Source organism: Ostrinia furnacalis, unplaced genomic scaffold (assembly GCF_004193835.3).
Source record: "Ostrinia furnacalis isolate ACB-3 unplaced genomic scaffold, ASM419383v2 OfSCF1351, whole genome shotgun sequence".
NCBI classification, from domain to species: domain Eukaryota; kingdom Metazoa; phylum Arthropoda; class Insecta; order Lepidoptera; family Crambidae; genus Ostrinia; species Ostrinia furnacalis.
Window position 1 is genome coordinate 155,858 of NW_021131590.1, and position 144,179 is coordinate 300,036.

Here is a 144,179-nt window from a genome sequence, read left to right on the forward strand (position 1 = left end):
ATGACAGAACGCGCGACCAATGACAGAACGCGCGACTAATGACAGGAAGCGTTTGTTTGGCTGAAGCTTAAATTGAAAGTAACCGGACAATACAGAATGTGTATCGGTAGTTGTTGCAATTCACGAAGGCGAGCGAGCTTTACATGTGTGGTGGCTCGCTACTGTTCGTTTTTCAAAAGTTTTGACAGACATTACACTATCGTTATGTGCATAAACACGTACACACACAAGTAAGCTCACTCGCCTTCGTGAGTTGCAAGAACTATAAGCCTAGGCGCAGACCATTGATTTTTAGTTGGCCGATAGTTGGGCCCGATTTTAATTTGTATAAAGAATCGGGCAAATCAAATCCGTGTAATGTGCGCACTTCCATATTACATGCCCATACTGATCAACTGCCCGACTAAACTATCGGCCGGCGAAAAATCGATGGTCTGCGCATAGGCTAACTGAACTAATAAACCGCAAAATCTCTGACAATCACAGAAGCTTTTATTAGATAATTTAAAAAAAAACTGAACAATGATTTACTCAATTTCGCAGTTATTTTAAATATTTATACTGACTGATGAGCATTAAATTTTAAATTAATGAATTATAATTAATACATTGTTTTCACTTACAATATAAAGAGTACGTGATTTAAAGCAACGATAAACATTCGAGCGAAAAAAGTGCTCATTTTATACATATAAACTTGATTGATTGATTGAAATTATAATTTTTGATACAAATTAAAGATAAGAGTTCAAAAACCTCGAACTTCAATACATTTAAGCAAGCAAATGATGCTCTTAAATTATTACAACAACATAAAATACTCAAATGTGACACAAGAAAGTACAACAGTACGATTATATTAAAATTACAATTATCATTGTAATAAAATGACATCAATTGATTATAAGTACATTCATCTATTTTATGTATTGAATCATTAGATATAACTATGTGTACTTTTGAGTGTACGTGCGATGTTTTAAGATTTCAACGGATTTACATCATTATCATTACATCTAAGTATACTGTAATAAGTTTCCTCGATAAAAAATCTTGTAACTAAAAACCGAAGTTATTGCATTCTTATTCGTTATTATTATTGTAAACATACAGGCCGATTTCTAATCTCGTTCTACTAGATCTACTTTCAATTATAGGGCATTTACACAATATACGATATATTCGAAACAATATTCAATTTTTGAAGATACCAAATTTTGAACTTTACATCCTAGATTTTTGCAGAGTTGCCAGTTTCAAATATCCGAATGCCCTACGCATTGCTACCCTAACATCTAGCAATATATCTAACGATAAAATGAAATAATTCTCAGTCTGTCATTTTGATATTACGTTGGTAACTCCTTGATCCGATCTCCTACCAAATAATAATTTAATTAAATGCGAAAACCATAAATACACTCCGAGACTAGGCGATAAGGTCTTTGGCTATGGTTCTAAAGAAATGTCATAATATCTGCTCTATGATCTGTAAACACAACGTAAATAAAATTAATATAAGCAAAAATAATAATAATAATAAATCCATTATGCTAAACTATAGCGATAAAATATTACAAATTATAATATACAGAGTGTTAGGTAAATGGGTATATGAGCCGACACTAGCCCATGTTAACATGGTCATATAAAATAATGGTATGGTGAAGTCAGAAATTTGATATCATCATTTTAATTTTTTTAATTTTCATACAAAATAAATTTTATACAATTGATTTGTATGAAAATTAAAATAATTAATTTTTTTTAATAATAAAATTTCATTTTATTTTTTTTAATTTTCATACAAAATAAGTTTTATACAATTGATTTGTATGAAAATTAAAATAATTAAAATGAAGATATCAATTTTCTGACTTTACCATACCATTTATATGACCATGTTAACATGGGCTAGTGTCGGCTCATATACCCATTTACCTAACACCCTGTATAAATAAAAAATAATTATTGTTTATTTACAATTAAAACTGTACTTATTTTCGCCTACGCAAACGGCGTCGTCATAAAAAATTGTGGGTTTGTATAAAAGTAAAAATATTTATGAAACTCCATTGGTTCTGTACATTTAAAATTAATATGGAAAACACGATCGTAAATAATGACTTTACATAACGTAAAGCGGTGCGGCGGTATCTTACAAAATGGCGGCTGAAATTTTTATTTTATATTTTATATGTACTTTGAACACAGTTCCATGCGATTCCTGCCACCATTTTGTACCGGGTACAAAAAATATACGTAGCGAAAAATTACCATTCACTATAAATTCTATGTATATTTTTCCACTACATGTAAATCGTGTTCGTGCGCTTCGTATGTGACATACATAATAATACATATACCATCTACCTACATTATTTAAAATTATTAGGAATAATTTTTATATTCTTCACACAAGCACCGATATGTCAAGATGGACTATATTCGACTATGCTACATACACCTTCACTAAATTTTAGAATATCATTTCATTAGTTTCTCTAAGGACAGATGGCATCATTTTAATATTAGGTACATTTCATTTTAATTCTTATTTAGATCTGACTTTATCAAAATGGGGACATTTAAAAACTGTTTAATTAAGAATTTAGAGGTAAAAAAAACTTACTTTATACATTTAAGCTAATTCAGGGTTTCACAACTATACATTTAAAAAAAAGTATGATAGTGACCGCTAGTATAAGCAGGGCCGGATCTACCTATGGGCTGATTGGGCTGCAGCCCAGGGCCCCGGGGTTACAAGGGGCCCCCAGATCCCGCTAAATAGTAGGCCATAATTTGAAAAAAAAAATAGTTGTCTGTAAAGTCGGTTTACGGACGATATTTTTACATGACAACGTCATAAGAAGTTTCAGCCCAGGGCCCCACAAATTCACGATCCGGCCCTGAGTATAAGGTAAATCTAGGTACAGTCAACGTCAAATAGTTCATGACCTCCAAAGTACCCAAAATGTACGCAACACGACTTTGTTGGTTGTGTTGTCAACTTTTTGGCCGCTTTGGGTGTCACGAAATATTTGACGCTGACTCTACCTTGATATACAGGGTGTTAGGTAAATGGGTATATGAGCCGACACTAGCCCATGTTAACATGGGCATATAAATGGTATGGTGAAATCAGAAAATTGAGTAGTGTCGGCTCATATACACATTTACCTAACACCCTGTAGATTGGGAAACTCTGGACTAGCTCAAAAGTATAAATTATTTTCCACGTGACAATCACTTCACTTGAGTATTAAGTTGACAGTACAGGGTTATGTGAGTACATCTTAAATCTGATATAACCATATCGACTTCCACAATTTGATAAAAATCAGATTGATAATGTTACAGTAAGAATTGACATGAAATAAATTAGGGTTTAACATCTAAAAACTTATTGTCATATTATAAAATTATTTGCTACGGTTTAAAGGAATGGCAAGTCGTGAGAATCATGACTAACAGAAGGATTTTGGCTTCTGGCAAAATATACCTTAATTATTTAATTAAACATTAAAAGATTTTATAAAAATCTATTTGACAAAACTACAAACCAATTCCTAGCTGTTAATCTGAATCGCTTAAAGTTTTAATATTATCATTAAATGTATTTGATCAAACGATATGTTCTGAAGCCAATGATTCCTATGGAAGTAAAGGAGGGACAATTTGGATGTAAGAAGCTCAATCATTACATTTTTAAATTCATACAAGTTCGGCGGGTACATAAACGAATTTCACAATAAAATAATACTGTAAATGTTACATTAAAATTATTGATTTATGCCACAAAATTTATCCAATACAATAATATAATGTATGTACAATATAAATTAAACACATTTTTACAATATTAAACATTTTCGTGCCGCCAATCGATATGAATTTAAACAATATTTCCCGTTCTTAAAAACGTAGAAGCTCGATTTAAATGTAAATAATAATTTATTAAATGAAACAATAAATTATGTCTAAAATTGACATGTAAATCGTCAAAATAAATCGTTATCCAAAGGCATTTAATAAGCTCACAACACAAATTATTATCTTAAAAATAAGGATAGATTTTTTACCTTTGCGTAAATTCAAAAATATAGTCTCTAAAATGTGCCAAACTACTTACCTCAAAATGTTGCTTTTTTAATGTAACTTTTTAAAATAATTTTGTTATTAATGATGATTCCCCTGNTTTTTGTGCACTTTAATGTAACGGCCAGCGCTCTATAGATTTATTGACAAGATTGTTGATTTTGATTGAACATGACTGCTACCATATAGCGCTTTAAATTATTTAAACAGTTTATTAGAGACGTATATTTTTGAAAATTCGTATAATGTACTGAGACGGAGAAATATGAAATTCAAATATTTGATAGTTAAAACGGTAGATGTAAAGCAAAAATAATATAAAAGTATTTCGTGATTGATTTTGTGTACATTGTAATTGACTTTAGTAGTAGGTCAAATTATACAGGGTGAACCTACGTAAAATGCAGAAAGGACAAGTATAATCCGGTCGTGTTAACTGTGGATCTGGCTGCCGTGACGTCATATCGACGCTCTGATACGGACGGGGCGAACGCGGGGAGGTGTGCAAGTCTGAATATAAGAACTTTATTTGTTAAAAAATATACACTTCTCCGTCAAAGTACATAGTCCAGGTTAAAAAAATGTGGATACATTTCACAACAATTACGTAAGATTAAAAATACTTCAGGGTGGAAGGGGCAAATTGGTAAAACCTTTCAACAATGAATTCAGATCACTAGAGTCAGCATCTAAATTATAAATCATCAAGAGTAATTTATTATTTTTGTTCTGGGACTGACTCTGCTTAGCTCATCAATATCACAAAAAGGTGTAATAAAAATAATAAAATTAATTGAAATAAACATTAATTTTATTATTTTTATTACACTAAATAATAGATTCAAACCTTAATTTGTTTGATATACATTTAGAGCAATCATGTGTTTCAATCTGTGCTTTGTTTTAGTTATGAGAATCAATCCAAAATACGAGGAGTAATATCACCATTTCATAAATAGTCTGAATTCATTGTTAAAAATTAACCAAACTTCCGTCACACCCTGTATATTAGCAGCTGTACAGACGACAACACAACAATCCAATCACTGTGGCATCTCAAGCAGTTGTAGTAGACGCCATTTCGCAACAACATTGTCTAGTTTTATGTGCTGTCGACGGTACAGCCAGCGTCAAATAGTTCATGACACCCAAATTAGCCAAAAAGTTCGCAACACGTCTTTGTAATTGTAAGGCAGGGTACTCACCTGCCATGTAGCACGTAACGTAGCATGTAACGTAACCAACCTTCAAGTGAGTACGGCTCGTCCACGGTCATCGCGTATCTGGCTGCGAGCTCCTGAATCCTACTGCGAGCCGCCTTTGTGCTCGCAGTGATACCACAGAATAATAATAAGTACTACGTACAGAAGTTTAACTTCGCGAAGGTATTTAAAAAAATGTATGCTCAATGTCATTAACAATATAGTGTAATTTAGCCTGTCTCAAGAGTCAAGCACCATTTTGTTGACAAACGTCAGTGATCGGCACTGCGCCGAAGCTATAGGGCTGACTTCGGTAAAATGATGTGACGTGAGGTGCCAAACTGCGGAAAATGGCGGAGGAAATACATGATTTAGCATGAATTATCATGAATAATATTAACTACTTATTTACCTCTCAGTGTCTTGAGGCAACTTAAAAAAGTATATTCTGTTTTTATTATTATTTAGGCAGTTAAAAACTGCACAGTATTTAGTACACCATTTTCTTTATTTTCTTCCATCATACACAAGAATACGCGTGCGTGAGTCAATGTTCGCTCGTATGTGAGGCCTTGTCGAATAGTATCCTGTAGGTGGGCCATCGTGCGTGTTTTGTTTTCGATGTAAACTCGCGGAGATGAACAGGCCTGGTGATACCGCCAGTCGGCGGGTCGCTGCGACCTCCCTGCGAACCACGTGCGAGCAGCTCGCAGCGGGCTCGTGCCTATGTACTCACTTGATACAGTATCTGATACATTACATGCTACACGGCTAGATGAGTACCCTGCTTTATAAGCTAACCTTATAAAGGTTGTGTTGTCATCTTTTCTTAAAGGTTTTAAACCTTTGTCACCGGTCATCCGCTTTGCAATAGACATGTTGACACCACAGTCAATTGACGTACTTTTTAAAACTGTCAAAACGAAACTCTCCCATAGATTTTGTATAGCACTACAAGCAAGTGACGTCACTATTTTGTCAACCCAATTAAACTACTTTTTTCAATTACAATTCGAACAAAAATCGAAATTTACAGGTAATTTTTTAATAAATTAGGTTTTAAAGACCAGAATGAAGAGTCTTTTTAAAACAGTTTTGGTTTCAAATTATTGGGGTATGGTGTCAAACTGTCTATGGAGGGAAGTCGAACCTTAATTTCGAACTCCTCCTATGTTCTTCTGATTAATTTGCGGGTCCAATGACAGTTTAACTTTCCCCCGGGACAAACTTGACCTTCATTAGTTGGGTTTTTGTGGCGGTCAAGCTGTAGATCCTGGCTACACAGGAGTTGCAGTGGTGGGAACGAGAGGTGGGAATAGTCCCGTAAGGTTGTGTTGTCAACTTTTTGGACACTTTAGGTATCACGAACTACTTGACACTGACTGTACAGCAATAGCGCTACATTGTTGTTGCAAAGTAGTACTTACTACAACAGCATAAGACAGTATTTATCTCGATGTGCTATCATCTGTAATACATTGGCAAAACGAACATTAAAGTCGGGTAAAAGATAATTGGCATTAACACTACATACCCTGGTGATGGGGACGATTCCCAATTCTCTTACAGCCTTCATTCAATTTGTTATTGTCCGTTCCTTCTACGTTTGCTACAAATTCGGGCCCTCTTAGATTGTTTTAAATACGCACATTCAGTGGATAAAAGTTACTATTGACAAAAAAAAACAATTGATCAGTTAAATCTGGCCACAATAAATGACAGAAAGATTTAATAATAATATGATGCACGTAAAACCTATTTTGATTGTGTTTATTTTGTATTAGCTTTATAATTCACCCATGTTTCAACTATTAATTCTGATTAGCTACGAGTATTACACAAAGTAATAGTTGTATATTTGTAGGAGGAGCTAGTTCTGCTCCCTAGCTGCTAGATACAAGTTATCTGGTGATTTATAAATCAGGTCTTCAAGAAAAAAGTATAGCAATAACTGTACTCCAGTTATAAAAAAAAACAGTTAAACACAATCATGCGTAATATTCGTTTACTTTATATGATTAGAGAAAGTAAGAGGGCCCAAAACTTGTCAGCCTTACAAAACTACAAGCCAATTTTAAATTGAATACCTACAGAATTCTCTTATTTCATACTCGATGGCCAAAGGGCCGATGTAAAGTAAATTTTACTTAATGTACACGTTATGTCCAGGCATTCGGCACATGCTTCATCTTGCAAAGTAATCGATTTTGAGCTTTCTAGTGTTGTTCTTAGAGTTTGATTCACGTTTTTAGCATTTTTCGATCTTTAGGAATGTGCAGTATGATTATACCACAAACAGTGCTAAATCCAGCTGTACTGCATCATCAAACTGTAAACTAGTGGGCCCAAAACATTACCACAAAAAAACTTTCGCCAACATCACCGAGCGTTGATACATTGCGTTAAGAATATACCTATAGCGCTCCGATGTCGGGGTATAGATGTGGCACGCCGGCGCCAGTCTCTCGGTACTGCAGTGGGTCGGCTCTGAACTCCACCGGTTGGAGAGCCATGCGGCCGTAGATCGCTGCGAAGCGGTCCACGCACGCTGACCGCTGCGACATGTGGCGAGCGTCTGCCGATAGCATCTCAGTGTTCGTGCACTCTGGACATTTGAACTTCTTTCGAGGGGTCACCTGGAATGACGAAAATGTGTTCCATTAGCAAGGGAAATATGTCCTAAATTAATAGGCGCTATAGCTGTTTTCATGATCTCTTGTTCAGTTTTACTATTTTATGTTATTCGATATTCTTATTATTCTGTATTAAATTTAATTTAGTAATTTGTCTGTATTAAAGATCTCAAAATCATCATCATCAGGTCATACAGTCTCCACATACACAACTGGATCTAACATTATCTTATAGGCCTGTACGCGCCAGCATTAAATAAAACCTCATACAATTCAAACTCATGTCACACTATTCTCTATCACTCACTCTGACAGTCCTTTCCCTATCCTCTCCCTTCCACCTTTAGTCTCGCTCTCGCATTGCAACGCGCCGCTTCGCCTACCTATCTGGGCGTTAATACGAAATAAGTATCCAAAATAAACCAATTCAAATAATTCCTCTCGCGCGTTAACTCAACCCAATAAAATTCAAGTGTAAGTGAAAGAAGAACCAAGCTTGGACCGTCCTGCGGAGTCTGCTCTATCGAAGGTATCCCATCCCATTTCTATCATAAATCTCCTACAACTACTACAAATATGTGTACACGCACAGATGAATTCAATTGAGAATTCATACACGCCGACGTTTGATTGAATGCCTAGTATGCGACACATTGTTTAATGCATCATTCAACTAGAAAGCTGAACGTCTAACCGTTTAATAATTGTAACTACGATTGTTGGGTTAGGTGATGGATTATCATGGCTCTACATTTGTGAATATTTTAACTCCACATTTTTATGAAATCCTAGTAGGATTCATGACCAAAAAAAAAATTATGTGGTAAGATAGCCAGTTCCTCCGTGGTTAAGGATTCCGGGTGAAGCTCGCTTCCACCTTCGGCCTGATCATCACTTACCATCAGGTGAGATACAGGCGAAGAGCTTCTTCGTTGTGGATAAAAAAATCTCCAATTTGCTAGAACCAGTGGATTATTGCCAAAAAAGATTTTTTTTTATGTGACAGGAGGCAAACGAGCAGACGGATCACCTGATGGTAAGTGATTACCGTCGCCCATAGACACCCGCAATCCCAGGAGCATTACAGGCGCGTTGTTTAAGGTGAAGATACGCTTTCTTCTTGAAAGCTTGCAGGTTGTATCCGTCCGGAAACACCGCAGACGACAGTCCATTTCACAGTTTGGTTGTACGGGGCAGGAAGTTTCTAGAGAAACGTACTGTTGTGGACTGCTAACCATCTAAGTGAGGATCTAATATTACCTTTATGGGCGGCTTTCTCGTGACGTTAGCGACGAGGAAGTTCATGGCGATGTCTTCACAGTTGAAGTGTTCGTCCACCCAGCGGCGGATCTCGCCGGGCATCTTGTACGTGTAGTACCACGACCAGATTTTGTGGTGGAACGCTGCGCCCGTTAATACCTGGAACGGGTTGGATCGGATTGTAAGCGGAGAGATCTTAAAAAATATTGGCAAGTCGAACTATAAGCGAAGTCACTGGAAATATAATTCAAATTCAAATATTCAGTACATAGACCCTTTCCAGGGCACTTATACACGTCACAAATATAGCTTGCCCTACCACCACTATATGGGCTGGGACAGCATATGGTGCTGAGAAGAATTGGCAGAACAAACTCAGTCACTTTTGTCAGCCTCTTTACGCATAAGTATTAACAATGCCAACCTCAGGAAGATTGGGAGGCGTCCCTGACAGCTTCTATTACTAGCTGCAGATAGCATACACTTCATCATCATCATCATCATCATTTCAGCCATAGGACGTCCACTGCTGAACATAGGCCTCCCTCAATGCTGTCCATGTTGATCGATTGGTAGCGGCCTGCGTCCAGCGCTTCCCACTTAATTTCAAATAACACATTTAATGTGGAACTCCTTCTCGAAAGATTTCATTAATTAAACTTTATGGATAACAGTGGTGACACAAAATCGTGTAACTCAACGGGAATACAGGAACTTATCCCCCAGGACTGTTAAACACTGGTATGGTTTTATTGGTAGTCAAACTTAGATCCTGGCTATACAGGACCGGTGTTGCAGTCAGTGGTGGAAAAAGCCGACTTGTTTGAATTTTGGATCTAAATTTTTGTACCCTGAGTCAGGGACTTGTTAAAAATCCATAGAAGTTGTACAACAACCTATACTTTTTACCTACTATTTTAAAAAATCTGATATCCTTAAAAACATAGGGGGAAGTTCGTTAGTCGTGGCATCGCCAACACCTGTCCATTAAATATTCAAAGAATATGCTATAACGAGCAAAATGAACAAAAACTTACACGAAGAAAATATTTACACTTGCTTGATGTATGTAATATAGTTTGTAAATACAATGGCAGACATAAAATATCACGAAGAAAAATTATAAAATTTCAAATTAAAGCATTTTGGTACAGTCAGCATCAAATACTTCGTGACACAGACAGTGGCCAAAAAGTTGACAACACAACCTTATTCCAATTGTAACAAAGATGTGCTGCGCACTTTTTGGCTACTTTGCGTGTCACAAACTAAGTATTCTATTGGCGCTGACTGTACGACAATAGTGGAATGTATTTTTATTTACATAATAGTAGAATATTTTTTCATACAGTTTTAATAATATTAAATCTACATCCAGCAGAGTCAACTATTAATAAATTATTACAACTATTACTGGAACAGAATAACGAAACAAGGCCGCATTAATTATGTCACAAATGAGCCTAACTAATGATATTAATGATGTATTTAACAGTCTAGGCAGCACTTTTTGCCGTTTTATCAAATAATTTATCATATAAGCGGAAGCCGAAAATATTTTCATTTTCCAAACATTTTAAAATATTAGTATGCTTCTCTCCAGACGACTCTCTCGACTCAAAAGGCTTTAGGATCGATTCTCACATCCGTATTCACAAACATTACTATGAGGTCTTACCGTGCGCGTAGACGCACAGGCTGACACACGAACCAATCACAGAGCTCTATTCAACGCTGTGCTTTCGATTTGCTGCTTCACTTACGGCCGTATTCACAAACATTGCTTAAGTGAAACAGCAAATCGAACGCACGGCGTTAATTAGAGCTCTGTGATTGGCTCGTGTGTCGCCCTGTGCGTCCACGTGACCTCATAGTAATGTTTGTAAACACGGGCGTTAGATCTGTAGGTAAGTTCGTTCGTTTCAGCCAAATGACGTCCACTGCTGGACAAAGGCCTCCTCCAAGGTTTTCCACAATGCACGGTCCTGCGCTGCCCGCATCCAGGCTCTTCCCGCGACCTTTACGAGATCGTCGGTCCACCTAGTAGGAGGCCTGCCCACGCTACGTCTTCCAGCCCGTGGTCGCCACTCGAGAACTTTTCTGCCCCAACGGTCATCGTCTCTACGAGCTATGTGCCTCTGTAGGTAAGTGGGAGGGAGATATCCCAGCGAGGTGCGCAGTTGTTCGGGTTGTGCTATTTTGTTTTTGGAAAATAATAATATTGAATGTATACCTACTTACTTATTTTCAGTTAGTTCAAATTTTAAGCGGTCAATATTTGAGCAACTTGAGCTTACACAAGAGTTTGAAACGAGCTACCAGTGTCAGTTTCAAATACGAACCTTTAGTCTGTATAAGTACCCTAAAAAAAGGACCTTTACTCGTATACGTACGTACTAATAAATATTTTGATTTCGAGTCTTTCCCGTAACTTCTTACCTCATTATATCACTAATTGTCACTGCGAAACGTACGATCATAATTAATTCATGTAACTATCGTGATTTACTTTAAAATCAATACATGAATTGCTATAATTTATCACTACACGCACTCAACTAGATTTTTTTCTAGCGCTAATTGAATAATATAGTGCCTAGCCTACTTGAAGTTATTATTCAGAATCGTTCGATAATTGAGCGTAATTACAACTAAAAAAATGACAATAACAAATTAACTTTTAATTTCAATTATCATATTGAAAAAATGAAAAAATAATTTAATGTACTTTTAAGAATAGCTCTTATAAATAGGAGTATTTTTAGTGGTAAGAAACTTGTTTAATAGCTATGATTAGAAAAATAATACTACTGATATATGTTTAAAACCATCAGTTTGCTAGATAATGAAAAATAAAACGTTAATAGGAGATATTTTGATTGAGAAAATCAATGCCTCGCATGGGAACGGAACACACAACTCAAGCTGACGGTTCGCTCTCCAAATCATATGTCATCTTAATCTTATTTTTTTAATACTTTTGTATAGGCTAGTTGCCTAAAAAAATTTTTTTAGTCCGTANTTCCCCTGATGCACTTTAATGTAACGGCCAGCGCTCTACAGATTTATTGAGAAGATTGATGTTGATGAACATGATTGCTACCACATAGCACTTTAAATTAATTAAACAGTTTATTAGAGACGTATATTTTTGAAAATTCGTATAATGTACTGAGACGGAGAAATATAAAGTACGAAATAAATAAGTAGCAGTTTTGATAGCAGCTAAAATGGTAGATGTAAAGCAAAAACATATAAAAGTACTTAATGATTGATTTTATGTACATTGTAATTGACTTTAGTAGTAGCTCAAATTATACAGGGTGAACCTACGAAAAATGCAGAAAGGACAAGTATAATCCGGTCGTGTTAACTGTGGATCTGGCTGCCGTGACGTCATATCGACGCTCTGATACGGACGGGGCGAACGCGGGGAGGTGTGCAAGTCTGAATAAAAGAACTTTTTTTTGTTAAAAAATATACACTTCTCCGTCAAAGTACATAGTCCAGGTAAAAAAAATGTGGATACATTTCACAACAATTACGTAAGATTAAAAATACTTCAGGGTGGAAGGGGCAAATTGGTAAAACCTTTCAACAATGAATTCAGATATTATAAATCATTCACTCAAAGTAATTTATTATTTTTGTTGACTCTGCTTAGCTTATCAATACTAAAAAGGGTGTGATATGAAAATTAAATAAACATTAATTTACACTAAATGACAGATTCAAACCTTAATTTGTTTTGAAATTCATATTTAGAGCAATCACGTGTTTTAATCTATATTTTGTTTTAAATGTATTTTTGAGAGTCAGAAATTCAGAATACGAATGTTAAAAAATATTTTGAATTCATTGTTAACATTTCACCAAACCTCCGTCACACCCTGTATATTAGCAGCTGTACAGACGACGGCACAACAATCCAATCACTGTGGCATCTTTAGCGGTTTTAATAAACGCCATTTCGCAACAACATTGTCTAGTTTTATGTGCTGTCGACGGTACAGTCAGCGTCAAATAATTCGTGACACCCAAAGTAGCCAAAAAGTTCGCAACACGTCTTTATTACAATTGTAAGGCAGGGTACTCACGTGCCATGTAGCACGTAACGTAGCATGTAACGTAACCAATCTTCAAGTGAGTACGGCTCGTCCACGGTCATCGCGTATCTGGCTGCGAGCTCCTGAATCCTACTGCGAGCCGCCTTTGTGCTCGCAGTGATACCGCCACTCGGGTCGCTGCGATCTCCCTGCGAACCACACGTGAGCAGCTCGCAGCGGGCTCGTGCCTATGTGCTCACTTGATACAGTATCTGATACATTACATGCTACACGGCTAAATGAGTACCCTGCTTTATAAGCTAACCTTATAAAGATTGTGTTGTCATCTTTTCTTAAAGGTGTTAAACCTTTGTCACCGGTCATCCGCTTTGCAATAGACATGTTGACACCACAGTCAATTGACGTACTTTTTAAAACTGTCAAAACGAAACTCTCCCATAGATTTTGTATGGCACTACAAGCAAGTGACGTCACTATTATGTCAACTCAATTAAACTACTTTTATCAATTACAATTCGAACAAAAATCGAAAGGATGATGGGCACAAATGTATGGAAAGTGGTACCCGCTCCAATAGCCATAACCAATATATATTTGAAAAGACCTTTAGATGTAGGAAAATGTCTGCTATGGGGCCAGTTCTAATTCACGTTTTGAAAGCAGTAATTCCACTAAGTATTAGAATGAAAGTATAACACAATCATCCATGTATACGAGTATGTATTATGACTACAATCTATTAAAATAACTAAAAGAAGCATTGAAAAGGAAAGGATTATACCTACGATGAACTACCCAAGCCATTAGCCCTTTATTCGCTTTCATCATCATCATCATGATCATTTTAGCCATAGGATGTCCAGTTGAACATAGGCCTCCCCTAATGATTTTCACAATGGCCGGTTGGTGGCGGCCTGCATCCAGCGCCTTCCCGCTACCTTTATGAGGCCGTCGGTCCATCTTGTGGGTGGACTTATTGGGTCTTGTGGGTTTATTCGCTTTAGCAACCCATAATAAAACCCTTAAGTAACACTTTAACCCCTTTATTAATAAAAGTTACACCCTAGTTGAACTCTGGCTTAAATTGTCATTTGGTATGGAAATGTCATTTTAATCCAAGGTTCTTCCTAGGTGTAACTTTTTATTATTAAGGGGGTAGTAGTCCGCCAATATTTTGCTCTCATTGATCGCTACTACAAAGTTATGTCGTTACTTTTGATGATAGCTGTCATTCTAATCAAGCTATATTGGATAGACTATAACAGTGGTAACACAAAATCTTGTAACTCAACGGGAACAAAGGACTGCTAAACACTGGTAAGAGTTTATTGGTAGTCAAACTTAGATCCTGGCTATACAGGAGATGCAGTGGTGGAAAAAAACTGCATCCCTGTTACTGCATAGACGATTTGTTTAAATTTTTATCTTAATGTTTTTACCCTAAGTCAAGGACTTGTTAAAAATGCATACTTGTTGTTCAACAACCTATACTTACCTACTATTTAAAAAAAATCTGATATCCTTAAAAACATAGGGGGAAGTTCGTTAGTCGTGGTATCGCTAACACCTGTCCATTAAATATTCAAAGAATATGCTATAACGAGCAAAATGAACAAAAAGTTACACGAAGAAAATATTTACACTTGCTTGATGTATGTAATATCGTTTGTAAATACAATGGCAGACATAAAATATCACGAAGAAAAATTATAAAATTTCAAATTAAAGCATTTTGGTACAGTCAGCGTCAAATACTTCGTGACACAGAAAGTGGCCAAAAATTTGACAACACAACCTTATTCCAATTGTAACAAAGACGTGCTACGAACTTTTTGGCTACATTGCGTGTCACGAACTAAGTATACTATTGGCGCTAACTGTACGACAATAGTGGAACTTATTTTTATTTACACAATAGTAGAATATTTTTTCATTCGCTTGTTCGTTTTCAGCCAAATGACGTCCACTGCTGGACAAAGGCCTCCCCCAAGGTTTTCCACAATGAACGGTCCTGCGCTGCCCGCATCCAGGCTCTTCCCGCGACCTTCACCAGATCGTCAGTCCACCTAGTAGGAGGCCTGCCCACGCTACGTCTTCCAGCCCGTGGTCGCCATTCGAGAACTTTCCTGCCCCAACGGCAATTTTTTCATACAGTTTTAATAATATTAAATCTACATCCAGCAGAGTCAACTATTAATAAATTATTACAACTATTACTGGAACAGAATAACGAAACAAGGCCGCATTAATTATGTCACAAATGAGCCTAACTAATGATATTAATGATGTATTTAACAGCCTAGGCAGCTCTTTTTATAGTTTTATCAAATAATTTATCATATAAGCGGAAGTCGAAAATATTTTCATTTTCCAAACATTTTAAAATATTAGTATGCTTCTCTCCAGACGACTCTCTCGACTCAAAAGGCTTTAGGATCGATTCTCACATCCGTATTCACAAACATTACTATGAGGTCTTACAGTGCGCGTAGACGCACAGGCTGACACACGAACCAATCACAGAGCTCTATTCAACGCTGTGCTTTCGATTTGCTGCTTCACTTACGCCCGTATTCAGAAACAATTCTAGCTTAAGTGAAGCATCAAGTCAAACGCACAGCGTTAATTAGAGCTCTGTGATTGGCTCGTGTGTCACCCTGTCCATTCACGCGCACTGTGAGACCTCATAGTAATATTTGTGAATACGGGCGTCAGATCTGTAGGTAAGTGGGAGGGAGAATCGCGGTTGTGATATTTTGTTTTGGAAAATAATAATATTGAATGTATTGGTATACCTACTTACTTATTTTCAGATAGTTCAAATTTTGAGCGGTCAATACTTGAGCAACTTGAGCTTCCACAAGAGTTTGAAACGAGCTACCAGTGTCAGTTTCAAATACGAACCTTTAGTCTGTATAAGTACCCTAAAAAAAGGGCCTTTACTCGTATACGTACTAATAAATATTTTGATTTCGAGTCTTTCCCGTAACTTCTTACCTCATTATATCACTAATTGTCACTGCGAAACGTACGATCATAATTAATTCATGTAACTATCGTGATTTACTTTAAAATCAATACATGAATTGCTATAATTTATCACTACACGCACTCAACTAGATTTTTTTCTAGCGCTAATTGAATAATATAGTGCCTGGCCTACTTGAAGTTATTATTCAGAATCGTTCGATAATTGAGCGTAATTACAACTAAAAAAATGACAATAACAAATTAACTTTTAATTTCAATTATCATATTGAAAAAATGAAAAAATAATTTAATGTCCTTTTAAGAATAGCTCTTATAAATAGGAGTATTTTTAGTGGTAAGAAACTTGTTTAATAGCTATGATTAGAAAAATAATACTACTGATATATGTTTAAAACCATCAGTTTGCTAGATAATGAAAAATAAAACGTTAATAGGAGATATTTTGATTGAGAAAATCAATGCCTCGCATGGGAACTGAACACACAACTTTAGCTGACGGTTCATCTCCAAGTCGTATGTCATCTTGATCCTATTTTTTTAATACTTATGTATGTATTTAAAAAAAGGGCAAATTTTGGGACTCTATCGATGCAACGTCGCAATATCGCGCCTTCATGCTTTCGGACACGGTCATGCGCGTGTATTATATATAACGGGTGGCACGCTCCCCAGGGATGTTGGGCTACTGATTTGAAGATGATAGTTGAGATTACTAATTCATGGCATACCAGGGGGCCAGCCATCCTGAAAAAGAATCCTAGAGACGCCTATGGAAGCGGTACCGGAATCGCGCTACTGTCGCTGCGTCGAGCTTTCGAAAAGCGACTCAATCACCACGTTTGTGTTGTGCGGTATGGAATACGTGGTCGCTGCATTGCATACAGCTTCTAAAAAGCGGCTAAATAGCCGATCGCCGATGCTAAAAGTAGCAATGTGCTGTGGCTCTAAGTGAATTTATTATTGTTGGTCAATAATTGACAGGAGAAAGGACAGGTACAAGTTAATAAAATCGCTATTTGTGATATTTAAGTCCAATTTTACCAAATTTAGTGTATGTCAGAAAAATACTGAGGTTACTGACTGTCACGGAATTGCAAATCGGTATGCAGTCACGCGCATGATTTTTATAGGATCCGATTTACTTCTTAACGGTTTAAGGCTTGGTATTTCTGCTAAAGTAGGTATTTCGCGCTGTCAAAAACTGCGCGCGCAATACTTCGCCGAAGACAGCGCGCCAAAGAGCTCTCGCGNAGCAAGCGTTGACGTCATGGGCCTCTTCTTATGAACTTTGGGGCGCTTTATCTCTTTAAATTTTCATTAGTTTGAAAAAGTGAAAAATACGTGTAGAGTATTTTTTTATAAGTTAACTGACGGACTAATTAAAACTCTTGCTTTTTGACCCAGGCAACATCCCCATTAGAGGGCTAATTCTGCGACTCTATCGATGCAACGTCTCAATATCGCGACTTCATAATTATAGTAGGTGGCACGCTCCCCAGGGATGTTAGGCTACTGATTTGAAGATGATAGTTGAGATTACTAATTCATGGCATACCAGGGGCCAGCCCTCCTGAAAAAGAACCCTAGAGACGCCAATGGAAGCGGTACCGGAATCGCGCTACTGTCGCTGCGTCGAGCTTTCGAAAAGCGACTCAAGCAACCCGTTTCTGCGGTATGGAATACAAGGTCGCTGCATTCAGCTTCTAAAAAGCGGCTAAATAGCCGATCGCCGATGCTAAAAGTAGCAATGTGCTGGCTCTAAGTGAATTTATTATTGTTGGTCAATAATTGACAGGAGAACGGACAGGTACAAGTTAATAAAATCGCTATTTTTTGTGATATTTAAGTCCAATTTTAGAAAATTTAGTGTATGTCAGAAAAATACTGAGGTTACTGACTATCACGGAATTGCAAATACAGTCACGCGAATTATTGTTTATAGAATCCGATTTATTATCGATTTAAATGAAAAAGATACATTTTATACACTGGGTCGTAAAGTTTCGCTAACTTTTAACGTAACAAAATTACATTTCAGGTGGAGTCGGTCCCGGGAAGCGCCTAGATGCGAGCAGCATCGGTTCTTGTGGAAATCCATCTGGAAGACCTATGTCTAGCAATGGACGGCACTTGGTTGAGACGACGACGAAGTGCGTCTGACTCTGACTCACCATAGATATGTGACTAGATATCGCTATCTTTTATTAACCTTTCGTATGCTTTAGCACGGATCCAGGCGGGACACAATTATTTTCGCATTGCGTCCTGGAGTCTCAAATCTCACCATTCCACCAGCTCGCACTAAGCGTTTCGACGACTTATAAAAGAATGCGAACAGCTAGGGACTGGAATTCGCTGCGCTGCCTGCTGCTGTATTTCCTGAACACTATAATCCGGGCCTTTTCAAGGTGAGAGTGAATAGGCACTTACAGGGCAGATATGTACCATCCTAGACTGCATCTCACTTAACACCAGGTGCGATTGCGGTCAAATATCTGCCTGGTCTTGCATAAAAGAAAAGTAATACGGAAAGCTGTTTAGAGCACCCCTAACTACCTTCCAACTCACCATGGATATCTGGTTGGTCCACTCGCTATGGTACCGCCAGGAGCTGGTCACGTTGTCCCACACGTGCAGCCTGGACGGAAACCCCACTATGCGGTCGGGGAACTCGCGCCACACGTCGAAACTGGAAACAAAATAATAAAACTTAAAGACACCTCACATACATTCTACCAGAAAGAAATATACGAACTTGAGGCCTCCCCAACCCGTCTGTCCAGCGTGAGGAGGGTAGGCCAACCAAATGCTCTCTTTTGCCTTTGGTAGAGGCTTCAAAGAGGATCGTCCTTCTGCAGTGGAGACTAAGCCTAGACGCAGACCACCAACTTTTAGTTGGCCGATAGTTGGGTCGGGCTGTGAATCAGTAGGGTATGAAAGTGCGCACATTTCACCGATTACATTCACGTCACTACCTTGTTTAATATACCACGCAATTTTGTATACCCATTCTTATAAGATACACTATACAAGAATGCATGGTAAATTCAGTGAATTGCTCCTGAATCGAATGTACCTACTACTGCTATTTCTATTTATTTACATTAACCGGCAGACAGTGGTGACTGAGTTTGTTGCGGCGCTTCTTCTCAGCACTTGCCAAATGTTGGTCTCGAAGCGCTGGTAGGGTAAAAAGATTATGAGACATGTAGAGGCTCCTTAAGAGCAAAATGACGATTTGTAAGAACTATTTATTAGTCTAACTAAACAAAGAAAGAAATTTTGACTTTGACTTTGATTTGATATCGGTCAATTCTTCATACAAATTAAAATCGGGTCCAACTATCGGCAGACTAAAAGTCGGTGGTCTGCGCCTAGGCTAAATGAACTATCTCTATATCCATCAAAATCGTGGTTCAAGCTTAAAAAGGTCCGTCCGAACAGAATTACTTGCACATTTATAACACTGTATGGATAAGATTTGATAAATAGGTCGGTTAATGTACACTTAAACGTTATGACAAATCCTATAATACGGCGGCAACATAAGATGTTTTATGCATTACTGCGTTTAATATTATTACTATCAATTTCATAATACATAAACAATACCTAAATTATTGGCGCATAGCGCACAAATGCAGTTAATTTAGAATGCGTCACATTCGGGTAAACAATAGGCTAGTTGCCTAAAAAAATTTTTTTAGTCCGTAATGTTTAATATCAAAAAATATTGGACACATATATTTTTATTTGTCAATCTAACAAATAATTACATAGTNAACCGAAGGTGTGACACGATGAGAACTCGAAAAATGCCCCCGTTTTTTATCGTTTCATGTGATTTTTTCGTATTATTTTTGCTTCTATTACGATAAAATTTATTTTGTATGTAGCTAAATAGATATTTTATCATCTGATTTCAAAGGTATTGTTCTAACTTATACCGTTTATGAACTATTATTGTGTGACCATCAAATTTGAGTGTAAATGAGAAGTACCCGCCTAAAGCTTCGGACAAACCTACCCGTGCAGCTCCCGTCGGCGAAAGCGATGGTGGTCACAGCGTGTGCATAGATCGCCGCGACCAATGACAGGACGCGTTGATGTGAACTCACCCGCTACAAATTCTTACACATTAAGATCGCCATCGCCATCACGCACGCAGGCTGCACGCGTTGGTTTGGTCCTTTACTCGTTACAAGCAAATTATCTTTACTTTTGATTTTCTTTTATATAAATTAAATAAAACATAAATAAACTATCAAACAGTATTGTTTGACTTACTTTGCGGAGGCGGTATTTTTGAAGTGGATTGAGCATTTCGCATGCTGAGTTCACGATCTCTTTCCCTGCAATGATTTTTAATTATCATGGTAGAGGCTTTCACAGTCCTATTGCATCTTCCAATCTCAACGGATCTCCGATAAGGCATGTTTTTGAATCAATCAGCCAGTATAATAAGCAAAGAATTGTAAGCATGCTCTACCCCCCTAAGAAGCACTATAAATATTTTCATCAAATTAATACTGTTAGCTGTCATCTACGGTTTGAACAATAGTAATTTGCCAAAATTAAATGCGGTTGGACATTGCAGTAAAGATCATTTACTTATCTATTCTACTTATGTGGTATCATTGTAAAAGGACACTGTGCGTTAGGCCCGGTTTCCACCAAGGCGGAGCGGAGAGGAGCGAGTTTTTTGAATAACCAATTTAGATTTCATTATTTCCACATCACCTTTCCGCTTCGCACATCTCTCTTCTCCGCTCCGCTGCGCCTTGGTGGAAACCGGGCCTTAAATAAAAGAAACCAGCCGATCATCCAAAGCCCAACGTACTGAAGGTCGACGAGGTAGCCCGCGATGCTCTTGGGCGCGCGCAGCAGCGAGCTGGTCCCGCGCAGGCGCAGCTCGCCCACGCCGCGCAGGAACTCCGCCAGCGGCAGCTGCGAGTTCGGCTGGATGCCCAGTTGCCTGCGGAGACTTGCGGCTTTATCGAGTCAGCTATGTACCTAGGTTATTTTGAACATGGGCATGGAACGAACACAGACGAACGGGTTATTCCCAGTCGCCCCCACTTGAGCCCCCATGCCCCACCGGCAACTGGAAATTCGTAAAAAAATATGTCCCAGTTGCCCCCGGCCTCCTTTGAAGGGGCAACTGGGAGTATAATTTTTAAATTTTAACTAGAAAGAACATGGTTTGGACAGGGTCTCACTATGACCTGTGATGAAGATTAATATTCTATCATCTTGAATTCTGCCTAAGTAAATACACTCAGCGGCACGGAATATGGCCCAAGCCTAAACACCCAGATATGAGGCCAAATAGGTGTTGTATACCTAAGTTTCGTGTGACATGTTAACAGAACATTTGTTTTTGTTAATTTAAGAGGCTAGATTAATAAAAAAATGCGTCTGTTTAACTTTTTTGACTCTAGAAACGCATTTCGTTGTTGTAGCGTAAAGAGTACGGGTAAGTTTAAATTCGATATTAAATGTTGTAAGGGTTTGGCGTTTTGTTTTTTGTTTTTAAATTAATCTTAGGGTTATTCTCGTTTCCGTAATTTGAGAATAATGTCCATTACTTCAGCTCAAGTTGCTCAAATAGTGCTGCTTAGAAGTCAAGGGCGTATGCAGCGGGAGATGGCTGAAACTTTCAATTTATGGCGTACAAACTTAAGATACACTTTAAAAAGGCATAAGCATACCGCCTTTTACACAAGAAGACCAAGAAGTGGGGAGTTAAGGTGTAAATCAGCGCGCGATGACCCGATAATCGTGCTTGCAATATCAAGAAATCGGGTTCTCACTACGTTTGAGATACGCCAGTGTTTACAAACAACAAGCCTAGTGAATGTCAGTGAGTACACAATAAGAAGAAGGATGGAAGATCATAGCCTGCATACTCGAAGACCAGCTCGAGGACCAGAACTTCTCCGATACCTTCGCGAAGTGCCACTTACGTTTTCTAGAGAACATGCAAATTGTACGTTAGACTAATGGAGTAAACTCTTTATGAAAACTGTCTGTTTGCGTAGAAACTCTTCTCCGCACCTTCTCTATACACTTCCACGGCCGTCTGGAGCTCTTAAGGTGACTCTGCAATCATCGATCCATAGAACTTTACTCCATTAGCCTTGCGCCCAATTTGCATGTTCTCTAGAAAACGTAAGTCGCACTTCGCGGAGGTATCGGAGAAGATCTGGTCCTCGAGCTGGTCTTCAAGTATGCAGGTTATGATCCTCCATCCTTCTTCTTATTGTGTGCTCACTAACATTCACTGGGCTTGCTGTTTGTAAACGCTGGCGTATCTCAAACGTAGTGAGAACCCGATTTCTTGATATTGCAAGCACGATTATCGGGTCATCGCGCGCTGACTTACACCTTAATTCCCCACTTCTTGGTCTTTTTGTGTAAAAGGCGGTCTGGTCATGCCTTTTTAAAGTGTATCTTAAGTTTGTACGCTATAAATTGAAAGTTTCAGCCATCTCCCGCTGCATACACCCTTGACTTCTAAGCAACACTATTTGAGCAACTTGAGCTGAAGTAATGGACATTATTTTCAAATTATGGAAACGAGAATAACCCTAAGATTAATTTAAAAACAAAAAACAAAACGCCAAACCCTTACAACATTTAATATCGAATTTAAACTTACCCGTACTCTTTACGCTCCAACAACGAAATGCGTTTCTAGAGTCAAAAAAGTTAAACAGACGCATTTTTTTATTAATCTAGCCTCTTAAATTAACAAAAACAAATGTTCTGTTAACATGTCACACGAAACTTAGGTATACAACACCTATTTGGCCTCATATCTGGTTGTTTAGGCTTGGGCCAAATTCCGTGCCGCTGAGTGTATTAGAAAAAGAATTGTATTGCGCACCTCCGATAGGAGCAAAAGTTAGTTATACCTTACAGGACTTAAAAATAAAATAGTTCCGTGTTCAACACCATCATCCCCGCGGCAATTAACCTCCCGGTTGGATCAAAAACCCTCGTGGTAAGCTAATTAAGATAGCGGATGACTTGTTTCGAATTCGTGTTCGATTCGGCCAGTCCCACTGTTGGGGCTGTTGTAGCCTGTATAACCAATGTCCAGTATCCCTTCGATAGCGACGGGCGCCCGCAGTGAGTGTGCGAGCGCGACAGCAACATAATTACGCGCGAGCGATAAGGATGGGTAGCTTGGGGTCATTGAACAAAATTCTACGTGCTCACGGACCAGGCTTTAGTCCTGGAGCAGTACCTCAGGCAGACGTCTGCGTCGCGGGCCACGCTGAGCGCGTCGACGGGCAGCTGGCGGGCGGCGCGCGCGGCGGCCACCAGCTCCTTGAACTCCACGTACTCCAGCTTCAGGTCGCGGTTGCTGTCGAAGTACCTGCGGTATGATGAGGTCCTTCGTGATGATAGTCACGTTGACTGACTTTTGATTATGAGCTTGTGCTTGCTTATGTTGCAGGTAGGATAATCAAAGGCAGCTAAGTTACTTCTCGTATTCTAAGTTCTTAAGGTCGTGATTGCTGTCGAAGACCTGTGGTATGTGAGGTCCTTCGTGATAGTAGGTAACTTCGAGCGCTCAAATATTTTGCCTTTTGATTAGTACGATAAATTAGATCAGTGCAATATTAGTCTAAAGCCCATGGAACTAATAGGCATTTAAATCAATTCAGGATGATTTCCTCCTCTCATTCCCAACGCTGCAACTCCTATGTAGCCAGGAGAATCTACATTTTGACCGCAAAATAAACCCAACCAGTATCTAAAGGCCAAGTTTGTCCCGAGGGAAAGTCGATCAACAACCATATTAATAAAAAACATAAGAATTACGAGGAGTGCGAAGTTAAGAGGTATACCAAAATGACCAAGGATAGGTAGATAGTGAGGAAATCAGCTGCGGGCTTAACACGAGCACTTGCCTGAAGATGTACCGGCAGCGGATCTCGGCGGGGACGCCGCTGTGTTGCGTGGCGGGCTCCAGCGCCGCCATCCACAGCACCAGCTCCACGAACGACAGGCCCCCGCGCCCCGTCACGTCTGCCGCCCTACGTAACCAACACTTGGCCAAATTTGCTTCAGCTTGCAAGATTTAACCCTACCTTGTTTAATATACCACGCAATCTTGTATACCCATTCTTATAAGATACACCATACAAGAATGCATGGTAAATTCAGTGAACTGCTCCTGAATCGAATGTACCTACTACTACTATTTCTATTTATTTATATTAACCGGCAGACAGTGGTGACTGAGTTTGTTGCGGCGCTTCTTCTCAGCACTTGCCAAATGTTGGTCTCGAAGCGCTGGTAGGGTAAAAAGATTATGAGACATGTAGAGGCTCCTTAAGAGCAAAATGACGATTTGTAAGAACTATTTATTAGTCCAAACAAATAAAGAAATTTTGACTTTGACTTTGACTTTGANATTTTACTGTTTAGTACCTCAAAAATGAAAAATGAAAACCTCATTTTCGCCATTTTCTCTGCTACCCGGCCTTAAATGAAAAAAATATAAGGACACTATGACTGCGAACATTTTAAGAACTGAATTGAACTAGATCATAACATTAAACATGTCCGAAGCCTATCTAAAGTATCGCTAAAGTTTGACCAAAACAAAACCAGAAAAGTTCTCGAGTCGCAATCCCGGGTTAGAAGACGTAGTTTGGGCAAGCCTAGGTGAGCTGACGATCTGGTGAAGCTCGCGGGAAGAACCTGCATGCAGCGCAGGATCAACCGTTGTGGAAATACGTTTGGGAGACTATAAGCGATATGGACGGCATTTGGTTTAGACGACTTCATCATCATCATTTCAGCCAAAGGACGTCCACTGCTGAACATAGGCCTCCACTCCAGAACCTTGCTGTCCCATCAACCAATCAACCATCTGCGTACTATGTGCCCTGCCCATTGCCACTTCAACATGCTAATCCGGCGGGCTACGTCAGCGACTTAAGACGACCACGACGTCATAACTCCCAACTCACCATGGATATCTGGTTGGTCCACTCGCTATGGTACCGCCAGGAGCTGGTCACGTTGTCCCACACGTGCAGCCTGGACGGAAACCCCACTATGCGGTCGGGGAACTCGCGCCACACGTCGAAACTGGAAACAAAGTAATAAAACTTAAAGATACCTCACATACCCGTACATTCCACCAGAAATATACGAACATCAGGCGGCCGGGCATAGATCGTTTCATCCACGAAGACGCGCCCCACCATTCTTTCGCTAATGTTCGAGTGTTATCGGTACACACTAAATTATCCATGAGTGCACACGCACACTACAATAATGACTCTCGGATTGCTCGGATCAAACTCCGCACCCCGCGCATCCCTCGACCAAAAATTGGAGGGACGCGTCTTCGTGGATGACACGATCTATACTCGCGACACCTCCACTCGGGCTATGACGGAACGCAGCGGAGGTTTTAGTGGGTATAGGCCGTCCTTTTCAAGACAGAGAAGCGCCCTTTTCAGGACTTCGGGATTCCCACTCACCAGCCTGTCCCCCGGCAGTGGTGACAGTACGCAAAGCATTTCTTCCCCGCCAAAAAAACCCCAAATCCAAATTGATTTATGCCCGTTTTCACCATCACTCCCTAATTTTTAAGTGACCCCTATGAAAACAAATTTCCTGTTATGTGTTACCATAGGGGTCACTTAAAAATTAGGGATTGATGATGAAAACGGGCATCAGTGATGTAGGCTTGAAAAGGTCCGTCCGAACAGAATTACTTGCACATTTATAACACTGTATGGATAGGATTTGATAAATAGGTCGGTTAATGTACACTTAAACGTTATGACAAATCCTATAATACGGCGGCAACATAAAATGTTTTATGCATTACTGCGTTTAATATTATTACTATCAATTTCATAATACATAAACAATACCTAAATTATTGGCGCATAGCGCACAAATGCAGTTAATTTAGAATGCGTCACATTCGGGTAAACAATTAGCTGGTACAATAATATGCTATCCGATATGAAATGCTATCGGTTTGTATTTGTTAGGCAAAACCGTATTATTAAGTTAAAATCGGTGAACGATACAATTTTAGATGCAGCAAAACACGAATCAGATTGGTTTTACGGGACTATTCCCACCACTCTTTCCCACCACCGCAATTCCTATGTAGCCAGGATCTACAGCTTGACTGCCAATAAAAACCCAACCAGTGAAGGTCAAGTTTGTCCCGGGGGAAAGGAAAGTTAAACTGTCATTGGACCCGCAACGAAATTGAACAGAAGAACATAGATTGGTTTTGTAAAAACCATTAATTTCTAAGCTTGCTGGTGAAAAGTCACTGTTATCATATTTTAACATTGAGTCCCACTCATTAGAGAGAGAGACTCTCTCTTTACTCATATAAATTGCATATCCTCCCTCTGTAATTCAAGCATGTGATTGGTTGAATATTTTACAGAACAGAATAGGTCTCATATCTATTCTGCAAACATGGATTTTTTATTTCATTCAGTCATAGCATAAAAAATATATTTGAAAGCTAGTTCTAAGGTTTTGCAGTTCAGTAAACATATGTAGTAAAATAGTTTGAACAGAATGTTCGGTTCGGTTTCGCACTCAATTTGTGAATTTATTATCACCACCACCCGTATCCGTAAGCTGCCTTGATTGGAAGTAAACGTTAATTAAAACAAAGTTAAATTAACTGCCAATCAAACAAACTGCTGGATTTTCGATGTTATGTTGGCTATTTGTTTTAAACTGTCTATGTGTTGTCATACACCACTTCATAAAATGGGTTAATGAGGCCACAGATTTTCAGTTTTTAATTAGAAGTAGAAAGTTTATCTTAAAAGCTAAAGTTTGTAAAGCTTTGATAAGTGTTAAGTGATTAAGCTCCGCTTTAACTCAAGATAATCAAGTCTTAAATACCTTTAGGGTTTTTAACTAAGTTTAATAGGGAGAGGAGGTTGTGTTTATCAATATACCTAACATAGTCGGGATAACTTAAAATACAACAACCTATGTTGATTTCCAAGTGAGCCTATAGTTGACATTATTTTAAAAGGCAAAGCTAGCTAAACACGGCTTCTTCAAGTAATTACAGCGAAAAAATATAGTTTGTTATCCCAAACTAAGTTCCCAAATCCGTTATCCCAAATCAAGTTTAACAATAGATTAGACATGCGACTTAATTGTTCGACAAAAATTCCGCCCAAACATAAATAATTCGGTTTAAAACGTATCATTATGAAAACATACGTAATTGAATTAATCACGGCAAAAAAGGCGATATAATAAGCAGTTTTTTTTTGTTAGACTGATCTATATCTCAATTAACAGTATCCGAAATAGATAGCGTATTTACCACTCTCGTATTAGGGCAAGTGCCAGATATACGCCCGTATTCACAAAAGCGGCTTGCTTAAGTAAAGCAGCAAATCGAACGCACAGCGTTGAATAGAGCTCTGTGATCGTTTCATGTGTCACTCTGTGCGTCCACGCGCACTGTGAGACCTCATAGTAATGTTTGTGAATGCGGGCGATAAAGTGGTAAACTTACTTAGCAAGTAGGATTCACTCGCGCTATGCGTCCGGACCAGTCTCGGATGATGCAAGCGTGCAAGTTGCAATTTCAACTTTCCCTCGCTAAAGGGATTGTACGACATCACTGTGAGCTTCAAACCTTTACAAGTCATAATAATAAAGACAGCTTTAACTTTAACATTTACGTTAAGTGGTAAAGTGAAACAATCCATTTTGATAATGGCTTTAGCAGCTAGAACTAAGTTTTTTGCTCTTAGGGCGCTCATATGTTACCATAGTTTTGAATAGTTTAGAACTTTGGATTGATGGTTATAGACCTTACGTAAGTATAGTTGATTTTAAGTAATTTTATTGTATTTTATTAACGTCTCTTGAAGTTTATGAACACTGTTAATAAGTCGTAACCAAACTATTATTTAAGAGCGTTTACGCCGTTTGGCGCAAAAACAGTACTTTTTCAACTCGTTACAATCATTAACAAGTAATACTACAAATATGTTATAGGCATAAATAGTTAGGCAATTTCGTCGTCTAAATAATTAATTGAGAAAATATTGCGATTAGTTTAGTATTTAAGAATTCTATCAAGATAAGTCCACACAGGTTTTGTAAATTTCCACTTTAGTGTCAGTTTACAAGCTGAAATTTTTATAAAAATACTGTGAAAACGATTTAACAAACATTTAAATCCTATAGCATAGATCCTTGGGCAAATAGTTATCTGAGAAAATTTTTAGATTTAAGCATTTTACAATAAGAAATCACAAATTAAAAGAACGTGAAATACCCAAAAACCAAAGTGATTTTTTCACCAATATTCTTCCTTTATTCAACATAAAAATAGCTGAATATAATAAAACAACATCTTCTTTAAAATATTTACTTTGAAACGATATTTAATTCATTGTTATTGTTTTGCTATAAACATTTGAAAACTATTAAAAAACGCCGCGCGCGAATCATTTCCATTGATGCCCCTTGAAACGCCGCGCTTTGCGTAAACGCTCTTAAACTAGCTGTGCTTCGCGATGAGGTGTTACCCCCGGTAAAACGTAGCCTATATGTTAAACCATTTTATTAAAATCGCTCCAGCCGTTTAGACGTGAAGAAGTAACAAACATACACAGTAATACACACTCACAAACTTACGCCTTTATAATATTAGTGTGATAAAAGTCAACAGTGACTTGGATTTTGTAACTAACCAGGACACACACATCTTTGAATCACACACCGACTATAAGAATTGAGTGTAGGTTTGTAACAACCTAACAAAGACAAATCGTCCTCTACCTATCTCAGTGCAATATCATAATAATATCTCGCTTGTTCACAAACACTGGTATTAACGATGACACACATCGTGCAGTATTTAAGGTCTGCAAATGATCCGGTGCTCCGCAAATATTAATGAACCTCGTGATTCCGAAGCAAGGACCGTGAAGGACGGATATATTGTGACGTAACGTACAATATTAATTATAATTAATTAAATGTATGTATCGAACGGGTTGTGACTACATTTCGTTGTTGACTCTACATCGGGAAAACGATCTTTAAACGACATTAATAATATAATTTAGATTCAATTCAGAGATCGCTAGATGCAGTCACCTTCAAAACATCAGATTACTAATATTTTTACTGTAAACTTTTGAACATATTACAACTAGAAAAGATGCTTCATGCATAAAACATGAAAAGGAAGTTTTTGACCGCAACCTGCCTTTTCATGTATAAAAAGAAGCATCGCCGCAAGGACCGTAATCGCACCTAGTGTTAAGTAAGATGCAGTCTAAGATGGTACATTATCTGTAAGTGCCTATTCACCTTAAAAAGTTAAGCTTATTTCAGCTTCAGAACACTTAACGAGATTGATGCAAGTCTGTACTGTCTTAATCAAACTGGAAATCATTACAGAATTTTAATTTATTTGGCTCATCAACCAATGAAATCATACCTACAACTGAGCCGTTTGAGGGAGCTAAATTATTTCCCACGAAAAAACAGAAGCGCCCGAATATTTTTCCCGTAGCCCCAATTTCTCTTCGATCTCACCCGAACACGTTTCCCATGACTTATTCCTTTGTATAAATAATAAATCCTCTCAAATACTTCCCGATCCGTCCACAGTTTGGCTGTCCTTCGACTTACCCAAGCTTTATTGGCGGTCCCGGTTGATCCCATTACTTCCCTACACAAGTAATTGCTATAGCAAGTGACCCGTGAATGCGTAAAACTTTTGTTTGCAAACAGGCATAAATAATAGGTAAAATATTTTTGGACTTCCGAACCGAAGTAAGTAAGCATTAAGCTTGTGCACATGATCACCCTAACCAATACATGCAGATACAAGGTTCATGTACTTGCACAAGCATTTTTGTATTGCGCGGGGACGTAACTCACAGATGGACTACACTTGAGTTTAAGTGTAGTCCGCGAACCATTCATCAGTGTGCCCGAAAACCAGAATAATAATTTAGATTCTAATAGCTCTCCTTTTCGTTCGTAAATAGAAAACGAAACATTCTCCATTAATTAATTATCTTGATTGTCACCCTGATAACAGTCTACTACCTAACTGCGATGCCATCTGTTATCACGACCTAAAAATAGTTGGGCTATCTAATGACTGGCCCCCAGGCACAAAGCCGTTGTTAGAAAAGAATTGCTTCTAAATGGAACCAACTTCCATTTCCAAAGCTCGGAGTTTCCCTGCGTGATCGAATCAGAAATGAGGAGATCCGCAGGAGAACCAAAGTAACCGACATAGCTCTCAGAATTGCTAAAATCAAGTGGCAGTGGGCGGGGCACATAGCTCGTAGAGACGATGGCCGTTGGGGCAGGAAAGTTCTCGAGTGGCGACCACGGGCTGGAAGACGTAGCGTGGGCAGGCCTCCTACTAGGTGGACCGACGATCTGGTAAAGGTCGCGGGAAGAGCCTGGATGCGGGCAGCGCAGGACCGTTCATTGTGGAAAACCTTGGGGGAGGCCTTTGTCCAGCAGTGGACGTCATTTGGCTGAAAAAGAAGAAAGAAGGAACCAACTTCAGAAATATAAGATCTACAACAATACAGATTCCTGATTTGGGTCAAACGCGATTTTCTTTTTCAGGTAAGTAAAATTTTATTTCTTGCCATAAATTGGTAAATCTTATTTCTTTACCCTTTAGGTACAATTTTTTCCAGCACATGACGTGATAGTACGCTAGTTATTAAAGTTACAATGACCGTTTGTTGCGTGGTCTTATCGCTTCTTTTTATTACTAATCTAGTAAACGTGAAACTAATTACTTTTTCATGTAAGTATTTCCCTTTTTAGGAAACCGAACCTGAATTAGATTTCATATACAACGCAAGCGCTTATAAAGGAACTACGAAGTCGAAAAAACTCTCTAGAAAAAAAATCTTAATAAATACTTCTCCGTCAGTTGTAAATAATAAAAAAAAAAATTATAACAAAAAACGAATAACTAGCATGTCACAGTCAATCAAAGTACCCTACAAAAAATATTTAAACTTTTTTAACTGCTAAATTCTTCTTGAACTACATAATATCTCCTATATAGCCTGACCAGGAACATAAAAACCCTGGCATAGAGGCGCGTCAATTGCATTTGATAGTGCAACACTGAGTACAGTCGTACCTGTGTTAAATTAATAGGCTAAATTTATGTATCAGGATTCAGGATTACGGGTTAACTTGATATTTTCATAAATTAACGAAAAAATATTATTATAGGTAACCTGGTTTAAATAAATTAAATGAAACCATCAATCGAGCTAGTAGGATTTATTTTATTAATCATGAAGAATCAAATTCAGAACTTGAATATTCAACTGCAATGACTGCTCATGAACGCATCAAACTCGGTACTTCTTTCCCAATTCCATAAAATTCAACACTTAGAAAGTGACAAAAAAAATTAAAATAGGTAGTTGAAACAAACCACAGCTAATCTTCATACTGTACTGTACTATACGATAAACATGTCAGTCAATTTGACAACCTTTGTCGGAAACATTATTCAATGAAAATATTGTCCAAAGATTTATTATTATTTCTCTTCGACAAATACTTAAACACATTGTGAACCACTTTTCTTTCACGACTATAAAAAGATTTTAGCAATTTAATTCACAAAATCAATTGCGCACATTTAAAAGTTTGTTTACACTTTGACAGCAAATGACAACATGCAAGGTGACATGTCAATGAAGTTTTCAGTTACTGTTGCCATTAAAAGAAATTAGTACCATTAGTTTTCCGCAACATGGCGAGGGTTTTTATGTTCCTGGTCGGGCTATACCGACTTTATGGCTGAGAAAAAAAATCAGAACAGAAGCTTCAAAAACACACATAATTAAGTTTGTTGGTCTTATTTCTAAAGGTGTCAAATGTAAGCTTCCTAAACAGTACAACAAATTCAAACTTACGTTTGGTTTAGAATTATTGGTCACATAGACATAAAAAATCCTGACTTAGTAGGTAATTATTTTTGTCTAGAAACTGCTATAACATTACTAACTCCATAGAGTTATCCAATAACTCGACACAAGAAACTGGTCCAGTGTTGGTATAACTCAAAATAGTACCTATCACTTATTATTTCGTTATTTGGACACACTTAAGATTTTTACATAAATACTATAACAACTTTTATGATTTCTCTAACTATGCTTTAATTTCATGGCGTGTTCGGGTGACGAAATATTAAGTGATACTAATTTTGAGGTCCACCAATTGGACATACTTAGTTTATGTCCAGTCGAGTTGGTGAATAACCCACTGCGTGTTTCTGATCTCGGCAAGATGAAATGGAACCTAGGTAATTAATATAATTATTTATTATCAATTAAGACCAGTAATTGATCGCGAACACAGATCGCTAATCTCTGCTTTTAATCAAAACACTAACAGTTGACAATGCTTTGGAATCGCACGCAATAAGTAAAGCAAGTGAAAGTAAAATGAGATTATGAAATAAGTTTTTTTCATGGCCTTCTTTTGACTCCATCATCAGATCAGAATATTTCGAAGCAATAGGTCTTCATTTCACACATGAAAGCACACAAATTGTGTAGTTGACATAGCGAAATAGTTGACATAGCGAAAAAAGGCACAACTTTTCCAAAAACCTCTCAATTTACCCCAAAAACTCATTAAACTTTAGTTTTCAGTCAAATACCTATAACTTTTTAGTGGCAAAGTGCCATAAAAGCAAATGATATTATTATTTTTTAGTAGCAGCAAATACTGCCCAAGTATAAAGCACTCCTCATAAAATTGGGCAATTGGAAAATCATAAACGATTGTGCGATTTCGTATTAAATTCGTGGATCAAGAATACTTCTCTTCCTATACTAGTAAGAAATAATGACTTCTCTGAATCAAATTCAATTCGACCCTCCTATCTATGGAGTATAGATAGACGAACGCCAGGACAATGCGGGCTAAATAAAATCGGAACAAAAGCTGCCCAAACAAATCCGATCCACAATACGTCACCAAGACATTCGACAGTGACGTAGTTAACGGTAATGCTGACGTTATCGTTCCCCGCATAAATTGAGCGAACAATTCACCTTGTTTCTTTATCTTAAGCCATGTTTTGCCCTGGCTCGGGCCAATATAAATTCGCCTTGATAAGATCACAATGGATGTAAACCCAGTAGCTTTGGCCGGCTGGACGCATGGGAAAGCAAAGTCTAGCTCTACATAACTTAAATACACTATGTACTTAGGTACTAGTTAAATCCACGGACTCATGTTATCTCATGCACGAAAAATGCATGTTATGTTCCGGCAGTTAGAGGTAAGATAGCCAGTTTCTTCGTGGTTTGAGGATTCCGGGTGAAGCTCGCTTCCACCTTCGGCCTCACCACTTACCCTGATGGTAAGTGGTGAGGCCGAAGGTGGAAGCGAGCTTCACCCGAGATACAGGTCAAGAGCTTCCTCGTTGAGGATAAAAAAAATCTCTGCATTCAAATGGCAGTAGAAGCTTTCAAGTGGCAGCGAAGCTTTTGAAATTACTGAGATGAGATTCAAAACTTTGGTCCTGAAGAGCCTTGTAGAGGTAGACGACGTTAAGACATAAGGCAGACAACATTCAGGATGGTCAGTTAAGTAAAGCACTTTTTGAAGACAAATGGCACTTTGTAGAGTCGATATTATGTAGATTAACGAAAATCTTGAGGAGCTTTCAAACAAAGTAATCATACACATCACTGAGTAGTTGATATTTATTTATTTGTAAGGAGAAGGATCGAGCATCAGCTTATTTAATCAATATTATAACACCTATATGCAACACACGACTACATGCTGCGGGAATAATGGATTATGCCTAATGCAAAAACGTAACGTATACGAACCAACTGCATCTGTCTGCATTATTAAAAACTCGCCCACGCGTAACGGGCAATAAAAACTAGACTCAAACGATGCGCAGTAAACCCACAGATATTACTTAACTTTCAATGCTAATGTCGGGGTCGTACGACGCACGTCAAGCTAACCTAAACACTGGTCCTTATATGGTTGGAACAGGTGCGTTTTTGCAACCAAAATGTTTAGTCTCAGGTGTACATATGAATTCATAATCGCGCTGCTATCCGAATCTGGTGTATTTTTAATGAGTATTTTTACTCAACCGCGATTCCTTTTCGAATATTACTAATTGCCTGACCCAAACAAGGGATGCAGAGAACAGTTTTGTTGCCTTTTCATGTGAAAATAATCTGGGTTAGAATATCAGGCTAGCCGACACGTGTGGCTCAGTTCTAAGATTAGGTTTGCCGCAAAAATATCTTCCAATGTCTAAATCTATCGTTTCTAATAAGGTCCGTGCATTGATTTCTTGATAAGGATGAAGCTAAAACTTTATAGTTTGTCGCAGTGTCTTCTTGTTCCTACATATTTGCATTGTGTTACCACTTTGGACCACATAATACCAATCAGATACTTCATATGCCAACTTTTAAAGAGGTAAAATGCTGGCGATATAATATATTTGACAATGAACATAGGATTGAATAATCCCTGTCCATATCCATTAGCATAGAATCTACGCAAACACAGTTAGTTGCTTGACGTGCAATACGATAACTCAAACAAACTCTTCAGTATAAGCCCTCAGGGATAGCTACGAAACTACGGCATCCTGGCAGAAAATAAAATATGAGTCCTTTACGTTTTGGGAAGCCCTTTTAGCTGGGATCAAAACGGGCAAATCCTAATCAGTCCCTTTTGGGCAGTTTCCAACGTTTTCACATAAAACATGCGTGGTTCTTTACGGGAAGTCTTTATTTGAAGACAAATAGACGTGTCCGTAGGAAATACCTGAGTTTTGTACTATCATGTTAGCAACATCACGCACTGGTCCGCTGTCGACACGCATTAGAGCGGAGTTTACAACCACTGATATGGCATACCATTAAAAATTGAGTAAATAGAAAACAGCCTCATACTGGCTAGCAACAGTTATCTGTTTTTTTTTAATATTTATTTTCATCAACGATTTCTACTAAAATAAAGCCATTAAACTCGTAATTTCATCAGCAAACAAAAATCAACGCATATCATGAATTTGGCAGGTCTCATCTGGTATGAGTCGTGTTAAAGAGGCATTAATTAACTTCCAATTAAACAGCTTTAAACAACTATTGGGGAAAATGATGCAACGAGCTGGATCATTCGGTTTCATTATTGTAATTCGTACTTTTTTCCGATAAAGGCTGGTCAAACTACACTACGATAAACAAATAAAAGGTATATTCTGTACTGTGGGCTGAGTGTGAGTTTACAATCCTCACTAGTGAGCGCGTTAGAAAAATGTATGAAAATTTTAGTTCTTGAACGTTTCCGCTAGGGGCGCTGTACAATCCGTCATAATTTAATGTCATTTTATACGCGCTCTTTTTTTTTACTAGTGCGCGCGTTTAATGTAAATTCACACTAGGCCCTCTGATCTATCTAAGTATCTATCAACTCAAACCTTGAACCTATGGCGCTGAAATTGGCACACAGATAATAAAATTATTATGAATTTATGACGTAGGCATCTGCTCAGAAAGGATATCCCAAAATTCACTTAAGGCAAAAGAATTCACGAGCAAGAGCAAAAAAGAGTTCACACGTAATTAACCTATGACTTGACTGCACACGGGGAGGGGAATGAGCCCTTAGTCGGTCGGCCACCGGGCTATGAATAAATTGATGTCGCCAGCCGTCAATGTATTGGCTGTTTGCTTTGGGGGCCTGTTAGCGGACCAACAAAATGCCATAAATAATCAATATTATCGCGAACTAGTGACGATATTCTCTTTGTCACAAAAAATGCAAGTCGCGTTTTGACGGCTCCAAAAATAGGTCAATTGACTAGCTAGTGTTGTCAGTTGTAGCTATCCTAATTGGCTATTAAATGCAACATGCAACACATTTTGTACCCCTTTCCTGAGGAAAACTAAAGTTTATTCAATAGCTACTATCAAACGCAAACCCCCAAGAACTACTTTAGCCAATAATGTAGAGAAAAACACATCAAAACTTAAGCCATTGACCGAACTACATATTCTTCGCGCGCTCTTGCGATGATCCGTAAAGACTTTAGTTTGGTTCGGGCACAATCAACACAGATGGCGGTAGCATTGTGTATGCATTAGCAACACAATGTAATGTTAGAGATATGATTGTGGAATAAATAAATAAAAAAAATTACGATAACAGCCTTTCGCCAAGGTTTACGATCGCTATTCATAGCAATCTTGTGGCTAGAATCGACGATTTGTTTATCTACATCAGAAATAGTTACAGCGAGCATTTCTAAATGGATATTGGGATTTCAATTCATCTTAGGACGTGTCAAAGTTCCATAAGCACTTCTGTATTCAAAATGATGCCTGAACTAAATCGTAGTCATTATTGTGATTGGTTGGATTTCAATATCGGAACCAATCACAGGCTTGAATCTACAGTATACAGACTCACAATAATGAACCACAATTTTATTCTAAACAACTAATCTAATACTGCTAAGAAGTCCTTAATGAAAATGGACCAAAAAGTCGGCCGCATGTCGATACACTAGAGACGATATTAATGTGCAGGCGACAGGTAAGCACTGTGGTATTTTATGTAGTTGTAATGAGCGAGTTTGCAAAAAAAATGTATTTTCTGATGTGCTATCGACTGTACCTACTGTATAAGGTCCTTATTGTGGCTCGGAGGTCACAACTTTCTTTCTACCCCCGCCGCGGGAACGACTTCCAATATGCTGGACTTTAAAAGTACCCACATTATTCATGACCCCTGAATTTTTCAAAGTGTTTTGTCATACAAGTTTATTGTTTCTCAACTTCCTAACAGTTTTTCATAATGTAGCCTCTTTTTAGCAGGAAAATAAAACAGTTTTATATGGCCGGAAGAAATTACGTTTTATGAAAAAGTTTTTCAAAAATAACTTAAGGGATAGCGTGACCTACTTTACTGACATCCCATGCGGTTTAAAAAGAGTACGTATGTAAACTTTTATATATCACTTACTGTAAATTAATCAACATCTAAGATGAAGATGACAAAAAAATATATTAACTCGATAAAGCCATACATTTGTCGTCTAAAATGATCGATAAGATTTTATCACGGCTCGCATCCTAGCCCGGCTGGTGTGATAAATCAGCACAGGCCATAAATCGTTTGAAATATGCAATGTTATAATGATTTTATAACTAAATACGTTATAAGTATGAAAAGTCACGCCGAATGGTTTCCAGCGCGGCGCTAGAAACCTAATATCGGCAAATCGACAATATACGAGTAAATGTGAATAATATGAAAATGGGCATGCATGAAGTATTTGTATAACATTTTGAAATGGAGTTTTAAAGTTTGGAGGAAAAATTTGACCGAGACCCCATCCATTGGATGTTGATATGATAATGACATAATCTGGGATAAAATGAAGTAATAGTAAAGCTAAGCGTCCACATGTCGGTATCGTACGCATCGGACGTATCGCACGCAACGGATCGTAGTATTATTTATATGGAAACTCATATAATTGAGTGCGTCCACCTGTCCGCATCGTACGCATCGCACATCCGATACGATGTGTTTCGTACGATGCGTCCGTTGCGTACGATACCGACAAGTGGACGCTTAGCTTTAGAGTTATGCCTATGTTTCCTAAGGTGCAACCTTAAAATACATTATAAATTTTCCGAAAATACTGCGAAACCGAAGAACCGGGCCTCTTCAAGGCGAGAGTGAATAGGCACTTACAGGGCAGATATGTACCATCCTAGACTGCATCCCACTTAACATCAGGTGCGTGCGATTGTGGTCAAATACCTGCCTTGTTATGCATAAAAAAATAATATATCTAGTCTAGTTATTTTCCCGTGGTAGGCAAAGACGTGGAGAGTTTAGGACAAAATTGTTGAAGTTTTTGTAGAAAGGATTTTGCTTAAAATCCACGCCCGTAAAACCACAGATTTAAGCTAGCCTTGTATATTAGTTGATACGGTTTACGGTACAAAAGACATACGAAAAACAGGGTGAACACAAGGACCGTCGTACCTGCAAGGTTACGGTACGGCTAATAACACGTACGATATTACGGTAAGAGCTGAACATAATAAGTATCTCATCAATATTTTGCGGCCGGGGGATTAACTGCTCGCCTAGATGAATTGAAGCGATCACGTATTGATCTTAGGCAATAAGCCGAGTTAAGGTCGTAGCACACTTATCAACCCGGAAAGGGATCAACAACACCGATCAACCCCGAAAGAGATTAAGGCGATTATCACACTGCACCGCGCACCACCGCGGTCCGCGTGGCGACATTATAATGAATCCCGCGCGCAAACGCGTTGTCAGTGTGTTGTGCCGCGCGTGTTTTCTATACAAACTGAGGTACTTGCATATAATGATTAAATCTGTCGTCCCGCGTACCGCGGCGGAGCGCGGTGCAGTGTGATAATCGCCTAAAACGGTATGGCCTTTTGCCGCGCTGTCAATGAGGCGAGGCATTTACGTTACGGTGCGGATAAGTGTGCGTTGCAGTACGGATTTTTAGAAAGAATACTGACCGCCTCGTTTTGATACGGTTACAATCCGTTTCCGGGNCTTCAGGGTCGATTGGTGTGCTTCATCTTTAAGCAATAAGCCGAGTTACTCTCCAGAGGCTGAAATAAAAGAGCCGGCAACGAAGCTAATAAACGAAGGACATGTAGCAACGACACACGTGTTAGAGCATTACTACTGCTGTAATTAATTGAAATCAAGTCAGTTAAATTAACGAAAAATCACTTTCAATGATCCCTATTATAACAATAAACAATAAATAAATAAAGAAATGCGATTTCGCTGATTGTTAGTATTATAGATTAAATGACAGCTTGCTAACGAATTTAAAAGTAAAACAGATTATTTATCTTTGATTAGAGGGCAATGTGCCGTTGCTCACGGCTATTAACTTACGAAGATAGGTACCTACATAGATAGATGACAATATTCAACTTAATATTCGTTGTTAACTTTAAGGAAAAAAATGTCTGCAAGGATAAAAAAAAAATTATGCTAGACAAGGCAAGACCGCAATCGCATCTGGTGTTAAGTGAGATGCAGTCTAGGATTTTACATGTCTGCCCTGTAAGAGCCTATTCACTCTCGCCTTGAAAACGCCCGGACTTTTATATTATTTACTAAATATAGACGAAAAAAACAGTAATAAAAATAAAAAACTCATTTACCCCTAAGCGTGTAATGTTAAAAAAAAGTTTGGAAGCCAAAACAAAGTGTGAATTTAACTCAGCGGCACAAAATTAAAAAGACTGGGCATCTCGCCAGTGCGAACAGTTAGGAGTTTACTTTGAAATGAGAAAAAACGGACGTTTTGGTCAAGTACATAAAGTTTGGTGGAATCATCGAACTTTTCGCGGAGTTGTTTTTTTAGAGTATTGGTTCAATAAATCCGTAGGGTATTGCATAAAGAACTCAAAGTATTGTGATCACATAAAAAAAAATTTGAACTTTATGTAGTACCCACCTACCATACCTATTCAAATAGACCAGAAATAGAAAAATATGTATAAAAACATAATGTGTCCATTAAAATCCAGTCCAGTAAAATAGCACATCATGTCAATTCGTTATGTAATTGGAAATCAATGCCTTCGGTTCTATAATAAAATTGGTTTTGTTGCCACAATAATTTATTCATTTCAAATCAATCACGAAAAATGTTATTCACAAAATTTCAATACAGCAATAATAACGATTTAAGATTTATAAGTACGTCCTCCAGAGGCAACGTTTCCCGTAACAAGGTCCTCACAATACAAACTGAAATGTCTAAATGAGGCACTCCGTGTCCCAAGAGTGAGGGCAGGTCACAGTCAAGATGCCTTCAGTAGGTTCTATCAAATATTAGTAGGTAATATTAGGTAGGGTAGTCGAATAGTAGTAGATAATAGTAATTTTATTCAGATACTTAAGATAGTCGATCACTGTAAAGATCATAGCACACTTATAAACCCGGAAAGGGGGTCAACACCGTATCGTTTTTTCGCCGTGAGGCGTTTATCTTGCGGTGCGGTGCGGATAAGTGTGCGTTGCAGTACGGAGTTTCATAAAAAGAATACTGACCGCCTCGAGTTGATACGGTTACATTCCATTTCCGGGTTGATAAGTGTGCTACGTCCTTCAATCTGTTTTTAATTTTGTTCCACTTGATCCTACTGGAACACTTTGCATTATGTCGACATCTCGGCATCTCGATTTTCGTCTTGAAAGCTTAATTTCTGATAGAGTTCAGCAGGCTTATAATCACACTTAAAAATGTATGGCAATCGGTTTTAATCCGACATTGCAGCATTGGGAAGATATCATTTTGGAAGCCATTGCAGTTAATATTGTAAAAGTTATAATGAAAACAATCTTTTGTTGTTCAGTGGGAAGTACTGAGAAGATTTTCCGGATTACCATCCTATACTGCATCTCACTTAACACCAGGTGCGATTGCGGTCAAATACCTGCCTTGTTATGCATAAAAAAAAATCATTTTCCACAAAGTTACTACCAAAACAATTAAACAACAATCTGTATCCTTTAAAAGTTATTGCTAAAATAATAATAAAGGCGCAGTACTTCCCAAGAGGATAGTCTTGCTCAAAGGTCGTTATAACATTACCAATCTCTATCTATTTGATAGCGACTGCCATAATAGTTGAACTGAAATTAGTTGATAAGGGCGCAAGTCTCTCAAGGAAGGATTACCCCGAGATATGTCCAGGCTATTGTTTACTCACAAAGGGAATACGTCCAATACAAGGGTCACATCGGATTTGTGTTGCAAATTATATTACAGACATTGTGCCGAGCTTGTTTCTCAGAAACAGGAATGAGCACGTTCCTGTATCTACGATTTTGTGGAAAATATAACCAAGATTTCATCTACGAGTAATCCTATTCGCCAACAAGATGCAATTTTTGATTCCCGCCTTAGGCATAGGCAGTTCGATTTTTTCAAGTTGTTTATTTAAAAATTTAGTTTGAGAAGCAAAATATTAAATTTTAATAACAAGATGCAGTAAATGAATACGAATATTCTGATTTTCAAAATGCGATACTTTCCACGCCCAGAGCGTTTAAGCGATAGTAATAAGTTTTGGTGTGGAGATAAAATTTTAGAAGCATAGTAGAATAAACATTTTACTGGGAAACGCTTTTTAAGAGCCTTATTCCAAAAATAAATTACTTTTATTAGACCTGAAAAAAGGAAAGAGAAAGAACTAAAAGGTATAATTTAATATGGGAAAAGTCTCTGCTTTTGTTACTTGAAATAACTTAAAAGGTCGATGATAAAATAGAGGAGGATAATTAATTATGTTCTTACGTCAAGTATTATTATAAAAATACCTTTTCGATGTAATCAACATTCAGCCATTTTAGTAAATGACTATTTTGAAAAAATTATCAATTCCAATTTACATTTATGAATGAATTTTGAAGTAATTTTAGTTGACCAAATAACAACCTGATCAAAGGTCAAAACATTCGGACCTACATTATCACGAAATGACAAAGCTTCATTGATTTNGTTGATTTTGATCCTTAGAATAAAAAAACAAAGTTCAAAATACTTAGCAGGTATTCCTGTGATGTGACTATACTAATAAAAGTTGTCCTCGGCAAGAAAGTTTTCCCGATAGATAATCGAAAAAGTTACCTTTTAGTCACTAACATATTACGAACATTTCTAATACATAATATTGAATAAGTTATGTTGGCCTCTGAATGTGTACGAATATAGCTCAGTTATACTATCTATTCTAAAACATTATTATTCTTTGCTATAACTAAATATCATTTTCAGTTTTAAAGGTCATATCAGACTTATCAACTCTGAAAGGGATCAAGGGTCTTTCGCGCGCTGTCAACCGCGAGACGAGGCGTTACGGCGTGGATAAGTATGCGTTGCAGTATGGAGTTTCACACAAAGAATAGGCTGACTGCTTCGAGTTGATACGGACGATCCCTTTCCGGGTTGATAAGTGTGCTACGTCCTTTAGTCTTACAAACAAAAGGGCATTTGATAGGCTCGTTCCCCTAATTTAGCCCTCTNTTTCCGGGTCGATTGGTGTGCTTCATCCTTAAGCAATAAGCCGAGTTACTCTCCGGAGACTGAAATAAAAGAGCCGGCAACGAAACCAATAAACGAAGGACATGTAGCAACCACACACGTGTTAGAGCATTACTACTGATGTAATTAATTGAAATCAAATCAGTTAAATTAACGAAAAATCACTTTCAATGATTCCTATTAGCTAAAATTGCGATTTAGCTGATTGTTAGTATTATACATAGATTAAATGACAGCTTGCTAACGAATTTACTCAATACTCAATACTTTTATTGCATAATTAAAATAATTTAAAAGTAAAACAGATTATTTATCTACGATTAGAGGGCAATGTGCCGTTGCTCACGCAGGCCTGGCTCACTCCGCGCGGTACATCCGATAATTACCTACAGCGAAGCGCCCCGCCGGCGGGTATTATATCAGTCGAGTGTCACGCGCGCACCCGTCAGGACGCTGGTTGGCGTGCGTTGTAGTATGATTATAATTCTATTTAAAAATGGACATATAGAGAAAGAAATATTGTGCGGCGTTCGGGTGTTAAAATTCGAAAAGAAATCTACCGGATTTATCTTTTTTTTCGCTTCCCAAAGATGCTGAAAGGTATGTAGGCCATAAGGTAATCAATAATTCTTAGGATAGTATAGGAACCTAACCTACCATGACTACTGCTCAGAATTCGTTCGTTCGTTTCAGCCAAATGACGTCCACTGCTGGACAAAGGCCTCTCCCAAGGTTTTCCATAATGAATGCATACTTACCTACATACGTACCTCATTNGAAATACCTACTTTAGAAGAAATACCAAGCCTTAAAATACTTTTTCCACAGGATCATGGTCAAATTCGCAAACAAAAATTACATCCCCATACTAAAATGACTGATTGCTGATGATCATTTACAAGGACTTTTTTAAATAATCGAACTTTGCTCCCTAGGGAATAGTTGTTTCATTTGAGCCGACGAATCGATCTTTTTTGTTCGATCAAGTATAAAAATAACGCACTGTATTCGCCCAAATAGGCATAATAGTCGATTCATCGCCACGCATTTCAATAACGCAGAACTCTCAATATCGTTAATTTAGATGCGCGTGCGGTCATCGGAGTTCGTATCGTACATCATTCTTCATGACAGGACAGCCAGCAACAAAAGTCACTAGCACGGTTTAAATGTAAATCATTTGCTATATTTTAACTGATCGAAGCACTTTAAGCCTGGTTTCCACCAAGACGGAGAAATGTTTTGAATAACCAATTAGATTTCATTCTGTCAATTTCATTATGAAGTCTGGTTATTCTCCTCTCATAACATTTGTCCTCTCCGCTCCGCCTTGGTGAAAACTGGGCCTTAGGCTCAGCTACCTCCGGTGTCAGTGTGTCAAGAACATGGGACACCCTGCATATTATATGGCAAAATATTTTTAGAGCAAAAAGTTCGAGAATATAGTTCCAAAATAGTGAACTGTCCTATCGATGACATTGACAGTGGGGCGCCACCGTCAATACCGGATCGCTGGTTCCGATTTTTGCCATGTTAGAAAACATAATAGTTGAACGATGGTAGCGCCCCCCTGTCATTGAGTTTGGCGGGACAGTTCAGCGTGGGTCATCTATACAATAATTACTCGTACCTAGTGTTTCAAAAGAAAAAATACGATTTCATCACAATAAATACTCATTAATACAAACTAGTCCAACAAATAAAAAAAATAGACGGCAAATATTGCAAATAAAAAGTAATGCATTGAAAACACTGAATGAGATCTTCAAAAGTACATGTTCGATTCCGTGCTAACATTGTTTCCAAATAAACACATTTTGCAGTTTTATTCAAATACATTTGAATTTGAAACGTTCAATCAAGCAGATAGCTATTGACTTAAAAAGTATGGAAACGTGGTCCGAAATAGAATCAAGTGCTTCAATTATTCTCAAATCTACACTAACTTATTGTTTATACAGTAGATTGTTATTATTAGTTATAACTTATAAGGCCTAAGATATCAAGGTCTTTGTTCTCTGAAACGCCCCCAAACCGACGGACAGTTTAAGTTATGTTTTACACTAAAACAATTACTAAACTCTATACAAAAAAGCACCGATTATCGTTATAGTTACCGTCAGAGTTAGGTGGTGCAACTCAGCCTAAGAATCAGTCCTATGGCAATAAATAAAAAAAAACCCTGTAAGTACGGACGACGGCACGTCAACGTAACCACTGTGGGTTTTTGTGCAGTTGTAATAGGGGCGAGTTTGCAACAAAAATGGGTAACCTGATGTGCTGTCGTTTGTACAAAAATATAAAAAAAAACACTTACCCAAATTCCAACTCGTCGGGAGTCAGCATAACAATATCGTCGTCTATGGTCAATTGACACTCAGTCTCAATCTCATCATACGGAAAAAATCTATTCGACAGTTTGTTCTCTTTGGTTCGTATCACTTTCAGTGGTTTGTTGATAACTGGCCACTCAGATGCTGAAAAAAAAGCGAAATCGCATGATAAAAAAGAAAATAATGTTGTTGTAACCGTAGAATTAATACACGATTGAAAATTATTAACACTACTACATAAGAGGGTTTAGAGGACAATTGAAATTGAACCTTAAACAATGTGTAGTAGAAATTGATTTCGCAATAATCAAATTGCATTCTGCAATTTTTTTAACAACACAAAAGCAGTCTAATTTCAATGAATCAGGGTCGTTATTGCGTTTTTCCGCGGCCAAATCACTTTCGTCACTTGATCGGTTGCGTGTATATCGATTATCTGGTATATTTAAACATTTGGTCGTCTGCCGATTCTGTTTTTACGATTGTTTATGTCTGCTTTAACTGTTATACAATGCTCTGGATGGGTATTATGTAAATATTTACATATAAGAGTCATGGGCTCATGGGCCATTAAATTTGAGTGCTTTTATTTCGCGAACTTAAGCATCTTCGTAAAGATTAAAAAGTCGAAGTTTCTAAAATAATAATGAAGATTATTAGACCCGATTCCAAAAATAATTGTAACAAAATAAAAACATAAAATAAAATAGAAATATTAAGGAAATAGTTAACTTCACATTGAAAGTATAACATTAACAAGAGTTTACAGCAGGAAAATTAAAAAAATCTTCTTACGTGCTATTTGTAATCTAGTAACTTAATTTTTATATGAATAGCGGAGAAAATATCCAAAATTATATAATTTACTTTTCCAATTAGCCAGTGTGTATTTTGTTGTCTTTGTAGAATTTAAAATAATTATAATTATTTACACTTGTAATTATTATTGATAAATCTAATGTAACTAATCGGATCCAATTAAATAAAAAATAAGAAAAAACTGGTTTTTACTTTACACACCAAATCGCAGTTTTTTTCAAATTTTACTCAAACTTGAGCGAAATTTAAAAAAAATGTAAAATTAATAAAAAAATGTCTGTAAAAACAATTACCTACTTTTTATGTCAGGAGATAAGGACGCTGTCAGTATTTACCTAATGACGACCAGTATACTTGACAGGGCTCGGTATACGAGTGCGGGAATCCTGGTTACTTGACCGCTATCTGTGTTAACCTAATCTATATTTGCAAAAAAAACATTACAAACTCACAAGGCGGCAGCAACTTTATCCGGTGAGTCCACGCGATCAGCGGGGAGCCTAACGACTTGTCCACTATCTGTGTTAACCTAATCTCTATTTGCAAAAAAACATTACAAACTCACAAGGCGGCAGCTGCTTTTTCTGGTGACTCTACGCGACCAGTGCTGCAGTGGGGAACCGAACGACTTGTCCGCTATCTGTGTTTAACCTAATCGCTATTTGCAAAAAAACGTTATAAACTCACAAGGCGGGCAGCTGCTTTTTCTGGTGAGTCCACGCGACCAATGGGGAGCTTAACGACTTGTCCGCTATTTGTGTTAACCTAATCTCTATTTGCAAAGAACTTTACACAAACTCACAAGGCGGCAGCTGCTTTTTCTGGTGACTCCATGCGACCAGTAGGTGAGCCCAACAACTTGTCCGCTATCTGTGTTAACGTTCCACACAACCAGTATCTTGGCGAGGCGAGGCGTACCTCAGCGTAACTGGCGACTTGTTTACTATCAGTGCATTTACCTGTCGCTATTTTTCAAGAAAACTTTACCTAAACTCACAAGGCGGCGGCTGCTTCTTCTGGTGATTCCACACGACCAGTACTATTCAAGGCTCGCCGTACAACAGTGTGAGGGTGGCGCAGCTTAATGACTTGCCTTCTGGCACTATTTACCTAATCGCTATTTACAAGAAAACTTTACACAAACTCACAAGGCGGCGGCTGCTTCTTCTGGTGGTTCCACACAACCAGTATCTTGGCGAGGCTCGGCGTGCGGACCAGCTTCTTGACGAGCGCGAACAGGCTCTCCACGCGGTCGTACGTCAGTATGACTGCGGTAAAGCCTGGCGACTTGGCCGCGGTCACCGGCAGGAATAAAGGGTTCACGGGGCCATACTGTTGGACAATGACGTTATTAGATCCTGGATATTAAAGCAGTCTACAATAGTTTAGTGCTATATGACGAGCGCGAACACTCTCCACGCGGTCGTACGTCAGTATGACGGCGGTGAAGCCTGCCGACTTGGCCGCGGTCACCGGCAGGAATAAAGGGTTCACGGGGCCATACTGTTGGACAATGACGTTATTAGATCCGTTATTAGATCCTGGATAATAAAGGTCTACAATAGTTTAGTGCTATATGACGAGCGAGAACACTCCACGCGATCGTACGTCAGTATGACGGCGGTGAAGCCTGGCGACTTGGCCGCGGTCACCGGCAGGAATAAAGGGTTCACGGGGCCATACTGTTGGACAACCATAATGTTAGATCCTTGATATTAACCCTTCAAGCCCCACAAATCGAAACATAGGTAGCTCTTAATCACGCTCTACCTGCTAGACCGACGACCTATAAAGGCAGCCTTCCTGCCACCTCCAACCGGCCATTGTGGAAATCATTGGGGGAGGCCTATGTTCAGCAGTGGACGTCCTATGGCTGAAATGATGATGATGATGAATCGCGCTCTAGAATTCCTTAAAGAACGCCAAGCCGAGCTGTTCTGGATGGGTTCCCGCAATGTCAATTGGCAAATCACCGGAACTGCTGGACTTACAGTTACATTATTTTTGGACAGTATAAGGGCTTAAGCGATAAACACTTATATGCATTTAGCAGTAAGAAAAATTAGGAAGAAAGTAAGAACGAAAAAACGTCTTAGTTTTAGATAACAAAGGACAATTACGCGGTTTGCTAGAATTACATTTAATCACAGTAGATTGTCTTGTTAACTAATCTAAAATTCATCGATGCAAAGACAGGGAAGTTCAGTGTGACTTAGCGATTCTCAATAGAATGGTGTCTAACCGCTCTATGTATAGGTCAGCAGCTCGATTTAGGCTACCAACATTACAGGAACACTGGGTCAAGGAACGCTAAACGAGTTATTCTGGATAACAAGAACATAGGTCAGTAAAACTAGATCTGCTACGACATCGACGAAAGATCCAATAGTACGAAATTTCCATGTTCATTACCCGCTCCGAGTAAGTTCGACGAAGGATATTCGAAATGCTACAAAATCATGGAAAATTTGCATATTGAATACATGTTTAGGGGACCCATTTCTAGTGATTGTATGGAAAACTTAAAACAGATAGATCTAGGTAAGTAGATAGAATATTTTGTACACCACACAAAGCAGACACATAAAAGGCACAATTTAGGTTTTCTTATCGTTAGGACGCGATCTCTTAACAGCTTAATTTCCCAGAAAAAAAATACGGAACGGAATAACTTTGGACAGCATGTTACCACCAGTTGGTAGGACAAAAGAACCATGTCAGTTACTAGGACAGGGTGGATAACAGTAGGTCTAGACAAGTGGCACTTTTTGATCGAATCGAATTCACAGAGCGATGTAACTCCATGCAAAAAAACGCCCGAGCTAAGGCATTTCGACCGTCTTTTGATTACAACTGTCAAGTTTTGCCACTTGTCAAGAGGGCAACTATAGGGTAGCAGGGCTGGCAAAACGCCACGGGCCCTCGACTCGAGGGGGCCCCAGTCCCAAGACTCTAAGCGCACTGCGATGCTTCAGGGCGATGGTCCCGGTCCCCCTGAAAAATAGCCTTGTTAGGGCCCAAGGACCCCATGAACAGAATTTGCCACGGGCCTAGGATGGTACAGCCACTACTAGGAGGGCACAACCCACACGACAATAAAAGAATGCATGGATTTATCGCACCACGCATATCAAGAGCGTGTAAAATGATTCATCTTTGGACACGCTCTGAGGGGCACGGGCGTCGCTATATACTCGCATGTCGCCTGAGACATTATTTATTTAATTGCGCATGCAGTAAGTGCCATCCATATACTATAAAGAATTTAAATTCAATATGCGTAGCACAGGACTTTGCACTTAAAATCAGTTTTTTCTACTGCGTGCGGCGGCGATACCCGCATGAGTCTATTCGCGGAATTGCGAATGCTATTACGAATAAATGGAATGGGAGGAGGGTGTGATATCCTATAGATTACAAGTCTATAGAAATGGGAGATAGCCTTTATACAACTTATTGGAGTAAAAAAAAATGTTTCAAGACAGCAAATGTTAGAATTAGGAATGCTTTAAAATAAACAATAAAAACTTACCAAATGTTCAGGCATATTCCAGTCTTCGTACATCCTAGCTGCTAACGGAAATAGCTTTTCATTTATAATCTCTAAAGTTGTTAAGGTAATTTTTTCTACACTAGCAAAATATCTATCGTAAGCCCATCGTAGCTGCCAATACAACTCTCCTCTCCTTTCATTGCTCACTGAATGCACTATCTTTAGTAAATTTTTCACATTGTCTTCAGGCACAAACAACGATAGTTTATTCCAGTCTATGTGAGAATTAAACGGCATTATCACTGAGTCCGCAATCACTATGGGGATACACTGGGATGCTAAAACATCCATTAGAACTGCTTGCGTCAGTCTTGCACTACGTATAACTAAGCAAAACATTCCTTCTTTCAATATCTCTGGATAGTCAAACATCCTCCCTGTTGTGTACTCACAACGTTTAGTATAATCAATTCCACCAGAATCAGTTTTGCATCTGTCAAGTAGTAGCAAATCGTTTGATGACGATGCAATGTTTTGTAAGACTTCTAACGAGTCCTGAGCTATGTTTAGTTGTGTTGATATGATCATGTAATTCTTTTGTTTTGGCTGGGTGTTGTCAATTTTTTCTGCTATATGGCTGTATACTGGTATTGAGATGTCGAAGCCATATCGAAACGACCATGTGTCGAAGCTGCCTCCTGCTATAATGGCCTTGCCAGTGTTGAGGTTGACCACTGATTCGTAATTTGGAGCTTTCCCTGGCAGCATATTGAATATGAGATGGTTTTCTCCATCATTCCAGCTGTGTGAAACAAATAATTTATTTACTAATCTTCAAAATTATAATATTGTAGATAATAGTTGAGTTACTAATCAAAAACAATATTTTCCAGCTATCAGAAGCTCAACTTAAGCAAAGCTGATGCTGCTGTGGTAATTAGAAAATGAATAGATCATGCAAAAACATAGATTAATATGATATGAAGTTATATTATAAATACACTATGAACATTGGAATTATCTAAATAAGCTCAATTCAGGTTATCAATATCAATAACAGCTGTTACACCACTGATAACCTTATTAGTACATCTTTATAAATTGATATTGAATAAAATATGAAATACCTATTTGATTTCATTACACATAAAGAGATTATAATAACTATGTTTAATGTCCTACAATATCTTTCATACTTACTATTCAAGCGTCTGTAATGCTCTTGATACATATCCATTTGAAAAGCTGTTCTGGTTCAATGTGTCTATGCTAGGGACTAACAAACACGCCTCCTCGGGATCCGGCGTGTAGTACTTGCTGTGTCTTATGGTATCTAACATAATGTAAAACTCCTTAGAAAACTGTGATATAGGACCACCATTCTCTGTCTGATAATGCTTCAATGGGTATATGTATATCGTTATCTTATCGTGGCCTCCTCTCCCACACCTGTACACGTTAAAACAGTCCCAGTAAGTGCAGTTATGAAGGCGGGACACCGCTTTTGGCAAATCAGTTCGTAACTCTAACACTGTTGAACTCGCCGCGTCTAAATTCACCGGTTCGTGGAAGTCTGTCCGAGGCGAACTACCAGCAAAAACATTGAACAACACTGTAAACACTAAAGATAGCACAATAAACAATAGTAGGCCAACGAAAAACCTATGATACAAGATATTTCTATACGATATATATTTAGTTTGCTTGCTCGTTTTTAGAAGCGAATCCGTAGCCATTTGTGATTTCGACGATTAACTTAGCCTTCTTAATTTATATATGGCACCCATAATTAGGCAGAATCAATGAATTCTCATTCAAAATTCTGAAAAACGCGATATTCCTCCTGCTTCTCGAGAAACTGACGCAGCACAGTGACATTCCTAAAATGTCAAAAAGTTTGACATACGGAAGACAGCTGAGAACAGATAACAAATGACTAGTGGTTACAACTTAATTGAACATTTCAATGACAAAATATGTATTCTACAATTTAAATAAGAATCTTGCCAAATTATTGGTCACGCAACGATGGTTGAGGCTTGAGTTGAGTGCCTCAAATGCAAAGATTTGTATCTATTATGCTGTCTGCGCTGCCGCGCTGACTGGGCTCCGATTGAGCTAAATATTTTTAACTGCTACGCGATAACGCGACTGCACGACAAACGAGCAAGCTGTTTTGAAAAATCCGTATCGCGGTATTGTTTTGATAGCTAGTTCAAACGAAGCTGAAACGCAAGTCAAACGCTCAATCAAACACGAAGATTTGCTGTTTTAGTAATTTTAGTTTCAAAAATAAGGTGTTCGGACTTTTAATGGAAAATGCTTAAATCTGTTGTTTAATTTTTGTTAGCGCGTGAACTTTACCGTGACCGAATTGCGCTTCAGCTAGAATGAAATTGGAGCACAGGTCGCGTGCAACTGGAGATGAAACGCCAATGAATTGGAGATATTACAAAGCAGCGCAGTCGAAACCTTATGTCTTACGTAATCAGAGCCCCGATTACGGTAACTTTTAACGTTTCCAATCCAGACGCGCTTCTGATTCTGCGATACTATTGGTCAAAACAGCTAACGTACGCTGTTGAACGACCAATCGTATCGCAGAATCGAGAAGCGTGTCTGGATTGGAAACGTTAAAAGTTACCGTAATCGGGGCTCTGATCGACAAATGCTTTTCGTCCCACAGACATTTAACTAGAACATGGATTTGACATGGTAGCCAGCTTATTTAGCTAGCTTTCATTGAGTGACCTATAATTTCTTTAAAAAAAAAACAATTTATCAATATCCAATGTTATTCGTTTTCCTACGGAGAATTAAGGCTATGTAGTATACCATTACAGACAGGTGCAAAGTACCCGACTACCTGAACATGCATTGACTATTATCTACTTATTATCAACAATCGACTAGATATAATTAAATAGTGTGGATACTGGGAGACACCCTTCCTCCCATTGTTCAAACAAAAACAAGTTAGAAAGAACTAAAGATAAACAGAAATCAACTGGCAAAACTTCGAATTATTTATTATTATAAAATTCATAAAAAAAATATTTCTGTATAAAGAATAAAATAATTGAGAAAAAAAATATTTTTAAAATTTAATGTTTCGATTTATAATCGATTTGAATATATTAAATTGAACATTGTGAATATCGAACTCTGGGATCATCACTATTTTGAAGTTCGAAGCATGCTGTAAAATTCTATTCAATTGAATATTGAAATTTTTATTCATGAAAATTTATTTTAAAAAATCTGAAATTTTGATTATTCCGCTTTAAAGCTTTCTGTTAAAAATATTTTGCAGATATATTTTACAAACTAAAATGTATTTATTTTTCTTCCTAGTACGTAGATCGGAACGTATCTGACGCAAAAAAGTTAAATTTCTTGTTTTTCTGTCAGTTTTGTGTTGTGCGTAGTTGTGGTTCAGTTTCTGATGGCTTAATTAATTTTATTATTATTTTATTTTTCATATCCAATTCAATATTTCGGCTTGAGCTTGACCAGAGATGGCACTCTTACCTCCCGATCCAGTTTACACCATTCGTAACGTCGACAATGTGCCTGTATATTCGCTGGCATTCAGCTTTCTACCGGGCGGTCTGGAAAGGTTACTAGCCGGCTCAAAAAACGGCTACGTTTATGCATACAACCTTCAGGTGAGCACCATGATCAGGCATACGAATATTATGGTTTTTACGCACAATAGTACAAGACGAATCGGGTGACGTGTCGTACGGCTTCCGTTTATTGCGTCGCATTTCTTTGTTTACTACCCCCATTTTGTGACCTAGAAAGACGTTCGAGCGGATTGTCCGCCAAAACAAGTGATTATCCTATTTAGTTTCTGTAATTCTACCAAATAAAAACATCATTGTAATGTTTCAAATGTTTTTGCTTCCCAAAAGACATCTCACATTCCAATTGGAACTTAAAATTGGTTACACGTTGTAAATAACTACCCTCATTTTTCAGACTAATCGTGTGCAACAGAAGATTCAAGTCGGTCAAGCTCCCATTCTGCACATCGTCCACACCAACAGCCATCTCATCACACAGGAAAAAGGTGGGAAATATAAAATTTTTGAATTAACCAATAGCGGCTACAAAGAAGAAGCCGTAATTGACATTGATTACCCGGGCTTCTGCCGTTTTGAAGCCAACACAAAACTCGAAACAATCTATGTACCTGATAAAGAATCGAAAATATGCATCTATAATTTTTCTGGAGAAAAACAAGGATGTTTGGAGCCAGAAAGCGGAAATCCGAAACTGGGAGATCCAATGTGCTTAAAGTACATTGAGTTTCCGTCTGACCGACCATGCCTGCTGGCCGGCTACGAGGCGGGATGGCTCCTCCTCTGGGATCTCAACACTAGTCAATGCATCGGCAAACTGCAAACAAAGGAATGTCCTATGTCTGTGGACTACCACCTTGAGCAACAAAGAGGCATGATCGGTAATGCCTCGAACATAGTACAGATTTTTAGTATAGGAAAGAGAGACTTAAGCCTGGCCCATAAAATGGACATCACTATAAAGAATCCAGGCATCAATAAAGTGCAGACTCGATCTGACGGGAAAGTTTTCGCATCAGGAGGCTGGGATGGTCATATTCGTATATTCTCCTGGTTCTCGTTGCGACCCTTAGTCGTGCTCACAGAGCACAAGCAGGCTATACAAGACGTTGTTTACTCAACTGAAAAGGTATCCCTGTGGAAGGCCAATATAATGGCCGCCGGGGGACTCGATGGTGCTATTACCCTTTGGGATTTGTATAACAACAAAAACTAAGTTGCATTTATTATTTGAACAATATAGATGTAGTACAAACCTTTGGACAACCTACTTATGAAGACAAGTAGTACAACAGGATTCGTTTCATAAACACTTCATAAGATTTGATTTTGTGAGCATTGTGTATGGAACAATGCCAGTATTGCCTTTACTTAAAATGTTAGATACTATTAAATTCAATCATCCAATGATGCTTTAATTAATTTGAGGATATATAATTTTATATAGAATGCAATATTATGCCATTGTAAATTTTAATTGGATCTCATGTACAAATGTTGGAAATAGAGGCATTTAGTGCCACGTCACGTGGACGCGCTCTTAGTTGTAAGTTAACATGTTGAATATAGTAATGAATATTTTCCAAGAATGATTTTTAGTAATGTTTTTCAATGAGTCAAGACATTAAAGGCCTGCAGAACTTTACATGTAGTTTATTTTATAATTTGGTACCTACTAACAGTAATGTTACCACCTACATACACCTCTAAATAAACATTATTAACACAGCTGTTGTAAAATTCGAAAACACTTGTGTTCCACATTAATTTGTCCTTTTTCATGGACTTGGGACATGTAATAATGACTATTTCATAACAGATAAACACATTTTTTATTATTCATTCATAAACTTTAATTCAGATAGGATAATTGACTATAATAATTTGAATTGCTTTACCTTACCTATTGTTTTTTTAAGAATATTAATTTGTAAACACAAATTACGAGTGGGTTCACCACAAAAGTCTATTTATAGGCGTCAATAAAAAACGATAAATTAGGTACTAATCATATTTTATTTCACATACATTGAGATTTTATAATAAGTTACTAATATCACATTAAACAGTGCGCTCTAATTCTTCGAACATACCCACTAATTTACTATGGGACTCTATATTACAATAAACAAAGGCCAAATACGAATCTATTAAATTTTCGTATATTGGTCCTAAAACATTAATTTGACTTATTTGATTAAAATTACACATGTTCTACATAGCTGCTCTATAACCGTAATACTGGGCTACTGCCACATTTAAAGTTAGTAGGCTTGTATAAAACATCTTAAAACCTAAGACTAGCAAATTGAAAGAATATTGAACTGTGTTCGGATTATCATGCAGTTGTGATATGTATTATTGAATATATTATATTTGAAATATTTTTGTTTTATGCAGTTGATTACTAAAGATTACACTACAATTAAACTTCAACAATTTTTCTTGTTTTTGGAATGAGCGCTTCGTCGTCGGTGGTGACTTCAACCAGTCTCCGTCTTTTCCTTAGAGGTCTGGTAGATTCGGGTTGCTCCCTAGGTTTAGTCACTATTTTAGCCATTTTGTTTCCTAACCTGGTTATTTTGAACTTCGGTAAAGTCTGTTCAGGATTTGCAGACTCGGAGGCTTCGCCTTCAGTTTTATCTTCATCTTCTATTCGCTCATTAAAATCACCGTTTGGTTCACAACCGCCTTCGGTTCCTGGAATTTCTGCTTCTGATTCCCTATCCATACCATTTGCTTCATCTCTATTTTTATCACCATTCATCGTAAAATCTAAAGGTCCTTCGTTGTCGTCACTCCGGGCTTCTGTTTTCACTTTGTTTGCGCAGTGCGCTTGGATGAACGACGTCAGAGGCATCGGGATAGGTATGGGAATGGGGATTGGAAGAACAACAGGGTAAGGTACTAACACTGTTACAGGCGGGGCCTGGCCGAGAGGAGGCGGAAAATTCAACGGCGGTGGAATGCGCGGTCGCTCTTGATGCATAGGTATTCCAGGTCGCGGTAGAAAGTTGAACCTAGGAGGAAACATGGGCTGTCTCGGATCGTGAGGGCCTCCATCCATATACATCGGAGGCGGCATTCCAAACATTGGATTGTGGAATGGTGGCGGTGGTACTGCGTGTGAGTTTATGGGATGAGGAGGAGAATGAATTGCACTGTTGCCAGCCGTTGATGTGGGCGATGAGCCGTCGACTGAAGGGCTGCACAGCCGCAGGTCCTGAGCCTTCGGCGTCGACGTCCGCTGCCTCACCGTTTGTGACGTAACTGTAGCTGAACATTTAGAAGACCTGCGTTTACGCAGATTCATTTTGTTTGTCCTTCCATCTTTCTTTGTTTCAGGCGACTTTTGCACGGTGGTCCTCTCCTCTGAAGGTCCTTTTGGCTTCATTAGTTTGGCAGTTGGAGCTATAGTAATCAAAGGCAAAGGGGATTTTTTGCCTTGAGTCTTTTGTGTTTCTGTCTTTTCTGGGTTTGGTTTTGTTGCTGTGTTATCATGGGTTGGTGATCCTGATCTTTCTGATGTGGGGGATGCGGATCGGCTCTTGCAGTTTTTGAGCCAAAGCTCAGGGGTTATGAGGTTGGAAGACGACGAGGCGTTGACCAGATGTGGGTTGAGATCGAGGTGCGCCTGCGTCTCCCGGCAGAATATGTGCATCTTGTACTGGTTGAGGCATTTATCTGAGCAAAACTGCAGCTGTGTAGCTCCATCCTGTAACACAAAAATACTGAAATTAGTTTTCTGTGTGATGATGATACATGATAATAATTTTGGTTGACTCGGTTTTAAAGCATTTTTGTCTATGTGGTTTTTTTTTAGGTAATAAAATGTTTTGCGACATCAACGTTACATGCAGAACCTATAATAATAACCAAAACGTATAATTTTGACCCTAGTGCTTCTTCCGCAAAGATTCAAATGACAGTGATGCAGTCTTGCAGTCCGAGTAAAATAGGGTAAAATGTACAGAAAAATGGGATACTTAAATTCTCTGTTTTGTTTAATTTTCTGGTTAGCCGGAAGAGAATGCCACATGGCATTAAGCTCACCTGTTGTAGGTACCACTGTTTTTTTATGTGTGCAATAAAGATTTTAAATAAAATAAATAAATAAAGGCTACGTCCAAAAATCAGACCCACCTGGAAATCCACATAGGCCACCGTATGCCGCACATGCCGGCACCAGTCGCAGGTCTTGGCGCGCTTGAAGTTGGCCCTCCGGGACTGGCTGAAACACAGCTCGGAGCAGAAGGTGGCCCCAGCTTGCTGCAGCGCGCCACTCTCGCTCGTGATGTTCTTGTTGCACCAGGAGCATTCGTCTGGAAGAAGGAGAAAGTGATATGAGATTGATTCGATTAGCTAAGATCAATGAGGGATGTCGAACCTTAGCTTCGAACTCCTCCGTTCTTCTGATTAATTTCGTTGCGGGTCCAATCACCAATGACAGTTAAACTTTCCCCGGGACAAACTTGACCTTTACTGGTTGGTTTTTTATTGGCGGTCAAGCTGTAGATCCTGGCTACACAGAAGTTGCAGCGGTGGGAACGAGAGGTGGGAATAATCCCGTAGCTAAGATCAACTCTATTAGATAGGTTGAAGACGGTGTAATTTTGTTATATCCCCAAACTGTCAAAAATTTTAATGCCGATATTTAAGGAGTGATAAGTTACATAACTACCTACTTATTTACCTAAGTACCGAAAATTGCGACAATTAAAAATATTATAGTTTAGGTATCTACGAGTACATATTTTTCAGCGACTAATTTTCAGGACAGCGGTCGCATATTTTGAATGCTTTACATTGGTATCAAATACTTAAAATACCTATCATCAGGGCCGGATTAACCATCTCGGGGCCCCTAGGCACAGCTCGTTTTGGGCCCCCCTTTTTTTGTCGCGGAGGAAATGCTTTGTGCACCGTCACCACTGGGGACAGGGTGGTGTGTGGGACTCCCGGCGCCCTAAAAAGGGAAAAGGACGGGGTATACCCACTAAGACCTCCGCGGCGTTCCGTCAGAGCCCGAGTGGGGGTGTCGCGAGTATCCGGCCGTAGCCTTAGACTTCCGCGACACCACGCTACAGCAACAGCTCGCCTACACGGCGGACCCTACACGCCCCCCTTGTGGGAGTCCGGCGGGAACGCCCGCAACGCCAAGCCGTTCCCGTCAGACGAAGGTGACAAGGGTGCCCCCGCACCCCCAGCCTGCAGGCCGCCACCTGGGGGGAGAGTAGAACGGTCGTACAACCGCCTTCTCCGGCCCCTTCTCCGCTTGCGGAGCGATGGGGCGAGAGGATCGCTCTCCCGCTCGCGCTCCTCTGCCTGCTTCTGAAGGATGATCTCTTCGCAAAAGGGGCGACCACCTTCCTGCATTCCACTTCCACTTCCCAGCATGGCGATGACCAGGCTCGTAAGCGAAAGATCCCGGCCCACGACCGCAGTGAGGACACGGCGCTGCTCCTCCCAGCCTGTGCAGACCGCGAGGTCATCCGCCGCGCCGCATTTGTGGCACAGCGGAGATTCCTCTCGGCCAATTCTTTGCAGGTACGAACCGAAGCAGCCATGCCCAGTCAGCACCTGCACCAGACGGAACGTGAGAAACCCGTGCGGTCGTTCCAACCATTGGTCCAGAACAGGACCAATGGCGGCCAAACTGCGCGCGAGTCATGTCTTGGTGACGGCGCCGCACCGCTCCGGGGCCGGGCGCTTTCCACGCGCCTTCTGGTCTGCCATCCAGTGATAGATGACAGACAAGACCCCAGCTTCTAGCTCCCAAGGAGGAGCACCAGCGAGGACGCACGCCGCAGCGTGCCCTACCGTGCGGTAGGTCCTTACGACCCTCTGCGCTATGGCCCGCTGGGGTCTGCGCAGTAGGGCAGCATTCTTCTTCTTGTTGAGTGCGTCCGCCCAGACTGGGGCGCCATACAGCGCCATACTCCTCAGAACGCCGGCATAAAGTCGACGACACCTCGTTTGTGGCCCTCCCAAATTCGGAAGGAGCCAACTCAGTGCGCTGGCTGCCTTGAGGAGGCGTAGCGCTAGCCCGTTGAAGTGCGGGCTAAAATGCCACCTCCCGTCAAGCGTGAGGCCCAGATATTTCATTTGGCCTTTAACGTCAATCTTAACGTCCTCAACGCGTCGGGAGGGGCGCGCTGGCGAGGCCCCGGAAAGAAGAGGGCCTCAGTCTTCTCCAGCGCGACTTTCAGGCCGAGGCGTCGTATTCTGCGAGCGACTAATGTGCCCCAAATGTCTTCCCCGGGCAGTGACCAGAGTGTCATCCGCATAGCATATGACACTCATGCCCGCGAGAAGGACGCCTCGGAGGAGCCAGTTGAAGCCTAGGTTCCACAAGAGTGGACCGAGCACCGAACCCTGCGGAACCCCGCTGGCTACACCGCGCCGTTTGAGCTGGCCGTCTCTGTTAACATACAGGACTTCGCGGTCCCGTAAGTAATCGGCCAGCAGCGCTCAAAGGTACTGAGGGACTCTGTGATATTGAAGTGCCTAGAGTATGGTGGAATGAGGGATGGTATTGAAAGCGTTGGCTATATCGAATGATAAAGCCAACACACCCTCAGCCCTCTCCCTAGCCTCCGCAGTGAGGCTTTTTAGCCTCTGAAGGGCGTCGACGGTCGACCTGTCATGTAAACCAAAGCAGTAATTGGTTAGACAATATCGAAATATGACGATTGAATGTGTAAACCAAAATAAGGCGAAGTTTTGAGGTGGTTTGAGTTTTGTTGCATAAAAATAATCTTTAACATTTTTTTTTTTTTTCATTTTTTTATCGAGAGTGCTGGGCCCCTGGCCATTGTGGGCCCCTAGGCACTGGCCTAAAGTGCCTTATGGATAATACGGCACTGCCTATCATAGCAAAGCAAACTTTATTCAAGCACAATAAAATGCGATGACGGATCGTTGTTAGTTCAGTTTCGTATCCGAGGGAAATTAATAAGGGCCTAACGAGCCATCACGGCAGTACCACGTAATGAGACTGCGGTGTTCTGTTACCGCGTTTTTTCTGGATATCATTCGCAAATTAATTGCTGGAGATGATACTCTGCTGGTGCAATAAAACAATACTGTTTTAACAGTATTTGTGGATAAACGGTGGAGTTTCCTAGGATACTTGGAGCTTTATAACATTTTATCCAAAAGTAGTAAACATGTTAACATTATCTTGATAGGTCACACACATCATACGCGATGACAATATTTAGCAAGAATACGTAATTCGACATCATTTAGGTTCGTTCGTTCGTTTCAGCTAAACGACGTCCACTGCTGGACAAAGGCCTCCCCCAAGGTTTTCCATCGTTTAGGTACCGAAACTCATTTCCAATTCCAATTCCAAAACAACTCGCTACCCTATTCTCTTAAAATCTGGAATTCCTCGAAAATCGCTTCATTTCACGCCCTGTTCCTAAGAACTTCGATGCTATTAACTATGTGATTATACTTATCTATGATGGCACCCTCCCTCCTCCATGACGTTTTAATTTGCCGCCGTTAGTTCTCCGAAGATGAGAGTGTTTATAATGAAAATATAATAAGTTTATCGAGCGATTATCGCCGCAAGTTACAACGATTAGGGTCTATTTTGATAGGGATAGGATAATAGTGGAACTACGATTACGTAGTTCTATTAAGTTCCGAATCTGTTTCAAAGAACCACAGCTGCGTTAGGAGGGTGCACTTTCGACGAAACGTGATATCAATCGCTTATTTATTACGTTATTGGGCATGTTAGGGCGGGGTTCTTAGAATTAGAAGACCCTCCTATTTTAGGTAATTTTCAACTATTGCTTATTAGATTCTTCTTGTATATCAGCTTGCTGCAGAGGAGACTAAGTGACCTGATGATAATGATCCACCTTTGTTCTTCTGCTCTGTAGCCTGTTCTGGGCTGGACTTTCTTGTAGATTAGAGAGAGTCGTCCTCCTGGAGTGGACTCTAAATGACCTGTTGGTATATCTACCTTTGTTCTTCAGCTTATCGCCTGCTCAGGGCTGGATTTTATGGTAATTAGTGAGGGTTATCCTCCTTTGGTGGAGATTAAATGACCTGATGAGGATCTACCTTTTTCTTCTGCTCTGTAGCCTGTGGGCTAATTCAAATGCATTTGTCGAGAGTAGAAATCGTCTGTCAAATAATTTTCTAGTAATCAATTTTGAACTGATTGTCAAGGTAATACAGTTGAAAATTGAATAACAAAGCCAGACTACGCCTAATGTCAGATCAGCCGATGGTAGATGCCAAATTTCCAATATCGCGTACGAAGACGGAGAACTTTGTCAATATAGTGGTACATAAGGGTCATAATTAGTGGATGCCGACGATTTTCGCGCTGTCATCTCAACGACAGCCCACCCTTGTCGTTAGAGCAGTCGACTGGATAGAAAGCATGGAATTAACATGGTGATTGATAAACTAGGTGCAAATAAGCATAGGTATTTTATAACCACAGAATGCTTTTTGCTTAAATTTGAAAATAAAGGATATTGTTCTGCGTCCATACATCGTTCGCCCCAAGACCCCCAAGCAATGAAATAATGATTTTTATATGTGAAATTACTTAACGATTGTCACCTTATACTCCACTAGCTTTTCGCTCGCGGCTTCGCGCGCGTGGCCTACATTAGGTACCTACATATTTTACGGAACCCTATTATTTTCCAAAATAAAATTTAGCCTGTTACTCGTGGATAATGTAGCTTTCGAATGGTGAAAGAATTTAATAAAAACGGTCCAATAGTTTTTGAGTCTATTCATTACAACCAAACAAACAAAGTTTTCCTCTTTATAATATTAGTGTAGATACTTAAAGCACGGATAAGCGGGAGATTCGTTACAATAGGAAAAATGCTTCAGATTTTGAGGTTATTAGCATAACAGAAGTACATTTCCATTTTCNGGTAATTTTATACCATCTGCATCTACTTTCGTAATCGTAGTGATGACATTACGATACGAAGGCCCAATCGTGGACAACGATCGCCAGATACCGAATAAGTAATTTCGTTTGCATAACATTGAATGAGATGCGATAAAAAAGAAAAGAGATTATCCTATTCAAAATCAAAATCAAAAATATTTATTCAGTTTAGACCACAAGTGGCACTTATGAACGTCAATAGAAAATAATAAAAAAAAAGAAAAGGTAGCCCTTAATATGGGGCACTTTACATGTCTCCTTATCTTTTGGGCCCTACCAGCGCTTCGAGACAAACATATGGCAAGTGCTGAGAAGAAACGCCGGAACAAACTCAGTCACCACTTATTGCCAGGAATTATCTAACGGTAAGAATAGTCAAATTTAAGTACATCAAATATGTGCAGACTGAACTGACCACGCATCCTTGTCATCAATATAGTCTCGAACCTTGTAGTACAAGTACCCTTTGGACATAAGGGTATTTTTTATATGTATCTTAAATTTGTTTATTGGCAATTCGACAAGGTTGTGTGGTAGGTATTTTGTTAAAAATATGGTAATACATTTCCCCAAGAATGAATTACCTATTTTATGCAACCTATTGAATTTTTCCTCAAGTTTACAATATAAGTAGACGATCAACGCTTTATTTATACACGTTTGTTGGATATCTTAAACGAGGCGCGCGTAAATAAGTAAGCGTCCGCGATTGACCTCCTTACTGGCGACATTTTATTGCGCACGATTACGTTAATAAATTCTTACGAATATAAAACTTCACGTTTAACACTGAGACGTAATTCAAGAAAATCTGTGCCGCTTAAAATATCGGTTTAATATGCCCTAGTGACGAAATTGAGATTTTGAACTAGGTCGGAAACACCTAAATATTAAGTATATCTTCATATTAATAACTTGCCATTAGTTATAATCCGTCAAAACTCCATACAAAAAAGGGGCTTTTCGACCACTTTTCGACTGGTTTGCGATTATAATTTGCACTTTGTCTAGACCCACTGCGAACATCACGCACGACTACATTTGACATGATTTGACACTAAAATGTTTTTTTTATTATGTCTGGAATTAGTGGCTAGGCGTTAGGAATTAACTGATTACCTACAGACAGCTCTGAAAAATAACGGTTATTTTTCGGTTCCTGACTCTCCTCCTCGGATCATAGTTCTATGATCTGAGGTTCCTGATAAAGTCCCTATTAACCCATCAGGAACTTTTATTAAAATAAACTGAAACTATTCTACAGAAAATAAGGAAAATTAATACAATTAAGTAGGTTCCTAATTAGTAAAACCCACCGCAATAACACCATATCTGTTGCCACAATTACAATTATGTTTATTGGACGATTGTTTACAGCCACAAATAGGTTTACATTGATCATTTAATCGGACACCAATGGACAGATAAAATAATCCTGGGTTCGATGACCACCTGCGTTGTTGATAAGATTAATCTTTCAAATATGTAATCCTTAATCTACTGCTGGATTATTTTATCAAACTCGAACTTGTTCTTCTTCTTCTGTTTAGTTCCGAAATCGCGAAAACTGCTCCGTGAAATAAGCGATTTTAAAATTGAATCTGTAATTAATATTGTAGAGGCGCTTCTGTATTAATCCGTAATAGACTCGCAAACGTCTTTTATTACGTTACATCCTTAGCTACGTGCATTTTAGTAGGTTTGTTAAAAAATACTTTGTTTACAGCAAAAACTATTCATTAGCAAGATGCTATGTCTTTGAAACCTACGCAGGCTAAGCCGTCAGCAAAAGGCTAGAACATTGTTCAGTACTCAACGAGATAGCTATTTATAAATTCACATAATTCGTTATAACAATTCCTAGTACAATATACTTAGTACTATATCTTTGTCACGTCAATCTCCGAACAACCCCTACGCTCCGTATTTAAAATCTATACACATTTTCCCTCATATCCGATCGCACGTCTATTAAAATTGCAAACCTTAATCCAAAACCCGCCAGAAGATCGGTAACAAACGTCGGTAACCCTACCTATCAAAGAGCCTCGCTTTGCGAAACACTACCAGCGAATACTAGAACGTATGAAGACGCCTTCATTATACAGTAACTGTATATCTCTTTGACACGCGAGAGACTAAATAACCTGATTTAATTAATCTGCCTTCAACCGTCTACGGTGGCACAGAGGGTTACGTTTCAGGGACAAGATGACCACTATTAATTGGGATAGCGTTGCTAAATTGCATTGATGAGGTTGGACACACCATCTACCGTCTCTACATGTAGCGTGTCGCATGATTAGGCGCGCAAGTTTCGACCAAAAGCACGGTCAACAGCACATCAGTGATTTCTAGACAAAGAACCATAAGTAGCATAATAGTAGGTAATTACAGTTTAAAAAATGTTTCAGTAGGCAGCTGCCTAGTTGTGAGGTCGCGTGTCCCCTCAAATAGCACGTTTCGTGAACGGGATATGCTGAAATACCAAATCTCATACAAAATTTCGCACTCCTCGTAACGAAGAAAATACCGACTTTGACAGCATAATGAGTGATTTCTAGACTTAAAAGACCAAAAGTAGCATACTTAGTAGGTATAGGTAATTAAAGTTTAAAGAATGTTTCAGTAGGCAGCTGCCTAGTTGCGAGGTCGCGCGTCCCCTCAATAGCACGTGGCGTAAACGGGATATGCTGAAATACCAAATCTCATACAAAATGCCGCACTCCTCGTAACGAAGAAAATACCGACTTTGTCTTCAGTTCAAATGACCTTCCTTTGTTTGTAAGGTCCTTCAAAAAGAATTACTCAATTAAAAGTTACGAGCGCACCCGCCTGTAATTAATATCGCAAAATCCATTTTCTAATATTCAGATTTACGGTTTGCGTTCGAATTAAGCCTGCGATCTTTCGTTTCAATTTACGTACAGTGTTGCCAGTGTAGTGTTGCTTAATAATTATCACTGAAAACACGATATGTTCAGCGCGCGGCCGAAAGAGCTGGCCGGGCGAGGGTTGGTGCTATGTCGATGTTTTATTAGAAACTAGCTTTCCGCCCGCGGCTTCGCCCGCGTGGAATTTTGTCTGTCACAGAAAAACTTTATCGCGTGCGTCCCTGTTTCAAAAACCGGGATAAAAACTATCCTATGTTCTTTCCCGGGACTCAAACTATCTCTATGCCAAATTTCATCAAAATCGGTTGCGAGGTTTAAGCGGGAAAGCGTAACAGACAGACAGACAGACAGAGTTACTTTCGCATTTATAATATTAGTTGGGATTAGTTTTTCATAAAGTTTTGAAAAATAATAATCACCATTCAATCATTGCGATTGATTGAAAAGAAATAACGTATCGGAGTATCGCGATCGCTTTCATTTTCACATACAGCTGAAGCACAAATTTTTGTGCCTGAACACAGTAGCATATAATAGATTTAGGTATGTAGTGGTTTCACATAAATTAAGCTAAACACTATGGCACCTCAAATATCTCGGATGTAATGCTTACAACTGTTACAGGTGTTATTTATTTTGCAACAAAAATGTGTACACTGATGTGCAATTGATTGACAGCACAGTAGTCATTGTGACTAATATAGAGATGTTGTTATAACTGAAAATACAGATACAATACCAAATTGTTACGCATTGAAAGTGACTGTTAAGTTAAAAAATAAAGGCCTCAAATCAGCACAAAGTTTAAAAACCTGTTATCGATAATATCGACAAAGTTACATCGACATTAGCCCTGCGCTGCGAGAAGGTTCGGTAACGTAAAACGCACGCCCATTATTCAGCTTTTGCCTGATCAAACCTTCCGCGAAAATGATGCATTCAAAATACAGAATATCATGTATTCCGCTGTTGGTGCATATCAATTAGTACTGCAACTTTAACTACGGCTCGTCAGTAATTAATAATACAAAATTGTATTTTCGTAATGGCCGAAATATCAGCTTAAAGTTTTTTTTATGAAGAACATAAAATGGAAATAAATGTTGCAGATTTTAACGATACCAAGTTACGTTTTTAATTATGGCTGCGTGTTTTTAATTCAGTTGGTAATTTTTTTTCCTTAATTATTTTTTTAGAGGATCCAATGGATTATTGGAGCAAAAAATAAGAAACTTCTGTCGTATTAGGTACTACTAGTGTCGTAGCACAGGTCGTAGCTATACTACGAACGACAGAAGTCGCGGGTTCGATTTCCACGCGGCATAAAAGTTTTGTGTGCATCTGGATATTGCATTTGCACAAGCTAAATTACTACTTTGTGAGTAATTTACGATTAGAACAAATTTTAGAATAATTATTAATAACGGGATTGCTACCATGTACTTTATTTGCGAGCCTCCGAACAACTATTCTTTGTTCCAAGTTTGGGACTAAAAGATGTGTCGCCCTAAAATGTCCCAAGGAACAGTATTGAAGTCTTTAATTGCCAAGAAACTAGACGGACAGTAGACTCTGGGGTCATCGATGTCCTGGGTATACAATCAGACCCTGAAAAGTGCAACTGAAAACGACTTTTTAGCAACAAATTAAACCTAACTCATTTCAGAAAGAGACACCACATCACATTATAAATTAGAATCTATAAAATCCCGACTTGCCCTATCGGTCGGGTAACGCTACCCGTTCATAACACCGTGATATCCAATATAACATAAATGCTTTTAATGGCATCCAGCAAGGTAAATTTAGGAGCGCTCGCTACCCGACACCGCGACCTACGCACGCAGTTGCAGACCTGCGCTTTTAGACTGGAAATAATTTTTATTTGGTATCAAAAAGCTTTTGTTATAAATGTTTTCTGTTTCAATAAATTATTGATCTATTCTATTGCATTCTTTTTAGGGTTCCATAAGTAGTCCTGCTGTATTAATTGCTTGTTTAAACGACGGGAAACTGGAAACCTACTCTACTAGTTAACTGGATGCAAGTGGCCGGGGACAGAAGTCGGTGGAAGCTTAAAAAAGAGGCCTAATTAAGTTCGAAGACGAACCCAAAGAAAGGCTGATATAAATAGATAGAATTGCTAAAATCAAGTGGCACATAGCTCGTAGAGACGATAGCCGTTAGGGCAGAAAAGTTCTCGAGTGGCGACCACGGGCTGGAAGACGTAGCGTGGGCAGGCCTCCCACTAGGTAGACCGAGGATCTGGTGAAGGTCGCGGGAAGAACCTGGATGCGGGCAGCGCAGGACCAGTCGTTATGGAAATCCTTGGGGGAAGCCGTCAGCAGTGGACGTCATTTGGCTGAAACGAACGAACGAACAAGCTGGAATAAACTGGATGCAAGTGGGGATAGAAGTAGTGGAAGCTTGATGAGGAGACCGAAGACGAACGACGAACCCAAAGGCTGATATAGATGCTCGTAGATAGATCCAGACTACATTCTAGAGAGCGGCAACAAAATTAAGAGAACATTACGTGTGGGTGCTGGCCGGTAGCGATGTGGGAATTATGGCCCGCGAGTACCGCCGGTAATATTATATGGGTCATATTTTAATGGCGGCCGAGGGCCTGTGTTGATGCCGGTAACATTATCGCCGCTTACGCAACACACTTGGCTCGTAAAGACGCTACTTTTCTACGATATTTATGTAGCGTCGCAAGATTTAATAGACCACGTTTGTTATTTGATGCTCTATGACCGTGGTCAGTGCTATGGCGTCATTGATCAATGACATAATCAATCATAAAATGTAATGTAGAGACATGTCACAAAACATACACGTCTATGCAAGTAGGTAGATAATCCTGTGTCGCAATTTTTTCAACTTCTTCTGGAAGTCAAAATAAAACTATAACTATACTGCCTATACCTACAAGACAGTGAAATATTATTAACATCCTGCAGTTAGAGTCCGTTTCACCTGCGTCACGCGTCTTAAAATTTGCCAGAATTTCTAATGGATGAAGGTATTAGTCTAAATGCTAGTGCGTGTTCGTTTACCTGCCAGTAACATTATGGCTTGATGCTTTTGGCCACGTTATCACCATACATTGTTTTCAATAAGCGACATGTTATACAGCCGTAATACAGCTACCGTGCGCGTAGGCCGCGGCGACGGCAAACATATCGAGTTGCGACTAGTGGAGCTTATAATTTACCTAATGCTGTAAGCCGACACCGGACTAATGTACGCGGAAACGAATACCCACGCTTGCAAAACGCGACGCAATTAAAGCTGAATTGGGGCTGTACAAGAATACAAGCATAAAAATTGTATGTATATGAGTCACTAGCTTTTTCCGCGGCTTCACCCGCGTGAAATTTAGTTTGTCACAGATCGTCATAAATTATAGCCTAGGTATATGTTATTCTGGGTTATAAATAATAATACTGTGAAGTTTCATCAAAATCCTTTCAGTCGTTTTTACGTGAAAGAGTAACAAACATGTTAACATCCAGACATCCATACAAACTTTTGCATTTATAATATTAGTATTATTATCATTTTGTATCATTATTTCCCATGGATTTTGCCATCAAAGTGTCTGGAGGTTTAGAAATAAACTTCAGTTTCAAAATAATCTTGAAATAGGTACTAGAATTTGCCTGACTTATAGGTATCAGGTAAATTGTTTTGTGAAAATTATTGATAACAAACTTTAAAACTAAGTTACTCATATTTCATTAAGTCAATAATGAAATTAGAATAACTACAGTCCCGAAAGAAAAATGCAAAAAACGACTAATAAAAAAATACTAATATAATACTCGTATTACTTTCGAAAGTTTCGAATCGCGCTTAAACGCATCGCGAGGATAAACAATTACTATAATTACATATTTCATTTAAAAAACAGTACAAATTACTCACTTGAAGCCCCTAACTGACCCCAACAGTGGACCACTACTAACTGAATGTGTAATTCGGGTGTAACATAAGACTGGCTTTATACCTTCTTAATTTTCACTGCGTCGCCTCTTTGCAGTATTGAATAACGAATGAAAATAATGTGTGTTTAGTTTAACTGTACAGTCAGCCTCAAAAACTCGTTCACAAGAAAATTGATTGCGTTACACGTTTATTACTGTCAGCTATTGTATTTTCCAAATAGTGTCCAAAAGGGACAATTAATTTATCATTTTTCAAATGCATTGTATGCAATTATTGTTGTGTGCACTCCAAACGGTGACCAAAATGGTAGACAGTTAGGCACCAAACTCCCAAGCACTGATTTTTTTTACAAATAGGATTGTTGTAGTTACTTATTGGCAGTCTTCTAACAGTTTTTATCGAACCAGAGAACACCTCTGTGTGATTTCTTCATCGCTTTTTGTACGAACCAAAATTTTGACCGCTCTACTTCGTCAGAATGTCAAGTAATAATCACATTTTTACTGCGAACTGTACACGAAACATAAATTCGGGGCAGCCCCAGTGCTGACGGGCAACTTACAAAGTATTGTTAGTGTTTCTCAATTGTGATGACGGGCAGCATTCCGCCGAAGAATGGCTCTTTTACAGCTGCTTCGGCGATATCTAAGTGTGTCAGTTTACAAGAACATGTTAAAAGTAGGTGATTTTAATCACGCACCACGTGCTAGACTTTAGAGCGATTTTAATGATCGAATGACATATTGCGTATTATCTTCATAACCTGTGACTTTACTTTTATAGAGATTGGAACTAGGAAAGTCGTCCATCACTAGGAGTTCCCAGTTCACATATTTATTTGGTTTGTTAGAAAGACGTAGGTATGAGCTAATTTTTTTCTGTTAAATATTTTTTTAAGATCTTAGGGGCATAAAGGTCCTTAGTAACGTTATATTTTTATATTCTTATTAATAACTAGCTGACCCGGCGAACTTCGTACCGCCTTAGCGTAGAGATTTTCTTTATATTTTTTTCCGTAAAAACCTTGTACAGAGTATTAGAAAACTACAAAAAAAAAATCAGCCAAATCGGTCAAGCCGTTTTCATGTTATGTCGTGACAACGGAAAACGGGTTTCATTTTTATATATACAGGGTGTTAGGTAAATGGGTATATGAGCCGACACTAGCCCATGTTAACATGGCCATATAAATGGTATGGTGAAGTCAGAAATTTGATATTACCATTTTAATTTTTTTAATTTTCATACAAAATATTTTTTATAAAATCCGATTTGTATGAAAATTAAAATAATTAAAATTAAGATATCAATTTTCTGACTTCACCATACCATTTATATGGCCATGTTAACATGGGCTAGTGTCGGCTCATATACCCATTTACCTAACACCCTGTATATANTGTACTGGTGGTCGCCTATATGCCTATGTACAGCAGTGGACTGTTATAAGATGATGATGATGACGATTTTCTAACTTTGGAAAGTACTTAGGTTAGAGATGATAACTACGTGTTATTAGCTATTTATTAGGTAAACGTTATTTTATAGGTAGTAACTTTTTGATGGGAAAGAATGGTATGTCATGGTAAAGTCAGATTACAACCGCAAATGTTATAACCCAGTTTTATATCTTTTAGCGACGTTAACATTTAGCAGTTTTATAGTTATTGTGCCTATCTCTTCCTTATTCGCAACAAATGCCACGCCTTGCCCTTTTTCTCCCATTACTGATTCAGCAAGCTACAGACAGAACGGCGGTTTTGAGAATTTCACTTAAAATAAAAAGGCGGCTTCTTTCTAAATACCGTTTGCTAGTCGTATACCTCGAAATCAAAAAATCCTTGTAGCTTTTCACCTATTCGCATTTCGCCGCGATATCAAATTTCTGAATAGATTTTTATTCTTGTAGTAGGTATAATTTTTGATCGCTAATTACAATTGTCTAAAAAATTCATAGTAGATTTACTTTCCTGCCTGTCTTCACTGTAGTCGCTTTTCACCTTGATAGATATTTGTTTGTAATGCGTTATTACCTACATATCGCGATATTTCCTTTAAGCACTATTCAAAATATATGCGGCTTAAAAAAATGGCCTATTGATTAGAGATGAAACGGATATCCGGTAACTATCCGGTAGGCCGGATATCCGGCCTATATTTACTATCCGGCCGGATACCGGATAGTAACTCACTATCCGGCCGGATACCGGATATTTAAAAACTACGACAATTTCCTATAATAAAATTAAATACATGAATCTTTTGAGGTAAATATCAATAAAATGGCTTATACTTATAACGGCTTTTATTTAAAGTCCAAAAAGTTACAAAAAGCCATCATATTAAGGCCTTTCAAAAAACTTATTTCTTATTCACTGTAATGACGAATACATAAATAGTAAATATACTCAACATCAAATAAACCGCACCTTCCGCGACGCGAACTTTAAAGATTTTCTTCTGACACAATCATGGTGCCCCAACAAAATTTGTGTTATTTGAAAGCCCAATAAATAAACTTAAAGAAAAACACACTTAATTTTTTTATAAACAATTATTAAGTACCTTAAATGTGACTTGAAAAAAGGCCTCACTTGGGGCTCACCTCTGGGACCAATTAGACCAATTTTTGTGGTTGTAAAACCAAATAATGATCTTACGTATCCTTTTTAACAGATTGATAGCGATTAATCCCTATTTAACAGTTTTTTAGCCATAAAAGATGGCTCAAGCGTAACTACGTATTTTTTGAAGAAGTGACTCTGGATCCGTCGTAAAAACCTTTCCTTTAGTGAAATCAAGGTAAGAACTAGGCTTTCAAATGGAATCAATGTTGGTGGGAAGTGGGGTTGCATACGTTTGAAAAGTGCTTATTGCGGGTGGTGCGATTTATTTGATGCCGAGTGTATATCTGTTAATGTCGAAATATTACCAAATTAAATAGGCGATCTTTTTTCACTGATGGTCTGATGCGGTTCAGTCTGATGACATGTAGCAGTTCAGTCAGATTACGCAGGAAGTAAACTAATTTAATTTTCGCTATTCAATCACACACACGATGGCAACCGAAATCGCCCGAATTCCTCTGCCCCCTAGACAAGTGGTGAAATCTGACATTCTATTCGGACGGATTCGATTTTCGAAAAGTGTGACTTGTCTAGTCTACTAGACCCACTGATCGCGTTCAAAGCTCCTGTGCGGCGCTAAACTCGTCACGACATGCAATGTGACAATGGGCCAACTATCCGGCCGCCGGATATCCGGCTATCCGGCCTAGCAGCTCGCCGGATATCCGGTATCCGGTATCCGGCCAAACAACTATCCGTTTCATCTCTACTATTGATGCTACATCAAAATTTGCTACTGTTGTAAAAATCTGTTAAAAATATATGCTAGTAACAAAATATACTACCGATATTACACGCTACAACAAAAAACGCTATCACGGTGAAATGCGAATAGGTGAAAAGCTACAAGGATTTTTTGATTTCGAGGTATACGACTAACAAACGCTAAATACTTACACAATTTCTAGGATTAAGGAGCTATTTCGACGAAAGCAAATACAATTGAAACAATACACAGAAATAGCATTAAGTGTATGAGTGTATTTTGCTTTTAATGATAAACTTGCAGATCGAAGTGTCTGTAGAAAAAACCTAAATGTAATTCCGTGACGTAGGATTTATTTTTACGCCTCTACGATTCTCGTGAACCCACTCACCCAGGTGCGTGTAGGGTTATCAGGAAACATAGTTGTTTTACCTAATTATAGTCCCCTATTTTAAGTAAGTTAGTACCCCGATAAGTAAGGGCCAGAGACAGGATTCTCTGCTTTTTCAGTGGCTTAGGCATAATATTACTGCTAGAATTAACTACTTGCGTGGTCGTACTGGTCGTTTGTCCACAATAATAAATATAAAGTTTTTATACAAAAATCATTATTATACAAGACTTTTTTTGAGCCGATGTAGGGTGTTATTTGCGACCTTTCTAATCATCAACGACAGCAGTATATGGCTTATTATCTACTTGTAATTTATATTTCCTGTATTAACAAACAGATTTCGTTGTCCTGAAGGGTGTGGCGCACGTTGCATTTATATGTAAACAATTTAGCTTACTTAAAGTTTATCACCTTGAAGGAATATTCCGAATTTCTTGTGAGACGATCGACACCCCTGTCTACACCATGCCACACTTTACGAGTGCTCGCGTAAATCTGCGCGCCTAATAATAGACATCGGTAGTGTACGCTCACAGACTGACTCGAAATGTTTCTGTAATTTGTTATAGATATTACCTTGTAAATTATATATTTTGTAAAATAAGTAAAACAAACTTGTTTAAAGGAATAGGTAGGTAGGAGTAACTTTAGTAGTTAGGTCATGGAGATAAATGTTTCTAAAGACATATTTTTTGTGTAGTATGTTTCATTTAAATGTTCTACACAATGTTCATTTAGCATGGGAGAGTGATAGGAATTATTTTCATCCCTTTTACGTCCCATGAAATCACATTTTAGCTACCGTACTTAAATCAAGAATTTATTATCACACTTATTTAGTAATGACGTCTATGTTTAATACCTAATGTTTTAGGAGATGAAGTAGCAGTACTAGCAGTCTATGATTATAGTTTACATCAGTTTTTTACACTAAGCTCTATTGGCATGGATTTATATACCTACTTAATTCTAAATATTAGGGTCTTGCTAGTAAAACGAACCTATTACTTAAATACTCAAAATTCATACTTAGGGCACCTACATACTTTAAGTGCTCGTAACTCCAGACAGAACGTTTAACCCAGTGAGCACTTATGAAATGGGAGTGCATGAATCCTTCAGTTAATGCTCAGTAACTGCACTTTACAGAAGCTTCGGAGCAGCAAATCACACAAGCTTCCAATAAAGCTGCACTGATGACCGTGGTAAATTACTCCGGAAAGTGCAGAATGCTACGGAAATATTAACTGACTGTATAGAATTACTATTCTACACACCTATTTCGTAAACGATTCGATCTTTTACTCATGCCTTTCTCTAAAAAACTGTTTCCGTTTAATTTACTTACCTAGATGCAGCCAGAAAGGCATGAGTGAAAAATTACTAAATAGGTATGTAAACACTGTCCTAGATTGCATCTGAACAAAAAATCAGGCCAGCCCTCAGATCATAGAAGGGAATAGATGTGAAACGGGGGCGTGGCGCGTGTCTCCGCGATATGCCCAGAAACGAACATCGCCCGCGACGACANTCTGAGGGCCAGCCCGTCGAAAAAATCTATGTCAAATAGAAAATATGATCATCGCTAAAGTAAGGCGTTTAAAAGAAAATCAGAAATCAGATTAAAGATGCCATGTAGTAGGTATTTATTTACAAAATTGAAACTACATTTCATTTCCAAATATTCTTAAAACCATGACTCTATCACTGAATATTTAAATCCATACGGAAACTGTAATATANTGGTGAAGTCAGAAATTTGATATTACCATTTTAATTTTTTTAATTTTCATACAAAATATTTTTTATAAAATCCGATTTGTATGAAAATTAAAATAATTAAAATTAAGATATCAATTTTCTGACTTCACCATACCATTTATATGGCCATGTTAACATGGGCTAGTGTCGGCTCATATACCCATTTACCTAACACCCTGTATATATAGATTGACTCGGTATTCTAATAATTAAAAAAAATAGTTATCAACAGTGTGTAGAATGATGATATACGGGAATAGTTTTCAAAAAGATAATTATTATTAAAATTAAAAAAATACATGTTCCAGTCCAAAAAAAATATGAAACACATTTTTCAATTCCCAAAAAATATTATTTTCTGTGGAAACTACTACTTCGTTGCTCATTAAAATCGTTAACCCTCCGCGGTTCGCGTTTTCCAAAAAGTTTGAATTCTCACACTAGACGTTATTCTCGTTTCAACCCCGCGGAACCCGAGAGCCTTTGTTTCGCGCCAGACGGCATAATGAGAAACATGTGGAACATAATCGATTGACGGTCATACGAGACGAAACGTTACGCCGAGGTTTCAACCGCTTTTGTGCTGGCTTGAGCTGGGATTTCACACTGGCAGTTCACGTGACTGGTGTAGAAGGAGGATTATACAGGGTGTTAGGTAAATGGGTATATGAGCCGACACTAGCCCATGTTAACATGGGCATATAAATGGTATGGTGTAGTCAGAAAGTTGATATCATCATTTAATTTTTTTTAATTTTCATACAAAATAAATTTTATAAAATCCGATTTGTATGGAAAATAAAATTATTAAAATGAAGATATAAATTTTCTGACTTCACCATACCATTTATATGACCATGTTAACATGGGCTAGTGTCGGCTCATATACCCATTTACCTAACACCCTGTATAGTTGGGGAAGTCTTTTGAGACTGCTTGAACTAATAAAACTTCTATTTAAATACTTATCAAGCAAACGAGATCGCAATATTTCCACTATGACGCTACAACCATCTGATATAGGTACTTAATGGACCACAAAAGTTTCACAGGGAGTCGATCTTTAGCTTTAAAGTCCTCTAGATTATTTTCTAATTCGTTCATGTTGTGTTGTTAATTTTCCCCGTAACCTTCATTAGCTAACGGACTCAGAGTCGTTGCGATGAAAGAGTAGTGAGAATTGAGATTTGTGACCACCATTCATTTGTGGTCAATTGGTTAAATAAAATAGTAAAAGTAAGCAACAACAACTCACATCTGAAAAATAAGCAGACAATAGTTTAGCCACTTCGCCTCCTGTCAAGATTTATTCCCATTATCCCCAAGGCTATCAGACGGCCGTTACTTATTTCTGGGACACAAAACACATTATAAGTGAAACATAATCGTCATAGGTCACCTGAGCCGAGTCAGAACAAGTTCTTTTGTTGGGGTTGAGATTGAAACTTGAAGTCTTGAAGGGTTAGGTAAGTACCGCGTTTAGTGTCGGATTTTTCGTATTGATTAAGTTCTCACGGGGATTGGGGTTATTTGAGAAAGTTAACTGGATTTTATTGTTTGTTGTATAAAATGATATTATGGGACAGTCCTTGTTAAACGAATATAGGTAGCTTTTGCGTAGAGGATTAAGCAAGATTTTTTTATCGACTTCAAGCGTTTGATTCCTAACTCTACCACTTTTATCACTGTGCCAAGAATTTCTGTAAATAAGAAAGAAACGTTACTTAACTTTGACCAAAACTATAACGTTAACCGGTGCTTTTTGTATGGAGATTGACAGATTTTTGACGTTTGTCAAAGTTAAAGTAAGATGGTGCACCTAGCCTTAGTACTTTACTATACTGGTTATTGAGTATGTAAAATGAAATGGTCGCGACTCGATCCAATTAAAACAACTCGTATCTAAAATCTAAAAGCCATGTGAGCGAGTAACAGGAAATCCAATCTACAATTAGTGCTACCATTTATTTACATTGAATTAGATACTAGCCAGACGACCTATTTAATTCATATTACGAGTAAACTCAACGTTACACGATTCTGAGTTGGGTTCTCAAGTTTCCGACACCAATGTGTGACGCACATGTCTCCATGGAACCGGCTGTACTGAGAATGAGCTTGCCCATGTGATAACAACAAATAAACTCCTTAGTTAAAATTTAATTCGTTTCACAATATGGTATCATTACTCGTATGTGTATTATCAGTATATTATTAGTTATTACCAAGTGTATTTTATGTAAGGATAAAGTGACATGTTAAATTGAAATTAACATTTTCAAAAACATAAATAGTTCGCGTCTAGTCGCGGGTAGGCTTACTTATTTGGGTCTGACAGGTACGCATTCAGGAGACGATTTTATGAAGCATTCGAATTTTACGCTACACTACAATTTGAATTTGGAATTACTGAAATTATCATCATCATCATTTCAGCCATAGCACGTCGACTACTGAACATAGGCCTCCCTCAATGATTTCCATGTTGACCGGTTGGTAGCGGTCTGCGTCCGCGCCTTCTTCCTACCTTTATGATGTCGTCGTTCCACCTTGTGGGTGGACTTGGAATTAAAATGGCAGGTAATTCAGTAGGTACCTATTGTGTTTGTAAAAAAAATTATCCCTAAACTTTACGATAAAAGTGGGTCGGTCCCCAATCGATGCTTCAGTAAGTTATAAGCCTTAAATCGCGCTTCCAATACGTCTACCAAAGATCCGTATACACGCCTGGAGCTCACAGGCTCATATTTCGTGCAGCACGTTCTAACAGGTCGTCCGTCAGCTATAGCAGCTACCTACATCCTCAGCGCAAGTTGTGGAGCCTTTGTAAGCCGACACGCGTGAGTTGCAAGCGTTTATGAACAGTTGCGATTTTCTTGCAGCCCCGTACGGCGTAGGTACAACACATACTTGCGGACGTGTTTTGTTTCATTTCGCGGTAGATCTTTTGAGAGATATCGGTTACGTTTAGTTCAAGAGTAACGTAGTAGACTATTAGAATAGAAAGTAAACACAAATAATGACTGATTTTGGGACAACACAAATTAAGTTTTACCTAAAGGAGAATATTCGGTTAATTACACATTCCCTTATTCAACACACTAATTATAAAAATCGTCAACATTAACTAATGGCATAGTGCCAAAGAAAATTAGAGACAAAATCAGGAATAATTTCTCCTAACTCTCTGGAAAACGATTTCCACGCGAATAAAGTCCCAAAAACGGAGCTATTCCGAAATGAAAATGAGAAAAAAAAGTTCCTTAATTGATTATTTCGTGCTACTTCATCTTAGCATTGGAATGTTAAGATGGGTAGGTAGGTAAGTATATACCCCAAAACAGTGATAGAGTTATGCCCGTTTTCACCACCAATCCCTAATTTTGAAGTGACCCCTATGGTTAAAAATAACAGGAGTTTTGTTTACATAGGGGTTACTTATAAATTAAGGATTGATGGTGAAAACAGGCATTAATGTTTTAAATGTTGTGACGTGTAAAAGAGCTCTACATAAGCCAAATTAGGAGTACTCTGAATAAACTAGTTTTATGTCGTCGGTTGATGGTTAGTAAAGTAGTACAAAAAGTTTTTGAAAAACCGTTTACTTTAATATTAACCGTTTTACTTTGTTACAAAGCAAAGTAAACTATTCCGAATCGATCACTCCGGCATTCAAGGGCGGCCGCGGTGTTGGGTTGGCCGCTAAAAATACCTAGTGCGCCCCTGGTGTCGGGTTTCCGACATATTTGTCAGTGTCGTGAAATATTGCGATTTTCGACCGCTTGTTTTACCGCTCAGAATGGGTGAACTTAGTCATATTTAGGTCCGCTCAAGGAACTGTTTTTTATGATTGGTTGTATTCCAATTTTGGCGTTATTAATGTGATATTGGAACCTTAGACTAGTTATCTATCTATCTATCTTATATAAATAAAAATGAATTGATGTTCGTTAGTCTGATTAAAACTCGAGAACGGCTGGGCCGATTGAGCTGATTTTAGTTTTAAAATGTTTGTCGTAGTCCAAGGTAGGTCTAAACGGTGAGCAAATACGCGCGCGATATTGTTTTTCTGTGACAGACAAAATTCTACGCGGGCGAAGCAGCGGACGGAAAGCTAGTACCTAACGAATAAAAATATTGGAACAATTACCAAAAAGTTATCAAAATCATTCAGTTTCAGCTTCAAAAACTTTAAAAACTTTAAAGCTTTAAAAACGTAGTTATGGATCTGGATGAATCGTAGATCGCTAAAGCATTAAAATCTTTGAAATATTGGTCACCAAGTCTCGCGCAAAGTAAATTTATTCCTCCACTAGCGTGCGTGCGCGCATGATACCCGTGCGAAAGTTAATGCCGCGACGAGCGATATTTTAATTGTTTACTCAATAAATTCCATCACAAATGGTTTCTCATTTTCATTACAAACATTTAAAATAGTTAGTTTTATGATTAATAACGAGTACAGAATAATAATTATGAAATATGTAGAAGTGGGTGTAGGTAAACTAAAATAAGCGTAGGTTGTATTTAGTAACCTTTCCTTTTGAAGCCCCGAATGATTTCTTTTCGGACTCTAAAACGTCTATCTAATCTATTTTAGCCCTTCTTACCTAACCAATCTACCAGTGTTTATCGCTGTATCGAGCTATCCATATAAAGAAAGCAATTCTAACCATTTGGTCGCAGAGGCATGGCTTTCTTCTTATGAAATCAAAAGCCTTATCTCCCGAAGAACTAGGTAATTCATTTTCAGGCCACTACCACTATTACTAGGTTTTTTTGTAAAAATTCTGAAAAAAAAACTGTAACTTGGTAGTGGTCTATTGGATTAGACATTCCATTAGGTACATGACGTAGTCCAAAAAGAACCCAGAATGACTGACAATCGATAAAATTCCTGCTCATCAAGAGCGAATAACTCAACCTTTGTCTCGGCGGCTTCCGAAAGGCAACTTTAAAACGGCGATCGCAAACACACTCGACGGCCGAAAATAAAAACGGGCGTATCGCGTTACCAGATTTAGGAGATACGCGGTGTCGGGTGACGGCGGGTTAGCGATTAGTGATGTAAGAGTTGGGATGGTCATCGATATCGATAAGTAAAATTGACCCTCGTTGGCGACGAAACGTGAGTTCGGCTTTTTGAGCTAATGGTAAGCAAGTTATATTTCGGTTCCTTTTAATTATTCTAAAGTAGACATTTGTGTTTTATTTTTTGTGCTCTTAGAATTTGGCAAGAATAAAGAAGGGAATAGCAAATTGAAGGGATGCATGCCCATTAAGAAAACCGTATGAACTTGTTAGTAATTTAAGGCAGATAAATAACTAATAACCACCTATGTATTTTCAAAGATATCGATTATTATATGTCCTCAATATTGTCCGCAGTTTTCCGCGACAACGTTAATTTCATACCTAAGTAGTTTATTCTATAGTTTTTAACTTTAGGTAGGAACAGTCGCGTCATAATTTTTTATCAAGCTCCGACTAATGTCATTGTTACGTTACGTTTGAAATAGAGCAGTCATTGATTTGTTACCCAATCGGAAAAATGGTCTTATGGGACCATATTCAAAATTAAGCCTAACATCTAACATTTTCAAATAAATCTACGAGTAAAACAAGTCAGCAAATTGAACGCAGCCAATTTGCGTTCAATTTGCTGACTTGTTTTAGTCAGCAAATTGAACGCAGCCTGTACGCTGCGCCGGAGCCGGCAGACGGCTCGCGTTACACGAAAATTAACGTCACGGCTCCGGTGGCTGCGAGACGCCCGGTAATTATCAGATCGGGTTTAGCTTACAAAAAGATCCACCCAGATCCTGCGCAAAATACGGATATATCATTTATCGACAATGGCGCTAGTGTTGACCAAATTCTGTCAAATTCAATCAATGGTGTCAAACTAAAGCTACTTTCTGAAAATGCTATCAGAGGACTGGGACCGACCGCATTCCCAGTTATGGTCCCATTCGCCTGCTGAAACCTTATATACAAATCAATAATCGACTAGTGAAAATTAGACATTTAAAAGTAGACAAGGAGATACAACCACCCCCGATGTGAAAAAAAGATCTTTTTATGTAAGATTCTGCAGCCTTGAATCAATCAGATCATCAGATAATGACAAGGATGATATTCCATGCTTTTTAGGGGAAATCACAAGTAACTCCAGCCAAAGTAAACAAAAGACGATCGATGTCATGATAATGATGATGATGAAAATCAAGACTGTGTTCAAGCATTGAGCAGTGCTCGCAGTGCTCTAACTGAACGCCGCACCTCTTAAATTCGCGTTCCAGGAGTACGATTCTCATTTGTTTCATGATGATGTGTTCATTAAGCAGTGCTCGCAGTGCTCCAAGCAACGGAACATACCCCTTAAATCCGTATTCCAGGAGTACGATGCTCATTTGTTTTATGATGATGTGACCTTCCAGTAGTCTATCCACTTGTTTAGCTACTGGTTATTAAATTACGTAACTACCTAGTAACCAGTGGCAAGCAGACGAAAATGAACGTCAGCGGTGACACGGAGTCGGGTGGCGGATAGCCGAGACTGGCATTAATTAAGGGGTCTCGGGTTCCGCTGGAACCCTTTGTAACGATAGGATGTATTGTGAAACGCATTTTTTATGAGCTAGTTTAGACGCCTTTTAGAAAAGTCAATTATTAGGAGGATGAGGATCGTAGAGTATTCTGTGGACACAATTTTAGCTGCTAAAGGCATCTTCAAGCCTCCATACTGATTGAGGGCTAGGTACTAGACTACTAGGTGCTCTCAGGAGCACGAGTCTTATATCGTCGATGTCCACCCACAAGATGGACCGATGACATCATAAAAGTAGCAGGAAGGCGCTGGACGCAGGCCGCTACCAACCGGGCAACATGGAAAGCATTTGGGGAGGCCTATGTTCAGCAGTGGTCGTGCTATGGCTGAGATGATGATGATGATGATTTAACAGCAAAACCAATCGAAACTTCCAAATGAGTTCACAGAAATGGACTTATCAGGTTCAAACGTGACAGAGATTGATTGCTAAATTAGGGCGAATAAAACGATTCAGCCGAACAGCTACAAAAGAAGACCCTTGAAAAATCGCGCACGTGTAAACTTTCATTAGTTTCATTAATACAAAACAAATTGCTCGACATAAAAACAGAGGCCCGGGCAGAACGCGTCTCGGCTTACTCTAAAATTAACGATACAGGCTCCGGTGTCTACAACTTAAAATAATTAAAACGCTATCGAAGCCTCCCGTGATGCCGATCTTCTCAAATTATACACTAATTAAAATTATTTTAATTACGACGAAAAAATTATAACAGTGCTCGCGGAGAGCGATCTAGTTTCACGTTTGGTATTTTTGCGGTTTCCAATACTTGATTATGAAAAATTATTGGGTTTTTGCTTCGTGTTGCCGATAATGAAGATTTCAATTAAAATATTATTATACCTACTAAGGTTTCCTAACAAAATGAGGAAAATTCCAAAGACAATTTATTATTATTTGTATCAGACTTTTATAACGTCGGGGTCGAAATATCAAAAATTCATTCATACTTATAGGGTACCTATCTAAGTATGATTCCTTGAATGAATCTATTAAATAGAAGACTAAGCGTGATTAATTAAAAATGCCTTTTTAGAATACTTTCGTAAAGTTAAATGTATGCTAGGTCATATCCAAGAGATATTTTAATAATTTTGGATTTGACGTTTGCTTGAATGAATAAAATAATATAATATAATAGTTAGCAACTAAAATGTAGAATTGTAATGGTAAAAACGACTTTTTCAAAGTTTAGGGTTGGGCGACTCGGTTAATATTAGGGTGACCATCACATTTACGTCGGGCGGACAATTCATTCTTTACAAAGCAAAAAATGGCATTTACGTGTATTATGAAAGCTTTAAAAAACTATTTACGCTCTATTGCGCCAAAAATAATATGTTTGCCTCATAATATGATTCTACGTAAAAATTAAATGGGCACATTATTTTGTATTCCGATCTCGACATTGTTATTATACCTACAGGTAATGGAGACTTTGAAATACCCAAATAATCCGATATGAATGTGTTATGCTTACTCACAAAATACGACCCAGACCGGTCAGTCAAAACAGGAGCTAACATAAATGTAACCCGAGCCGCTAAAAGCGACCGTCCGAATTTTTAGACGCATCATTCAACTATTGTATTACACTCGTGTTTGCGAAGGGATAGGCTATCTTTTGCGGCGTACTTACTAAATTTAATGCTAGTGTATGTTAGTTCATTTTGGAAACAATTGAACTAAGTTAATTATAAATGCTTTATTTTACATTAGGTCTATCTTTATATCATGAAAAAGACCGAGTGTTAAAGTTTTTGCTATAACTTTTATTCTAGGCGTATATTTTTTTTACCGTAGTTTCGAATACAACAGCTTGTATCTCCTGTTCTGTAATATATCTGCTGCTGATATGTATCTGCTTGGAATTAAAGTCGACTTTTTTATTGAAAGGGCTATGGGAATTCCTAATTTAGAAGGTTTATAAAAACAGCGGGTAGCCACTTAGGCGAGTGCACCAAATATCGTTATTTGCATGTCCTTTTTCATACCGAATGTGTCGCAAAAGCCAAGCCTTGCAAAATTCGACCATACAACAATAATTTCATATAACTGTCCAGTAAACGCGGGACATAAAATGAATACCGTCTGTTTCAAGTTACTCCAACACAAACAGTAAAACATTTTGAGACCCGGCCCCGGCGTCTCGCGTTACTGACACATGACACCCTCACCAACAGTTTTTGTGTCAGATCTTCCGTACACAACCATGATTATGAAATTACATCGGCCGGGTTTATACTGTTTCAAGATAAACAGATAAGTAACTCTGTTTTGGATTCTATTTTCTGCGGTTGCTGCTCAATGACAGATTTTTTGATATGGACAACAAATAAATTATTATGCCGCTCACTAATTAATTATAAACGATTCCGAAGTATTTATGGTGGCAAAACATAAGTCTTTATTAACTGTTTCCTAGAAGATATACAAGCCTGAACCCGTGCCTCGCTTCAGGTCTGAATTCTGAGCTAGATTTATCTCGTGCGGGTATCATGTGTCGTCCTTACGGGTGAATGTATAAGGTTCAATTTGCTCGCCGCTGGACATTCGACTCCAGTACTTGCACACACGCCTCCCGCTGAGGAGTGGTGTTTGTTCGCCACCCTCGGGCATAGAGCACAAACTGCTGGCAGAATGGTCAGTGATAAGTTTCCTGCCTAAAAACTGCTTTATCCTGATTTCTCCTAATGATAAGACTTTCTCAATCGTAGTTGTTGTTTTTAACCATATTGAATGTGAACTGAGAACACTACCAATATTAGAATTGAGGGACTTTTTCAAAGAATTTTCGGTCGACGAGATTGTGATAAAAAGCCAAATCTGACAGACATTCCAATGAAATGTATATTATTATGGAATTTCCAAAAAAGAAACCTTTGAGACCTTCATTGTATACTCTAAGATGTCTAAAAAGGTGTAGGCACCAAGGATAAAATTGATTAATATCGCCACGTTCAGTTTATGCCAAAGTGAAGTGTCTACAAAGATGTAGGTATGAAAAATTGATTAATACGCTTCTACAAATCACGAACCGGGTTATTCCCTATGTTGGCCCCTTCTGCCACGTTTATTTTATGCCAATGTTAAGTCTCTACAGAGATGTAGGTACCTACGAAGAATTGATTAATGGATACGCTTTTAAAAATCACGAAGTGCTTCCCAAGTTTCCCAACATTGGCCCCTTCTGCCACGTTTAGTTCATGCCAAAGACGTACAATGCAGAGGCGTCGCATGACCGGTGTCGCTTACACCCGGGTGTCGGGTCGCACTCCCTTCGCACCCCGCATTCGCTTTACATGTTCGTTACACTATATTGTTGTCGTAATTATTGTAACAGCTTAACGTTGAGCCGGTTGAGATGTGATACGTGCGGCGATTGATCTTGCATCTTAAAATATATCAGATATTTTTAATTGCCGCATTGTTATGTTTGTGAATATTATGAATGAACAATGCGAAGTCTTGGATACTCATCCGTTAACGTCATTTTCAGTAAGAGACGCAAGGAGGAACTAAGATCAGTAACAAAAAGTTTTCAGGACATTTTCTGAGTGCGGTTTATTGAAACGCAAGGAAATTCGACCACACAACAGTGTTAATAAAAAGTTTTTTTTCTAAGTGTGGTTTATTTATTGCTTATTAATGTGGTGATTCACAATTTGCCCTTTACATCCAAATATTACTGAGAAAACGAGCTAAAAAGATCATCTCCTTGACCGTGTGCGTGCTGACCTCTGGCGGCCGCGCTTCAAACGCGCGCTGTAAATAGCCGACGCGGATGGGCCACGCCAAAACACTCGCGATCAGGGGTTTCAGTGTCAGTTTGCGCTTTTATTTTATTTTAAAAAGATCCAAGATCAAACGCTTGGTTCAATAAAACTTAAGACTTGTAATCAGGAACTTTGATAAAATCTAATCTTTGCTACGAGAACTTCAAAGTGCGTGGTCAACTGCGGCACGCGGTCACGCCTCATACTAAGCACAGACTTACGTGTTGGAGTCAAAAACATTGGGTTCCAAAATATTTTTGTTATAATTACCATTCTTAATACCATTCCGTCAGTATAGCTACCATGAAGTGATTACCAGCAAGACTACTGAGATCATGAGAATGAACTTTAACGCTGATTGACTGATTGAACCCACGGAACTTCACTAATATTTGATTTAGCTAGGAATACTTACTGTGACTAGAGATCCAAGCAAGCAACGTCAATCCTTTCGTTTGTTCTGGTGAGGAAATCAGGAGAGCCTCTTTAGGAAAATTCTGATCCGTTTGCGACAATGTGAAAAATATTTCGTTAGCCTTTGGTTTTGTTATTTTATTCAACAGCATCAGACAGGGTGTCTTCTCTTTTTTCGAGACCCTGACGTTTGTAATTCACTTTGACATCATTATCAATTTTGACTATCATATTGTGCGCAATTTGTCTCTCCCGAACTTTATGCAGAGGAACTCACGTGTGGTCGTTAGTAATATAATTAAATAAGTTTGCGAACTGACGCGGCCTTGGCCTAATAATCTGCGCACGAGCAAGCGCAGTGGTGTCCGCTTCATACAAGTACAGTCGACATCACATCTTGCAATTCATTTTTTTTTTGTAGAATAGCATCTACATCTACTCAAGATACCACAAAGTCAAAGTCAAAATTTCTTTATTTTAAAAAAAAATAGTACTACAAATATTTTGCTCTTAAGGAGCCTCTACGTGTCTCATAATCTTTTTACCCTACTAAGCGCTTCGAGACCAACATTTGGCAAGAGTGCTGAGAAGAAGCTCCGCAACAAACTCAGTCACCATTGTCTGCAATATTATAGTAGGCAACTTACGGATTTCCTGTCGTCTTTCGTTCTATCGAAGAGAATTACTATTTGATAAGAGCGGAAAAAACCGAAATGGGTAGTTGGAACTGTGGTCCACTGTACAGCTAAATGCCGTCGTCTGTGCAAAGCTCGTTAATGCGGAAATACCATAATACACTTTATCTAGATCGAATTACTTTGTTTCAGGTTAAAATAAGAATATCGCGAAGGGTTATACTTTTGTTGGCGTAGGCTTACGATACGATAGGCGTAACATCAAATTAAAGCTCCTATGATTATTGTGAGTACTCGACCTTTTAGTCTCACAAAGTTTGATCTATTTAATAATCAAAACTTTAACCACAAACAAACCACAGGTTCTCGGTCTTTTTTGTAAGACTATCCATCAGAGATTAATCGGTCAACAGCCTGCATGATAAACCCGACACCTCGCGAAGCAATTTTTCAAACACCAGCAAGCGTGTAACCAGATAAACAATAATGAATCATCGGTGTGACTTACCGCTTGGCACTCCCGATGGATTGCATATTGCATCGCGTGCTGCCCCACGTTCCTTGTGCATCAATTTACCGATACACCACAGACCGATTGGGCATCATTGCGGAATATCAGCACATCAATGCATTACCAAATTTGCATTTAGAACGAAAATGTTTGCCGCACGCTCATCTTTTTCAGTTTCGTGACGAGTTATGAAAGAACGGACGGTCTGATATCGATAGGCAAACTATGTGATGGATAGACTTCATATTAATTTGACCATTATGTAGTTTGTAAATGGAAAGCATGAGGTAAAATTTAACATCATAAAGCCAAGCAATTTGCGTATATTCGCGAGCGGAACCATGCAACGTTAGAACGCGTGTCCGTTCTTTGTCGAGCGAGCATGCAGCAACTTCCTTGCGACCGATGCTCGGTTATTTACGGCGTGTAATAACAGCTTGAGTCGACATTGGAGGCTACTTAGATTGTCTATTATATTCATCGATGATCTAACTTCTGGCAATCGACAAAAACAGGACGTGTACGTTTATTGGTCCAGCAAGTTACCGTTCATGAAACGAGATTTTTCTATTCAAATTTTATTAGTTAGATAAATTTATTGGTGTCGACAGATACCATTGAAACTATTATTATCAGTGTCATCCAGAAATATAAAACTCGGAGCCGAGACGCCTGCTTGCCATTAATATGTGTAATAAAAAAATAAAAATAAAACACACTTAAGAATCTAGGTCATCTACGTGGATAATGCTATAAATTAAATCGACCTCAAACTCCCGCACAAATCGTCGCGGGTGTCCCATGACGTCACCGCGTGTGGACACCGCCAATGGGGTTATTGACATGTCAAACTATTTCCGTGGCGCCAAAATAAAGCGCGCGACTGCAGATCGCCGATCGCACGCACAGATACGTGATAGACAATTACTGTCGCCACATCACAACCAGGCTAACTACGAAGATAATCACATGAAAACAATAAATTGAAGCGTCGGCTTGTGGCCTGGGACGGTCTCGTGTTACGTTTTGAGCAAAGGAACGTCTAAAATTACCCGCACTCACACTCGCGCGCAGCCGTCCGTATACACGCGCACAGCAGCGCCGCCTATATCTATTATCAAAACATCCAGCGAGTCTGGTTACAGCGATCCGAGCGCGCTTCAGATATCGCATTACACACTTTAATGGCTGGAAAAGGCCTCGAAAACGTGATATTACACGCGTTTTATTGTGTATCGCGAAATGTAATTAATATCGTAACCGTATACTAGATAATTTATTCGGCGTAACCCCGGCTGAGCCTTTGTGGAGGCCCCTCGCGAGCGGCGCAAATAAAATATCGAATTTAAAAATACGACTCCACCGTCTCCTATTACGAGACGAGATGAAACAGGCCGGTTGCCAATAAGACGAAGTCGTAACTCGATGATGGTTTTCCAACGGAAATTCCCGTCAATGTCGAGGAAATGTTTGAAATTGTATCTTACCTTGATTTCTTCTTCGTTCTCCTTTTTCACTTGCGCCCTCAGCGGCGGGGATGGCTCAGTGGGCGATTTGTTGTCCATTTGAGCGGTTAAAGTCCACACTGGTACGAAAAATCACTAAAAGAAAGTTCGGAATATTTTTCGAAGTTGTTAAAAGTTCGTAGCGTAGTGCGGCTTGTTAGTTCGCGTAAACATTTTGCCCGCACGAGCGGCGGTTCAACCTGCGTTGTGCCCGCGCGACGATCCGTGCGCGACTGGCTCCGCCATTGGCCAGAGCTTTCGTCGCGAAACGGTAAAAGCTCTTTTCCCGCGTTCGCTTGGGCGGAGCTTACGTACTTGGGCGGTTGCAGCGTTCGTAGAGTTGCATAAAGTTATGTTTTATTTCATGATTTCAGAAATGGTTGTCCATTTATGCTGGCGTTTTGTAAACAAAATGAAAACAACCTACTTATACGTATGGACTATAAAAAAATCAACGTCTACTCTACTGTTAGATGACGGAATCTTGGCTGTAGGTAGGCTTAGGCTACCCAATAACTTAAGGAGCACAAAATATTGTGTAAGGAGCTTCAATTTAAGAAATAATTGTAATTTATCTTTTTCTATTAAGCAAGNCAAGCAAGCAAAGTTAGAAGGTAGGCTAGGTAGGCAGGTACTTAGACTTGATTTTACTGGTATTTAATTTAGCGATTAGTTCACGACTACTGTAAAATACGAGAGCAATGACTAGTAACATCTTTTAACTAATTAAGTAGATAATAATCTTGATGTATGCCTTTGATAAAAATGATCCTACAAGTCTCGGAGTTTCTTTGTCATCATTACCGAATTTACGATGTTAAATCGATCAAACTTTAATATTTTTAAAGTTCGCTTCCTACGGACGGAATTAGCTGGAGGAGTTTAATTAATCATGAAAGAAGCGCCATCTACCGATTAGAAGAATAATAACCCTGATGTTTTTGTCCTAAACTAAGTAGTCAATTTGGCTACCCTTGTCGTCATTTACTCTGTTTTTCTTCTATAGGCTAGAAATCGTAATGTTGCAAAAAATATGAATATGAAAAAAGTATTTATTTATTAAATACAACTTTATTTGCCGTCGTACCTACGTAGCGCTACTTACCTATCTAACTAATACTTTCAGTAAGCCAATGTTTTTGATAGTACATTATAAAAGTAAGTAGGTACACGGCAATTCTTGTGACGTTTACCACAGTTGATAACACTGACACTGTATGAGATAGTTAAAATATACCCACAGGATCGAAGATTTTACAGGTATCTTCTATCTGAGTAATTAAAATTAAAAAGGCGATGGTCTTAGGTGCTTGCTTGCTATCATAAATAACTTGAAAAAACCGAACTGTTTACGGTGGGAATCGAACCCACGACCATTCGCTTGGCCGGGCAAATGTTCCAGTTAGGAGTAAGTAAAGCAGCAACTAGCGTCAGGATAGTTAAAATTTCTAGTGTGGAATTAATTAAAATTAAATGAAGATTGGTCTCAGGCTTTCAGCTCAGTCGTAAAGTCGTAAATGATGATTGATGGGGCATCAATAGCTGCTTCGTATTTACATGTAGCGTCATCTATTGGTGAAATCATCCATCATCAAACCTGTGGTGGACGAACTGGACGACATAGCACATCGTGGGAGGGTTTATCATCAGCTGATTGCCTACAATAAGTTTGTTGGTAAAACGGGCGTCAGTAGCTATAAAAAATGTTTTTTTTTAGTTTAGTGAAACTATCTTAAAATCGATATTGAAAATATTTCGACCATTGATTCGGACTTTAAGAAAAATAAAAAAGTCATTTTAGGGCCTGCCGTCATTACTGTCAAACACAGACTGTCAAAATTACAGTGTTGCCAGAAGGTTACTTTTGTAACCTTTTAGGTTACTTTTGAACTGCTGTGGTTACTTTTAGGTTACACTAATGAAAAGGTTACTTTTAGGTGATTTTTCAGAAATTGTAGAATTAATATTTTTTACTGAATAACCTGTACTTTACAGGTGACAATTTAAAAATTATGTCATAAAGTGCATTTAAACTTGAATTTGATTTATTATTTGTTAAAAAAAATTAGTTTCAGCGAATGTTTTTCGATAATAAAACGCAAATCCATGAAACGTATTTTCCATCCATGAACAACCTTACACAATCATCGCCCCGCACCCCCCCCCCCCCGTATGAAGGTTACTTTTTTTATATTTCTGGTAATTTCTGACTAGACCCGACTGGCAACACTGCAAAATCAGCTGTTCTTGTTATTGTGCGTTTCCTGGGACATTATTTTCATAAAATGAGGAAGATAATTCCAGATTTCTGATTTTTATTATAACACGGCACATATAAGTCAATAATACAGATTATTGGACCGAGAAATGGCATCTAAATTACCTAAAACTGCATTGAGTTTGAAACAGGTAAGTTCACGATTCACGACCTGTTATTATTGTGAACTTGTGGATTAATAACATTATTGTTAGTTTCTTAAGTTGCCTGAGTTCTAGCTACAACTTTGTATGACGGCATTGCTATTCTCATATCATAGGAATAGAAATGATTTAGAGGTTATGGTAGGTTTATTGAAGATAAACAACTAATTTTGTTATTTATTTCCAGTTCCTCATACGCCAAGAAGTACTCAAACTATACAGAGAAATATTTCGCACAATTAAACTAGTGTCAGATGAAAATACGAGAATAGAATTGAAAGAATGGGCGCGTACCGACTTCAGGAACAATATGCACCACAAAGATGAAACAACTATCAAAGCGATGCTCCACTACGGAAAGAAGTCATTAAAAGATCTACAAAGTTCACTCGCATTAAGTAAAAGTTAGTTAGAATAAAAAACTTAAATTCTCATTAAGTTTTATTTGTTAAAATCACAAAATGACTATGACTGTTACATTACATTAGTTATTGTTAGCAATAATAAATTAATCTTAGTTAATAAAACAATATAAAAACCTATTGCTTCTAAATTGCAACTTAACTGTCTATTCCTTCACATTTCATTTTTATAGAGCTGGTATTTTAATGCTAATACTGTTCATACACATCAACTACATTACAATTATTAATGAAGCTCCAAGCTCACTTTTAGTCCCACGCTGTTATGTATTAAAACATACATAGGCGGACTTCAGACTTTCATAGGAATTCTTAATACCTACAAATTATTAGCTTCAGTATGTCCAACTCACTCACTATTTGAGTCTCAATTATCCACAAAAACTGTTTTATAAAACAAATACAACAGCACTGGGCCAGTAATGCCAGTTCCAACAACTATTGTAAAAACAGTGAAAAATGTAACAAAATCACCATTTTTATTCAAATACTTAGCTAGCATTTGAATCAAATTCCTTGCTATATGATGTCCATCAGTTCCATAGCAAGGTATAACATTTAAAAATCCAATGCCCATGGAAAAAATGAAAATGTACCTGAGAAGCTTCTCAAATTGAGATGGGGAAAAGAAAGAAAATATGGCCAGTCTAGGAAAATATTGATCAACAAAAACTGTCTTGTGCAAGTCATAGGGTAGTCCTAGGTAGAGCACAGGATTATTATCTTTTCGTTCAACTATGAGCAAGTATGTGTGGTTATTCAAGGATGGCCTCAAGCAATGGGTGTTTCTTGGACAGAGGAACCCTCCTCCTTCAGAACACTTAGTGAATTTCTTCTTAATCATGTCTCTTGGCTTCAGGCAAGAATATTGTCCTGGGAGGGCAGAGTCTGCTGTTTTGGGTTCCATATACTCAAAGCAAAAGCCATAAATATCATCTTTCCTGCAGCATTCCACTACATCATTTTCTTTCACTGTTTCCATCATAATCTCATCATTTTGAGCGATAAATTCAGCACTTGTGCAAATTCCAAATCGATCATGCGCCATGTGTAGACAGTACGTCCAGTCATTTATATTTTTAACGTCACATCCATTGACAGTCATGATTATGTCATCCTTATCTAAACCTCTGACATCTTTCAGAGGGGAATCATCGGTGAACCCTGTGACTCTTACTCCTACATCAGTCTCGTAAGCTATACTAAACAAAACTGGTGCTGAGAAAAACAATAGCAAAGCAACAAATGCTGTGGCAATGTTATGCCACACTCCTGCACAATAAATCCTCAGTCTTTTACCAATTGCTAGGCTGTTGAGATGTTCTGTGTTGAGTTGTACAAAGGCTATAGGTATGATTGTAAAAACATACACACCAACTGATATCAACTGTACGTCCTCTTGGGCAGCTGCCATGGCATGGCCGAGCTCATGGAATATGCTGCAAAACCCGATAGACAGGAAGTAGACCCAGAAGTCAGAAAGAGGTATATTTACCCCTGGCAACATCGCCTTGACTTCAGGCATTCCATTTATTTGTATAGAATCATAGAAGTGCTCAATAATGAACGACATAAGTGTCCATATAGCAAATGGCAGGAATAAACACACAGTAAACACATATCCTACGCTGAACCACTTCTTTAAAATACGGGACATGTTTTTACTCCATCTATAGATGAATCTGTTGAAGGCTGTAGTGGTCCAGGAAAAGTTGAAAATTCCAACTTTAAGTCCAGTTCCTTCCATGAAAGCGTAATACGGGTAGTGCATACAACTCTGAAAATTACAAAAAAATATTTTATTATTTATTTAAACAGTTAAATAATACAAAAAAACGAGAAAATTGACTACTGAATTGTACCTTGAAGAAGGCGTCAAAAAACCATATTACAACATAGAAGGCTAAAGCGAAAGAACAAAGTACTGTAAATGACATCTTGCTATTAACAAATTATTAATTTAAATAATAATATTATTTCAAATTACGCGTTAATTATGATTATTGTGCAAAGATAAGAAAACCGGCTCGTCAAAATCGATTGAAAACAAGATGTCAAATTTCCTGAAACGTCAATCAAAGTAAGGTCTCTTCGTTTCATTCATCTGAAATTCTAAAATAAACATCTAAATTAATTTTAAATGTTTACATTAAGGTAAATGGCTAATTTTCAATATATTAAGTTACATAATTCAGTACAAAATTGGTGCTAGTCATGAAGAAAGCACAAATGAATGCGTGCCTGACTAAATGTTAAGAAGTATTCTCTACCAGTTCCACATTGTATTATAGATTATAGTTGGTATTTCACCAAGTGGTGGAAAATATTCATGACTATTGCTATAATTAAAATCATAAATTGTTTAAAATGTAAATTAAGTCATATTGAAATTATTAGAAAATAATAATTACAATTCGTTTGCCTAAGCTTTCTTGTCATAAAGTTTATAAAAAAAATTGCCAATTTGACATTTGTTTGACAGTCGTCGTGTGATGAGTGGTGTGTGCGGAACGAAAATAATCCAAATAAAATACAAATTCGTAACACATTCTAAAACATTTTAACATGTGAGTGATGAGTTGTACGGAAAATGACAGTGGACCTTTTGTCGTATTCTTCTTACCTGCAGTTGTGGGCTGCTTAACCATACTCCTGGCTAGACGCTGGGCTAATACTCAAGTCAGTAGCTCATCCTCGACAGCCATCTCGCGGCGGCGTAAGATCATCAAGGATCCGCTTATCAAGCGACCTCTGCCACCGATCGCTTGTAAAATGGTTCCACCGATATCTAAGAAGTCTTCAGGGGTGTCTAAGAAGGTATTTTGGTTGGTGTTTATTTTTTGTTGAGTTGTTTANATTGTTTATGGTTGTCAACATGTGTGGTTTATGTGTGCAGGGTAGTGTGCCGGTTGTCGATGATGACAACGGGAAGCGTGGTCGTTCAGTCCGAGCGCCTACAGCGTGCGCTGCTGCGGCAGCCTTTGCAGAGCTGAAAAGCGACGGACCCCCTCCTCCAAAACACATCCCATTCCCAAACATCCCTCACGATGGGGTGCTGTTATTCGAAGTGATGATGTTCGTCTTCACACTGGTCGCCACAGGACTGCAGTTCCTAAATTTGTACAGGACAGCCTGGTGGCTACCACATTCCTTCACTAATCAGGCTATGGTGAGTTGTCTACATTGAAATAATATAGAAGAAAATAATAATAAACTCCTCATACAGAAGATCTTCAAATTACATTTTATGAAGGGAGAAATTATTAGATTTTCCTCATAAATTAGTTTGTTGCATTTTTTTTGCATTTTTTAAGTGTGATACTTAAATATTTTTTCATCTTTTCCGCAGAACTTCTACCTAATAGATCCACACCTGGTTGTGTTCATTGTGACGTTAATATCGAGGCGGTTCGTGATGGCAGCCACCTTGTCATTGATTAGGACAGTAGTCACAGCCAAGTTGATGCCATCCACTGTAGCGGCAGCCAGGTAATATAAATTTAAATGTATTTATTCCAGTATTACATAAAGATTTTAAATCTGAATAATAATAGCAAGGAACATGCTTGTGGTAGAAAGAAGATTTTTTTTCTTCTGTGCTTCATCTGCAATCAGTCTCGCGACTATAGGTGGATGAGTTGTAGTGCCCTTAAGAAAGAAGATTGCCTTGAATAATTGTGATTTGATTATGTGTGTTTCTGTGCAAATAAATGAATTTGAATTTGATTCTTCACTTAGCACCTTGCTTGCATAACAGTAATATAAGACAAACTGAATGATATGATAACCTTGGGAAAAAGCTATCCATGTATAATAGGAACACCAATATTAACATGTACCACAACTTTTTATTTAAGATTTTATTTCAATGTATTGCAATTTTTCAACTGTATTGAATAAATTATTAGAAAGAAAGATTACGATTTAAATAATTTTCACTACATTACATGCATTATTCAGTATCAAAGCTAGATGTTTGGGATTTTAAATTTTCACAGATGTAGGTTTATTAATGGTTTTACTTTTTATTTTGTTTCAGAATGTTTATACTGGGCCTGGTAGTGGGTATTCTGGCTTGGTGTGCATATTTCATTTTGCTCAAGCATCCAATTGTTAAATTATTCTACTTGTGTTATCCGTAAGTATTTTATTACTTAAGATCTTGTAACTAATCTCTTAATATATGGTCCATTTCGGAGGCATTAAATACATAATAATATCGCCAACAAAAGAACTAGTCAATGATACCTCCAACTGCATTTGTGACCACTAACTTGTCTCGTGTCTATATTTTTTTATAAGACACCATTTTATTGTCTAACTAGCTGTGCCCGCGACTTTGTACGCGTAAATACTCGTTTCTGCAACATTTTTCATTGTTGCTCTGCTCCTATTACTCGTAGCATGATGGTATATAGCCTATAGCCTTCCTCGATAAATGGGCTTTCTAACACTGAAAGAATTTTTCAAATTGGGCCAGTAGTTCCTGAGATTAGCGCGTTCAAGTAAACAAACAAACAAAGTCTTCAGCTTTATAATATTAGTATAGATAATATAATGAATATTTCTTTCAGAATAGTAATCTACGTCGTCCTGTTTGGCTTCCAATCGAGTCCATTGCTCGAACTGAACTCGGGCCCACCACCGTTGCACTGCTGTAGCCACGTGCCTTCGGACGTGCGTCAGGAAGCAGACACATTAAGGGAAGACTTCAACTTGAGGATCAAGAAAATATTGTTCAACTCGGTAGCTGGAGCGTACTATTCTAGTTTTATACCGTGCTGTTTTGCACAGGTGGGTCATCATCATAATAATATTTCTATGACATCATTCATTATCTAAAGTATTGCCTTGGGACCTGTACTTCATTATTTACTTTGCTCCATGAAGCAAGTGATGTTACTTTTTTACTTTGTCTAGGCTGCTAGGCCACACTCTGTTTTCATCAAACAGGATTCAATATGATAGAATGTGACTAACCATTTATTTATTTAGTAAAGTTTAATATTAGACCACATCACAATGAACCGTTAAAATTATTTTATCTATTTGAACAGGAAATAACAAAACACATTTGAGGTTTGTATTTAATTACGAGTAGATATTGTTATCTCACTACATACAGTTAGGGTCATGGAGCCAACCAATCAGTAGCAGTAGTCACAAAAAAATTATACAGTAGTCTGTTTTTCAACTTTCCAATACTTTAGAAAATCCTTTCTTTACTGTACTGTATAGACCAGTGGTTCTTAACCTTTATGTCATGAGGGACCATTTTACCAAATTTCTGTCTTGTCAGAGACCACCTCATAATCGGTCAAAACCAGTTTGACTGCAAAAATCAGTTAAAAGTGGTTTTGACCAAGGTGTGCAAGTGCACTTCGTGGACCACTTGGAATGCCTCCAGGGACCACCAGTGGTCCGTGGACCACCGGTTAAGAACCACTGCTATAGACCAATCAGTGACAGTTGCCTTTTTTGAAATAAAGGTAATAAATCTAAGTTTCTAAATAGTATACTGCACTCATTTCTAACATAAATTTTCATTATTTTGAAAAAGTCAAAAAAACGTGTCAAGTATTATTTGATAAGTTAACTGGACGGACTAATTCAAACTTGCTTATTTACCCAGGAAACAACCCTATTATTTAAAGTTTAAACCATATTCTTATTAAAAAGTTTACTTATTATTTCCAGTCGTATCTCTACTACGACGTGTACGGCGCGTCGCAACAAGTAGTGTTCGTATGGGGCTGTCTGTTCGGCCGCTACGCGCACCAGTTGCTACCAGCGACGTATTGTGACGTGTTGCACCGCTCTGCGATACATCTTGGCAGCTGGCGCCTTCACAGTACTAGTATAGGTGCGTTAATTACTTACAATACTTATCCACACCTTTATACCATGTCTTATGCAAAACTAAAATCATTATCAAAAAAGTTAGTGTGTTCCCGTTGGCCCCTACTGGTGGACATAGGCTATGACATAGAGGAAAATTGTATGGTTGCACAAACTTTTTTCCCGATATCCGCCAGATGTCACATCAGCACCAATCGCCGCCCCAGGTGCCAACCCATGCTACGCCGCCACTGAGTAAGGTCCTGTCACTTGCTAGTAGCGAAGACAGTGGCGCCAGCTGGTGAGCGCTAAAGTGGTAGGAGGACTATCGCATTTGCACTCATCAAGATGGCGCCACTGTAGAGTAAGGTCCTGTCAATCGCCAGGGGTGCCAACTGTTAAATATAAAAACGATAGCCCTCATTGAAATAGGTTGTCAAAGACGTGTTGCGAACTTTTTGGCTACTTTGGGTAACACAATTTTTTTTCCCTTAGAACCTAACGTGGGACTGTGGATATGCAGCGTGCTGTGGTCACAAGGCGCACTAGCCTCGTTTCAAGGCCGCACGTACGCCGCCGCCGCGCCCACGGTCGCTGCGCAGCCCAATAACAGTGGACACGCGCGGTTCTACGTAAGTACACCATAGACCATTGGTTACGAGACTATTCCCACCTCTCGTTCCCACCACTGCAACTCCTGTGTAGCCAGGATCTACAGCTTGACCGCCACAAAAACCCAACCAATGAAGGTCAAGTTTGTCCCGGGGGAAAGTTAAACTGTCATTGGACCCGCAACGAAATTAATCAGAAGAACATAGGAGGAGTTCGAAATTAAGGTTCGACTTCCCTCCATTGCAAAGCGGACCATTGGTTCCCAAACTTATTTGAGCCGCGCCCGCTTTTGACCTTACGAAAAATTCCGCGCCAGTCAAGATTATTTATTGGTCGTGTCGAGCAGTCTAGAATGCATTCTCTCAGCGGTCGCAGGTTTCTTACGGATAGCCCGCGCCCCCCTTTAAAGGTCTTGGGAACAAATGCCATAGACAATGTAGCATGCATGGACCCGCAGCGTGCTGTGGACGCGCGCGCTTCTACGTAAGTACCATAGACAATGTAGGGTGATCGCTATAGTAATTAGCCAATACATAGTTATTGGCCAACTTGCCTAAAATGAAAAGAAACAAGCCTAATGGAAGTTATTAAGAGAGGAAAAGAGACAAATTATTTTCTGAGCAATATGCAGTCCAATGTAGTGAATATTTTTGTCTCTTCCTTATTAACAATCCAATATACGTATGTATGTATTTTTTAGTATCGCCTGTTATTTAGCATTATTACTGTTTTTATTTTATCAGGATATACCGCTTAGTTTAAAAGTTATTACGTTTTCTTTACAATATGTAATTGGAAGAAAAAAATTATATAAATTTTTTTAAAAAAATCTCAAAATTTTTTGACCTCTTTTTTGTCGATAAAAATAGGTCTAGTTTCATCAATTTTCATATGTACACTTTAACGTGACTCACACTGTATATGCCAATAACCATGTATGGGCTAATTACTATAGTAATTAATCACCCTAGCATGCATGGACCTGCAGCGTGCTGTGGTCGCAGGACACGCGCGGTTCTACGTAAGTACACCATAGTTCATTGGTTCCCAAACTTATTTGTGCCGCGCCCCCTTTCGACCTTACAAAAAATTCCTCCAAAAAACATAGACCTGCCCCCATTATTTCTGTGCCGGTATGCACAATATTCATATCATTCATACGGTCCCCTACCATGGCACAATTTACGAATGCCGGTTGATAGCGGCCTGCATCCAGCGAAATCCTACTACCTTTATGAGGTCGCCGGTCCACCTTGTGGGTGTCCTTCCTACCAATGCTACAATAAACAATATCATAGATAATATAGATATACCTTTTTAGCTATACTCGTATGCAGTAGATCCAAATTGAAACATACAGGATGTCCCAAAATTAGCATGTCACACTTGAAATTAGATAAGAGAGTTCTCGTGATAAAGATGACCCACGCTGAACTGTCCCACCAAACTCAATGACAGGGGGGCGCTACCATCGTTCAACTATATGGTTTCCAACATGGCAAAAATCGAAACCAGCGATCCGGTACTGACGGTGGCGCCCCACTGTCAATGTCATGCATAGGACAGTTCAGTATTTTGGAACTATATGGTGATTAACCTGATGTGTTTTTGTTTACAGTCTGTGTTCATAAACCCATCCACGCTTCTGTGCCTGCTACTAGTCCTACAGCTGGCCTTCATCGTGCTGGAACTATGCCTGCTATTCAGTTCACTGGCCTGGCACAACTTCATGTCGATCCTCATACTGCTCTTCATCAACTACTACACACTGTTCAAGATGATGCGCGACTACCTCGTCGCGTGGAAAGTTTATAAGGCGGAACATATGATACAAGACAAAAACGCATCGCATTCCAACTGAGCGCATCAAACAAAATTACAGGCTGAGATCAAAACAATGGGAAGATACAGTATGAACTAATTAGGTCTTGCTGCACTTTATCGAACCGGTGAGCGAGATAGAGTTAGCTGCAAGTTTAGTGCGAGAGTAGTTAGCGGTTAATAGTTGACGCGTCACAATGGATTTGTGGAGACAACAAAAATTACAGTACAATCTCGATTATCCGGATATCCGATTATCCGGACTCATTCTTCAGTTTCTAATTACCGATTTAGGGTCTGGACCTATAAAAACGGAAGGCGCCGCCACCGTACACGGTATGGACTTCGTCTTAGTTCATTGTTAAATGAAATGGATTAATCCAATTATCTAAAATTTAGATTTCTAAAATATGATGTATTGAAAACTCTTTCTATCGTAAAGTTATTTATTGTTTGATTTTACTTTGAAATCGATTATCCGGATTTTCGATTATCCAGAACACCCCTGGTTTTAATTGATCCGGATAATCGGGATTCTACTGTAATCATATTTTTTACCATTGTCGCTACTCTGACTGGTGGGGACAACGGGAATAAAAAAATAATAAATGTAATGTAATTAAATTCCCACCTGTGGGAACAACGGGAATAAACACGAAAGCGAAGTAGTGTGCATGCGGACCTAATTTATGCGGCCCACTTTCAAGACGCTAATGCAGTATCTTCCCTTTTTGTTTTAATCTAAGCCCACGGCTAATGTTCGGGTCTAGTCATTGAAACCTGCATGAATATCAGCCGATTTGTACTTAATCGGATGCGCCTCACTATTGGTTCGAACAAAGAAACTCAATTGCGTTATGATTTGAGAAATTATATAAGACTGACATTAACTAAGGCATTCTTTTAACTGTCCTCTCAACGTTACACGTTAAATAGTGTGAATAGAACTTGAACTAAAGTATTTGAAAATGAGAACAATGTAAACATCATAATAATATATACTTGCCATAAAAGCTTTTGTATTTTATTTAAATAAAATAAATATAGATTTGTAATAAGCTTTCACTTTATTTTATGTAGGTGTACTTATGTCACTTAACATTATTTTGTACTTAATAAAATAATAATACAATAACTACTTAATATATTACAAAACACCACTAAATAAAATATACATTTGTTTGTACAGATACATTGGCATTCTTTGTCTAGGATTTTAGACATTTAAGGCTTAGTTGCACCATCTAACTATGACTTATTTTGTTGTCTGAATAATCAAAAAATTTTCATTGCTTACATTATTTCACATTATCTTGTAGGAAGGATTAGGTAAATCCTTTCATTATCAAAGAAAGATATTATGAAACAAATTGAGGAATAAAAAGTACTTTTTGTAATATTATAAGAGAGCTAAATAAAAATAACAAAGTCATAAGAATTTCATAGTATACAGACAGGGAACATAGTATACAATGTATGTAGAAAAAGTTATTTAGTGAAAACCCAGGAGGCTGTTTTACTACTGTCATTGATCTGGATTTTTGATGATTTCATTTTATCTCGTACCATGTCACAAGCACTAAGAAGTTCTTTGTCTTTCTTTGCCAAAGCATTTTGTCTGACTACATGTCTGAATTCAACCAACGTGTCAATGAGAGAGTTTGACACCTCATTCTGTGCAGTTTCATTCAACGTCAGACCAAACTTGGTCAGAAAACTCGTCACATATTCAGCTATTAAAATTATGGGAACTGGGTAGTACTCTGTTGTATGCATTTTCATAATTTTGTTTGTACTTGAAATTAAACTGAGCACATTATTAATACATGAAGCAGTGTCAAAATCTGATTTCAAAAATTCCAAGTTTGCATCTTCTGCTTTCTGCAAATCATCTAGCAATTTGTCTCTGTACTCCCCGCTCTGTGTGGCATTATTGTTCACATACACAAGTACATCTTTCAGGAAGAACTTGAATTTTTTCAGTGTTTCTTCAGCTGTTTTCATGACTTCATCGCTATATTCCAGGGGGTACCTGTAGTTAGACATAAGGCATGCCATTCTAAAGGTGTCTGCACTGTACTTTTCTAACAAGTGTGGTATGGAAATTGTGTTCTTTAGTGATTTTGACATTTTGCTGTCTCCTTTTACATGGAGGTGTCCAACATGGATCCAGTAATTGGCCCACTGCTGGGAGTTGTGGTAGGCACAGGACTGTGCCTCTTCATTCTCATGGTGTGGGAATTGCAGATCTATACCTCCTGCATGAAAGTCAATTTGTGAACCAAATATTTTGCTGACCATCGCTGAGCATTCAATGTGCCAGCCGGGCCGACCCTCCCCCCAAGAAACAGGCCAAGACGGCTCACCTGGTTTATGACCTTTCCAGATTGCAAAGTCCATCTTGTTTCTCTTGTAATCATTTGAAGGTTCACCTGACTCCTGCATCCTTTGTAATTTCCCATAGGATGGATACTTACTTGTGTCAAAGTACACAGATCCATCTGGAGTAACATAAGCCATACCAGAATCGATTATTTTTTTAATAAAACCCTCAATAGAACTGATATGCTCCGATACTCGGGTGATTATAAGAGGCTTTTCGATGTTGAGACTGGCCATATCGAGCCAGAATTCGTGTTCAAACTTCTTCGCGACTGTTTTAAAATCCGTTTTAGTGTCGTTACCTTTTTTGATAATCTTATCGTCGATGTCGGTGACTCCCATGGCTGTGACTAGTTTCATGTTGAAAAATGATTTGAGTATCCTTTGAATGATGTCTAGCTTAACGTAGCAGCTGGCATGCCCTATGTGGGCCGAGTCGTAGACGGTGGGTCCACAAGAATACCAGGTGGCGATGTGAGGATCGCTCAGGATCACAGGAACTTTCTGGTCGGCGACACAATTGTACACATAAATACCCGTAGGATTCCCGTACGGCATTAGCCATTTTGTCTCTTTGTAAGGTTTCAAACTACAAACGTGAGAGAGATTTCTACTAAATACTGGTAATATTTTAAACATTTTGAAGAGTTAAAAAACAATCATTGCGACTTTTGAACCGTGTAACAAAATACAATAACATCAAAATCAAATGACAAATCAATCAACCATCATCATCACGTCACAAGCAGCTGCTTGTCAAAAAAAATTTTTTTTACGGCTTTGGACAAAAAGACTTGAGCGATTCCAAAACAGCCATTACCATACAAGACGGATGAATTTCTGTTTGTTACATTTTTACTCTATCGAGCGCGTATTCTCCTTTAAAAAAATGTGTTTATACTATTAGTAATTAAAGTATGCTATGTTTTTTCCTAGATCTACTATAATAATCTCGAACTAAAATGATAAAATGAAAAGGTCCAAAAATATCTGTGCGGCCTGACTGATTTGACGTTTGCTGTCAGTGTCTGAGTGTCAGTCAGCTGTTTTTGACGTAAAACTGAATTGTTCGCCCTACACAATTTGTCAACAAATAAATTAGGTTTTCTTGCATTTTAGACCATTGTAAACTTGGTAATTGAATAAATATGGTCACAACATACGCTCCAGATGAAATTGGGCTAGTGGACAAGTCGCCCTGTGCTGACATTCGAGCAGATCTCAAGATGTGTTTACTAGCCAGCGACTGCTGTAAAAAGGTTACTATTCGGTCTATACTTTCGTAAATATAGCAATAAATATAGAAATGTTAGTATTTTTGCAACATAAATGTGTAATTGTTACAGAATAAAATGACTCCACGAGAGTGCTTACGAGACGGCATAGTACCTGATGAATGTGCTCAGTTGCGGAGAACTTTCTTCGAATGTAAACGATCCTTAGTAAGTATTCAAACGGTGTGAATAAATAACATTTATTTATAATTTATTAAAATGTGCCGGAAATTATATTCATATGTAGGTAGCCATACTAAAGTATGTAGGCTAAATGTAGCATGTTTGCAATGTAGCTCTAATAATCTAAGACTCCAGCAGGATTCAAACTCATACAATTTTCTTACTGCTTATTGACACATCAATCTTCTATTATTTAATAATATTATTCTTTATTTTTAGCTTGACAATCGGAGAAGATTTAGAGGTCACAAGGGCTACTAAATTGGTAATGGTATGTAGGCAAAACAAAATAGAATAGATTTATGTTGTGATTTTGATAAACCTTGTAAATATTGTTCAGTTCAAATAAAAAATAATAATTAACATACATATTTTTAAATTTATTACAACTTTTGTTTGCTCGTTTGCCTCCTGTCCCATTAGATAATACTTTTACCTTTATTAATAATCAAAACAAGCAATAGCAGTATTCTAAGTGCAGAATTATCTGCCTTATTATACTGCACTTCTTACTAGAAACTACGTACTTCTACGTAGAATCTATACTAGAAATAGAAATAACAATAGAAAGTAACTCTGTCTGTCTTGCTTTCACGTCTAAACCACTAAACCGATTTTGATGAAAGGCATAGAGATAGTTTGAATCCCGGGAAAGGACATAGGATAGTTTTTATCCTGGTTTTTGAAACAGGGATGCGTGCGATAAAGTTTTTCTGTGACAGACAAAATTCCACGCGGGCGAAGCGGCGGGCGGGAAGCTAGTTATTTCATATGTTTCACGCGGCTAATCCGCATCACAAGAAAAAGGCAATTCGCGGGTTACACGCATGCCGGTTTGTTTGGCTGCGGGCACAATTACGAAAACTTTCTGCACCACAGGAAAAAGGTGTTAGGTTGTTAAATAAAATAAAGTCCTTTTCATATCATTTTATTACAAAAATAATTGAAATTCAATTAAACAATCTATTAATTCTATGCAAGGAGCTTAGCCCTTATTGCAAACTAGCTTTATAAGCTAAACAACGAAACCACCTAATATTAGTATTAGCCCATAATAAAATCTTTAACATCTAAATTCCATTCTCTATTTTTGTATTCTGACAAAACTATGAAATCATTCTGATATTCGAATGCATTCAATTAACTATTATAGAATTAAAATCGCGTTTTTACCNTAAATTTTCTAAAATGCATTCGAATATCCTTAAACTTTTAGGTACACTTAACAGCAAAAGTTATACATTCTTTTCGATTTTATTTTTCGTTGTTGCCGGCTATTATCATTATTTATTAATATCTTGGAATATACAAATATAATAAAGGTATAAACTCTTGTTTTGTTGAGGATTCCTTTTTACACAAGTCATGCAAAGTTCTCATACAAAACTGTACCTACCTATATTAACAGTTGTCATTCCATGGTATTGTAGGAATTTATTTTGGGTAAAGTTTTTATACTATTCAAGCATTTTATGATAGGATTTTAAAGTTTATATTAAGCAAGTACAAATACAAATCAATGAACTATTTGGTGTTAATATGTTCTAGTAGTGATACTTTATGAATTCAGGCAACTTGTTGGTATATTTATTAAAAAATAATCAATCAAAGATGTAAAATGTAATGTTAAACCCATAAAAATGTATTGCGAGACTTTGATCACGTAAACGCAGATTTCTATAGTAAAAGTCCACTTTTGAGTATCACTAAAAAAGGCGACATTCTATTATAATTTTATTTGATCCATAATAAGAAATTAAAAATAACGTGGATTTAAAAATTATATTAATTGTTTATACACGTATATTGCAAGCTTTCTGTTTAGTTATCTATAAATTGACTAGAATTAGCACCATAGCAAATAAACTATAATAACAATTTTTAAAATGTAGCTTTAACAACTTTTTCAAACATATTAATTCAACCCACTAGCCTCTTAAGGTAAGCTGCTATCAAGACGTCTATTGCTTTTTATTCTGTAAAAATTTAAGATACATGGTAAAGTATATTGTTGTAAAGCTACATTTCCGGGTATTCGATATTATGGACTGGTTGTTGGTCTGTATTTAGTAGACTACGACAATACAATAATATGTATTGTTATGGCACTTGCAGTCATTATAGTATTTTATAATATTTGATAAACTTATTTTTCAGAATATAAACTTACATACTTTCAGAAGCCAAACATTATGTGCGCACTTTAAATCTTAATAAAATGTTGAACATCATACATTATCCTTGGTCATCCAAAATACATGTATTTTTTTAAATTATTGAATTAAAAATCGCATTGATACGGCCGTGATAAGACAGTTTCCTTAATTTTTATTATTTTCCGTATTGAAGCAGATTATTATTAATAATTTGAAAATTGTAATAAGTGTTGATTGATGAGATTAAAAAAAATACAATGCGATTTCTAAATGAAGTTGTTTCTCATGGAAGATGTCGAATCTAATACAAATTACTTACATTCTTTGGTATCAAGTAACATCAAACATTTTTTTTGACCCATGACTTACATAGATAGTTTTACTTTCATAAATATCAATATAATATTATGATTTGTGCAGATCTATTAACTAATTTAGTGTATAATTAATTACATAATAGAACTTTTTATATTTATCCATAAAAAGTTACAGTAAAATTTTATCTTTATTTATTTTTATTATTTCTATTAATAAAAATCTTAAAGCAGTAGCGTCATTATTATAATATTTTCACTTTGTTCTTTATAACGTAAGTGATACCTTTAATATAATTTTAGGTATGTTATCTATTTTGTTTCAATCTAGTTAAAATTAATTCTAGACATCTAGTTCATATTTAATAAAAAAAACTTTGAAATAACTTTACTTTCGCCTAATTCAATATTTTTTGGATTGATTTCATTCTTTTTTAGCATCGAATGAAGCAATTTTGATAACTAAGTAAGTAGTTGCGTGAATATTTCATGTCACTAAAATAATTAAATTTTTAGAATTCAATTTACGAACACTATAAAGATTATAATATTGAAAAACATAATGCTAAATTACATAAGTACCTAATATTGTAATTATTTCTTACATAAAATACCTCCCCACTGTCACGGATTTTCTTTAAAGATTGTACCTGCTTAGCCTGTACAGACTATTCGTCATACAGTAGAACGCCGATTATCCGAACGCCGATTAACCGAATCGCCAATTATCCGAATCGGTCCTAAGCGTAATATAAAAAATTAAAACCTAGTAATTTTTGTTAGTTGTATTGTAACAAGTTGAAACTCACAGGAGTTTAGATATTTTTCAACTGGGCGTTGTTGTAGAACTCTAAACTCAGTTAATAAAGTTTATTCTATGTGTGACAGTTCGTTTTTTACACGTTTTTTCTTTATTACCAGTCTATGTCCGATTAACCGAATTTTCGATTATCCGAATCGACCCCGGTCCCAATTAATTCGGATAATCGGCGTTCTACTGTACTTTTAATTTTATGAACCCTTTTTTCATGTAAGAAGTAATTACAATAATAAAAAATAATGTCTGATTTTTACATTTTTAAAATAAAATGTTCAAAAATCTTTCGGTTAGTTAGACATTAAACACTGAATATTATTATCAATGAAACTGTATATTATTTATATTTATTACATTATAATTTAGAATATTCTTGTCCGTCAAACTAATAATACAAAGCAAGACATTTGTTAAGTAATATTCGATGCGACTGTACTAAAGTTACAGTATGAAATGGTGCGTATATGTCAAAAATATATTCTTATGAAACAAATATATAGAATGATATGTATCACAAGATATGTAAGGAACTACGAGTAAAACTGGATCGAAAATAATGACAGAACGTATATGTTGTACTCTTCTCTTTTGGAAGACAAGCAATATTACGACATACTTTCTATAGAAATATCAGTAACATAGCTTCTTTATAAACCTGCTGAGGTTCTTTAATAACCTCTGGTAAGTAAAACCTTATTACAATAATAATCAAATAAGCCTAGAATTTTTGATTCCGCAGAAGGATTAAGATTTTTAAGAGTGATGACTCATCGTAATGACACTCATTGTAATAAGGTTCTGTTTTAGCATAAACCGACTCTTTACAATGTATTTTAAAACAACTAAGATACTTAAACCGCACTTACACATCAAAAGACAAATAAATAATTATTGTCAATTCTTCATTCTGAACTTGGCAGTGAGACAATCGAAAGGAAAATATGAATATAAGCGTGCACGATTTTAGGTAAAGACACATTGCTAAGTGGCGTGGGTGTATCTTCGATTTGCCAAAAGTCGAGTCGAAAATTCGTTACAAAACCAAAAAAGTACTTGTAAATGCGTTATTTTTTTATTTTTGTTATATATGAATAACATGTAGTATGGAACTCACAAACGTGTGACGAATATATATATACTGCACACAGTACCTTTACCTTTAGATTTAGATGTACCTACGCAGTCAAATTCGCCGGAGACGTAGCCACTAGGCAAATTATAGTCTGCATTTAAACTCTTAAAGGAAAAGTGTGCATGAAAAACAGTAATCCTAACATATTATCAGATTCTAAGTTATTGATTGTCAAAATTTTATAGCCAAGTCTCAAAAAGCATCGAGTGGAATTCGATTCATTACAGACGAAAATTTTAAGACGAAAGAAAAGCATCATTATTGCGTTCACTTACTTATGTAATTAAAATCTGAATTTATTAAAGATTGTAAATCTTACTCTAAGTTATCTCCTATAGGAGTGGAACACGTCGGCTCGAATCATTCGTTTGTTACCAATCATACATTTTTCAGCTTTCTTACCATTAAATATATTATTTTGGTCCATTTTGTTCACAACTTGTGCTCTATGAACAATTTTGAATTGAGACCTGCTGGTACACTTGAGGATCTTTTACATAGGTAATTATATTTTGCGTCACGTATTCGAATTTTAATAAAGCCCGCGTAGTTAAATGAAACATGGTTAAAACTTTTTTCAGTGACTACTAATTTTATCGCTTAGGATTTGAAAATTGTTAGGCACGTAAGTTTATTTCATCAAAGCATAATAAATTATTGTAAATTAACGACTTCTGCTGAAAATTGCTTTTAAAGTGAGTACCACAACAAAAAAGACGTTTAGTACATTTTTTAGTTTTCGGACATGATGCCCAATTTCTGCTTAGATAAAAAATATTATTTTTATTAACTTTCATCCTGAAAACGATAACAGTCTTAAAAGTAAAACACTTATCTCTATACATCACATTGTGACGAATGTTTTAACTTGGGAAATATTATGGGGGTAGAATTAGATGATTCTACCCACCATACGGATCGCGCACTCGACGCTCCAGTCAGCCTGTGACCGCGGCCCGTGCAACGCGGTCGAAACGTCAGGCAAATATAGGTAATATTTCAATATTACCTATCCGCGTATCGCGTTAAAACCTGTTTAATTTAATTAAATTGTGCAACGCAAAAGTCTAAAATTAAGTATAGCACTGGTTGGCATTAAAAATGACGGTACAATTAAAACGCGCAAAACTTAATCCTCAAGTGCCCTCGGACATACCTACTGGCCTTCAGGCCATCCTTCTACTAGAACGTCTGTATAGGCCGGTATAGCCCGGTATACCCACACAACCGCGCGCGGAGAGCCGTCACCAACATGGAGGCGCCTGACAAGTCGTCCAACAAGTTGGCGCACTCACACACCAACAAGTACATTTTGTCGCCATGAGAGGCTACGGATTTGTGCAAAGCTATCTTCCTCATGCCCACAGAGTGGGGTAGGTGCCGGTACAGCATTCGAGCGCCGGTCCAGTACAGCCAGTTCCTCTCGAAACGCTCGCCGTCGTCGCCTTCGAAGACCTGGAAAAAGGTTAGTGTCTGTCAGAAATGTGTAGAAAGTTTAGTTGTAAGTAGTTTTAGTTGAAGTAAGGACTAGGTAGATGCCTGTAGCATTAGATATCGAGTAAAGTACGGCCAACGAGAAGCGATACCAAATGTAAACAAACCCAATGTCATGAGTGAGTGAACCCCTCTGACTTTGACATTTTTGGCGGGAGAACGAGACATTACGACAAATACACAAGATGGGAAGAGACAGAATATATTGTCAACTCGAGAGTCGTATCAACCTTTTGTATCGCTGCTAGTTGGCCGTACTTTAGCAAAGATGTTGATGCAAGATTAAGACAAACTTGAAACAGCTGAAAGTGGTATTATACCTACTCGTACTATGTTACTTCCTGATAAAGTTACACCGTGTCATAAATTCTTCCGTCATCATAAAAAATATTCTCACCTTATAAACGCTAATAATGAAGCCTGTAGTAGGGGTATGCGACTTCTTGGGTCCCCCGGCGAGGTCGTTGAAAGGCGGCCGGCATATCATCGCCACCTCGCTATAGAGATCCAGCGTGTGCGCAGCCGAGTACCTGATCGTCTTCGGGTCAAACTTGTTCAAAGACGCACTCCTCATGTTGTTGTAGAAAAGCAAAGGATCCGTTTGTGTCGTATTTATCACATAGTAAGATATGAATGGAAACTCCGCGTTCTTTTCCATGTTTGCTAGAAGCATCCCGCCCACCGCTGTGTTCGCCTGAGCCACGTCACTCAGGAGCTCTCCTGCGGCCGTCTTTTGCCGTATCAGAGGCTTGGCCAGAGGAGACTCCAGTATGGGCTCTATGGGCTCTAAAGGGCTCATCAGGTGAGCCAATATACAAAGCTTGGGGTCAGCTATCTCCAGTATGCTGAGGGAACTTGGAACAGTCTTCGTTAGTCCTCCTTTTTCGGGAGTTGGGGGTGGCACTGGGAGCTGGAATTGAAATAAAAATTATGTTAATAAGGTACCGAAGTCTGCCTTTGTTAAACTACCTAGAATTCACATAAACCAAATCATCAAGATTGCAAAATGTGGGCCGCAATGTTGTCAATGCTTTGTTATCCTTTGGATTACGGGCCTTTCTAGTCCTGGTTACAGCAAGCCTCAACATGGCTACGGATCTAGCTTTGCCTTTAGATCTAGTTTAAGTTCGAAGTCAAGACTTACCGGTACGCCATCAGGCAGGAAGCGTTCGAGCGCGTGCGCTGGTATCACGAAGCAGTCGCGCTCGAGCGTTGCTAGCGAGACCGGCTCGGTGCGCCGGCGGTCGAAGGTGGTTTTCAATGCTTTTTTATCCTTTTGGATTACGGGTCTTTCTAGTCCTGTTTCAAGCAAGCCTCACCATTGCTGCGCAGCCATCCATCTAAGGCTGCCTTTGGCTCTAGTTGAAGTTTGAAGACAAAACTTACCGGTACGCCATCAGGCAGGAAGCGTTCGAGCGCGTGCGCTGGTATCACGAAGCAGTCGCGCTCGAGGGTCGCTAGCGAGACGGGCTCGGTGTGCCGGCGGTCGAAGCAATGCTTTGTTATCCTTAGATCACGGGCCTTTCTATTCCTGGTTAAAGCAAGCCTCATCATGGCTGCGCATCTAAGGCCTTTAGATCTATGTAGTTTAAGTTCAGAGCTAGGACTTACCGGTACGCCATCAGGCAGGAAGCGTTCGAGCGCGTGCGCTGGTATCACGAAGCAGTCGCGCTCGAGGGTCGCTAGCGAGACGGGCTCATGCGCCGGCGGTCGGAGGTGGTTTTCAATGCTTTGTTATCCTTGAATCACGGGCCTTTCTAGTCCTGGTTACAGCAAGCCTCATCATGGCTGCGCGTCTACGGCTTTGCCTTTAGATCTAGTTTAAGTTCGAAGACAAGCTTACCGGTACGCCATCAGGCAGGAAGCGTTCGAGCGCGTGCGCTGGTATCACGAAGCAGTCGCGCTCGAGGGTCGCTAGCGAGACGGGCTCATGCGCGGTCGGAGGTGGTTTTCAATTCTTTATCCTTTTGAATCACGGGCCTTTCTAGTCCTGGTTGGTTACAGCTAGTCTCAACATGACTGCGCATCTAGCTTTGCCTTTGGCTCAAGCAAAACTTACCGGTACGCCATCAGGCAGGAAGCGTTCGAGCGCGTGCGCTGGTATCACGAAGCAGTCGCGCTCGAGGGTCGCTAGCGAGACTGGATCGGTGCGCCGGCGGTCGAAGGTGGTTTTCAATGCTTTGTTATTCTTGGCTGATGACTTACCGGTACGCCATCAGGCAGGAAGCGTTCGAGCGCGTGCGCTGGTATCACGAAGCAGTCGCGTTCGAGCGTCGCTAGCGAGACGGGCTCGGTGCGTCGGCGGTCGGAGGTCGCGGCGGTGGCGGGCCGGTCCCAGCGCATGAGCGACACCGACGGCTCCCGCGTGACCAGCGGCTGCGGCGGCTCTGGCTCGGGGCCGGTCCCTCCGCCGAGAACGGGGCCGCATCGTTCTGGAAGCAGAAAGAAGACGTTTTTAACATTTTGTTCTTCAGGACTGTTGTTTCGTCTGCAATTGCCAGTTCATAGGAGCTCAATTGCATTGATACTCTTGTCTCACCTGTTGTACAAGAAAGCTACAGTAAGCACTGAAGTAGAGACTAGAATGTTTTTGCTGTAACATGATTGATACTCGGGCTTAATAGGAAAACCGATACAATTAACAAAAATTGGAACTGTGATCAAAACAAATGCGCTTGACAATAATATTTGCGTTTCAAAGTATTACTGTTGTGCATACATTCTTGTTGTAGTTTGATACCGCATTACTGAAATAGACGTTCGAGACTTGCGTATGGAGCCAAATCCATCAACTCGTTCAAACCGGCTTTCGGCGGTTTCAGCCAGCTATGGATAACATTGCGTGTTCATGGATTTACATAAATCTGTTACCTTTTCACGGTCGGCCGCTTACGCACAAACAAGGCGTCAGTCTCACGCTTGTATTAATAGCTCGACGGCTCCGCATCAGCTGGTAACTAATGAGCAAGCACGTCTGATGGGAAACATGTCCGTCAAAAATACACCGCGTCTGGCGCACTTATTTTATTGCCGCAAATTCGAACAGTTCAAAACTTGAAGCGGAAGTTCGCAAACAAACAATAACTGTTGTGAGTGGCACGTCACTGGCTGTCACTGTGTAAACCTGGTCACGGGTTACCTGAGCCGTCGTTGTACTGCGCGCTGGAGCGGGGCGCCGCCGAGAGGAACAGATGGGTCTTCAGCGTCTTGTAGTGGTTTTCCTCCATGAAGGAGTACCGCTCGCGATCGCGCCGCTTGGCATTCCTCCCTGCACCCAGCGCCCCCCTCGCCTTCCCTCCACCCCCGCTAGTGCCCATGCTCTTCTCTCCGCTGAAGTTCTTCCGGAACATCAAATTCATCTTGGACGTATGCCACCGGCTCTCGCCGTCTCAGTTGCACTCTTGACTTTCTATATTTCTCTGCCGCTCTAATGTTGTGTCTAACACACTAATTAGTCCGTCGCTGCACGCCAAGAAATTAAGCCCGGCTATATTCAGAGATCTCCCGTCTCCTTTACACTAATGAGGGATACTATACAGTTGTTTTATTGCTGTTTCGCGTTGTTTGGCTCAGGATTTGAGGCTGGTGTGAACGATAAGTTTTTACTAATGCGAGGTGATTAAAACGATTAGGAGATATGAGTTTAACATCTAGTGTTAGACAAAATTGTATGTGAAATAAACCTAGTTTCAAACTTTTACACTTGGAATGAAATTTTAAATATGTCGCGTTGGTCACGTAGCGTAGGAAACGTCGATATTTTGTCGTGAAGTGTTGTTTGTTGTGCACAGGTGTACCTACCTAACTACAGGAAATACAATTATTTATACTCTGATATTTATCAAATATGAATCGCAAAACTTTGAATAAATTGTTACTTATATAGGGTGCATACTTTTCTTATTCATAATATAGAATGAAGCCAATTTAATTACAGCTTTAAGATCTGGAATGGAATAGTGCAGGTAAGGTAACCAAACTACGACCTACCTATCCTAGTTCATTACGTTCGTAGGTACGGTTCGGAGTAGCGTTTTAAATTCGTAGTAGAGCTAGGTAGCAGTCCATTCACGAAGCTCACCATACAATATTCAGGCGAGCCACATCGATTTGTGATCCGCTATTTGTGTTTTTACGTTATTATTAGGAAGAAGTCGGCCGTAGATAAATGTTTCATTGACATAGATAGGTAAGTATTATTGAATGTTTATGTCGGTAAATATTATTTTCTGATGCTATGCCATGTTTAAAACTGAGGATTAAAATAAGCAGACGTATATATTTTTTTCGGAATAGGTAAGTAGTTTTCGTTACAGCTGTAATGTGGTTGTGGGTTCGGATCTTGCGGTGGCCATATGTTTTAATTTAATGAACATTAGCATGTATCTGGACTCGTGGAAGTACATAGGTAAGTGGATCTATTTAAGTGCATAAGACTCATTGAATGTATTTTCAATGCATTCAAACATACATTATGCTCCTTCGTCATCTACCCTACCAGAGATGCTGCTTATTTCGCGGGTATCAATAAGTATGATTGTAAAGATATAATTTACCTTCGATGACAGAGCAAAACGATGCGTACTGGTGGTCGCCTATATGCCTATGTACAGCAGTGGACTGTTATAAGATGATGATGATGACGATTGTCTAACTTTGGAAAGTACTTAGGTTAGAGATGATAACTACGTGTTATTAGCTATTTATTAGGTAAACGTTATTTTATAGGTAGTAACTTTTTGATGGGAAAGAATGGTATGTCATGGTAAAGTCAGATTACAACCGCAAATGTTATAACCCAGTTTTATATCTTTTAGCGACCGTTAACATTTAGCAGTTTTATTGTTATTGTGCGTATCTCTTCCTTATTCCCAACAAATGCCACGCCTTGCCCTTTTTCTCCCATACTGATTCAGCAAGCTACAGCCAGAACGGCGGTTTTGAGAATTTCACACAAAATAAAGGTGGTTTCTTTCTAACTACTTACACAAGCTATTTCGACGAAAGCAAATACAATTGAAACAATACACAGAAATAGCATTAAGTGTATGAGTGTATTTTGGTTTTAATGATAAACTTGCAGATCGAAGAGTCTATAGAAAAACCTATATGTAATTCCGTGACGTAGGATTTATTTTTACGCCTCTACGATTCTCGTGAACCCACTCACCCAGGTGCGTGTAGGGTTATCAGGAAACATAGTTGTTTCACCTAATGTTAGTGCCCTATTTTAAGTTACCCCGAGAAGGGCCTAAGAGCAGGATTTTCTGCTTTTTCAGTGGCTTAGGCATTATATCACTGCTAGAATTAACTACTTGCGTGGTCGTACTGATCGTTTGTCCACAATTTATAAAGTTTTTATACAAGAAGAGTTTTTTACAAGACTTATTACGTGTCATGTAAGTTACAAGTTCGAGTTCTTTGCCACTTCTCATTAGCACCAGCCCATTTATGTTGTCTCGAAGCTATATTTGGGACGTGACGTGTATAAGTGCCCTGGAAAGGGCCTACATTACAGAATAAACTATTTCATTTCATACTTTTTTTGAGCCGATCTCGGCTGTTATTTGCGTCCTTTCTTATCATCAACGACAGCAGTATAATGGCATACTATCTACTTTTAATTTATATTTCCTGTATTAACAAACAGATTAAGGTGGCAGACTTAATTGCCCTAAAGAGTGTGCAACTTGCATTTGTATACATGCAATTTAACTTAGTTATATATTTTTGACCCTGGGACAGTATGCAAAATGTTCCGAATTTCTTGTGAGACGATCGACACCCCTGTCTACACCATGCCACACTTTACGAGTGCTCGCGTAAATCAGCGCGCCTAATAATAGACATCGGTAGTGTACGCTCACAGACAGACTGACTCGAAATGTTTCTGTATTTGTTATAGAGCTTACCTTGTAAATTATATATTTTGTAAAATAAGTAAAACAAACTTGTTTAAAGGAATAGGTAGGTACCTACTTTAGTAGTTACGTCATGGAGGTACTCGTAAATGGTTCCAAAGATATTTTTTGTGTAGTTCTACAAAAATTCTACACAATGTTCATTTAGCATGGGAGAGACATAGGAATTAGTTTCATCATCCCTTTTACGTCCCATGAAATCACATTTTAGCTACCTACCTTATCTATTAGGTATCTTATTTAGTAATAACGCCTAATATTTAATTCCTAATGTTTTAGGAGATGAAGTAGCAGTATATGATTATAGTTTACATCAGTTTTCATTGGCATATTAATATACCTACTTGATTAATATACCTACTTCTAAATATTAGGGTCTTGCTAGTAAAGCGAACCTTTTACTTAAATACTCAAAATGCATACTTAGGGCACCTACATACTTTAAGTGCTCGTAACTCCAGACAGAACGTTTAACCCAGTGAGCACTTATGAAATGGGAGTGCATGAATCCTTCAGTTAATGCTCAGTTACTGCACTTTACAGAAGCTTCGGAGCAGCAAATCACACAAGCTTCCATTAAAGCTGCACTGATGACCGTGGTAAATTACTCCGGAAAGTGCAGAATGCTACGGAAATATTAACTGACTGTATAGAATTACTATTCTACACACCTATTTATTTAGTAAACGATTTTATTTTTCACTCATGCCTTTCTCTAAAAAACTGTTTCCGAAATTTAATTTAGATGCAGCCAGAAAGGCATGAGTGAAAAATCAAATCGTTTACTAAATAGGTATGTAGACACCGTCCTAGATTGCATCTGAAGAAAAAATCAGGCCAGCCCGTCGAAAAAAGCTATGTTAAATAATATGATCATCGCTAAAGTTAGGCGTTTAAAAGTAAATCAGAAATCGAATTAAAGATGCCATGTAAATTTATTTACAAAATTGAAACTACATTTCATTTAAAAATATTCCTAAAACCATGACTCTATCACTGAATATTTAAATCTATTCGGAAAGTATAATACAACCTGTTTACAACATTTCTAGTCCAACGTGGCGCAAAGACCTGGGTCATAAAATGGTTGATATACACTTCGGCACGGCCGTATGTTCATTGGAGATGGGGCTCTTAAGGAACACACATCGATCCACTAATGCTTGTTTATAGGCTTTCGGTATCATTTTTTAGGCCCGCATCGATACTTTACGTGAAATATTGGGGCTAGAGTTAAGTAATTGAACTAATAAGATCAAGATCGTATACGGGAAAGAAGTTGGTCACTAAATAATGTATTTAACCTTAATTGATGTCTTTTATTACTGCTATAAACATTAGCTTATTTGGGAGATAATTATTTATAAAAAGTTGAACTGAGTGGAACTCTAAAATACCATGGCGTTTTTTAAGAGTAGTGATGTTGGTAGTTGATTAGTGGCTGGCAGAAGCCAGGCAAAAAACTCATACCTACCAATCTTAGAGTAGGCGCACACCGTTGATTTTTAGTTGGCCGATAGTTGTGCCCGATTTCAAATTGTATGAAGAATCGGCCAAATCGAATCGGCGTAGTATGCGCACTCCCATACATGCCCATACTGATCAACAGCCTGACTAAATTATCGGCTGACGAAAAATCAACGGTGTGCGCCTACTCTTAGTATCAAAAAGTGCAATGCACCGTTCTGTCTGAAGTTTATGGAGTTATAGTGTAGTTCTTGTAGTCGTACGACGACTACGATGGACGGAAGTTCAGAAAGTCTAACGCCCGTATTCACAAACATTACTATGAGGTCTCACAGTGCGCGAGGACGCACAGGGTCACACACGAACCAATCACAGAGCTCTATTCAACGCTGTGCGTTCGATTTGCTGCTTCACTTAAGCAAGCATCGTTTGTGAATACTTGCGTAAGAGCTACGACTGTCGTAGACTTTCCGAATCTTCGTCCATCATCAGCAGATGAAGTCATTAGGGTACTGGGAAACTGCCTAACTAGGGAGCGCTTATCTAGCCGTGCCCAGTCGAGTATGCGAATGATGTGCGATATTAGATATTACGCCCAGTGGCTAGTTTAGTAGTGTGGGGTGACCATGAGTTATGGAAACACCAAAATGATATCTGTTGTTGTTATAATGTGAGAATAACATACTTGCTCATTCTCTAAAAATTCGTTTACAGGTTTGACAATCTTAGTATTCGAATCAACTTACATATCTATTTAAGTACCTGTTCCAGGCACTGTAAAATCTTTTTCCTCTATTTCGGTGACTTTTTGTCTTTTACATTTTTGGATACACCGATACAAGTAGAGTATTTTATTTTTGAATACGAGTTACAATATCAACATTATTTTAAGCAGTTTAGCACCATTCTACACCTTAAATTAATTCGCACTAAAGATTTTAAGAAAGACTTAACGTAATTAAATAAATCGCTCATTACAAAATTACGTCAACCATTTTAACAGTTGGTAAGTAAACAAATCATTTCCACTCAACGACTACGTCATCCTACAAGAGTTAATGACATAAGCACGCACGTCGCTTGACTCGGCCAGGATGCCTGGAATATCTGCCGGGAGACGCGTCGTTTGTTACGCTGACCTGACTTATTACCTTCATCTGGCTAATGGACATTAGTCAACGGGGGAATTAATTGCTGGGATGAAAACGAAGGATTTTCTAGGTAACACCCAATCTTTATGCATTTTGTGAGTATAACGCGCGGAGGTAATGGATTGGAAAGTAGGACTAAAATTCTCAAGCTTACTACTTATTACTTCAAATTAGAAGACGATCTTTGTCAAAATTTTAAATTAACAACTTGAAAAAATCGAACTGCCTAGATGCCTAAGGCGGGACAGCTCGATTTTTTCAAGTTGTTAATTTAAAATTTAGTTTGAAAAACGACTTTATTCGATAAGTTTATTAACGATCTTTGACAAGTGTTTTATTAAGAAGTGTGTTAGGTGTGTCAATTGTCATTTTCTTTACATAATTTAGTATGCGTCGATGAAATACATATTAAAATTATTACCATTACATAATTATTGTAAATATTCCATTCCAGAACCTTTCTGCCCCATCGGCCGTCAGTTCTGCATACTATGTGCCCTGCCCATTGCCATTTCAGCTTGCTAATCCGTCGGGCTATGTCAGCGACTTTGGTTCGTTTACGGATCTCCTCATTTCTGATTCGATCTCGCAAAGAAACACCAAGCATAGCCCTCTCCATAGCACGCTGTGCAGCGTGGGACGTCCACCTACAAGGTGGACCGATGACATCGTAAAGGTAGCAGGGAAGCGCTGGACGCAGGCCGCTACCAATCGATCAACATGGAAAGCATTGGGGGAGGCCTATGTTCAGCAGTGGACGTCCTATGGCTGAAATGATGATGATGATGATGAAATAGCTAAATGTAAAAACTTACATAACAGTCCTTAAAACCTAATAAAACGTAACTAAACCCTTATTATAATCGGCTCCTAAAACTCGATTGAAACAGATTCGTGCCAGTGACTGGTTGAATTCCAATATTAGTGGACTATGGTAGAGTCTACATTAATTATTTTATGACGGCGAATATTGTATTCTTGTGCATAACGTGTTCTTGTCAAAACCTTCCTTCTGCCTTTCAGCCTCAACATAATGTTATAATTCCGTCTGAGCCGAGGCAACAATCCTTAAGCCGCATAAACCCGACTTAAGGGTTATTATATTACACGAATATACTCGCATTCATTGTTGGAATTACAATATTTATAGTATTTTGCTGAGTATGAACTCGCTGCTTATTATTTAAAGATTACCGAAAAAAAGGCATCATAACTTCGTTAATCTTTTGTTTTTTCATTGGATAATGGAATATCTATTGACCTATGGACACATGAGCGGAGCGGAAGTGTGCTTTACACCGAGTGCCATGTATGTAGGTAATATCAATTTGAGGTTATTGATTAGCCTACTACTAATACTACTATTATTGCTACTACTTAATTAGTAGTCGAAAGTAAATATAGTAGACACTAGACAATTTACTGCAAGAACCCCTCCACTTTGGTATAGAAGGCTCATTTTTGGAACAGTGATTCAAAAATCAAAATCAAAATTTTCTTTATTTGTTTAGACTAATTAAATTAGTACTTGCAAATCGTCAAATGCTCTTAAGGAGCCTATACATGTCTCATTCTTTTTTTGCCCTACCATATTCTTTGGAATACCCATAGTTTTGAAGATATGGGCCTTAAAGTGAAGCGCCCCCCTCCCCCTCCTACCACAGAGGGGGCTCAGCACCCAAAGAATCACTGTTCAAAAAATGAGCCTTCTATACCAAATCATTGCACTAAATTCCCTACTATTAGTATTTAACTGTCACAGTAAACTGTTCAAGTGCGAATAATGTAGAGCAATTAGAGGATTTCTGGAGGAGACGTATATCCAATAAATCAGAATAGAATGTATTTCCAGTACAGTGGTTTGACAAGTTGTAACGAATAGATGTATCGAGGAGCACCCAATCAGTTATCCTCGTGCCTGAGAGAGTACGACGTGCGAACAATATCTCGTGGAGACGAATTCAGTTGGTTCACTTTCGAAAGGCTGTCTCTACAGATTTACATGGAAATATCTATGAGTCGTCATTTGATTACAATATGATACAATTCACATAATACACGGTTAGAAAATATTCAATATCTCCAAAAGTAGATACTGAATGAATTGAATTGAATACTTGATGAATTTATTCAAGCTTTTTATAAGAATGCGTAGTTTTTTCAATATGTTTTGTTTCTAAAAGCTAGGTCAGTCACTTTTGAAGATATAGGAGATTTTCTAACCGGCCCTTTTTCTTTGCGATCCAGCCAGAGTACAATGATTACTGATTTATTACAATAAGCAACTAATTTCTAACGAAAATTAGTTGCTTATTGTATTTAATCCATGACCCTTATCCAGGCTCAAAAAGTCATTGGTTTTCAACCGTACCGTATCTTCACAGCATACAGTTCAAATTGATGTAGGCCACCAGAGCCTGGTTACATAATTTAGTACCGTCTTGTTGTGGCTCAGCTTAGGATTTTCTGTGATTGTTTAGTCCTCTATCATTACTGAATGTACTGGATACAACTTCATTGTGCTGCGGCCCAATAAACTTGAACTTGGGCGCTCATGCGATCTGCGAGCGGGACTTGGAAGCCGGCCAAAGGTAATAAGCCGGAAACGAGTCTATTCTGTCTCTACAGCGCCATCTATTGTCAGTATCGCTAGGCGGATTTGGTAAAGGATTTCATTGTTAACTAATATTTAGAATTTTGGATATAATTTGTCTAAATGAAGTTAGAAGGGATGAATCTGGAGCAGAGAAAAGGAAGCCAAGTCAGCTGTTGCTTACTTGATTGAGGCAAATTCCCGTTATTAAATGCCTTTCAAATATTCATAGACGTGAAACTAAACTATAAAATATTAGTCCTATCATCATACATTGAGGATTTTACGAACATAATACAAAGTCGTTAACAAACAACTTTACTGAAGGTCAGAGACGATCCGAAAATAATTTCAATTGTCTGTTAACTGTTTGCTTTTGTGTCTAAATTGTAAGGTATTATTTTGGTCAGTAATTCACGGAATCCTAAATGAGCGTGAGCCAGGGTGCGGTAGACTTGCGGTAGATATGTAAAAAGTAAAGCTATATGCATACATTGCACATTTTTGGTCACAATTTATAGAGAAAATTAATCAAATTTATTAAACCAAACGTCATTCCGTATATTTTATTTTTCCTCGTTCAATATTTCAATTTTATCATTATTTTTTTTTAGAATTAATTATTAGTGACATTATTTCAGGTCAGTAATATATCCTGTGCAACAACGAGTATAAGAGCAAGTAATCACACTATTTGATAATTTCAATCACGATTTGACATTATGATGCGACTTCAGTCCGCGACATTCTTCTTAATCAACACCAAACCAAGTAGGTACATATCATGCAACTCATTTGATATTGACACCCAAAAGAGTATTTACGTCCCATTACTTGCCCGTGAAAGTTCAATGAACTTAATAAAACTCATAAAAAACTCCTATAAAACTCTTTTATTTTTGCAAATAGGCTTACCCTACCACTGCTTCGGGACAATACATGGGCCAGTGTTGAGAAGAAGCAGCGCAAGAAACTCAATGACTATTGTTAGTCTCCTTTTCAAGGGCTTTCAATAGTCAAAAGTCTGTAAAAAGAAGTTACGGAAGAGAGGCTCCTTCTGACACAGGTGCAAATGCACTTAAAAGAATGAGTCAACCTTTGTTTTTAGTTAATAAGAAACTTTGGTTCTGAAATAAAGGTATTTATTATTTATTTATTTAAAAAGGTAATCTACGCTACGTGTGGACACATCCTTAGTTTCTGGCTAGCGTGTGCGCCGCACATTAGTGCGTACCACGCGTAATGAGGCCCTAACTCTAAACGGCCTCATAGAATTTTTATCATTTTATTCCATGATTAACTCGTATCCAAAAGAATTGAGTGAAGAAACTTGCATTTAATTTTTTTTTCAACAAAGTAAGTAGGTAACTTGGAAATGTTTGTATACTAATGGTGAAAAAGTGAAATTTTAGAAAATACTTTTGCAAGTTATTATTTTAAAACGTTATTCAGTTAATTAAACTTAGCGACTTACGCCCGTATTCACAAACGATGCTTGCTTAGGTGAAGCAGCAAATCGAACGCACAGCGTTGAATAGAGCTCTGTGATTGGTTCGTGTGTCACCCTGTGCGTCCACCCACACGCACTGTGAGACCTTATAGTAATGTTTGTGAATAGGGGACCGTTACTACGGCGTAGACGTACAGCTACGGCGTAACTTCTCGTAGCAGGCCTACGAATCGTAGCTTGTAGACTCGTAGACTTAAGTTTGTTGCTACGGACTACGGACACCTACCGGAGCTACGAGCAAATAAGGTCAACGAACGGTACTGAAGGCCGAATCTGTTGGAAAATTATTCCATACACGTAAACGAAAGCGAAAGTAATTCACTTTATGCTATCGTCAACATTGTTATTTTATATGAAATCGTATTTTGCGACTAACTTTCTCTTTCGCAAGTTATGAAACATACTCGTATATTTTCATGATTCGCTGTTTTATTTTATTACTCTGGTGCTATGTTATTACGAAAGTATGATTAGGTGCGCACTGTATCATTTATTTTTTATACTAAACTTATTTTTGCCTGCGTGTTGTAATCCGCGGCGAGTCGGACTCGATATTTTGAGTTAATTGTATGTAATAAAACGAAAATGAGCTTTTGTGTACTAATTCTCGCTTCATTAGGATGTTGAGACTTCGGAGGCAATTTATGCTTGCCGCCTTAGTATGGATTATAAAGTCAAACTTAATTATTTCAGCCTCATACTTTTAGAACACGATCTCCACGAGGTATTTATATAAATGCATTTATTATTTACTCGCATCTATTTTTACCGCGTGTTTTCATTCAGCAGTCGCCTAAAATATTAACGGTGTCGCTAAACCGATCGGAAATAAACTAAACATTTGTTTTGGCACGTGAGTGATTGATTGGCAGCGGTGACAGAACGAGGTTTGGGGGGAGCCACAGAGCAGATGCGTTACGCAGCTGATAATGGTATTCCATTATTACTTAACATATTCCCGAAAGGCACGATGCTGTTTTGTGTTCATAATTATCCACGAATGTAATATGGACGTAATTCACCAGCCTTCGGAAAAAAATCTTATACCATTTTTCTGGATCTCTCCATGGGAAACACTGACAGAAGTTGGTCTTTCTTATACACGCCACCTTTCTTATACATATGAAGTTGTTGTAGTCCAAAACTACACCCCATTTTATTCCCTTAGGATAGATTAGGATATTATATTTTATCCCCATTTTATCCACCTACGTTCTAAAAGGAACCCCTGAGAGTCCTAGCACTTGTAGTTTCTGAAACTGAGATTTCGTGATGAGTGAGTGAGTCAGTCACCTTTCGCTTTTATAGATTTAGTTTTACATATTTTTCGTTTAGGTTTTTTTTTTTCATTTGGGCATTTTGAATTTCAGAGAGAGCGCGGCGCTATCGGTTTACGCGTTGCTCTCTCCTACGTGATTTAGAATTTTAATTGTTAAAAGATTTTAGGTTGCTAACTATGTTTTCGATGTGGGTGGTAAATGTTGTTATGGAATCTTGCTTGGTTATAATTTGTTGGAAATTGAATGGGTCGATGTTGTAAATTTGGCAAACTATATTGTGGCTTAGTCTTGTTGATTGAAATCTTGGGCAGTCCTGAACGAGATGCAACATTGATTGGGTGGTTATATTATCACAGGGACATGTGTCATTGTCAGTAATCTTGAATCTGTTTGGGTATTATTTTTTTTTACGTGGAAGGAAATTAATGCGACCTTTGCGTCACGCCATCACAGATCTATATCGCTTCTAGCTTCGTAAAATCTTCTAAAAATATAATTTGAATGCATCCTCTGTGGTGTACTAATCTGTGGCGCGGCCTCGGAAGGGCGTCCCTGCAGGGCGGGGCAGGCAACCTTCGCGATGGCCCTACTAACCTAAACACACTAACCTTAGTGTTGCCGAATCGACGACTGTTGCCAACCGAACTGCTGGCCCGTTTGACATTTCGACAACAACGATCGATTTTCATCGATATTTAAAAAAAAATGTTTGTTTTCAAGTTGAAAAACAAATACAAAGGTCCGGTTTCTGAATTTAGATTTTAGATATGAATTTAATAATTATAAATGATCACACTTGAGCAGTTAAGGACTCTTTATATTTTTAGTAAGTTGTTTATTAATTATGGGATGTGTAAATTGTAAGAATATGTATATTTCTTCTATAAAACGGTGTAGTCCTGAAATAATAGGTGGACTAAGGAGCTTAGTGCTTACTAAAGCCTGTAATCTTCAATCGATATATTCTACACCTTAACTTACACCACTACTTAGCCCTGCACATAAACACTAAAAGTGACCATTGAAGCCAAAGAGCTCGTTTACATAGAGCTGCCCAAACATTTAATTACTCAACGTCTTTTCTAAAGTTTTTTATTACTTCGGTGTAATGGGAAGCCAAAAAATTTCCAATTAAGTATTCATTTTTCCTTAAACTGTACGAAGTTTTATCGAAGCTTAACGTGAATTTAGGTAATTTATAGCAAGTCCAAAAAATTAATGACGTATTACATAATTTTAAGGAATTTGAATATTAGGTAAGTAGTATGTACTTACCTAATATTCAATTTCAAGTTAGTAGGCAATAAAGAATGGGCTGAGTGATCACATTATCAAATAATTGATTTGCTATAACGAAATTGGAAGTGTTAGGCTGGATTGCTCCATCTTACTTTAACTTGAACAATAGTAAAAAATCTGTCAAACTCTATACAAAAACACCGGTTAACGTCAAAGTGACGGTCAAGGTTAGAAGGTGCAACTCACACTAAAATAACACAATCGATGAACAACTGGTTAAATTGATAAAAAAATGACGTGATAAACGTCATAACTATTAGGATACCTACATGCGAGTATCTAACGCAAATATATGTGTTAGTTTTTCAAAGATTTCTGTGGTGTAATGTAATGTAATGCAACGATTATAATTACAAGGGATTTCGAAGGTATATTATGCAATTAATTTAGTCAAGGCCCTCTAAAAGTAAAATCACGCCCAGTCACACCTTAGCACGCAGTAGCAACCTTGTGTTTTGTACGCACGTGGAGCGTATTCGTTTAATTGCCGTATAAATTATATGGTCTGAGTGTTGAATATTTTGTTGGGGCACTGGACAGTTTTTAATAAACAACAAACGCTTATTTCACATAGCTTTTGTTTAGTTTATTAAGTTGTAAAGAAAGAAAGAAAGAAATATTTATTACGATGAACATCACTTAGAGAACAAAGAAAGTATACGGAAACAAGTNCTTATACTAAACTTATTTTTGCCTGCGTGGTGTAATGGGCGGCGAGTCGGACTCGATATTTTGAGTTAATTGTATGTAATAAAATGAAAATGAGCTTTTGTGTACTAATTTCGCTTGATTAGGATGTTGAGACGAGGAAAATCGATATTATGCTTCGGTGGCAATTTAAGCTTGGCGCATAAAGGCTTAAAAGTCCGTTTTGACCATCAATTCCTAATTTTTAAGTGACCCCTAAGGCAACACTTAACAGGAATTTTGTTTCCATAGAGGTCACTTAAAAATTAGGGATTGATGGTGAAAACGGGCATAACTACTTAATTATTTCAGCCACATAGTCATCGTCATAGTCATTTATTTCATATTTATTCCATAACTAGCTTTCCGGCCGCGGCTTCGCCCGCGTGGAATTTTGTCTGTCACAGAAAAACAATATCGCGCGCGTATTTGCTCACCGTTTAGACCTACCCTGGAATACGACAAACATTTTAAAACCAAAGTCAGCTCAATCGGCCCAGCCGTTCTCGAGTTTTAATCAGACTAACGAACATCAATTCATTTTTATTTATATAGAAGATAGATTTTAGGACATGATTTTCATGAGGTATTTATATGCAATTTTTATTTTACTCACATCTATTTTTACCGCGTGTTTTCATTCAGCAGTCGCCTAAAATATTAACGGTGTCGCTAAACCGATCGGAAATAAACTAAACATTTGTTTTGGCACGTGAGTGATTGATTGGCAGCGGTGACAGAACGAGGTTTGGGGGGAGCCACAGAGCAGATGCGTTACGCAGCTGATAATAGTATTCCAATATTACTATTTCACATATTATTTAAAATAGCTGTGCCTGCGTGTGACGGACCAGTGTGCTTACGAGTACCATAAGTTTACGTTACGTGTGCTCGCTAGCGATTGCGTAAAAATGTCATTAAATGTATGACAGATTGTACATCGCCCCTACTTTCAAGAACTAAAATCTTCATAGATTTTTTTGACGTACTCGCACACCTAACGTAAACTCATGGTCAGCACACAGAAAGCGCACAATTGCAGATGTTTTCGAATCTGGTTTATTTGCTTCCGTTGGATCTTTTGGGTCAGGTTCAGGTCCTGCTTTATCCTCATTTGATGATTTATCGTCTCTACCAGTATATACCTAAACGCAAATACCATAAATAACCAGTTTTAGAGTTATACAATTACAACATTGGGAGGTCTACACCGGCGGCTTTGTTTGAAATTTTTTGCCTGCCCTTCCAGCAATAAGGATTCGTCAGACTGGCTTGATTTTTGCGCCTGATGTAAATATTTGTTTTTTTTCCAGTTTTTTCCTTTTGGAAGTCGCTCAAAGGGAAACAAAATATAATTTTCACTGCCACCCTATGAACAAATTTTTTTCTTTATTCCTATATTCTGATCGGTTGAACTTGTTAATATATCATCATAGAACTATATCGCTTCTAGCTTCGTAAAAGCTTCTAAAAATTTAAATTACATGCATCCTCTGTGGTGTACTAATCTGTGGCGCGGCCTCGGAAGGGCGTCCCTGCAGGGCGGGGCAGGCAACCTTCGCGATGGCCCTACTAACCTAAACACACTAACCTTAGTGTTGCCGAATCGACGACTGTTGCCAACCGAAATACTGGCTCGTTTGACATTTCGACAACAACGATCGATTTTCATCGATACTTAAAAAAAATCAAATTAAAAATATCTAAAAAATTCAAAATGAAAAACAAATGTTTAGGCCCGGTTTCTGAGTTGAGATTTTTAGCTAGACTAAAGCGTACCTACCTACTCATTATCTACTTAATTATGAACTTAATATGGAAAGTTCACACTTAAGTAGAAAAGCAGCCTTATAAGTATTACTAGCGGCCGCCCGCGACTTCGTACGCGTGGACCTCGTTTTACTCCATTAGAGGTGGAGTTACGTAAAATCCGCTCTTAGCATCTATAGCGCATACATTTTAAATTTTAACTCTTTTACTTTAAACACATAGGACTTTCATAATATAAACTTCCAACCCTCCTTTTATCTCCTTAGCCCCCGTAGTTGATTTCTAATGATACATTTTCAGTATATGTACCACCACCACCACCACCACCACCATTTCAGCCACAGGACGTCCACTGCTGAACATAGGCCTCCCCCAATGCTTTCCATGTTGATCGATTGGAAGCGGCCTGCGTCCAGCGCTTCCCTGCTACCTTTACGATGTCGTCGGTCCACCTTGTAGGTGGAAGTCCCACGCTACGTTTTCCGGTACGCGGCCTCCATTCCAGAACTATTCTGCCCCATCGGCCATCAGTTCTGCGTACTATGTGCCCTGCCCATTAGATGATATTTGCCAGTAAATTTAGATTTGATGCAACCCTATATCAATGCACGTCAAAACAAAATATTTACTTTGAGGCTACGCTTAGTAGTTTTTTTTTAAATCGAAATTAAATGATGCGATTTGGGTATTTTGGTGAAATTACTAAAAAGCTTGATATAAAAGTAGCCGCCTGACATGGAACGTGTTATGGGGGCTGAAAATATAGGAAATGACCCATTCTATCCGCCAAATCATTTTGGCACACGATGCGCCAAACACCCTGTATTTAATGTTCTTTCCAATTAGACATACCTATTGAGTAAGATGTCAGTCATCCGTTTGTAGATTCAGTCAAGTTATCCGTTTAAAGATTACATAGGCAGTGTCATTTTTGAAATATTTTATTCAAGTTTAAGTACTAGGAGGGTAGACATTCTATGACAGAAATGTGGGATGTAATAATTTGAATGTTCTAAAGTGCAGTGTCTAAAATAAGTACTATTATGTTAACAGGAGAGCGACCTCCTCCGCCGTGCCGAAGTCATGCTGCAACAAGCCGCCAAACTCCGCTGCCGGGCCTTCGTGGCGCCGGCCGACGTGGTGGGCGGCGTGTACAAGCTCAACCTGGCCTTCGTGGCCAACCTGTTCAACCAGCACCCCGGCCTGCAGCGCCAGGCCGACACCCAGGAGTACCACCAGCTGGACGAGACCAGGGAGGAGAAGAGTGAGTAGTATACCTTTGTCAGATCATGAGGAGAATAGTGAATAGTCTACAGGTCCTTGGCACATCCTAAAGGTGCCTGCATATCATGCGGAGAAGAGTGAATAGTCTACAGGACCTTGGCACATCCTAAAGGTGCCTGCTTCGTAAAGATAAAGGCTGATACCGAGGAGTACCACCAGCTGGACGAGACCAGGGAGGAGAAGAGTGAGTATCTTGGCCAGATCCTGAAGGTGCCTGCTTGACGAGACCAAGGAAGGGTGCTGGTATGCTTGCGCGAAAGGCAATTGCGCAGTCACAAGCGCGAAAAGCCATATGCGTGCACAGACTTGCGTGATAAGACGCTTGCGCGAAAAGACGCTTGCGCGAGAAAACGCTTGCGCAAAAGACACTTGGAAAATCTTTCGCGCAAGTGTCCTTATAAGCTAGAACAAGAGTAAGTACATTGGTCGCGTCGAAAAGAAGGATCCATCCACTGGATACACATTTAGCGCGTTCGTGACGTCAGCTACTGTTGTGGGATAGGTCTACAAGCTCAAAAGAAGAGTGAGTAGACCATAGTATCTTAGCTTCGTCGTGAAACTTAGTAAACCACCAGTCGCTGGAGATACTTTTCGCGTTTGTGACGTCAGCTGACGTGATGGGCGGAGTCTACAAGCTCAAAAGAAGAGTGAGTAGCCCATAGTATCTCGGCCACATTTGAAAAGCCCTTGCTTCGTCGTGATACTCCAACAAGCCGCTAAACTCCGCTGCCGGGCCTTCGTGGCGCCGGCCGACGTGGTGGGCGCCGTGTACAAGCTCAACCTGGCCTTCGTGGCCAACCTGTTCAACCAGCACCCCGGCCTGCAGCGCCAGGCCGACACCCAGGAGTACCACCAGCTGGACGAGACCAGGGAGGAGAAGAGTGAGTAGTATACCTTTGTCAGATCATGAGGAGAAGAGTGAATAGCTTATAAGACCTTGGCACATCCTAAAGGTGCCTGCATATCATGCGGAGAAGAGTGAATAGCTTATAAGACCTTGGCACATCCTGAAGGTGCCTGCATATCATGCGGAGAAGAGTGAATAGTCTACAGGACCTTGGCACATCCTAAAGGTGCCTGGTTTCTTAAGCAAATTCCTGCTTGATGAGACCAAGGAAGGGTTCTGGTATGCTTGCGCGAAAGGCAATTGCGCAAAGTCACAAGCGCGAAAAGCTATATCCGCGCCCAGACACTTGCGTGATAAGACGCTTGCGCAATAAGACGCTTGCGCGATAAGACTTGCTCTATAAGACGCTTGCGCTATAAGACGCTTGCTTGATAAGACGATTGAGCGATAAGACGCTTGCGCTATAAGACACTTGCGCAATAAGACGCTTGCGCGATAAAACGCTTGCGCAATAAGACGCTTGCGCTATAAGACACTTGGAAAATCTTTCGCGCAAGTGTTCTTATACGCTAGAACAAGAGTAAGTTCTTTGGTCGCATTAAAAAGAAGGAAATCAGACAGCACCAGTCACTAGAGATACTTTTCGCATTTGTGACGTCAGCTGCCGTGGTGGGCGGAGTCTACAAGCTCAACAGAAGAGTGAGTAGTCTATAGTGTCTCAGCTACATTTGAAAAGACCTTACTTTGTCGTGAAACTTAGGAAACCACCAGTCGCTGGAGATTACTATTTGCGCGTTCGTGACGTCAGCTACTTTTGTGGGCGGGGTCTACAAGCTCAAAAGAAGAGTGAGTAGCCCATAGTATCTCGGCCACATTTGAAAAGCCCTTGCTTTGTCGTGATACTCCTACAAGCCGCCAAACTCCGCTGCCGGGCCTTCGTGGCGCCGGCCGACGTGGTGGGCGGCGTGTACAAGCTCAACCTGGCCTTCGTGGCCAACCTGTTCAACCAGCACCCCGGCCTGCAGCGCCAGGCCGACACCCAGGAGTACCACCAGCTGGACGAGACCAGGGAGGAGAAGAGTGAGTATACCTTTGTCAGATCATGAGGAGAAGAGTGAATAGTCTATAGATCCTTGGCACAGCCTAAAGATGCCTGCTTCGTTAAGCGAATTCTTGGTCTCGCCAAGGAGGGGTTCTGGTACACTTGCACGAAGTCCCATGCGCGAAAAGTCATTTGCGCGCACAGAAAGCTGCGCGAAAAGACGCTTAAAGGCGAAATACACTCTGCAAATGTTAAGGCTTGCAGCGCCAGACTTATACCGAGGAGTGTACCATCAGCTGGACGAGACCAGGGAGGAGAAGAGTAAGTCCTTATCTTAGTCACTTGTCCTACTGCCGACGATGATGGACTAGACACAGGACCTCAAAGGCGCCTTCTTCTTCCGGATTCCTGCTCGACAAGACCAGAGATTAAATCGGACAGCACCAGTTACTAGCAGTGCCATTCGATGGGAGACCCTGGTTAGATCCTAACGGTGCCTGTTTCACGCTAAGCTGATGCTGTAATAAGCCGTCAAGCTGGACGTGGCTGGACTGAACAGGACGAATCCCGCCCTGCTTGGGATTTGACTGTTGTCAAATCTCCTCACGTAAAGCTTCTCTGAATGAACATAACATGAAACTACAACAACACTTCTGGCGAGAAATGTTTCTCAAGAAGTCCGCATAAGGCCTCAGAAAAGTGCCACATTTTAACTGAAAGAAGCAGAAAATTATCATCATCGTTCAACTGTTCATCATATTCTCGTTTACATACTTGACACTGGTTAAATGTGCAAACCGCATGAAGCAAAAGAAATAATAAAAACAGCAACAAAAGCTTTGAAACTTTTTCGATTGTAAAATAGCGTCTCATATTTCTTTTGAAGTCCCCTGATTGTTTTGTTCAAGGCATTGCCTCCCTTAGCGCTATAAAAATAAGGCCCATTTTCCAGCGTACCGCAACTAGACGAATTCAACAGTAACTTTATTTAACGCAAAACAGTCTGTAACTCCTAAACAATAAGGTCTATTTTGCAGCGTACCGCAACTGGATGAACTCGATGGGCGTGGCGCCGCACGTCAACTGGCTGTACTCGGACCTGACGGACGGGCTCGTCATCTTCCAGCTCTACGACATCATCAAGCCTGGCATCGTCGACTGGAAGAAGGTACAGTACTTCTACATCTACAGTTCTATACTAATATTATGGAAAAATTCTTTTACTATTAGAATCTTCATTATTCCTGATGAACATAAATCATACAATATTGTCAAAAAAAATTAAGGAACTGTATGAGAATTTCGATAATGTAATGTTTAATTTAAGTAATTTTGTTTTCAATTGTTTTGTAATTTATTCGAGTTTTAGTAAGTTTACATCGATGAATTGTTAGTCAACTGAGTCCACCATTCCATACGCTCTCACGTTTTTCTATAGCACCCAAAGGAACTGTAAAAACATTAGTCATCTGAAATTATTTTTTGATTTGATCAGGGATAATAAGTAATAGCCCAGAAAATGTAAAACAAAACAGAAATGGACAGTGCGATTTTTAGGGATTCTTTGCGAAATGTCACATTTAAATACTTCCCAAAACTTGTGCTCCTTCTCAGCACTGGTCCATTTATTGTCCCGATGTAGTGTTAGGGTTAAAACTGGAACGTGCAAAAGTGCTGTTCAAAAGCCTACTTGTAAAAATAAATTAATGAGTTTTTCAGTTCGTTTTTTTAAACATTTTATGTCAATTGATTGGTCTGTTAACGTCCCTCCACAGGTGCACCGACAGTTCTCCAAGCTTCGCAAGTTCATGGAGCGCCTTGAGAATTGCAACTACGCGGTCGAGCTCGGCCGCCGCCTCGGCTTCTCGCTCGTCGGCATCGCCGGCGCAGACATCAACGAGGGCAACGCCACGCTCACGCTCGGTAAGCTATGGGCGTTATTCGTTATCACGGGTTATTAAACGAGTGATCAGCCTGACCAGTGATCACTCGTTATCCAGAAACGCCTAAACTAGTTTTTTTTCTTAACGTCATACAACGTTAGAATCTCTTCGTTATTCAACACACAACGCTCTAAAGCTAAACTGAATTCACACTTAAACAAACAACATAAGGTAGATGTTTGGTTGACATAAAAAATAACGTGTTTCCCGCTTCGTTACGACAGATTTGAGGACAACGTCGTACATTGACGATTCTTAAACATATTTTTTGTAACCTAAAGGAGTAAAGCGAGTAATGTATGGTGTCCAATTAATAAGGATCGCAACGAAATAGGTGCGTGTGCGAGTGAGAAAGCCATAGGACGTTAACATAAGTGTGGATGAAATAGGCATAATGTTCGTCGCAGGTTAGATATTCAATTGAATTTGAGTCTTATTTTGAAGGTCATAAGTTCCTAAATGTCTTGCAGCTAACCAAACACCTAACGTTATAATTATCACGCTTGCTTGAGAGTTGTGGAAATAACTTCGTTTAAAAAAACTAGTTTTGAAAACGTTATTCGTGATTCGAAAACCGTCGCGTTCAGTTATTTCAAAAACCCATAACGACACATCATTACTCGGTAACACACGCTCACACCTAGCGCACACGCTCGTGACGTCACGCCACGTCACAACTACGCCGTGGTAACACATGCCACGCTCACAGCTATGTCACGACAGGCTGACGCTTACTGCCCCCCTAGACAAAACGCACTTTTTGATCGAATCAAAAATCGAATCCGTCAAAACTCCATACAAAAAATGGGCTTTTCGACCACTTTTCGACTGGTTTGCGATTATAATTTGCACTTTGTCTAGACCCACTGATGTCACGTGTACCACGTTTGTGACACCATAGTAGCACTTATATGGCGCCACGTTTACGCCTAATGAACCTACGCTCACACTTAATACACCATAGAATGCCGCACCTGCATGGTTATTATTATGATCTATAACTGATTGTAAATTTTACACAACGCTATTCTTTTCATTATTACGGCTAACTTCTAATAAAGAACATTGTAATGATTGATGCTTCATTAATCGAGTGTTTTTTCTTGTAACTTTCAAAATTTTTTCGTCCAAGAGTCTTCGCTAAACGCTAAATTCGAGCGGGCATTCCGCACGCGTATCGAAAAATGTGCGGTGCGGACGCGTGCGACGGGTTTCCACAAGCGTTTCATGCATTTCCGTACATTATCATTATTTTTATTATTATTCCGGACATAGAAACCTGTCTAGGTCCTTAGAGTTTGTGTGTTCCCTTGCCAGCTTTGATTTGGCTGATGCGCTGTGTTTAAACTCTCAATCTTTCCCCTGCTGATAATTAGTCATTTCATCCACTTTTTCATCTAGTAAAATATGTTCTTCTCTCCAGCGCTGATCTGGCAGCTTATGCATGCGCAAACGCCAGTAAATCAAGTGGAAATTCCACCCATTATATTATCTAAATATGTATAAATAAATAAATATCTTTGGACATTTTACACTGCGCCTCTAGTCCCAAACTAAGCAAAGCTTGTACTATGGGTACTAGACGACGGGATAAACATACTTATACAGGGTGTAACGGGGGGATCATCGTAAGTCAAACGAAGGGGGACTACAATACCTATCGATATAACCCCCATGTATGTTCCGCGATTTTCAATGGTTCCATAGTTATTGACATTTTTGTGAAATTTAAGTAAAAAGCCGGAATTCAGTATTAAAGTCTTCACTGTAGCTTAACTACTGGACCTGCTTGCATGATTTTTAACAACTTTGAATTATCTCTAACAACTTTCAAGGCCTCTAGTGAAAAAAAGTACTTGAATTTTTCAAACAAAGAAAATTTGACATAATTTTTTTAATTCTTTTTCTACGAATCGGTATCGTGATTATTAAGACCTACTATTGAACTACTTCTAGAAAAAAAATCATGCAAGCAGGTCCAGTAGTTAAGCTACAGTGAAGACTTTTATACTGAATTCCGGCTTTTTACTTAAACACAAAAATCTCAATAACTTTGGAACCATTGAAAATCGCGGAACATACATGGGGGTTATATCGATAGGTATTGAAGTCCCCCATCGTTTGACTTACGATGATCCACCCCCCTTGTTACACCCTGTATACTTTTTTTTTGTAAATACATACATAATACATAGAAAACACCCAGACCCGTCACAGAAATTAAAATTCATCATTTCAATTTCTGCCCGGCCGGGAATCGAACCCGGGACCTCTCGGCATAGTAGTCCGTTCTGAACCATTACACCAAACGGCCGACGTTTCTTATTAAGTAATCTTCTCTTAGTTATTTAATTTTTAGCGTTAAGAGTCGCATCTCAATCGCCCGGCAAGCGGAAGGTCGTGGGTTCAATTCCCGCCTTAGGCAGTTCGATTTTTTCAAGTTATTTATAATTTTCAAATTAATCTTCTCTTCTCTTCCGCAGCGCTGATCTGGCAGCTGATGCGAGCCTACACACTATCTGTGCTGACGCGGCTGGCCAACACCGGCAGCCCTATCATTGAGCGCGAGATCGTGGCTTGGGTCAACGCCAAACTGCAGGCGGCTGGCAAGGCCTCCTCCATCAGAAGCTTCCAGGTAACCCACCGTCATAACACTACGACGTCACACCGTGCTACGACGCGGCATTGTTACACGTTGCGACGTGGCCTGGGTCAACGCCAAGCTGCAGGCGGCTGGCAAGGCCTCCTCCATCAGAAGCTTCCAGGTAACCCACCGTCATAACACTACGACGTCACACCGTGCTACGACGCGGCATTGTTCCACGTTGCGACGTGGCCTGGGTCAACGCCAAGCTGCAGGCGGCTGGCAAGGCCTCCTCCATCAGAAGCTTCCAGGTAACCCACCGTCATAACACTACGACGTCACACCGTGCTACGACGCGGCAGTGTTACACGCTGCGACGTGGCCTGGGTCAACGCCAAGCTGCAGGCGGCTGGCAAGGCCTCCTCCATCAAAAGCTTCCAGGTAACCTACCGTCATAACACTACGACGTCACACTGTGCTACGACGTGGCACTGTCCAAACGATCCTCTCCAAAGCCGAGAGGTGACGAGAGGAAATGTGTTTGATATTTATTCTGCGCTTTGGTGAAAACCGGGCCAAGGACCTACCACAAGGACTTCGACCGACTGGTCCTACGGTGCTCGTCTCGTTGGTCTAACATGTGAGAGGCCTTCCAATATTGCGTTTTCCGCTCCGTGGACCAGTGTGCTTACCATGAGTTTACGTTAGGTGTGCTCGCTAGCGAGTACGTCAAAAAAATCTATGAAGATTTGAGTTCTTGAAAGTAGCCGCTAGAGGCGCTGCACAATCTGTCATACATTTAATGTCATTTTTTTAAGCAGTCGCTAGCGAGCACACCTAACGTAAACTCATGGTAAGCACACAGAGGTGGAATTGTGTAACTGTAAAGCAATCGTAATCATTTGACAGTTATGTACGATAAAGTCAGATATAAAAAAAGCGTTTGACAGAATAATCAAATGAACTGTCAAATGATTACGATTGCTTTACACAATTCCACCTCAGATCACTCATTTTACATGTATAATTAAGAACCTAGAAATAAGTGTTTAATTTGGTGTGCTCATGTGCACCGTTGTGACTAAAGGCAAACCGCGAAACCCAAGAAAAAAATACGATGTGCTAATGATGTTCAAGACAATTCACAAATGAAAAGGTTTTATATCAAACAAGTAACCAATGGTTTATTGTTTCCAGGACGAGGTGCTGGCTGACGGTAAAGTGGTGATCGACTTGCTTGACGCCATCAAGCCCGGTGCCATTAATTATGACCTTGTGCTGCCCGGCGCCAACGAAGAGGTATGAGCTTAAACTACCGCCTGTCTCAGACTCAGAGATCCTGGGTTTAATTCCCAGGAGGGGCACAATTTTATGCCAAGTTTAGTCGGTGATGGGACTTGTTCTAAGTCCCTCTAGATCAGTGGTTCTTAACCTTTAAGTCACGAGGGACCATTTTACCAAATTTCTGTCTTGTCAGGGACCACTTTTTTTTTCAAAATCCTATGAAAATGGTAGGACGATTTCTCGCCCACTGTGCGCCGTTTGCGTTGTGTTGACTCGACTCATCACGTCACGTCACTTGTTTATTACGATGTCTCCGCGGACTACCGGTTAAGAACCACTGCTCTAGATAGGTAGTTACCACCATTTTATTTTTAGGAAATGCATTGAATTCTAACACCGTCTTACCTGAGTCTGGTATCGATTATGGATCATGTCTACTTTCATCTATTCGCACTGACTTCGTATATTATACTCACTAATGACTAATGAGTGTGTAGGTAGTGGACAGTGGTATATGTTAAATTAGCAAAAAAATCAACACCTTCTTACTGATAATGAATGCTCTTGCGGGATAGTGCACGATAGATAGACTCCGTTTTAGTTCAGTATGTGTATTGCCGTATGCTATTTGGAGCGAAGCTTGTAGTAAATTGAATACATTATGTAGTTTGTTGCCCTACAGAATAATTAATTATACAGTGTAAGTCACGATAAAGTGTACATATGAATTAAGGTAAAACTAGACCTATTTTATCGACAAAAAAGAGGTCAAAAAATTTTTGAGATTTTTTTAAATTTTTTATAGTTTTTTTTTTCTTTCAATTACTTATTGTAAAGAAAACGTAATAACTTTTACTAACTAAACTAAGCTGTATATCCTGATAAAATAAAAACAGTAATAATGCTACATAACAGGCGATACTAAAAAAATACATGAAATACCCAGAAAATGCCAACAAATAATAAAAAATGATACTTTTTGAAAAAAATCTGCTTAAAAATTATTGGTTATTTGATAAATTTTTCGGTTACGTATTTTTTTGGTTATTTGATAAATTTTTCCAAAAAATGCCCCTATAACAGGTAGTTTTTATTACTTTTTATTATTCTCTATCGTATTACTTTTGTAAAACCAAAAATAGCATGTCTCTCTATCACAACGTTTGCAATGATGTTTGCGACCATGTCGTCTCCCCAGAGCAATTTAGAGGAACACGAGTTTTTCACCGTTCAAACGTTGTAACAAGTTCTATTTTGCAACGAAACCATATACCTCAACATTTTTCTGTCTTTCGTTCTTTTCTTTCGTTCTTTCAATATCCGTTGTCTAGTACCCATAGTACAAGCTTTGCTTAGTGTAAAATGTCTTAAGGATATTTATTTATTTTATAATATTAATAACACTGTACATGGTCAAATTTTCCCTTTTTCCAGGAAAGGCACGCGAACGCGAAATACGCAATCAGCATGGCGCGTCGGATGGGCGCGCGCGTGTATGCCTTACCCGAGGACATCACGGAACGCAAGCCCAAGATGATCATGACGGTGTTCGCCTGCCTCATGGCGCTCGACTACATCCCCGCGCCCGGGCACATCGCGCCCACACAGTAAGTCTGTAGGGCACCACGACCCCCTACGTCACACTTTATTAAAAATATTACGATAGATCTACAAGCTTAATGAAAACAGTGTGCCTACCATGAGTTTACGTTAGGTGAGCTCGCTAGCGAATACGTCAAAAAATTATATGAAGAATTTATTTCTAGAAAGTAGCCGCTAGGGGCGCTGCACAATATGTCATATATTTAAATGTCATTTTTTTACGCAGTCACTAGCGAGTACACCTAACGTAAACTCATGGTAGACACACAGAGGTGGAATTGTGTAAAGCAATCGTAACCATTTGACAGTTCATAACGTACGATAGTCAGTTAAACAATGCGTTTGACAGAATAATCGTACGTTATGAACTGCCAAATGATTACGATTGCTTTACACAATTCCACCTCTGGTTTCACCATCAATGTCTAATTTTTAAGTGACCCCTATGGTAACACAGTCTCGGTAACATTTTGTTTTCCTATGGGTCACTTAGAAATTAGGGATTGATGGTGAAAACGGGCATAAGATTCCCTCCAGACCACAGATTTTTAGTCGGCCGATAGTTTGGACGACTTTTAATTTGTATGAGAAATCAACAGACACCAAATCGATGTAATATGCGTACTTCATATACGTAACAACTCGACTTCACTATCGGCCGACTAATAGTCTAAAGTCTGCGGGGAGACTAAAGGCTACTGGCGGTGGGCTTAGATATACACGTTGTCAGTTTATTGCTGAAAATTGACTATGAAAGTATGAACCATCTATCAAGGGTGGGTTATGTGGAAGGGCAGGTCGTATCCACCAAAACCTGATAATTATGGTATACAAAATTGAATAGTCCAAAATAACTGACACTATTGATGAGTTAAAATAATTTAAAACATCACTACATGGTTCATCGAATTGTTAAAACAGTACCAGTAACATTTACTATTCCATGGCTACATTATACGAATATTATTTAATCAAATTACATTCAATTTATATTCAAGCCCGCCGCTCAGTGTTACGTTTTGTCTCGATACGATAATAAAGTGTGACGTATAATTTGAACTTTACTTTGGGGGCAACGTCTAATCGATAAAAATGCGATTTTAAAAAGTGCACTTGCTGACAAAATCATTAATCTACGAATATATTTCAATTGTTTTTTTTTAATAACAAATCAAACTTATCAATCTATTATTTTGCCAGCAAGTGTTTACAACTAAGGTTCAATTTTAAAACAAACAGCCCACCTACTGGTACAAGAAAGTATATTTAAATTATTCCATTACTAAATTATTAAGTTCTGGATATTGATAGAGACACTGTCAGCAAAAATGTAACAAAACCTTGATTATATTTTACATCATACGTAGTTCTTTTATTGTTCTAGAATTTTGTTTTAAGTTTTTGCTGGCAGTGCATTGGGGCTGGTTTTCAGTCGGTCGGTGTGGGTTTGTGCTGTCAGGTGGGATATGATGTACGTAACACTCGTAATTGTAAGGGTAACTTATTAATGATAGGGTAAGACCTAGGACTCGTAATACACTGGACCCTCTTTAAAATTTCGACAAAAACATCCCATTATTACATTAAAATCCCCAGAAGAAAATATTGAATTATTTTTTTATTGAGTCCAGTGTACACGAATCCTTAAAGAATCTGGTCTGAAGTAATAATACAATTAACAGTCGTATTATTAATAATATCTAACGGCTAAATACAACTTAGTACTTATGAAGGATTAGTATTACGGACGTGTCAATGTTTTTTTATAAATTTATACAACGAATTGAGTTTTTACGCGACGGTATAATAAATATTTAACCAATTTTACACGATCTTTCGATAGAATTTATCAAGGATTTTAGCATTTGTCTACGTATAAGTATCACTAAACTAGTATCTATAATATTTCAATTAAATATGCATAGAGTATTCGTCAAGAAACAAAATATACAGCGCACCTTGTTAGTTAGATGAGAAATGATAAAGGGTTTGTAAAAAAATATGCCAACTGATATTTAACACGTTGGATGCCTCGAGGCTCCCGGTGAGCATCAAGCAATAGATTTACTATGGTGCCTATTTTACAAGCAGTTAAGAAAACACTTTCTAGAAGAGCTTTTGATGTAAATAATTTTCTTTCTTGGCGAGTACTGTAACTTTTTGGGAAATTTTACCGAAAGATACAAACTCGTATTGTTGAGTAATCGGCTTAGTTATGATATAATGTTAATCTAATTACTATTGGGTGTATTTGCATCTTATTTATTGTCTTATTCTGTCCAACCTACACAGCTGTGTATACTTGTATAATACACATGTGTATAGAGGTTTCGTTTTGGCTTCCATTGATTCAAAGTTGACATTCTTGTAAAGGGTGTATTGTTTTTTATGTTTCTACTGCGTCATGCCTGAGATAAATATTTATGTTCATAAATTTTATTTTTCACACTCAACATTTTAACTTATTGAACAAGACTGGTAACTTAATGTATCATTAAAATATAGACTGAACGGTGATGGGGTTACCAACTATGATAAGAATTTTCAAGCAAAACTAATAATTTACAAAATCTTATGACTTCTACAAATATTTCAAGTTTGACGCAGTATATAAGGCATTCTTCGTTTTGCAAGTATTTTAAAATTCAAAAATTCTTGTTCGTGCAAGATTTCATAATCATTTTGCACTTTCTAAACATTTATAATATTTACTTGCATTTTGTAATCGTGTCTTATAAGGTTGACATTGTGTCGTCGATCGCTTGTGTGTGGGAATTGGCAATAATGTGAATGTGGGATTGTTTATGTGATAAGTCTTACGAGAAAGCCATATACAAATAATATAAAATATATGTACACAAAAACCATTTATATCTAAGTATATATATTGCCAATAGTTTCACCAACATTCCCTTGGATTTCGGCATTCCTTTCCATTCTTATTTCCATTTTTTCGAATACCCCTATTACTTAATCGAAATGTATATTACTTTATCATAAGTTTATTGTGAAATATTTTTGTAAAGCATTTTATATTGTGACATTCCTTTCGGGAAGCAACGATTTATTTTTAAATCATATTTTAATTGTAAATTTTATTTTGTTAGACATTTTAAGGTTTTATTAAAATATTTTTTTTATAATTTTAAGGAATATTTTTTCACTCGATCTTGATCGTTTAATCAAAATTTATTTTAAAATAAAGGTAATGTCGGATTGATACGATGAGTATAGACTAATAATACCTACTTGCATACTATTTAGAGCTGTACGCTAGCGTCATTTAATGTTAAATACAAATGTGTAAGGCCTATAAATAAAAAGGAATTGGTAAAACAGTATTTATATTATTTCTCTCCTTTTAAAATATTTCCTCTACATATAAAACATACAGAACCTTGCTGTAACATATGGATATTGGAGTCGCACTGTTTGTCTATATCACAGCACGGGATATTTACTGTTATGTAAGTATTTTTTAATTTACTATGTATATTTTCGTCTGTTTCTGTCCTGAATGTTGGTATAAATACAAGCAACTTGCAGACCAAGTGCTAAGCTTTGAAGTTATGTTAAAACTGCTTTAAACAGTTTTATTTATCTCAAAAATACAAATTTTTTTTGAGATAGCATTATAAATGAAAAAAACTTTCTTAGTCATCGTTTGCGACTGTACACACAAATGCAAAACCTCAATTGTGAAACTATACTAAATTAGCTTTGTTCTTGGTCTGCAAGCAGCTATAGGTAACGGGTGTTGTTCTGTCTTGTCTATGGGCATACTGTTCTTTATCTGTGGGAGACACATTTGGGTACTTTTTCTTGAGTAATAAAATGTATACTTCCTACACGAGATAACTATTCTAATATTCAAATTCATTCTTATACAACTTTCGTCCATGTACTAACTAAAATTGTCAATATCAATATCTTGCTAGAACAAAAACTTTTTTGCAGACCGCCAGAGGAGTCGGACTACCTCGATGATTCTGCGGGGTCCATAGAGATCGTAGATCATGACGACGATTCTGCAGGTGCCATACAAATCGTGGGTGACCTGGATGACTCTGGATATGGCATGGAGAAACCCCCCCTTCCTCCTAAGCCAGAATTGTCCCAAATAACTAGATCCATGTCACATGTTGAATAATATCGCGTAAGGTCAATCCAGTCAGTTTTTAAAGTGTTTTTATAGAATGATCCGTATTTTATTTTTGGATAATATTATGTATTGCATAGTTGTATGTGGTTGTATAGATAGTGCATAGATTTCTCGCCATTATACTTGTGCATTCAGTCGATATGATGTGATGTGATTATAATTATGTCTGGGAATCGATTTTTAATTAGATACATTATTTTCATATTACAGACCGAATTTTAGTGGAGTATTGAGTACATAACCAATTGATAAATCTAGTTTGATCGATTCAAATGTGTGTAATAATTTATTTTTATACAAACTCCGAATTTTTATTAATCAACAACCACGTTTTTATTGTCTTTTAAGTTATTTTAACAGTTTTTATTTATTTTTCTATGTTTTATATAAATAATAAAATTGTGTTGAATAACTGGATGATATTATTTCAATATTGTTTATACCAATGGGCATTCGTATTTTTTCTTACCTACCCGCTTCTATCTAATAATTTACCCCGCCATTATTCGCTGCTTTCTACGCCAGTCTACGAACTGATGTGGCTCACTCCGGACGCCGTCACGCCGCATCGGAGTCACCGCTTCTTCTTTCTGGAACCTTCTTTCGTTAGGCCTGAACTGTTCAGCCAACGTTGAGAACTAAAATATTGTGGAGTGTGTTTTGTGAAGTGCGTTTTATATGCGATTGACGAGTCGAGGCTGGTTTTCATCATCTTCCATCTTCGAGGGCAGAGGAAAGATTGGGAACCGCGGTTCACGCCCCTGAAACTGCTGGTGCTGGTGGATGGCAGAACGGGTGAGTACGCTTTTTGTTCGTAGTGGTAGAAATCAGCAATATTCCCTTCCTTTGTCTCTTTTCTAAATCATAAAATTACCACGACCTATGGTGAATATTAAACCCGCATCCGCTGTGTGAGCAGAACCTACGAATCCTCGGATCGCTCGTAATCGAATCGACAAGAATACAAGGCATAGTGGTGATTATGGGGGAATAAGTCCAGCCACTTTTCATTAGCTTAGGGACTTCCTAGCCATTACTAAGAGGGAGAGAGAAAGAGAAGAATCGATCATTTTTTTAACAATTAGAAGATTTATTTAGCTCAGAAAATAGGATATACCTAATAATTTCTCCTTAAACTCTTAACCCTCGCTGTACGAGGTGGGGTGTGACACACCCCAGTCCTTTAAAAATAGCCACAATTTTAAAAATTTGCAAGTGCTGAATTTGAACTTCTCAGTAGCTGGAATTATGACACTGCTGCTTCGATCAGCGTTGCAAAATCAGTCCAGCGGTGATTACCAACTCAGTTACATGCCTTTAAAGTGCGTGTGGGTGTCACACACCCCACCTGGTACGGGACGTTGTTAAAAAGTTTAAAAAAAAATCTAACAGTTTTGGTGTAATTTATATATTTTTAGCTTTGTCGATTGAATAAAATTGAATACAAATATTATTTTTCGTGATTTTTACGGTATCTGAAATTTTCAAGCACTTTTAGTCAAGTGAGATGACTTTTAGTGCAAATCTGGAAGTTTAGTACTGAGATACGAAGATGTATGTGAACATAAACTTANATAATTTATTTTTATACAAACCCCGATTTTTTATTAATCAACAACCACGTTTTTATAGTCTTTTAAGTTATTTTAACAGTTTTTATTTATTTTTCTATGTTTTATATAAATAATAAAATTGTGTTGAATAACTGGATGCTATTATTTCAATATTGTTTATGCCAATGGCACACCAATGGGCATTTGTATTTTTTCTTACCTACCCGCTTGTCTGATAATTTACCCCGCCATTATTCGCTGCTTTCTACGCCAGTCTACGAACTGACGTGGCTCACTCCGGACGCCGTCGCGCCGCCCGTTTATTCCCGATGTCCCCCACTATTTGTCCACCACTGGTGGACATCGAGAAAAAAAGTTGCAATGTCCACCAGTGGGGGACAGCGCTACTGAAATCTTCCCGTTGGGCCCTACTGGTGGACACTGAGAAGAAATGAGTTGCTCTGTCCCTCAGTGGTGGACATCGAAACCAAAAAAGTTCCGTTGTCCCCCACTATTTGTTTTGTTTTCGTGATTGTTAAAAAATATATTTTTTTCAATTCGTATCAAATATAATTCTCAGTTTTTTAACATCCTACCTTTCCTATTTATGTAAACTTTTTCAATTTGTCGTGAACTAGATCCTGCAATTTCCGACATTATTACATATAATAAGTGCAAAATAGTAACATTACCGACACAATAATTTCTGATAACATGAACATTGTAAGTACTTGGAAAATTAAAAATGACAAAACCGTTCCGATTAACGCACACTTCCTAGGGGCGTCAGTATAAATTAAGGATTGTTTTAAACTATAATAAAAATGTTAGTATAAGATTTACTTAAAATGTTTGTATTCATGAACACAAATATAATAGTGGAGGACAACGGAACTTTTTTGGTTTCGATGTCCACCACTGAGGGACAGAGCAACTCATTTCTTCTCAGTGTCCACCAGTAGGGCCCAACGGGAAGATTTCAGTAGCGCTGTCCCCCACTGGTGGACATTGCAACTTTTTTTCTCGATGTCCACCAGTGGTGGACAAATAGTGGGGGACATCGGGAATAAACGGTCGCGCCGCATCGGAGTCACGGCCTCTTCTTTCTGGAACCTTCTATCGTAGAAGTCCACTCCGCTGTACCCGTTCGCGCTAAGTTTGCCGGTCTGTGGAATGCGCGTCCCCTCCCCCAACCGCGATTAAACGCAATTAGTTAGTGATTAAACGCAATTAATGTGTCTTAATTTACGCAAATACACAATTTTTATCAATATTAATAAATAAAAAATATTTTCAACATAGTTTGCTATAGTTATAGACGCTTCCCTTCGAGTGACGTCATATCGCCAGCGGCAAACTTATCGCGAACGGATAGTACCGTATTAGGCCTGAACTGTTCAGCCAACTTTGAGAACTGAAATATTGTGGAGTGTGTTTTGTGAAGTGCGTTTTATATGCGATTGACGAGTCGAGGCTGGTTTTCATCATCTTCCATCTTCGAGGGCAGAGGAGAGATTGGGAACCGCGGTTCACGCCCCTGAAACTGCTGGTGCTGGTGGATGGCAGAACGGGTGAGTGCGCTTTTTGTTCGTAGTGGTAGAAAGCAGCAATATTCCCTTCCTTTATCTCTTTTCTAAATCATAAAATTACCACGACCTATGGTGAAATATTAACCCGCATCCGCTGTGTGAGCAAAACCTACGAATCTTCGGATCTATCGCTCGTAATCAAATCGAAAAGAATAAAAGGTATAGTGGTGGATTATGGGAATAAGTCCAGGCATTTTTCATTAGCTTAGGGATTTCCTAGCCAATACTAAGAGGGAGAGAGAGAGAGATCATTTTTTTTTCAACAGTTAGAAGATTTATTTAGTTCAGAAAATACCTAATAATTTCTCATTAAACTCTTAAAAGAAAGTGCTAGTTTATATATTTTTTGGAGAG

At 38.5% G+C, this 144,179-nt stretch overlaps 10 protein-coding genes across 10 annotated transcripts; 5 read left to right on the plus strand and 5 right to left on the minus strand.

Annotated features, from left to right (window-relative positions):
• Positions 1-6,616: 6,616 nt before the first annotated feature.
• On the minus strand, positions 6,617-50,932 carry sotv (exostosin glycosyltransferase sotv). Its single transcript, XM_028304009.1, has 7 exons — positions 50,276-50,932; positions 49,115-49,877; positions 46,731-46,914; positions 44,748-44,907; positions 25,242-25,362; positions 9,194-9,352; positions 6,617-7,936 (listed from the first exon to the last, which is right to left on the minus strand). Exons 1-7 carry the CDS (start codon positions 50,809-50,811, stop codon positions 7,715-7,717), a joined length of 2,145 nt encoding a protein of 714 aa, XP_028159810.1. The 5' UTR covers positions 50,812-50,932; the 3' UTR covers positions 6,617-7,714.
• A 1,475-nt stretch (positions 50,933-52,407) lies between these two features.
• Positions 52,408-54,307, plus strand: LOC114352412 (guanine nucleotide-binding protein subunit beta-like protein 1). The gene is made up of 2 exons (XM_028304008.1): positions 52,408-52,743; positions 53,060-54,307. Exons 1-2 carry the CDS (start codon positions 52,594-52,596, stop codon positions 53,876-53,878), a joined length of 969 nt encoding a protein of 322 aa, XP_028159809.1. The 5' UTR covers positions 52,408-52,593; the 3' UTR covers positions 53,879-54,307.
• Positions 54,308-54,678: 371 nt separating this feature from the next.
• Positions 54,679-87,451, minus strand: Sobp (Sine oculis-binding protein). Its single transcript, XM_028304012.1, has 4 exons — positions 87,374-87,451; positions 60,540-60,576; positions 56,806-56,984; positions 54,679-56,377 (listed from the first exon to the last, which is right to left on the minus strand). The coding sequence occupies exons 1-4, from the start codon at positions 87,449-87,451 to the stop codon at positions 55,088-55,090; spliced, it is 1,584 nt and encodes a 527-aa protein (XP_028159813.1). The 3' UTR covers positions 54,679-55,087.
• A 2,163-nt stretch (positions 87,452-89,614) lies between these two features.
• Positions 89,615-90,246, plus strand: LOC114352403 (LYR motif-containing protein 2). The gene is made up of 2 exons (XM_028303999.1): positions 89,615-89,800; positions 90,000-90,246. Exons 1-2 carry the CDS (start codon positions 89,759-89,761, stop codon positions 90,219-90,221), a joined length of 264 nt encoding a protein of 87 aa, XP_028159800.1. The 5' UTR covers positions 89,615-89,758; the 3' UTR covers positions 90,222-90,246.
• Positions 90,247-90,438: 192 nt separating this feature from the next.
• S2P (membrane-bound transcription factor site-2 protease) lies at positions 90,439-92,291 on the minus strand. Its single transcript, XM_028303998.1, has 2 exons — positions 92,097-92,291; positions 90,439-92,011 (listed from the first exon to the last, which is right to left on the minus strand). Exons 1-2 carry the CDS (start codon positions 92,169-92,171, stop codon positions 90,602-90,604), a joined length of 1,485 nt encoding a protein of 494 aa, XP_028159799.1. The 5' UTR covers positions 92,172-92,291; the 3' UTR covers positions 90,439-90,601.
• A 401-nt stretch (positions 92,292-92,692) lies between these two features.
• On the plus strand, positions 92,693-98,582 carry LOC114352401 (transmembrane protein 39A). Its single transcript, XM_028303997.1, has 8 exons — positions 92,693-93,051; positions 93,131-93,403; positions 93,584-93,723; positions 94,274-94,372; positions 94,809-95,028; positions 95,932-96,097; positions 96,568-96,704; positions 98,303-98,582. The coding sequence occupies exons 1-8, from the start codon at positions 92,809-92,811 to the stop codon at positions 98,543-98,545; spliced, it is 1,521 nt and encodes a 506-aa protein (XP_028159798.1). The 5' UTR covers positions 92,693-92,808; the 3' UTR covers positions 98,546-98,582.
• A 1,026-nt stretch (positions 98,583-99,608) lies between these two features.
• CysRS-m (cysteine--tRNA ligase-like protein, mitochondrial) lies at positions 99,609-101,615 on the minus strand. Its single transcript, XM_028304007.1, has one exon. It carries the CDS (start codon positions 101,524-101,526, stop codon positions 99,994-99,996), a length of 1,533 nt encoding a protein of 510 aa, XP_028159808.1. The 5' UTR covers positions 101,527-101,615; the 3' UTR covers positions 99,609-99,993.
• Positions 101,616-101,905: 290 nt separating this feature from the next.
• LOC114352410 (cytochrome c oxidase assembly factor 5) lies at positions 101,906-102,713 on the plus strand. The gene is made up of 3 exons (XM_028304006.1): positions 101,906-102,146; positions 102,234-102,329; positions 102,564-102,713. Exons 1-3 carry the CDS (start codon positions 102,036-102,038, stop codon positions 102,603-102,605), a joined length of 249 nt encoding a protein of 82 aa, XP_028159807.1. The 5' UTR covers positions 101,906-102,035; the 3' UTR covers positions 102,606-102,713.
• A 4,597-nt stretch (positions 102,714-107,310) lies between these two features.
• Positions 107,311-111,858, minus strand: LOC114352399 (uncharacterized). Its single transcript, XM_028303996.1, has 4 exons — positions 111,397-111,858; positions 110,463-110,689; positions 108,655-109,167; positions 107,311-108,218 (listed from the first exon to the last, which is right to left on the minus strand). The coding sequence occupies exons 1-4, from the start codon at positions 111,614-111,616 to the stop codon at positions 107,946-107,948; spliced, it is 1,233 nt and encodes a 410-aa protein (XP_028159797.1). The 5' UTR covers positions 111,617-111,858; the 3' UTR covers positions 107,311-107,945.
• Positions 111,859-126,991: 15,133 nt separating this feature from the next.
• On the plus strand, positions 126,992-141,024 carry Fim (plastin-2 fimbrin). The gene is made up of 8 exons (XM_028303995.1): positions 126,992-127,075; positions 129,023-129,146; positions 130,146-130,276; positions 130,884-131,031; positions 133,535-133,686; positions 134,833-134,934; positions 136,354-136,526; positions 140,479-141,024. Exons 1-8 carry the CDS (start codon positions 127,019-127,021, stop codon positions 140,669-140,671), a joined length of 1,080 nt encoding a protein of 359 aa, XP_028159796.1. The 5' UTR covers positions 126,992-127,018; the 3' UTR covers positions 140,672-141,024.
• Positions 141,025-144,179: the final 3,155 nt, after the last annotated feature.

Excerpts from the sequence above, each read along its gene's own strand:
- S2P (XM_028303998.1), bottom strand. The coding sequence starts at position 92,171 with ATGTCATTTACAGTACTTTGTTCTTTCGCTTTAGCCTTCTATGTTGTA. Across the intron at positions 92,012-92,096 it reads TTTTTGACGCCTTCTTCAAG|AGTTGTATGCACTACCCGTA; the intron begins GTACAATTCAGT and ends TGTAATTTTCAG.
- CysRS-m (XM_028304007.1), bottom strand. The coding sequence starts at position 101,526 with ATGTTTAAAATATTACCAGTATTTAGTAGAAATCTCTCTCACGTTTGT.
- LOC114352401 (XM_028303997.1), top strand. The coding sequence starts at position 92,809 with ATGAGTTGTACGGAAAATGACAGTGGACCTTTTGTCGTATTCTTCTTA. Across the intron at positions 93,724-94,273 it reads TCCACTGTAGCGGCAGCCAG|AATGTTTATACTGGGCCTGG; the intron begins GTAATATAAATT and ends ATTTTGTTTCAG. Across the intron at positions 96,098-96,567 it reads CCTTCACAGTACTAGTATAG|AACCTAACGTGGGACTGTGG; the intron begins GTGCGTTAATTA and ends TTTTTCCCTTAG.
- LOC114352410 (XM_028304006.1), top strand. The coding sequence starts at position 102,036 with ATGGTCACAACATACGCTCCAGATGAAATTGGGCTAGTGGACAAGTCG. Across the intron at positions 102,147-102,233 it reads CCAGCGACTGCTGTAAAAAG|AATAAAATGACTCCACGAGA; the intron begins GTTACTATTCGG and ends TAATTGTTACAG. Across the intron at positions 102,330-102,563 it reads TCGAATGTAAACGATCCTTA|CTTGACAATCGGAGAAGATT; the intron begins GTAAGTATTCAA and ends CTTTATTTTTAG.
- Fim (XM_028303995.1), top strand. The coding sequence starts at position 127,019 with ATGCTGCAACAAGCCGCCAAACTCCGCTGCCGGGCCTTCGTGGCGCCG. Across the intron at positions 131,032-133,534 it reads CAACGCCACGCTCACGCTCG|CGCTGATCTGGCAGCTGATG; the intron begins GTAAGCTATGGG and ends TCTCTTCCGCAG. Across the intron at positions 134,935-136,353 it reads TGCCCGGCGCCAACGAAGAG|GAAAGGCACGCGAACGCGAA; the intron begins GTATGAGCTTAA and ends CCCTTTTTCCAG.
- LOC114352403 (XM_028303999.1), top strand. The coding sequence starts at position 89,759 with ATGGCATCTAAATTACCTAAAACTGCATTGAGTTTGAAACAG. Across the intron at positions 89,801-89,999 it reads CTGCATTGAGTTTGAAACAG|TTCCTCATACGCCAAGAAGT; the intron begins GTAAGTTCACGA and ends ATTTATTTCCAG.
- LOC114352412 (XM_028304008.1), top strand. The coding sequence starts at position 52,594 with ATGGCACTCTTACCTCCCGATCCAGTTTACACCATTCGTAACGTCGAC. Across the intron at positions 52,744-53,059 it reads TTTATGCATACAACCTTCAG|ACTAATCGTGTGCAACAGAA; the intron begins GTGAGCACCATG and ends CTCATTTTTCAG.
- LOC114352399 (XM_028303996.1), bottom strand. The coding sequence starts at position 111,616 with ATGAATTTGATGTTCCGGAAGAACTTCAGCGGAGAGAAGAGCATGGGC. Across the intron at positions 110,690-111,396 it reads GCAGTACAACGACGGCTCAG|AACGATGCGGCCCCGTTCTC; the intron begins GTAACCCGTGAC and ends TTCTGCTTCCAG. Across the intron at positions 109,168-110,462 it reads TCCTGCCTGATGGCGTACCG|CTCCCAGTGCCACCCCCAAC; the intron begins GTAAGTCATCAG and ends TTTCAATTCCAG.
- Sobp (XM_028304012.1), bottom strand. The coding sequence starts at position 87,451 with ATGGACAACAAATCGCCCACTGAGCCATCCCCGCCGCTGAGGGCGCAA. Across the intron at positions 60,577-87,373 it reads AGAACGAAGAAGAAATCAAG|TCCAGCCCAGAACAGGCTAC; the intron begins GTAAGATACAAT and ends TCTACAAGAAAG. Across the intron at positions 56,378-56,805 it reads TGGCCTATGTGGATTTCCAG|GATGGAGCTACACAGCTGCA; the intron begins GTGGGTCTGATT and ends TTTGTGTTACAG.
- sotv (XM_028304009.1), bottom strand. The coding sequence starts at position 50,811 with ATGGCTACGGATTCGCTTCTAAAAACGAGCAAGCAAACTAAATATATA. Across the intron at positions 46,915-49,114 it reads GGAATATGCCTGAACATTTG|TATGGCCCCGTGAACCCTTT; the intron begins GTAAGTTTTTAT and ends ATTGTCCAACAG. Across the intron at positions 9,353-25,241 it reads GGACCAACCAGATATCCATG|GTATTAACGGGCGCAGCGTT; the intron begins GTGAGTTGGGAG and ends AACCCGTTCCAG.